Genomic DNA, 144,179 nt, shown 5'->3' with positions numbered 1-144,179 from the left:
GGAGATACTGGGGATAAAAGAAGGGGAAGCTACAAGTGAGAATGATAATAAACAGAAAATTGACAGCCCCAAACAGCGACCCCTGCCCTGCGGTGCCCTGTGCCATGGCACTGGTCGCACTACCCTAGTTACGGCCCTGGTGGCGGGTTGTGTCCGGGAATCTGGTATAACCAGGTTACAGAGTCACCAATTGGGCTGCTGCAGAGGGATCACAATATAATTTATCCATTACACTCTTTACAGTTTGTAAAATATTTGCCAGACGATAGTACAATGATACTCGTCCTGTCTGGTGTTTAAATAACTACATGGTAATCAAAGTAAACCGGCTTCAGCTGTCAACAATTCTTACAAATATGACAGTGGGTTACTAATAATAATAATAATAATAATTTTATTTATATAGCACTTTTCTCCTAAAGGACTCAAAGTGCTTTACATTTACAGTACAAAATACACAACAAGCTTAAACAAGGGACATTAGTGAAATTCTTGGGTGAATAGGTGAGTCTTGAGACTATTTTTGAAGGATTCTAGAGTGGAGGCCTCTCGCACTGTGCGGGGAAGTGAGTTCCACAAGGTTGGAGCCACAAAACTGAAAGCTCGACCGCCAGACGAATTCCGTGAAATTCTAGGTACTGTTAATAGTCCTTCATCAATGGATCGCAGTAATCTAGAGGGACGGTAAGGAATCAGATGGGCTACTAAGCCAGCAAAACATCCAGCTGGATGTTTGGTTTAAATTGTGGGGATCCCCTGCCTTCCTTACCTGCTGTGCTGATGCCAGAGCCATAGCAGTGCTATAATTTGTCCATTACCAATCTTTGATGAAGTCACATGGGGATAAAGAAACGAATGAGTATAGTACTATCATTTGGAGTTTTTGCTCCCTTGAACTGTCCCATTGAGCCCGCGCTCCTGGACTGAGGAGAGAGCACTCTGTAACTCAATACCACGAGTGGATACCATCTCCTGAATTCAGTATCTCCTTTTTACGTCGGGATCGGTATGATATACATGCATCCGGCGGTTCAAATCCCGACGCCGGAAGACCGGCACCAGTGGAGATCCCAACAGCAGCTAAGGTAAGTACTAACTAACCTAAACCCCCCCTAACCCTAACTCTCCCTTAGGGGTGCCTAACCCTAACCTCCCCCCTCAAGTGCCTAACCCTAACCCACCTCTAAGTGGCTAAACCTAACCCCCCCTTCCCCGCAGCCTAAACCTAAGTCTCCCTTAGGGGTGCCTAATCCTAACCTCCCCCCAAGTGCCTAACCCTAACTCCCTCTAAGTGCCTAAGCCTAACCCCCTCTTCTCTGCAGCCTAAACCTAAGTCTCCCGGGGGGTGCCTAACCCTAACCTCCCCCCGGGGGTGCCTATCCCTAACTCCCCCTTCCCTTGGCCTAACCCTCCCGGGGGAGTGCCTAACCCGTATCCCCCCGGGAGCCCCTAACCTAACCCTCCCACCACTCGGCTGTCAGCACCCAGTGCCCCTGCTTACCTTCGATCGGGATCTCGGGCGTCGGGCTCCCGCCATAGGTAAAATGAAAGGCGTCTGCCATTAGACCCTTGCCAGGATTAGACAGTCAGGATGCCGACGGTCGGCATTTAGACCGTTGGCATCCCGACTGCATACCGTTACAGCTGTGGCCAATCAATCGCCTAAAATACTTCCGTAAAGACCTGGTGCTATTATTACACCACCATTGGCACATATGGGATTAAGGGGCCCATTTATCACTGTATATTTGTGGCTTAATCCCCCAAAACACCCGTTTTCAGGGGTTAACCATAAATATTACGTTTCCACCAAATGTATGAAGGAGAGACCGCAGCAGGTACAGTATCTCCGATAACTGCTGTGATACCTCCATTTCCTCAGGCAGCCACATCCCCCATAGGCTTCTATGGGGAATGCGATGCTGCCAAATTTACCATCATCTGGAATGCGATGCATTCCGGATATTGGCTCCCACAGCTAGCCTATGGGCTACACATCGCATAATTAGCCAGAAAAGGGTTCCTCCAGAATCCTTCTCCTGCAATGGCAGCTACACATGTGCAGTCAGCAGGACAACGCATGTCCCACAGCACAGGCAGCACTCTGGGCACATCGAAAGGATGGGCTAAGATTGTTCTTTTGCACTATAAATAAATGGTGCAGCACTGCCTGTCATTTTAAACCACTGGTGACACATCGCTGTACCAGCGGCTCATTCAATACATCTTGGACTTAGATGTACAGAGATTGGAGAACCGAATATAAGGGGAATCCAGCTCTCTAGTTTCCCTATTGGGTCTCTAAACATTCAGATTACAGCCGCTATTGCTGGAGAAAACGGGAAGGAGCATTATTTATTCATTTGATGATTTATATAGACTTTGTTTAAGCAGCGCACAATTCAATAATCATTGATTATAACACTGTTCAATGCCGAGCTGCTATTTATTGAATTCAGTTTTAAATAAGCTTTTGCAAGTGTGCTGTGCATTTGTATGATAAACCTGTGTATGATTGTCCTATTCGGCAGTGTCTGAATACAGACAGCATATGATACATTGTTACATTTTCTGATTTAGGAAACTTTTGCAACAGTGTTGTCTATTTTATATATTGTTTGGTTATATTTGTATTAAATATATGGTTTTTTTTTTATCTGGAACCATCTGTATTTTTATTAGACTCTCAATCGCTGCCTTTTTTGTTTTATCTGCGGAGTCACCAATTGGGCTGCTGCAGAGGGACCATAGTAAATCATTTATCCATTACACTCTTTACAGTTTGTTTTACGTTATTACCAGAAGGTAGCACAATGATACTCGTCCTTTCTGATGTTTAAATAACTACAATGTAATCAAAGCAAACTAGCCTCAGCTGTGAACAATTCTTACAAATATGACGGTGGGTTACTAAGCCAACGCAACATCCAGATGGGTGGTTGGTTTAAATAGTGGGGATTCTCTGCCTTCCTTACCTGCAGTGAGGATGCCAAACCCATAGCAGGGCTATAATCTGCCCATTACCAGCCCTACCACTGAACATTTGATGTCATGACTTCACATCGAGAGTGCCAGGCCACCGGGAAAAGGAAGAAGAGAAAAATCCAGAATCTCAGGTCAGTCTCCGGGACCACGGGAAGAGTAGACAAGTATCCCGGAATCTGAGCATTGCTGGCCGCCACCACCCATTTCCTGATGGCTATTGACCATCCATGATTAACCATCGTTGGCAGATTTTGCCATTGATCAAATGGATCTCTGCCATCAATGACACATAGGCCCACAATGTTTTTTTTTTCTTTTTCCCTAGTATCAGAACACGGAGACTAGCTCCACCCCGATGTGACCTGCGAAGCCCCACCCCCACCTCTCATTAGCCTGCTGTCCATCCAGAGGAGGAATAACCATCAGTGGGGCAAAACCGTCTATATCATATCATCGAGGTTACCCACCAATGGTACACATTGATGATTTCATACCATCGAGGTAAACCACCAATGATATCATCGATGGTAACCATTGTTGGTTAACCCACCAATGGCCATCCCTAGAGGGTGGTCTAGATGGCTTGTTAATGCAATTAGCTGTGAATTATGTCATTTGTAGCCCCTCCTCCACTGTACAAGTCCAGGAATCACGGCTTTGTGCAGGGCCACGATTATGTGATTGTGGAACCATGCCCCCATGCACTGCTCACTTTGCCATATCACACACACCTGCACCTGCCACCTGACTGCCCCTCCTGAAATATTTAAGTGGCAGAATTTTGATCCCTAATATGATTCAGGTTACATTTGTAGCTTAGACATTTGTGGCTGTGTATTATGCTTTATATGCCTCACATTCAGTGCTGATGAGATAGTGTTATGTCGGAGCTGTTATCTGCAGGTTTATATAATCTGTACATCTGAGGCTTGTTCACTAATTGGCACAGTTGAACAATATACCATACACAAGAACATACAACAGGGCTCTATTGAATGTGTCTTTTTAAGTACTAATTATATAATCTTTTGCAAAAAGCTTGTATATGTGATTATTAGGTTACATCCGTGGTTATGTATGCTATCAGCAGTGTGAGTCATTGACTTTAGCACCTTTTTCTAGATTTGTTTTTCATCCTTATTAATCTTATGTCTGTTTGTGTGGAGCAGAATTTAGACTAAATATTCCACTGCGGCAAGTAATGATGAAAATGATGAAATATTATTTGTAAAATGCTGCGTAATAAGTTGGTGCTGTATAACGGATGATAATATTACATAATATTAAAGACTAAATATATTATTTATTTAAAATATTCCATTAGTGTTTGTGGAGCAGTGCCATACAGAGCAACGTCAGACCTGGGTGATGGGGGAGGCGTGGCCCAACCTTAGGACATGGCCACTCCCATCTGAGAAAAAAGAACACTGAAAACTACTGTGTGCGCCGCCGAGGAGAGGGGGCATTTTTCCCTCTGTACAGTTGGCCCAGGCCACTTAAGCCCAAAAAATTAGTACCTGCCCCCCATTGCACATGTACAAGCTGGCAAACCATCTCACACAGGAACATAGGAAATGGCTGGGAGATGCTGTATGTAATTTATGGACAGCACCTGATGAAATAAAAATAGATGTATTGGCAAATCCCTACATTTTAAATGTATATATTATATAAAGCCTAAACCAATGGTTCCCAAACTGTTCGCCATGGCACCCCATCTCAGCAGGCCTGGCCAAAACTTGCGATATACCGGAGCTCCCGTCGGTAGATCAGATCAACTTTCCTGCTGAAACTGGATTGCTGACCTCTGAAGCTATCAGTGGCTAAAGACGCCTCTGATCACTTCAGCGTTCCCAGTGATGCAGTGCACGGGGGCGCGGGTGACATCATGACGTCACCCGTGCACCCGCGGCCCTGCACAATGCATCACTAGGAACTTGTGAGGATCCTGCGCGCCTGCTGGATGCAGCTTGATCCAGTCAGCGCAGCGGCAGTGGGAGTGACAGCAGGAGGAGCGGTCCCCAGCGTGATCTTCAGTCAGGTAAGTTCTGCACAGGGGTGTGGGGGCTGCTAGTGGGGGCACTGCCTAAGAGGCACTACTACAAGAGGTACTGCATAATGGGTTCAACTACAGGGAGCATTGCATAATGAGCACAACTACAGGGGCATTGCATAATGGGCAGTACTACAGGGGCACTACATAAAGGGCAGTAGCACAGGGGACATTGCATTATCCTTTACATAAGGAGCACTACTACTGGGGGCATTAGATAAGAGGCACTACTACTGGGGGCATTGAATAAGGGGCACTACTACTGGGGGCATTGAATAACGGGCAGTACTACTGGGGGCATTGCATAAGGGGCAGTACTACAGGTAATTAATTTGGCTTAGGGGTGCCTTTAAAAAATGAAGGAGACCCTAAGGGTGCCTTGAACTGAAAATGTTTGGGAACCACTGGCCTAAACTAAAAAGATTATTTAAATAAAAAACAATAAACCAAGCATTTTATTCATTCCAATAGAGCCTTTTTTACTAACCATTTTGATGTACATTCCCCGATAGGTAAAAGTATAGACTAGTATTCACCAGTGATTATAATCGTGCAATAATCATTTAGCCAAACTACTTTAATATAGTATAGTGTATTCATTAATCAAGTTAAGTTGAGGTACCTGCTTCCAGCACTATAACTGATCATCCCACCATCGAAGAAGACAAACTCTGGACCCAAGTATGAAGTGTCCCCCATAGCCCTTAGACAGCATTTACATTGTTGAAAATTCTGTTTAATAAATGATGACAAGATAAAATATGTTATGAGTTATATCTCACATGAGATTAAAATTGCAAATTTTGGAACTTAATGACTGTTAATTATGTCCTGATATGTGAAATAGGGTATCTCTATATTGACAATGGGGTCACACCGCAGAAGCTTCCTCCCTAAAGTACCGGGGCCCAAACGTTGGTGGCCCTGATGTCAGAACACAGATTAAATGAAGGGCGTACTATCTTTTTCACATGACTGCAATATACTGTAGCTGTCATTTGCTCTACAGAATGCAATTTATCCTTAGATTCTACCAACAATTTTATTTTCCTCTCATATATTTGCTATTTCTGACTTTGTTAGCATTAAATTGCACAGGCCCAGCTATTTGATTTAGATGCACACAAATCCTTCAAGCAATTTTTGCAAACAGAGAAACAAATTTACAGACATGAAAAGTGCTAGATGTGTGAATTCTTTATATTCCTCTCTCCGTTTAGGAATTTAAATGGGGGTTTAACCAAACTGTACTACGCGGTCCTACATGTAAGACAGAACAATACAGTGGATTTTTTTTGTCTGCAGTCGAGGGCCAAATGTAATAGGGTGAGAGTTTAGAAAATGTGAAAATATCTCACACTTTTTAAACTCGGCCAATGTAATAGAGTCTGAGAACAAAGCAACAGAGTAAACTCACATGTTTTTCAGACTAAAAAAACTCACAATATAAACTCTCATCCAGATGTTTTCCCATTTTGAAGATAAAACTCAACCATTGTGAGCGATTACTGCTAAACTCTCACATTTTCTAATCTCTTTCTAAACTCTCACCCTATTACATATGGTCCCAAATATCTAAAAACTTCAAGGGCCAAATGTAATAGGGTGACAATTTTGAAAATTGAGTTTAGCAGTAAGCTCTCACATTGGTTGAGTTTTATCTTCAAAATGGGAAAACATCTAGATTTTAAATCGTGAGAATTTTTTTTAAGTTTGAAAAACATGCAAGTTTGCCCTGTTGCTTTGTTCTCGGACTCTATTACATTGGCCGAGTTTAAAAAGTGAGACAAAACTCTCACATTTTCTTAACTCTCACCCTATTACATTTGGCCCAATATGTTAAAGGGATATTAAACCAAAACATTTATTGCTTCCTAAGTGATTGCCATACTATACCAGCCTGCAAACAGGAATAAGACTCAGTGGGGTAGATGTATTATAGCGGCACTTAACATGCCACTATAACGCTTCCTGCTTCGCCTCATTACCGCAACGAAGCAGGAAGCACTACCAATGAGATGTATGAACATCTCATCGGCCAGAGAGGGGAAGCATTAACTCCCCCCTCCGGCGCTCCCCGCTAGAAACCGCAGCGCATCAGCCTAGTGCTGATGCGCTGTGTCTCAGTCCCGGCCGGCTCCACCGAGCATGAGCGGGATCTTGCAAGTATCGCGATATCACCATGTGCAGCCTGGAGCCGGCAGCCGCTGCAGCAGGGACAGCGCTGTCCCTGCTGCGGGGATAGGGCAATGCCAGGCTGTAGCTGTCTATAGCGACAACTACAGCAGGCCGAATGGTCAGGCGATCTGACCGTTCATACATGGCTTATCGGCGCTGCTATCTTTTAGATAGCAGTGCCGATAATGACAGGGGTGCATTATATATATATATATATATATATATATATATAAGCAGCGGGATGGCAGCACTCAATGCAAATAAATAGATTCTGCAGGCAGGTTGTTCACCAACGTTTCAATACATGTTGTTTTTTCGTCAGGGTGCAAGATATAACAGACATAAACTTGCCAGCTTAAATCCCCCTGTGGACTGTCCATGGCGCCGAGACGCTGGCGGGTCCCGTCAAGCTTGGTGATGTCATCAGTATCGCGGCATCACGGAGGTCAAACCACGTGATTTCCTCTACAAACAGTGAATGATCAAAGTCGTTGCTAGGATACATAGACATAAACAGGAAGCATAATCTAATCAAGAAGGGGACAGCATAAATAAATAAACGGGTGATCAAATAAATCCTGCACATGCAAAGAAAACAAATGCTGCACAGAAAAAGACCAACCCCAATACAGAATGTATGTGCCATCCTCACAATTAGACTAGCCTATATTAAATATGCTGGATGAAGGAACACACAATAAATTAAATATCAATACTGCATACATAATGCAGCAGTCGAACTACTAGCCAACAAGGAGCATATAATCGAAGCATAAACATAAAGAATAAAATATATTAAATTGAAATATATCAAAAACAAAAAAATAAATAAATAATGAAAATGAAAAAATTAAAAAATAAATCTTAATGACAAATGAGACCACGAAAAATATACCAAAAAACCATAATATTAATACCAAAAAAAGGAAAAACTAGAAAATTACTCATTCAAAGAAAACAAGATAAGCCCAAGTTCTCATTGAGGCCCCTTGGTGATAATATCCCCAGACGATGGATCCATCTGCTTTCAGCCTGTAGTAACAACACAGAGCGGTTACCGCCCTGTTTTGGTATAGGTATATGGTCAATGATACGGTATCTCAAAGTTGCCAGACTGTGCCCGGCTTCTACAAAATGTCTAGCAACAGGGTGTTCACTCCGTCCAGAAGTAAGGGCCAAACGGATGGTAGACCGATGTACGGCCATCCTCTCCTTGAAGGCGCGCTCTGTTTTTCCAATGTAATTGCGTCCACAAGGGCAGGTAATCAGGTAAATAACGAACTTGCTGTGACAAGATAACCTATGTCGTATAAGAAATTGGACTGCTGTTATATTATATTATTTAGTTTTTTTCTGGCTGCAATATGACATCAACCCCCATATTGGATAGCGGGGAGGGAACATCCAGTAGGATTGAACTTAATTATGCAGAGACTTTTAGTTATTCTGACACGGATGCGGAATCCATACTATTTAATGATAATTTAATCACCACCTCAGGCAATCCAGATAATGCTGATCTTTTTAGGGAATGGCTTAAGTTAAAACGAAATAGACTTCTATTTTCATGGTGTGACACTGTCTGACTATTTTAAAGAAAAAAGGATCTCACGAGGATTTAGGATAAAGAATGTGCCAACTATTGGGCGATTTAATATTCCATTCTGTAAGAAATGGGTGTCGATCCTCAATAAATGTTCACATGACTTGATGCTTTTGGTCATTGAGGAGGTAAAAAGGGAATTGACTATAATTAAGAACAAAATTTATACTTTTGAGACTATTAATAAACCTACTTTGGAAGCCGATTTATCCTCTAAATGGAGCGATAAACTTAATATGCAAATTGAGAAATCTCGTAAGGAGCTAATCGCTTCTAAAAAGAAAAAATTGGACACAGGCAATCATGACTATGAGTGTCATTTAGTTTATCCATGGCTGACAGGTACATCTCAATCTCATAGGGGAGATAGCAGACGCCCATTTCCCAGATTCAACAGAAGGAAATTTGAGACAGACGTCTCTGGCTCCTCCTCTGCTAGTGACCTAGAGCCTCGAGGTCATATCCCTTTAGGGGTTCGGACCCGAGCTCAGGGTATAGACGGAGGAGAAAATATACCCGATGAGGGGGCAAAAAGAAAAGGCAGAGGAAGCAGGAAGCCACCGCTACCCAAGCGGAAATAATTTTTAATATATCCAAGAGACAGTTATCACCCATAGAAACCCAGGTTTTCTCACGAGGTCTGAATTTTGTACCCCATGTGGGTTTTGATTCTTTTCAAAATAAAGTTGAGCAATATAAGATTAGCCGTTAGCTACGACTTAAGGAATATTTCAACTCCATGGATTACAGAAATGATAACCCAGATAGTATTGTTCCAACATGCATTAGGAAACGGTCCAGATTTGATCCTATATCTTCTAATTCATCAATCAAGACATTCATGAGGATGATTGACCACGATAGTCAAAAAACAGTTAAACAAAGAGCAAGTTTCAGTCCAACTTTTCTAGAACAGAGTGGCAGGCATTACGTAATTTAAGCGATGATACATCGATTACCATCAGACCGGCGGATAAGGGTGGTGCCATTGTTATCCTAGATACAACATACTATATTCAAGAGATCAATGGCCAATTAGTGAATCCACATGTCTATACAACATTGGACAGTGACCCTATAAGCTCATATAAACAAGAGCTTGATGCGGTCTTGGAAGAGGCCGTTAGAGCTGAATTTTTGTCTAAATCAATACAAGAAGCTATAATTATTGAGTTTTCTATTACTCCAGTTCTATATACTCTACCGAAACTTCATAAGGATAGGCACCACCCCCCAGGAAGACCGATTATCTCAGCGAGAGGTTCTCTGTATCAATCTGTTTCAAAATTTTTGGACTCTCTTCTACAACCATGTGTGCAAGCTAGTAGAAGTTACCTCAAGGATACAAGTAATCTTTTGCAAAAATTACAATCTATCACCTTACCATCTAAGTGTTTCCTTTGTACTATTGACATGAAAAGTCTATACACCTGCATCCCACATGAGGAAGGATTGAATGCGGTTCGTAAAATGATCACTGATAATCCAAAATTTTCAGGATGTGATTTGGAATTATTTTTGACAGTGCTAAAACTCACTTTAAAAAGAAACTATTTTATGTTCAATGACGCATTCTTCTTACAGGTCTCTGGCTGCGCCATGGGCTTTAACGTGGCGCCGTCGTTCGCTAATTGCTATATGGTGGAGATTGAGCAGACTTTATTTTATCAAAATGAACAAGTCATGGAGAACGTTATCTTCTACACAAGGTATATCAATGACCTCCTGTTATTGTGGAAGGGTGCTCAGGAAGATTTAATCCAACTATTAGAGACACATAATGCCTCTTGTTCACCAGTACAATTTAAATTTACCTACACTATCGATACACACTGTGTTAATTTTTTGGACGTTTCCATTTCTGTGAAAGATGGGCTTATTTCCATGGCAATCTATCACAAGAATACAGATCGGAACAACCTATTACTCGCTACAAGTCATCACCCAACTCCCCTTAAGCTTGCACTACCATATTCACAGATGCTGAGGGTGAGAAGGATTACAAGCGAAGACTCTGTTCTACATCATGAGCTATTAAATATGGTTGATAAGTTTGAAAATCGTGGTTATAACAGATCACAATTATTGTTTACAATGAATTGGGTAATCCAGATTCCAAGAGACGTGGCACTTTATGGATTCGGCAAAGGGAGAAATTCTGCGGACAAAAAATTTATTTGGGTGAATAAGTTTAATGAATATAGCCCTCTTATTAATAGCAAGTCAAAAAAATATTGGCCTATAATACAGTCTGATCCAGCATTTTCGAATTTGCAGGACTTTAAATTTATGACAGCTTATCAACGAGCGTAACATCAGAGACTATGTAGTCCATACTGATACATCTAGTGTCAACACAACCAATCAGGGAATTGCCAATTTTTTGAGTGGAAAGAAGCTTGGTTGTTTTAAGTGTATTAACTGCACCACTTGCAGATACATGGTTGCTGGGGATACGTTTTATCATCCTTACACTGGAAAGAAATTTCTTATACGACATAGGTTATCTTGTCACAGCAAGTTCGTGATTTACCTGATTAGCTGCCCTTGTGGACGCAATTACGTTGGAAAAACAGAGCGTGCCTTTAAGGAGAGGATGGCCGTACATCGGTCTACCATCCGTTTGGCCCTTACTTCTGGACGGAGTGAACACCCTGTTGCTAGACATTTTGTAGAAGCCGGGCACAGTCTGGCAACTTTGAGATACCGTATCATTGACCATATACCTATACCAAAACGGGGCAGTAACCGCTCTGTGTTGTTACTACAGGCTGAAAGCAGATGGATCCATCGTCTGGGGACATTATCACCAAGGGGCCTCAATGAGAACTTGGGCTTATCTTGTTTTCTTTGAATGAGTAATTTTCTAGTTTTTCCTTTTTTTGGTATTAATATTATGGTTTTTTGGTATATTTTTCGTCGTCTCATTTGTCATTGATTTATTTTTTTATTTTCATTATTTATATTTATTTTTTTGTTTTTGTTTTTGATATATTTCAATTTAATATATTTTATTCTTTATGTTTATACTTCGATTATATGCTCCTTGTTGGCTAGTAATTCGACTGCTGCATTATGTATGCAGTATTGATATTTCATTTTTTGTGTGTTCCTTCAGCCAGCATATTTAATATAGGCTAGTTTAATTGTGAGGATGGCACATACATTCTGTATTGGGGTTGGTCTTTTTCTGTGCAGCATTTGTTTTCTTTGCATGTGCAGGATTTATTTGATCACCCGTTTATTTATTTATGCTGTCCCCTTCTTGATTAGATTATGCTCCCTGTTTATGTCTATGTATCCTAGCAACGACTTTGATCCTTCACTGTTTGTAGAGGAAATCACGTGGTTTGACCTCCGTGACGCCGCGATACTGATGATGTCACCCCGCTTGACGGTACCCGCCAGGGTCTCGGCGCCATGGACAGTCCACAGGGGGATTTAAGCTGGTAAGTTTATGTCTGTTATATCTTGCACCCTGATGAAAATACAACATGTATTGAAACGTTGGTGAACAACCTGCCTGCAGAATCTATTTATTTGCATTGAGTGCCGCCATCCCGCTGCTTGTATGGTTTGCTGCCTGACGGTTGTCTGGCTGTAATGGTGGGCACCTGCGACTATCTGCCATTGTTGCTGTTTGTGAAGGAGCGCTGCCTGTGTCTGCTCTGTGTTTTATATATATATATATATATATATATATATACACTCCCTGAGGATGTTTGTGTCAAAATAAATGCTTTGGTTGACCCTGTACCTTCCTTTGGACACCCACATCCAGCTGAGTATGGTCTGCAGCGGGTTCCCCCTCTCCTTCTTCCAAAGGATCTGGGTGTTTCATTTGTTCATATGCAATTTAACTAGTTATGTTAGAGATGAGCGGTTTGGTTTTGCCTCGGATATTCCCGCCAAGTTTGGAACTCAGAATGAGGCAAATCGTCATCTTTCATGGACATCTCGGCACAGATGTCCGTGAAAGATGATGTTTTGCCTCGTTCTGAGATCCAAACTTGGCTGGAAGATCCAGACCACAACCGAACCGCTCATCTGTAATTTATATTGTACATGTTTTAAATCCTATTTTTCAAAATATGAAATATGCATAATATTGTCCATTAATAGCAGTTAGTGGTGTTGTGTTTACTATACTATGAGAGCCTTCCTTTCATGTTATTTAATGTTTGTATCCTAGATCCTCTACTGGCAAGAATCATACAGGAGGAGCTGCCTTTATCCAATTTCTCCCCAATTATTCACCATCTATGAATTTTATAATATTTTAGCACATTGAGGGTTTGTTGTGCTTGTGTCTATATATTTAGAGTAATTTGCCTATGCAACACTAAAAGGGACAGGTGAAGGTATTACCCATAGAACCAACCAGCTTGTAGCTATAAAATTATCTAGTACGTTCTATAAAATGGTAGCTAGAATTTGAATGGTCGCTATGGGTAGAAGGTTCGATTAATCTCCCACTAAGTTATTGAAGATGTAACCAATAGATCTGGAGTATAAAAAATAACATCTTATTTAACTGAAGACAGTTTTCTAAATTTAAATATGTAGTAATTTGATACAAACAAGTCACATCAGCAACTAAATTATGTTCTCTTAAGCTGCGTATCCACTTGACGACCGAGGAACGTTTGAACGATTACGACATCGTAATCGTTCAGTCATTCCTCATCCTGTAGGTGCCCACACTGAACGATATGTCGTTCAATGCACACACCCTCCCTCATCCCCGAACATGGGCAATCTGCCGTTATCAGCAGATTAACCGTCATGTTCAGGCGATGATTGATGTCGGAAACGACCAGCAGGATAGCTCATCGCTGGTTGTTTCTGACATTATACTGCCCGATTTATGCACAATTAAGGGGCAATTGAACTATAACGATGTTAACACTTTACACATTTCAGAATAAAAGTACTTTAACTGAGTGGCATTAATACCAAAAATACAGCAGAGAATATTTTTTAGAACTAAAACCAAATGGAAGGATAAATAATGAAAGCTTAGTAATACAGTATGTAAAGAAAAATGTCTGCGGAAATACATATTCTTCTATGTGCTGGAAGCAGTTCATCTCTTTTGACCTCCTAACACTTTCCTTTAATATAGAAATATGACTGTGTGACAATGAACTCTCCTTTGAAATATGATGATGTCCTTTTTCTATTATATCGCATTAAATAATTGTACTTCGGGTTAGGCAGCCCCGTGTGAACTGACTAATGGTGCAAAGTGTTATTTCCTTATTCCTGTCAGTTGCAGCTTTCTTTAAAAGTGTCACATTTGTATATTAATTTAGGTTAATTTTCATCTTTGAAGTGAACAGGACTATTGCTGTATCTGCTATTACCGACTGTTTGATGCCTGAAACGGGCACAGTGGCTGTGGCTGCAGACTGCTTTGAGGCAGGATCTAGTGCTGTGCCTGCTATTGCCAATAGTGGTATAGTCAGGGGGGGTGCAGGTGGAGTGACCGCTCCCTCTGCTGAAAATATGTAAATATAGCGCAAATAAAGTTATGTTTGTTCAACAGTTGTTGGAGCACCCCAGCCATCACCTGTCGCTGTGCTACTGCAGGAGCACGTCCCCCACATCCTAGCAGGAGGCAGAGGATGGCCTGTAATACCGAGGAGTGTCCCGAAAAGTGAGAAACTCCTCAGCAGTCTCTGCTGTGCTTCAGTTGAGTGAAACATCTTTGAGCACAGGACTGCCCTCATCTACATTGCAAAGCCACAGAGATAAAATGTTCATGGATAAAGGCCTGTTTTTTACAAACCAATCTGGCACTCCAGAGGGCACAGGAAAAAGTGAGGGGGGATGGGAAGTGTATAGCAGGGATGATGGTGCACCTAAATGGTTCAGGGAAGTTGTAGAGTGAATGTGAGGAGGAGAGAGCAGGGTTAGAACAGGAGGCAGGGATAGAGCTGATACAGGAAGGGAGATGCGTCAGGAATAAGGTGAAGAGGGAACAAATGAGGAGGAGGGGGCGGCAGAAAGAGAGAAAGAGGTATAAGGAGTGGGATAGAGAGATAGAGAAAGAAGTCATAGTAATGGGGGCAATTGTGACGAGTGTGCTACTACGTAGACTTCAGTCTTCCTGTCCTTCCGGGGAGGCTTCATGAACTATGCAAAGATGGCCGAAGAGCTTAACACTGAGCATGTGCAGGGGCCATCTTGTATGTACTGTGTAGAGTGACATGGTTGGAAACAGTGGTTTCCTACTTAGCGCCTATAGAGAAGCTAGTTATTACCTTCTATAAAGCTGTTCCAGCATCCTGCACCACTACTCGTTTGCAGCACACAGTCACTATCTGGTGAGCTGTATGGAACCCTGCTCCCCTCCATCACCAGTGTGCATGTAACAGTGAGTACAGCTGTACTTACTATACTTCAATAAAACAACAACACTGATTAAGTAACTGGGCTGTTCATACATAGTTTGAGTCACCTACTGGTGTGTGCCTACTTAACTCTGAAATATAAAACACCTGCACACACATCATTCCCAACAGCAATGAGTATAATGGAAGGGAGGGTCATGAGAGAAGGGGGCTACTGTGGAGTGGTGGTGGGACAGTAAGTACATTAGTGTATGATACACATTGCAGGTTGTCATAGGCAGTACTAGATATACATTAGTGTAGTATAATTATGCTGCAGGATAACAGTACAGGTTATTAGAGGTTATTAGAGACAGTACTTAGTTATTATATGACTGCTGGGAGGTTATCAGGCACTAGTTATTAGTTAGAATAGGGTGACCACATTAGTTTAGATGATGTCATGACAGTAGGCTATCAGGCAGCACTGGTATTCATACAATTTATGTGAACCTCATAAGCATAGGACTTAGGTCAGGCCATTATGTGTTCATACCTAGATTGCCCACACACTGCACACACTATATATAACAGAGATACCATCTTATTATATGTATTTCCATAGTAATTCTACTGATCCACCATGCTGCTGGGTCTTTCCACCTCCTGCAGTCCACTCCCTTTAGCTGACCCCTCCTCTCTCATCCTCTTCTAAGCTCTATTTTGACACCCTCTCTGGAAGCGAAGAGCTGAGGTGCTCCTGTGTCCTATCAAGCAGTTGTCCCTTACTGTCAGCGACCTCTTTGCACTCGCAGCTGCTACTCAGCTCCTCTTCGCACATTCTCACTAACTGGCTGCTCACAGTGTTGGTGGGCGCGCCGCATGGCACATTACAAGCAGAAAGCCAAGTTTGTGGTGCACCAGGAGGTAGAGCTGCATGGCCAGTCCTACGAGTATGCTATTGTATAGATGCAAGATTCTAATGGGTTATCTGGTGCACACATGTACCACACCATAGTTTTTCCTATGATTAATATCAGCTGTATTTAGTTTATACATGCCTACTCTCTTGGAACATCTGGGGGAATCACACATTTTTGGACTCCTGGAAAGATAGGCCACTCTTCCTAGTGAAATGAGCCGTGGAGGGCAATGATGTGATACTCACAGAATCGCCTCCTCTTGGCCACAACCTCTTTTCACGGTACTGCAGTTTGCAGCATTATGCCGTGAGGGAATAGGGCCTACTGACGAGAAGCATCTGGCTCTGCCCCCAAAGTTAGCAAGTAGGATTTAGTTGCAGCCAGCCCAGAATCTCCGGTGCTGGGCCCCCCGGCTCACCCTGCAGCCATGGTGGATATGTCATTGTATGTAAATAAAGAATATGGGAACTTTACAGTTCAGTAATTCATTATCTGGAGGAGTTGTTACAAAGGCTGGACCTTCATTGTCCAGACTATAATCTGAGTGAAGTTAAAGTGCTGGTTACTGGGAGTATTACAGTATGAGCTATCTCTACAAACTGAACTAAGTTGGAGATTGAAATGAATCTCAGGAAGGAACCTACTCATGCAATGCTGACTTTCTAGCTTCTCTGCTTGTCATTAGTGGTATTATCTATCTAGGTGTAGATATAAACTGGAAATTCATTGTGAATATTTTCCAAACACACTAACCGCTCCAAAACACAATTTATTTCTGTGCTTGTCATGAACACCATTAGCTATAGCTCTAGATATACAGATAGACATTGCAATCTTAAAAGGTGTATTTGTTATAGTGCACCGACTGGCACAAGACACTATTTTTTCCTATACTTGTCATTATAGCAATTACCTAATCAATTGTAGAGATATAACAGCAATTCATTGTGTATTTGGAAAATTATTTTGCATGTAGCATAAGCGAGCCATTGGCGTTTTGTGGATGTGTAGATGGAATTGTGGGCAATTCACTTGTGAACATGAACAGATATCCAGCAGATTTCAGGTGGCTCTTTTGTGCCAAAGATAGGGTTGGTGCACATTTGTGCTGAATATGACGATGGCTGCTCTTACAAGTGGATGTATAGGGGTGGAGACAGGTGGTATAAACTCTGGCCCCTCCCGTCAGTGATGTCACTTCCAGAGAGCTCTAGTATACTACACATCTACGGTCTCCAAACACCGTTATTTCCCATACACACTCATCACATACCAACAACATCACAACACTATCCACACACAAAAATGTATAACAGTATAGATGAAAGAAAAAAGCCAGGGATGCACAGGTCACACAAAAAGGAAGATACCACAAACAGTACAATAATAAAGATGAAAAGAAACAGGTAATGCTAAGCAAAGTCTGTATAATAAAGCAAGTGCTGATAAGCGAAACAGACAGATGAAGGAAGAGGAGGAAGGAGGAAAGTCAGGCAGCACTGGGGACAACATCTAGTAGACCATAAATCCATGTTAATTCTCTCTCTGCTCATTGACAAGCTAGCTGATATCACCTCTCAGCAGTGTCATTGGCTTCTCTCAATCTCTCTGCTGCAGCATTCTGGGTCCTCTCAGAACTCACAGTCTATCACTGACACAGCACTTGGGATAGCTTGGAACGCCTGCTGCTGGGTCACACTTGTCACTCTGCAGCTGCTAACTACCACTGGCCATGATATTTGTTGGCTAGCTTTGGGATAGATGGACTCTCATACTGAATGGAAAGCTAAGCCAGAAGCTAAGGGGTTATACTCAAAGGGGAGGTTGAAGTTACATCCTGAGATCTGAGGTTTTTCCTGGGGCATTTAAATGCTCTGATCCTGCCACCACAAACTGGCCAACCCTGAAGGTGGTTCTATTCATAAAACATTGGGTCTTATTGAATGATCAGGAATCTGGGCAGGTGCCTGACCGGTTCTGCTCATGTGCAGAATGGGTCTGCAATCCCACATGCAGACTGGCAGCAAACTGTCATTAATTGACAGTCTGCTGCCGTTTGTGGGCAGGGAGGGGTGGCAATGGCCTCCGTTTCCCGAAGCAGAGGTGTGTTGCCGCCATTGTGGGGGAGGGAAAAGAACAGGATCTCCGTCGCTTGACAGAGATTTTCTGGCCTCTTCCTCTCATGTGCGACGGCCAGCTTGCATGACCCCATGGATCACCTTAGCCAGCCGATTTTCGGCAGAGTATCCGATGCTGCATTGGACAACACAGCTTGAATAAGTAATGCAGCAAGAGGTGTGTTGCCTCCTGTGCATTACCATATCTGCAAGGATCGCAATTGCAAAGCTGCCTGCGTGCATACATCATATATCTATAGCCTGCGTGCATACATCATATATCTATAGCCTGCGTGCATACATCATCTATCTATAGCCTGCGTGCAGCTTTGCAATTGTGATCCTTGCTGAATCAGGCCCATTAATCACAGATATCTATCATCTGTCATTTTACCTACCCGGGAGCCCGACACCCGGCTTCCCGATCCAAGGCAAGCCGGGCACCGGACGCGGACAGCCGTGGGGGGATGGGTTAGGTTAGGGGTTCCCGGGGGGGACCTAGGGTTAGGCACCCCCCCGGAAGGGTTAGGTTTTGGCTAGGGGAAGGGGGGGGTTAGGGTTAGGCACCCCCCCGGGAGTCTTAGGTTTAGGGCGCGGGAATGAGGGGGTTATGTTTATGCTGCCGGCGGTGATTCATATCAATCCCTAGCAACTATGTCATATAAAACTAACTCCACAAACAAAAAACACTTTCCAAACAGTAATATCATCATCCTCGCTCCATAAACACTTTTTACTCCAGGTTTTGATTAGTCTACTTTAATAAATGCCCCAATGTATCTCCCATGTAATTTTTCTTAAAAACTATTACTGTACTACTGTTTATTGTTCCAGATTGGTACTGAAAGGGTCACTGATCTCCAACGAGCTGGACCTGCAATGTGGTACATCCCACCTCTCTTCGGGTCCTTAATGCGGTTGATTACCACGGTATGTACCTAGAAATGTGATGAAAATCGCAAAGGGCAGCTCTCCCGATAAGAGAAGACCTTTGTGATGCCCTAGCATAGAGGGACTCCCGGGTTTAACACCAGAAGCCCCTCTGGCATCCTTTTGTGCATGCACAGAAGGCTGCGGGGGGGATGGGAGGGATCCGATTAGATCCCTTTCAGGGGAGGCGACCCGAAAAGAAGCCCATAGGCTTCTATTGGGTAATGCAACCTGAAGATGCAAAGCATTCCGGTGCTTTGTACATATGGAAAATGCAGTAACAGCCGTGATAGAGATAAGGGAGCAAGGTGATCCCTGACGTATTGCTACTGCTGACTCTTGGTGTACGTAACATTAATTGATCAAAGAAGATGTGAGTTTCTTTCTTCCTGTATGCCCCAGGGCATCACACGAAAAATGGAAAAAGAGTGAAAAACGCTCACCCCAAATGTAATGTATGCCAATTACATTTGGGGTGAGCGTTTGGGCGCAGGGCCCCCGAGGCTGCTCTGGCTGGGCCTCCTGAGGGCATCACCGCTTAATACTCATAGTTACTTTTCACATCACCTTTTTATGTTTGTTTATTATTCATGTAATTTTTCACATATATTTTAACCCCTTAACACTTAGTAATTACTTGCACACTTCTATACTTTACACTGCATTGTCACTCTTTTTCCATTTTTCGTGTGATGCCCTGGGGGGGTCCTGGGCTGGACTTAATTTGGGGTGCTCTGCGCCCCGGACGTGAACCATTTAGTGTAGGGACTGCTAGTGACAGAGAAGCCTTGACGAGGCCTAGCAGCATCCCATGTATTTGCAAATGCATGCAACTAATATCTCTGAAATTCTATTACCATATAGTGTTCATATATTGTTGCTGGTATGGTTCAGTGTGCTGAGGAACAATAGGGGGTTAAACCCCCCTCTCTTTTCTACTTGGTATGACCCCTCCCTTTCATGCACCTGAAAAAGTACTACCAGATTGATTGAGCAGCTGCCATTTTTTTGTTTTTTTATTTTTTTGTGTTTTTTGTCTTGTTACATGTCAGACTTACTCAGAAGGTCAATGGGCACCAAAGATGCAGTGATATTTCCGATGTTTACATTATTGCACGCCATCGGACGGATATGAGAGGAAACCAGTGGGTGTCCCTATGCTCAGGTAAACTTCTGAGTCATTAACATATGTTTGCAATTTGTGGTGCAAGTGAAATTGCAAATAAAATTGCGTCTGGATCGGAATAGTGTATAGAGTGGACATGTGAGCTGTAGTACTGAACATACTGCTGGTAAGGGACTGATACTACCAGCATCAGAGTATGGGGGAGATGTACTAAGCTCTGGAAAGAGATATAATTAGAGAGTGATAAACTACCAACCAATCAGCTCCTAACTCATGTTACAGGCTGTGTTTGAAAAATTACAGTTAGGAGCTAAGGGCCTGATTCAGAGCCGAACGCTCTGACCAGAGCGCTCGCTCTGAATCAGGGCCCTCCTCCATGAAAATGGAGCGGCCTCCTGGCCGCTCGCATAGCTGTGGGTGACCACCCACAGCATATGCGAGCGTCCATGATGATGGTCGTGATGGTCTTGACCATCGCAACCATCGGGCTTGCGACGGAGACCCTGCGGTAGGGTCTCGCTGCCGCAAGCCCTGGAGTGATTTTGGCTCGATCAGAGCCAAAATCACTCCCACTGACATCACTAGTGATGTCAGTGGGGACGGCTTCAGACGGTAGGCGTTCCCATGGGAACGCCTCGTCTGGCAGGCACGCCCACCAAAGGGGGCGTGCTGTCAATCAACATTGACAGCACGCCCCCTTTGGTGCGAGACCCGGAGCGATGGAGAGCCCGTTGCTCGCCGGATCTCGCGCATGCGCGCGACGGAGTTCCCTCCGTTGTGCGCATGCGCAGTGGAGGAACATCGACCGGCTTGCGAGCGTCCTGCGCTCGCGAGCGGGTCTGAATGACCCCCTAAGTGGCTGGTAGTTTATCACTCTCCAATTTATCACTTTCCAGAGCTTAGTACATCTGCCCCTATGTCCTTTATACTGTATGTTTGGGAGCTGATATTATGGCTTGTTCATAATTCCAGCATTTTTATAATTTTTATCATAGCCTGAAAACTACACCCAGAAGGAGAGAAATCACTCTGCACATGCCCAGAAAGTGGGTGCACCAATATGCGCCTGATTATGCCACATATGCCTGCCTGTGACTAGAGAGGCAGGATGGGGAATGGGCATGTATATGCAGATCAAGTACAGTATGGGCAACTTTATGCAAATGCAGCTCATGCAGACTTGCAGTGTTGTGCACCTGTTAAGGCCCCCATACATCAGCAATCGATTGTGGCAATTCTGCAATTTGCAATCGATTGTGTATACAATTCTGCAATGTATGGGCTTCACAGATCGCATACTGCAACCAAAAAGTGATTGGAATTGTTAAATCAGATTGTCCAACATGTTGGATTTCACATGGATTGGGGCTGTAGATTGCTAGTGGAGATGATCAGCAGATTTGCAGAGCGTTACTAGTAAAATGATGGGCCTTTCAAGATTGTCAGATCTGTGTTTGCTGCAATCGATCTGCAAATCACTGAAAAAGATCTGTAGTGTATGGGTGCAGATTGCTAGACTGGGAAATCCGAAGATCAGGCGATAAATCTTCAATTTGTTCAGTTGTGATTTTCAGATTGCTGGTGTATGGGGGTCTTTAAGATTATTTCTCAAAATCCAGGCACATATGATACCGCACATGAAGTGTACAGCTCTACATATGTGCTGATTACAGAACTATACTAGCGGGCCCTGTTCTGTACACCACCACAGCCTATTGGCAGATATTACTAGTACAGCATATTACACTAAATCTACCCATAATATTACATAACATAGAAAAGTTATACTTTTTATTTATGTTACTCACTTATTATAGGATATAATTTAAATTAGTAATAATGATGCACATATAAAGAAAAACAGAATTCTCTGAGGATTATCCAGATAATTAAAATACATTGACGCAACATTCAGTTTTGTTTTTTATTATTTTGTAAGTCTTTGGCGCCCTCTACTGTTTTCTTTTCAACAAACCAATTTTTTTGTATTGTAGTTTATACATTTGTGATATTATTTGATCTCAACTAGTCCTTGAATCAATGCCCATAGTGTTAACACTAAACACTGCTTTTATAAAAATGTTTCATTTGTCTACTAAGTAACCAACATTGTATTTGTGAACATCTGTCTGTTATGTATAATTATCAGAATAATCATTGTCTTTAACTTATTTTGCTTTGATAGCAAAATAAGCATTATCTATAGGGTTTGGATACAGTAAAATAAATATCTGTAATAAGTCACCCTTTGTTTGAATCTTACATTATGCTAATTTACTCGCTTAAATATTAACTAGAAATAACCACACGGACACCTATATGGAATTAAAAGAGGACACAGCCGAAATTTATTGATAAAATTTGTAATTAGAAAGATGGTGGCAGTAAAAAAGCAGTGCTCCAAGGCCACAGCCCGGCAAATATATTTTACTAAATAAATAAGAGGCGGATCCCCGCCCGGCGCAAACTGGCCTGATGTAGAACCATTCTCCCTTAATTGGCATAGCCCTGACCCCTCCCTAAGATGATGGTCCGGTCCTCCCCCAAAGGGAATGATCAACTCGCCGCTATCAAAATGCTACCCAGGCACTCTTACGCTATAATAGGCCGCCCAGGAGCACTGCTTCCTGCCAAAAGCTCAGCTCAAAAACCCGAGCCCCGCCACCCATCAAGAAATAAATCGCACACTGAGGAAGACTAAAATGTTTACAATATAACATTGTAGACCTGCGCCCATGAGGTGTAACCCAACGGGCCTATAAAAAACTCTTCTCCTTGTAAGGCAAATCGAAGGTGCCAATACCACACCTCCATCCTTTAGTGACCGGACTAGACATTACCGCTAGCCTACCCTACTGCTGGCCATCTCTAGTTAGATTGTTTGCAGTTCCTTCTTAATAGCAAGTATAAGTGCAATGCAAACGCAAGTACCCTGATCATTGCCCCCAAACTGTACCACCAATCGGGGTCCCAAATCTGGCTTCCGTTGTCCATAACCTTTCAATGAAGGCCACCCTAGGGTATGCCCTTAAAACTAAACCACTAATTCTTATTAGTACCGAATAAATGCTGGGCCTGAAATGCTAAAGGATGCTTATTAGCCCAATAGCTACCTGAATGTTCCATGAACCACACCCGACAGTTAGCATTCCTATAAACCTGCAAAAGGGGTTAATCACGCCCGGACAGGCTAATACAATTTACAGAGAAACAGCCTAGCCAAGGGAAGGAAAACAATAGTTGGGTGACCCATCTGAAGGTGAAAAACAGCAAACCTCTTTGAGGATAAATCTGAAAAGCCCTTCAAACTCCATAGCGGCAGTAGGCATAAGGCCCCTGGGTTTCCCAACAAACTTACAAGAAGCGCTGCTAACTATGCAACTTATCGCTGCGCAACTATGATGACTATCATTGACCTAGTTGTTTTAAGGCGTCAAGGGAAGCACCTGCAGCTGCCATGCAGATTTCTGCCCCAATCCTGAAAAATGTGTGCCAAACTGATCTAGCGGTAATTCTAAAGCAACAAACAGTTGTGAAAAACCCTTGTGTAGTAAAACCTAGATATGTTGTCTGAGTGGCGTGGATGAGGCAGCATGCACTGCCTGGGGGCCGTAACCCATTAAACGTACAGCCAAGCCGACTAGGATTGGTGAAAGGGTGTGCTTGAGCTGGGATAGAGGTCCAATGCCCTTTAGCAAGCCGATCAGTTTATTAATCCATGAGTACGACACAATTATAGGAAACTAATTAATGAAAACTTCATTGTCAAACAACAACCCGTTGATGTCTAACACATCTTATTTGAGAACAACCCTCCAATTATAAAGATCCCTAAATAAGCTAACCACAATGCCAAATTAAAGAGTTGTGCCTCTTAATCAACCGATGCGATACCCAAACCTGTAACTATCAGCTCCTTTAAATTTGATAGCTCAATTGGTGTTTGCGAAATCACTTAGAATGGGGCTCTCCACTCCTGACCGATATAACAGGAAACTTTGTGAAAGAAGAAAAACGCTAGACCGAGCTGCCGACGTGGACGATCCGGAACGACTTTGCTCATGCCATTTACACTCTTCTAAAAGGTATGTATGGAATGGCGAACCTCCCCCTGCACTCGTAACCAAGAAAACTTTGCTAAGCATTACAAACCGTCCACTAAATCCTTAGGGTACGCAAAGCCAATGACACCAAAAACAAGTTACTTATATTCCGGCGTGACAGCCACCCGATATTAACAGGAGCAGGGTAAGCCGTGTATCTCAGCAAAAAAGGGGGAGGCCAGCCCCCAAAAAACAATCCATGGACAACGAGACAAGGACATCTGCTATCCCGTACTCTACTCCCGAAACGTGACGTGCCCTAACATCTATGCTCCTGTGCAAACACACAAAGAGGTGAAAGAACGCCAAAAATAAACGTAAAGCCGGAGGGGACACAGGACCTCATTCAGAGTCGGTCGTTGCGGCCGCACGGTCGTAAGGGAAAAGGGGCCGGATATGCAAATGATGCACTCGCAAGTTGCGTCCTTAAGATCGGATCGTTAGCTGGCCGACCAAGGGGAGGATGCGGCCGTAAGACAAAAAAATATGCCCCCTTCTCGTACGCATTTCACGTCATCTCCGGCCATATAAGGATTAATCAAGATCATCGGTAACCATCGGAACTGGTCGTAGAGCTTAAGGTTGACCATACCCCCTCTTAAGCACTACGATCAGGTCAGTGTACAAACCACCCATGTCACGTGTGCCATGACACTACTTTGTTAATTATGCACTCCCATAAAACGCTGTTCGCTGAATTAGGCACGCCTGCGTTCGGATCTCCACTCCTCCGTTTTCAAGCACCTTCCCCTGTTACCACCCACAAACGCCTCATTCTGTCACTCAAACTACCGACCTGGCTGTGTTCAAGGAGAGAGAAATTTCTGATCGTAGCAGCTAGTTTGCACACGCGCATTGCGAACTTTACGCATGCGCAGTTTAGCGAACATCGGTGGCGTGCGGCCGCAACGACCGTAAATATTGATAGCATGAACTACACCTAAAATATCTCTGCATAACAATCCTCCGGCTGCCGAATCTGGTAGCCCAGATTTTGGCTGCAACCATGATTGGAAAAAACTCCCAAAAAGAGCATACTGGCAGTTAGATCTTGCAGCATCCATGAATCTGGCCAAATTCTCGCGCACAGCCACCCTCCGATAACTCCCCTAAAACTACGGAACTAGACGCGTCCTTAAACCCTAGCAGGTAGCCAATTCTAACTCCGTTGAAATCCGGAAACCTTACCAAATCTTGAGACAAGCCAAACTGGTGAGATCCTGAATCCTGGCTATGAAGCGGTCCGAGCGACGACAATTTCCTGCCCGTGGGTACTACTCTACAATCAATTCACGGCCTATAAGCTATTGCAACTGCTTTAGTGACCATCCCCAATAATTCTCCAATTTCCTAACTTTAACCAAAGGCAATCGGTAAAGACCTAGCAAAGTGTCTATCTATCCCCATATAGGACAAACGTCTAACAGAGACCTCAGTTTTCGTCGCGAGAAACCGGTACGCCTAGCATCGATAAACGCCTGTAAAGAAAAAATAAATCCTTGCAAGCTAAAACCACCAATTGGCCCCACTACCAATAAAGCAACCAAAAAATCTGGGCCACCCCTCCCGTGACGTGTAAGTGCTTGCATGTACAATTGCAAAGGTGAGCTGCAACAGACGACAAAGGAAAAGTAAACAGAATAACCCGTTGGAAAGAGGTTTTTTACAGCATAAGTTCCAGCGAACACAAATTCCCTTACTCAGAAAAGATACAGAGTTAAAGCGGCATTAAACGAAAATGTATTCAATATCCACTTTAGCCAGGGGAGCTCGCTTGCCAAAACTTCACTCCCTCTCCAATACCTGCTCGTAGAATTGGTACAGCTCTCGGCAAACTGCCGAATCTAAGCGAGACGTTGACAGATCACCGCTCCGGGTAAGAAAATGCTGGATAAATCTAAACTTGCCCGTCACCCTCTTAGGTACAAACCCCAAAGGCGAGGTACAAAACCCCTTCCCAGGGAAAGACGAGAAAGCATCACACATGTGCCCTAATCTAAACTCCGCTTCCCATTTACGCCTAACGACTTCTGGGTGATTGCGTATGGACTGAAGGTTCCGTTTGGAATACGACGCCTATATTGTGTGTTAAGAGCAAACAAAACCCAAATGAAAAACCCTCTAACACTATGTAATACCCCTTCTCTGCTCGTTTCGATAACCCCTCGACCCGCTCCTGCACCGCCAATGCGATTATATTACTGGCCGATGGCCGTCCGTCACCTCACAGCATGCAGAATTCAATGCACCTACGCCCGATTCCCTGTTGCACTGTGCATTATTGAACTCATAGCCTTCACCGCGCCTGGCTCTTGAGGTACTCGTACAGGCTGGACAGTGTTGCCTCCAGGCTATCGCGGCACCCATAAGTATAACAGGACTGCTGAGTAAACTTCAACCAAAAAACTCCACGTCCTTGAATCACGAACTAAAACACTGCTTAACCTTCCTGCTTATTTCATGAAAAAACTGCATGTACTTCAGCACATCCAGGAATTCCCCAGTCAGGTTCTCCAGTAAAACTCACCGCAAATACAAACCAACCGATTAACCATATCAGGAATGAAATGACAGTAACCGACCCCAAAATGCCAATGAGGCCTTCGCCCGAAACAAACGCTGAGAGAACATATAAACTCCATCTAGATAGGACCTTGTTGGGATTCAAACCCAAGCCCTCAGTACTGAGGTAGGATTGCTAACCACTATGCCAATCATGCCTTTTAGCATCCGCTGTACTGGCAAACATGCCCACAAACTTGCCTTTCCTAAACCGCTCAGTGCTGGTTGCGCAAATACGTGGGACCCCTATTTCATTTGTCCCCCGTATTTTGGCAACCAGGGCTGGTTCTGACTAGCCCGGTGTTGCTTGTGCTTAAATACAGGGGACCCCTACGTTGTTTGTCCCCTGTATTTAAGCACAACCAGCATTGAGTCACTAAAGGACCGGGGGGGGGGGGGGGTCCATGCTGTTTTTTTCCTTTTATTTTTCCACAGAAATCATTTTGTTTTAACCACAGCAGCACAGATGGGTCTCACTGATCCCGTCCGTGCTTCTGTGTCATTGACACAGATGCATGTAAGCACGGATCTCCCTGGTACGTGCATGCATCTGTGTCATATCGCACTCGATCTAATGAATATGCAAATCATTAGATCGTGCATGATAGACTGGGTGAACATCGTGGAGCTTTTGTTGCACATCGTTCACTTCAGCTGCCGGAGAGAGTTCAAGAAAGATTGCATACGACATTGGATCGTTTGCAAATCGCACCGTGTATGGGCTCCTTTACACTTGTTATTTAGGGGTCTATGGCCCTGATTCAGAGCCGGATGCTCTGACAGAGGGCTCGCTCTGAATCAGGGCATTTTTTTTTTTTTAGAATGGCCTCCTGGTCGCTCGCATAGCTGTGGGTGACCACCCACAGCTATAGCGAGCGGCCATGATGATGGTCGCGATGGTCAAGACCATCGCGACCAACGGGCTTGCGACGAGACCCTTGTGGTAGGGTCTCGTGGCCGCAAGCCCCAGAGAGCTTTCGGCTCTAACAGAGACGGAAGCTCTCCACTGACATCACTTGTGATGTCAGTGGGGCCGTCCCCAAACGACAGGCGTTCTCATGGGAACGCCTCTGTTTGGGCAGCCACCTCCCCGGCCCGCCCACCAAAGGGGGCGAGCTGTCACTCAACATCGACAGCTCGCCCCCTTTGGTGCGAGACCCGGAGCGACGGAGTGCCCGTCATTATCCGGGTCTCGCGCATGCGCACGATGGAGCCGGCTCCGTCGTGCACATGCGCACTGGCCCACCATCGACCCGGTCGCGAGCGCACAGCACTTGCGGCCGGGTCTGAATCAGGCCCTATGTACTAAGCAGTGATAAGAGAAAGAGTGAAAAGTGATAAGTAAGTGATAAGGTGTCAGCCAGTCAGCTCCCAACTGTCATTTTTCAAACACAGCCTGTGAGATGGCAGTTGGGAGCTGATTGGCTGACACCTTATCACTTACTTATCACTTTTCACTCTGTCTCTTATCACTGCTTAGTACATAGACCCCTTAATGTATAGTACTGTTATGCACTGAAATTGTAGGGAATTTATAGGAAAGAGCTGGTAGTAGACTGCACCACACCATACTAAGCTGTTATTTTTTTTTTAGTTGTTTGTCCTAGGTTGAGAAAAGGTTAGGGCCTTGTGAGTGAAGATAGCCATCTAGTTTTAGTTTAGAGGGGTAGCACATTTTATTGGAATTCAATAGGAACCATGGCAACCCATAAACCGGGGTCTGCAAATAGCATTAATTCCTGATGCTTTTTAGAATCAACTTTATTGTTCAGGATATTGTAAGGTATCCAAGGTAATGTGTATAGTGTTAAAAGGCTTCATGACATGCAGGGCCATAACTAGCATGGTGCGACATGTGCCATGGCACAGGTCACCACTGGGCAGGGGGTGCTGTTTGGTCTTGTCAATTTTCCATTTATAGTCATTCTCACTTGTAGCTTCCTCTTTTTTTTATCCCCTGGATCTCCTCCCTGGCCGACTCCCCCTCCATCTGGCCACCTCCCCAAGTACATTTAGTCTCATCCTATTTTATTTAACACACACATTTAAAAAACTGTCATACCCGGGACTTCAACCTATCACTTCTGACATGGCAGTCAGACACCTTACACATGGTATCTATGTGTCCCCACAATGCCTCAAGTAAGACCTGAACACAGGCCCCGATTTCCACCCAGGTGTTACCAGCACACCTCGAGTAGAATACACAGATCAGCTAGCGGTGGTAGCACTGTGGTGTATAGTGTCACCGCCTTGTCTCTATGGTATAATCTCTCTTAGGAGACACTCAGGGCCACCTCCTTACTTTCGAGAGGAAATAGCACACATACGCAGCAGCACCTTGGATCGGAGGTCGAGCATGTCCAGAAGCACACCTCTGTTACAATGAGACAGAGCACTCTCGCCAACAAGGGATTCGGTATGAAATACCGCCGGCCGGTTCGATTCCCGGCAGCGCCTGGCCGACAAAAGCAGAGTTCCCGGCAGCGGAAGCCCAACAGCGCTGGAAATCCCGATCGTCGCTAAGGTAAGTATAAACTAACCTAACCTAACCCCCTAACCCTAACCCTCCTTAGGGGTACCTAACCCTAACCTCCTCCCCAAGTGCCTAACCCTAATCCCCCCTCTAAGTGCCTAACCCTAACCCCCCCTTCCCCACTGCCTAAACCTAAGTCCCCCGGGGGGGTGCCTAACCTTAACTCCCCCGCGGGGGTGGCTAACCCTAACCCTCCCTCCCCCTAGCCTAACCCTAATCCTCCCGGGGGGGTGCCTAACCCTAAGTCCCCCCCGGGTGCCCTAAACCTAACCCACCCTGTCTCCCGACGTCGGGGAAATGACAGGCGTCTAGACACCCTCGCCGGGATATGACAGTCGGGAAGCCGGCTGTCGGTATTAAGGCAGCCGGTTTCCCGATTGTATACCCCAACAAGGACTACCCAGGTAAACCACAGGAAAGATGGGCAAAAGCAGCAGCAGTAGGGAAAATACAGGAAGACTGAAACTCATGAGACCTACTGTAATTCTCTAGCAAGGAGTGGATGCCAGAGTGAGGATAATGTAGGCTAGGCCATTTGATTTGTGTGCGGTCACCTGACCACTAGTGCAAACTCCGGAAAGAGCTACATGTCCTCCTCTATACAAGAAAATGATATGTAAGTCGACCACAGAAGTATACTACAGCAAGTGGAGCCCTGGCAGGAAAGCACTGAATGACACTGATGACCCCAGTAAGAACAAGCCAAACTTTGGTGGCGTATGATAGAGAGTAGTAAGAGAAGTAGTATATGTTGTAAGCAGACACTTTGGATCGAGTATGCATCAAGTCTCTAAAATGTTTGATTCACCCAATAAATTTGATAGAGCATCCACCTTCAGATTCATGTTACTGGGTCTAAAGGTGATGCACAGGTCAAAGCAAGAAAAAAAGAGACACTTCATGGAGGCTTATTCAATGAACCATCTGTAGGGGAAAAAAATGATCATTGTACACCTTCACCAAAGTCAAGAGCAAGCATCATAGCGAGGAGATCTTTATCACTAAAAGTATCATTCCTCTAGGCCAGCAGAAACGTTAAATAAAAGAAACTACACAGATGCAGGATAGCTCCAACCACAATGGACTTCTAGGATCATAGACTGCATGGTGCCAGATTAAGTACATGGGCAGTGGAAAAAGCACATTTCAAAGCAAGGAAGGCTTCAGAGGCATCTGATGACCTTGGTTTCAGGTTAGGTTTTTTCCTAGTGAGAGCAGTGATTGCTGCTACCATGGTGCTATCCATACAGGGGTGTGCCGTGCTGTCCATACAGCGGTTTGCTGTCCATCCAGGGATGTGCTATCCATCTAGGGGTGTGCTGTGCTCTCCATCCAGGGGTTTGCTGTCCATCCAGGGGTGTGCTGTGCTGTCCATCCAGGAGTGTGCCTTGCTGTTCATCCAGGGGTGTGCCTTGCTGTCCATCCAGGGGTGTGCTGTCCATCCAGTGTGCTGTCCATCCAGCGGTGTGCTTTCCATCCAGGGGTGTGCTGTGCTATCCATCCAGAGGTGTGCTGTCCATCCAGGGGTGTGCTGTCCATCCAGTGTGCTGTCCATCCAGGGGTGTGCCTTGCTGTCCATTCAGGGGCTGTGCTGTCTATCCAGGGGCTGTAAAAAAAAGTGAAGAAAAGTAAAAAAAAAAAAAAATAATAAGTTAAAAACTAAAAGTAGGATTTTTTTGTGGTGCACCCCAGTGTATCCATATAAGCACTGTGACACTGCGGCATACCCCCCCAGTGTATCCATATAATTAGTGAAGCTGCAGAACGTACCTCAGTGTAATCATATAAGCACTGTGACGCTGGAGGCCATACCCCAGTGTACCCATATAAGCACTGTGATGCTGCAGATCATACCCCAGTGTATCCATATCAGGCTTGCCTACCCTCCCGATTTGGTTGGGAGCCTCCCGAATATCGGGTGCCGCTCCCGACCCCCCGGAAAGGTAGGCAAGCCTCCCGGCTGCTGCCTGACCCCCACATTACTTACAGAAACCCCCGCAGTGGAGGGGGCCAGTGACACAATTTGCGCTGAATCGCGTCATCGTGGCCCCGCCCCCTGCTTTACAATGCCAATATTCCCCAATGCCGCATCATAACCCCTCCACGCCCCCCACTGTGCTCAGATATTCTGCTCCCTCCCGGAAGGCAAGTATGATCCATATAAGCACTGTGTCGCTGCAGGCCGTAATCCAGTGTATCCATCCATATAAGTACTGTGACGCTGCAGGCCGTACCCCAGTGTATCTATATAAGCACTGTGACGGTGCAGACTGTACCCCAGTGTGTATCCCTAACACACAAGTACTGTGACGCTGCAGGCCGTACCCCAGTGTATCCATACAAGTACTGTGATGTGCAGGCAGTACCCCAGTATGTATCCCTAACACACAAGTAGGGTGACGCTGCAGGCCGTACCCCAGTGTATACACACAAGTACAGTGACGCTGCAGGCCGTACCCCAGTGTATACATACAAGTACTGTGACGCTGCAGGCCGTACCCCAGTGTATCCATATAAGTACTGTGAAGCTGCAGGCCGTACCCCAGTGTATCCATACAAGTACTGTGATGTGCAGGCAGTACCCCAGTATGTATCCCTAACACAAAAGTATAGTGACGCTGCAGGCCATACCCCAGTGTATACATATAAGTACTGTGCACTGGGGCATTGCTGACTGACTTTTTGCATCAACAACAAATAATTTTAAAGTTTATTAAACTGTCTGCCACTGCAGACCCACTATTGTTTCCTAGATGAGCCGCAGAAATCTTCCACATGCGGTTGATGAATCCCAAAACTGTCCAGAAATTGTTATGGCCACAGACAGCATCTCCTGCATGCCTCTTTCAGTTTAAAAAAAAATAAAAAATCTGAGCTTCCGGCTCCGCCCACTATGCAGTGAGCTGTGTGTGGCTAGGACTCCACTCCAGACCCGGTGAATTACATACCACAGGGCTGTTTGACAGCCTCCAATCTGTCCCCTGAAGCTTCCTCAGACACTCAAGACCCCGCTTACCTGTATGGAAAAGTATTTCCCCTCCTTAATGCCGGGGAAATCACAGTGGAACCGCGCTGACTGCCGCCCCTCCGAATCCAAGATGTCGGCCGCAACTCCGCAGCAGGGAGAATCGATCCTATTTCTACACAGCAGGCTACTCAGACATCCTCAGAGCCTGCTACAGGTACCGCTGATTCTTTCATAACTTATGGGGAGGTGATCCAAGCAGTTAAAGAAGCTATGGGACCTATGCTTTAGGAACAGGCAGATCTATTTCAGCAGACAATGTTTGCCTTAAAGGGCCAGATGCAGCAGATCTCTCAAAGAGTCTCTGAAACTGAAAATGTGTCTGGATCTAATTTTCACGAACTTAACACTTTGAAAGCTGAATTTATTACATTACATAGATCTCACCAGCAACTACTTTCTAAAGTCAACGACCTTGAGAACAGGTCACGTCGGAACAATTTAAGAGTCGTAGGTCTCCCGGAGACCATTAAAGGGACAGACCTTGTTAAATTTTTATCTAAACAACTCCCGGCACTTTTAAATGTTGCTGAGAACTGTCAGAATATTATTGTGGAGAGAGCGCATCGTTTGGGCCCGCAAAGAAACACTCCTGACAAGCGACCTCGAGTTATCATATTCCGATGCCTGAATTATGTCCATAAAGATATTATATGGTCAGCATCCCGCAAATGTCGTAACCTTACATGGGAAGTTCACCGCCTATTTATATTCCAAGACTTTTCTACAGAAGTCACCAAGGCTAGGAAGGAATTTTCTCCTATCTGCCAAAATTTAATCCAACATGGTCGTCGCTTTGCTTTATTATTCCCCGCACGTCTGAGATTATACGACGGCGACACATATAAAGATTTCACCACCGCAGCAGATGCTGAAGCCTATGCTCAGGAGTTATTTGAATCCGAAAAAGACTCTGCACTGTCTTCTCCTACTTCACCCACGAGGGTCTGAGCATAATGTGTTCTACTGACATTGCTGTTTAATTCGTTCATACCCTGTGTCATGAACGACACAGGGTATGAACGAATTAAACAGCAATGTCAGCAATGACAATGAATAACACATTCAGTTATAATACACGTTGTTCTACAAAAGTGAAAATATTCTTTGCTGAAGGATATATTACTATTGTTGTGCTGGGTCTGGTTAGGAGTTTACTGGCCAGGATTCTTTATTATTGGCACCTATCCACCTCCGCCAACCGGAAGTCTCAATTTTGATAACGAAACAGCCTGTTTGTAATTACAAGTATTCATCAGCGCCTTTTACAATGGCTGTGTTACTATTGCCCCATTGTATGTCTTTTCCCTATTGTGTCCACTCCCCCTCCCCCTGTCCATGCATGTATTTCTTTTTCTCTTCACCATGTCCTTATGATAGGTTTGATATTTTGGCTCATTGGAATTATAGCACATATCCTCTTAGCATCGTCTTAAATTAACGTTATGTCACAAATAAGATTTGGCACTTGGAATGTGGGAGGATTCCACTCCCCAATTAAGCGTAAAAAAATTCTAATATATTTAAATAAATTACATCTAGATTTGGTGTGTTTACAAGAGACGCATCTAATTGCGACGGAGGTTGCTAAACTTAATATGATGGGTTGGAGAGTATTGGCGTCATCCCCATACAACTCCAAATCTAGAGGTGTGGTGGTGATGGCCAGACATGATCTACCTGTTTCAATCCTTGGGACTGAGGGCCTGATTCAGAGCTGAACGCTCTGACCAGAGAGCTCGCTCTGAATCAGGGCCCTCCTACCTTTTTTTGGAGCGTCCTCATGGAGGCTCGCATAGCTGTGGGTTACCACCCACAGCTATAGCGAGCGTCCATGATGATGGTCGCGATGGTCTTCACCATCGCGACCATGGTGCTTGCGACGGAGACCCTGTGGTAGGGTCTCGCTGCCGCAAGCCCTGGAGTAATTTTGGCTCTATCAGAGCCAAAATCACTCCAACTGACATCACTAGTGATGTCAGTGGAGTCGGCTTGAGACGGTAGGCGTTCCCATGGGAACGCCTCCGTCTGGCAGGCACGCCCCCGGCACACCCACCAAAGGGGACGTGCTGTCAATCAACGTCGACAGCACGCCCCCTTTGGTGCGAGACCCGGAGCGATGGTGAGCCCGTCGCTCGCCGGGTCTCGCGCATGCGCATGACAGAGCTCCCTCCGTCGTGTGCATGCGCAGTGGGGAACATCAACCCGCTAGCGAGCGTCCTGCCGCTCGCGAGCGGGTCTGAATGACCCCCTGAGACAAATCCTGAGGTCGATATGCCATCCTGGAAACTTCCATTTATGATGTACCTTATGTGATTTGTACTATTTATGCACCTAACCGGTATGACAAGAGATTTTTACGATCTGTTCTCTCAAAACTATACCCTATATGTAATGAGAACGTAATTTTATGTGGAGATTTTAATTTAATAGTTTCAAAGGAGATGGATTGTCAACACCCATCCCGTCGATCTGCACACATGCCCAGATATGGTATACCGTATGTCATGCAACAACTAAAGCTCATTGATGTTTGGAGAGCCAAGCATCCCACTGAAAAAGATTACTCCTGCTTGTCGGCTGCCCATGGCTCATTATCCCGGCTGGACTATATTTTGATGTCCGACTCCATATTTTTGAAATCACTTGATAGTTGTATCAAACTAATAAGTCTCTCAGATCACGCGTTGGTCTGGGTTGATTTTGCAGTCAATGTAGATAAAGGCCCATTTCGCCAATTGCGCTTTCCGTCCAGCCTAATGTCCTCACTGAAATTTCGTAAAAAATTGAGGACCTCATTCAGAGTCGGTCGTTGCGGCCGCACGGTCGTAAGGGAAAAGGGGCCGGATATGCAAATGATGCACTCGCAAGTTGCGTCCTTAAGATCGGATCGTTAGCTGGCCGACCAAGGGGAGGATGCGGCCGTAAGACAAAAAATATGCCCCCTTCTCGTACGCATTACACGTCATCTCCGGGCATATAAGGATTAATCGAGAACCATCGGAACTGGTCGTAGAGCTTAAGGTTGACCATACCCTCTCTTAAGCTCTACGATCAAATCAGTGTAAAAACCTCCCATGTCACATGTGCTATGACACTACTTTGTTAATTATGCACTCCCATAAAACACCATTTGCATAGTCAGGCACGCCTGCATTCGGATCTCCACTCCCCCGTTCACAAGCACCTTCCCCTGTTACCACCCACAAACGCCTCATCCTGTCACTCAAACTAACGACCTGGCCAAGTTGAAGGAGAGAGATATTTCCGATCGTAACAGCTAGTGTGCGCACCTGCATTGCGAATTTTACGCATGCGCAGTTTAGCGAACATCGGTGGCGTACGACCGTGCGGCCGCAACGACCGACTCTGAATGAGGTCCTGAGTCCTCGTGGCAAAACTACAAGCAGGATAATCAATCATATGAGCAAGAAGACCCTCTGTTGTTCTGGCAGACCTCAAAGGCAGTACTCAGAGGGGAATTAATTTCATATGTCAGTTATAATAGAAAAAGATTTTTGAAAACTTTTAAATCTGCACAACAAGCACTTACAGAATCCTTTTTCGAGATTTAAAACTTGTCCTACTCCCGCACATAAACAATTGTACTTGGGCTGTAAAACCCATTTTGACGCTATCCTAACTGACATGGGAGATCGGCACACATTCCAAAGAGGGTTTCAATTTTACAAGCACGGCAATAGGATCGGACGGACGCCTCTTATCCAATCTTTTAAAGGGCCCACGACCGTCCACTCTGGTTAAAAGACTCCGCACATCCACCGGCTCTTACACTTCCTCTAGCAAACAAATAGTCAAAGAATTTTGTTGTTTTTATACCAAATTATATGCTGCGTCCCCCCCTGACGAATCAAACAGAGATTTGTTCTGGTCTACTATTACCCCTCCTCAATTGCCTTCCGACTTGGCTGCTTCCTTAACCGCCCCGATCTCTGCATCAGAGGTACAAAAAATTATACAAGGTATGAGTTCGGGTAAAGCCCCTGGCTCTGACGGCCTTACCTGGGAATTTTATAAATTTCTCTCCCCCAAAATTATAGATATATTAACGTCTGTATATAATCACATTTTAACTACTAAGACCTTACCATCTTACTTCAACTCAGCAATCCTAAAAGTCCTACCCAAATCAGGCAAAGACCTGGAATGCTCTGGCTCATATAGGCCTATTTCTCTTCTTAATAATGACTACAAAATATTATTAAAAATATTGGCAGAGCGAATGAAAGTAGTACTTCCCAGACTGGTTCATGAAGATCAGACTGGGTTTATATATGGGGGCGTCACTCGACTACCAATATACGTAGAGTACTGGCAGCGTCCAATTGGGTACAGTCATTAAGAACCAGGGATTTACATACTATTTTATCGTTTGATGCCGAAAAGGCCTTCGACCTGGTATCTTAGGACCATTTATTTTTCACACTCCATAAATTTGGATTCCAGTCAGATTTTGTCATGCTTCTTACCTCACTATATACTCACTCATCCTCACAAATTGTCTGTAATGGCTATGCCTCAGATCCCTTCCCTATATACAAGGATACCAGACAGGGCTGCCCCCTGTCACCACTCCTGTTTGCACTCGCTTTGGAGCCACTTGCTATGGCGCTCCGCGCCTCCACGGTGTTTTGGGGAATCCGGGTTGGAGCAGTTGAACTAAAGGTAGCATTATTTGCTGATGATATGCTTTTATTTATGTCCGACCCGGCTTCCTCGATGCCGGAGGTGATGCGCCTCATAGATTTATTTGGATCTTTTGCGGGTTACAGGGTGAATGTAGCCAAGTCGGAATACTTACCACTTTCTGGTGCACCAGAGGACTTTCACTCAATCCCCATATTTTCACATTTTCGTTTAGCACACCCTACCTTGAAATATCTGGGGATACATATTCCTTTTGATCCTGGGAAACTATACTCAGTGAATTACACCCCATTACTCCGATCAATATCAAAATGACTAACAGATTGGTTATCCTTACCTTTGTCCTTACTGGCTCGCATTGCCATCTTGAAGAGTGTTATATTCCCCAAAATTTCATACCCTATGCAGATGTTGCCGATCTCCCTCACCAAAACAGATCTATATGCACTCCAAAAAATGTTCACTACATTTATTTGGAACCGCAGAAAATCAAGGATTACCTTGGCTAGACTTAATTTGCCCCGGAAAGAGGGGGGATTGGGTGTACCTGATCTAAAGATTTTTTCTTCAGTTGCCTTCAGCTATATTTCAGATTGGTTACTGAATCTTTCTGTTTATACTTCCCTGGATGTGGAGAAAGAGTTATTTAAACCATACTCCCTGAGTGCTCTTCTCCACACCCCCAGAAAATCAATTCCCCAACAAATTATAGCAAGCCCCTTGTTTAATAGCACCTATCTAGCCTGGATAGTGATTAACTGCAGGCTGAAAAGGGATTGGCATTTCACTCCGTTTATCTCTATCTGTGGTAATCCACTATTTCCCCCTGCTATGACCAATAGGGGTTTTACAGAATGGAAGAGGAAGGGGATTCTACTAATCAATGATGTATTCGACCCGGGGGGCAACATACTACCATTTATCAATATCAGAAATACCTTTAACGTCTCGAACAACTGTTTCTATATGTATCTCCAATTGCGACACTATATTTCTGGTCTACCTAAAGCCTCTTTAACTCCAGATGGATCTGACCCACTAGTTTCACTCTTGTCTCTAATAAAATCCCGTATCTACTATTAACTGACATGCTGAATAAGACTGATTCCCACCATGCCTGGAACTCTTTATATAGTAGTTGGACCAGGGATATTCCATCTTTTCCGGAACCTAACAGCTTTCTCTTACATTTTGACTCTACAATGAAGCACTTGCGCACGGCAATGCTTCAAGAAGTACATTATAAAGTACTGAATAGAGCATATATCTCACAACATCAGAGGAAATATATGGTACCTAACGATCGATGTCTTAAATGTCATCATGAATCAGCCTCCTTTTATCACAATTTCTGGGAGTGTAGGAAGATTCGCCGATTTTGGGACAAAACAATTGTGTTTATTAATAATATTTTTTCCTTACAATTACGACCAGACCCTTCAGCGGTCTTATGTCTTATTTACACCAATTGGGAACTGGGCCCATATAAATGATCCATTATTCCTTTACTCTCTATTATTCTAACTACGGCCAAAAAAGTTATTTTAAAACAATGGACCAGTAAGACCCCACCCTTTATTTCTGAGGTACAACATTTACTACTTAAAAATTTATATTTTGATAGGAGGGCTTCATTTCCGGATGTCGAGAAGGGAGTAGTGCAATTTTACAGGAGATGGGGTCCTTACATTGATTATTTGCAACCACAGACCCAAACCCAAATACTACAGGTGTTTGAAAACACAAACTGTTATTTGCTGAGACAGCTGATTTAAATATAGAGGGTATGATTGTATTATATTTCACTATAAGTTAATAATATATATACTATTATTGTATTTGTGACGATATGCGGATATGACTGACAGAAACAGAAAAATAGGAGCCTGATTATATACAGATGGAGAAATCGTGAGGTTCGAAATACAACTTCTTTTTGAGAATCTTCCCTATGTCCCTCCCACCCTATCGTGTTTCCCCACATGTATGTTTGTCTTGTGTACCCCCCCCCCTTTTTATGAATAATTGTACTTATTGAATTGGTGTACAAAAGAGAAATGATGGAAATGTTTGTTAGTCTGTTTTAATCCATGTAGACAACGATTTCTTTTTTTTGTTGTTGTTTTCTAAAGCTGCACGAATGGGGAAAAATCGGAGCAAGCCTCTGAGTACAGATATTCATATTTTCTCAAACTAGTATTAAAACCCCAATGTGTATCATCACTACAGATATTGTTACTGCTGTATACTGTAGTGAGTTAGTTGTTCAACTATATATATTTTATATTCTGGTTATAATTTCCATCTATGTCAAATTGTTACCATAATATCTATTTGTATTTAACACAAAGCATCTAATTCTTTTGTATGTAACTATTATAAAGTCTCAATAAAAAGATTTAACAAAAAAAAAAAATTTCTGAACCACCAAGTTGATTGGGTGGGTAGATTTTCAAATTTACCCAGTTTTTTTAATTGCCCCCCCCCCTCCATTCCAAACAGTTGCCGAGGTGAATAGGCTGGTATAAATAACTGTTCAGCTCAAAAAGCCTGCCTCCTTTGTATGTAGGTGACTCTAAGCGGAATAACTGGATAATGTAGATGGTGGATGTCATGCGATAAATCAGAAATATGAGCAGCAGCACAGAGCATCTTCCTGCCAGGATGTGTGCAATAAAGTGCAAATACGTTTAATACAAAAATTATTTGTGTATTGGTCACATACATACATATTTACATGGTACATACCGGGCGTAAAGCAGGCTGAGGCACTCCACCTGTTGTTAACAACCACCAGCAGGCCTGGTAAACAGCACGGATGCTGGGAGTTGTAGTTCACCCAAAGAGCTACAGGCTGCTTTCCTCTGATGTAACAGCAAGTCTTGGTCCCATTAGCCCCAACAATCTCCATTTGCACAGAGTAAATGTCTGTTTACAGTGTGTACTATTTAGCACCTCCACAAGCAAGGCCACCACATTTCTATTGGATGTATAAAAAATATAGAGTATATGGGCTGAATGAATATTCAATAAGGATATGGCACTAAATAGCTGCCTCACTGTGTGTTAGCGACAGGTGCTCTGCAGATGTCACTCAGTTGATCAGGTTTTAGGTGGTTGGTTCACATAGGATTGGACACAAGTGGGCTACAGTGAGCATGCTCCCATATATTCCCCAAGCATCTCTGTGTGATGGTGCAATCACTGCATAATATCTTCTGACAAACTCTCCACGCTCAAAGAGCGATCCATCTCCAAATCGAAGATGTCTTTCAGGAACTGAAGAACTTGATCTTACATTGATCCTCCCTTATTAATTTTCTTCAAAATCAACAAGCTAAAATAAATGAATAAACTAATCAATCCTTCCTTCCTTTCCCTGTCTTCAACTACTCCATAAACATACTCCATCTCCCTCGGGCCTCTGATCTAGTTCTTGATTAATGAAAACATTATTAGTTTCTCTATGGGGTCATATAGCGTATTATACTGCCATACTATCTGCCACTGCAGTGCCACTCTGTTTCCTAGATGTACCATGTTAGAAGCTGAACTGCCACATGTTTGTGACACCCACTGCTGTCGCTTAGCTTAGTTAGCCAACTAGCTCAGTGTAACCTTTTGGCCTAAACTGGATGATATCAATATTGTGAGCTGTGAGGTGGTCAAAACTGACTGGAAATAAATGTTATTGAAGTTAATAATACTGTAGTAACAAAAACAGGCCCAAATTATATGATTTCAGCTGTTTTTATGATTTAAAAAAAAAATTACAGATCCAAAACCAACACACAGAAGGGCAGTTTTGCAAAACCAAATCCAGATCCTAAACACGAAGGAGATACATATCCAAAACCAGCAAAAATGGCCCAGCACACATCTCTAATTTTTCTTTGTTCTAAAACTTGTGTTTGTTCAGGCAGTGTACTGTGTTAAAAAATAACGTTCATTAGGTGCCGTCCCACCGTTAATATCAGCGCTGACAGTATCAGTGTGAAGTTGTAATTCATTTAAAAAAGAAAGCCTTTTCTTGTTATAAAATTTGGGTGTGTTCAGGGCCAGGCAGTGGCTCTGTGTTAAAAAGTAACGTTCAGTAGGTGCCGTGTCACCGATAATATCAGCGCTGGAAGTCGTAGTGTGAAGATGTAATTTGTTAAAAAAAAAAAAACTTTCGCCCAGTGTTTAATTAGAATGTTAGATTGCAATTGTCTGTTTTAGCAGCCACATTTATATCTATTCCACAGAGCTGTTATGTACTGAAGAGCAATTCACACAGAGTTTAACCTGCATTCCTTAATCTGGGGAAATATCCCCAGATTAAGGGGGACATATGCTTGCTGTAGCTGCACCAGACTCGGCTGCCCAGTTGAAATACTATTATGGAAAAATGTAATATCTATACAGTGCGCTAACCAGCAGCCTCACTCTCCACAGAATCACTGGAAACCCACCTAGTTCCCAATAAAAATACAATCGGAACAAAGAAGAATAAAAAAATAAGGGGAAAATAGATATATAAATGCCTAATGACTTGTCACAAACATATATTGTACAGTTCAATAGAGTCACAGTATACTCAATCATCATAAGGTCCCAATAGACTCAATAATTTTATAGTTCCAATAGGCAAAAACGACTTCCTCTCTCTTGCAATCTTCCATGAATACCGTCTCCCAGGGTCATGAAACACAAAAACAGAGACCAAAGGAACACTGATAGTGTAGTATGTCTTGGACTAATATTACACTCCTTCAGAAAAAGGTGCATAGAGTCCCCTTGAGAACCACAGGAAAGGAGCGAAACCCAACAAAAAATCAGGATGGTGGTGTACATGTAAAGATTTCTTTCTCAGATCCCTTCTAATTTCCCACATATAGTCGTGCATATACCAGATAGGCAGTAAATGGTAAACGTACCCCACTTACAATGAACAATCTTTGTATATTGTAACCATTGGGTTAAATAATTAATTTCTACATAGGCATATAAGATGTAACATACAACCTGTGCTAGGTCCCATTGAGGTTTGAAGAAATACATTGTATTCATGTAGTTCTAGTCTATGCATAGACTGGTCAAATCACCTTTTAGTGTCAGACAAGACATAAATTGAGGGGCCTGTCATTAGTAGATGTATAATGAGCCATTCATACCTTATGTGGTATTATCAGCAGACAGTAAGCCACATTCCATTGGAAGCTGGGTAGAGATGCTAAGCTTTATGGGTTACTGATAGTGATGTCCAGATTCTGTACAAAGGGGCTTTGAAACAGAGTTTAATTCCAGACATTTTAGGATACGTCATAACTGTATTTCTTTGTCTGAGTATATGTTAGTGCTTACAGAGCATGTGCAAGAGATAAGAATGGTCCATGCTATGCTGTACCAATCAGTGATTGATACCCAGTTTGTAACTAATATGGGCTTAATATACGGAAAGTCAACACCCATACTATGGTATATAAATCGAGAGCTAGGCAAAGGCTCTTCGGCTCATGCATGGACTTGACAATGCAGTAGAGTACCTGCAATGTAATTTGAAAGACCTGGACATTATTGAAACGAGGGCTCCCCAGAGAAGATGAGGATGAACTACATCTTATGTTGAACATGATGAACTGTCATCTGAATATATAGACAAAAGTTGAATATACTGTATACTTTGTATGTTAACTGTTTGTTTGTTGTTACTTGTAAATAAAGTGTGTTAATTTGTACACACTGAAATGGTCACATGTGTAACTATTCATTTCGATCAGAACGAAACCCAAGGTTATGCTGTAAATACATATAATGGTTTCTATTGGGGCTTCTACTCAATCTCGTCAGGTGTTTTCTTCCTCCAAAGTCACAGGGGGAACATTGGTCATGTGAAAAGTAAAGAAATTATCTTCCTCAGTTTAAAATATTTATTACATCCAAAAATACACACTATAAAAACAAAGCAGCATAGGTTCCAATTGCATAGATGGAAAATAAGGTGATATGCCCTGTATGTAGTTGAAAAAGTCAGGATCCCAGGTCAGCTACTGCCTCAAAAACAAGTGCTGGTCTTTACATCCACAAAAAGTTCTCCCTCTACCAATGTGTTTTGATACACAGGTATCTTTATGTGTAGGGAGGACAACCTGAACAGGATAATTATACCCCACTCCATATGATATGGGGTATAACCTAACACTAGACATGGAGTATCTATCCTAACCCATCCCCACCAACATGTATATAAATAAGGCAGACCAAAAAATCCCTTCCTGGTGTTCCATACTTCCCATCTAAAGCCAGAACACCCACCTTATAATCTACAATCCAGTGTCGCTTCCATGTCCAGATCACTTCTGGTTCCGGCCACACGACCGGAAGTGACATTCCGTTGTTAATCCCCAGGCGATTCACGATCGAAGGAGCACCAACCTTCCTGTCCTCCAGGCTGGTAACTCGATAACCATCCTATGTAGGTTTATTTACTAGAGTTAGTCCGGTGGCCATATTTAGAAGGACGAACTCCATTATACACCTAGCAGCAGCAATCTTGTTGGAGGCTTCATACAGGGAAAAGTTCAAATCTACTTTCGCTGCCATTTTCTATGGGTCTCTATCCACATTCTGTCATGGACTGAGGAACTTGGAGTTGTGTACCCAAACTGGGGTGTTGGACAGAGACAACTGGATCAGTAGATGGTTTGAAACTGGACGGTTTAATACAATTTCTGCTCATACAGTTGAAATAAAAGAAGATTGTAATATAAGGTGAAATACTAGAGTCCTCTGGGCAGAGATAATGTAACTATAAGATGGTGAATAATACTGAAGTGGAAAGTCTCTAATTAGTCATGGAACTTGGAAAAGGAACTGTGGACTTGGAACTTGAATTAACTTGAACTTGATCTCCGGACTGGAGTATCGTGGACTGAACTGAAGAACTTGAGATTTGATTCCGGACTGGAGTACTGTGGGTTGAACTGAAGAACTTGGATTTGACTCCGGACTGGAGTACTGTGGATTGAACTGAAGAACTTGGAATTGACTCCAGACTGAGTATGGAGGATTGAACTAAAGAATTTGGATTTGACTCCAGATTGGAGTACTGTGGATTGAACTGAAGAACTTGGAATTGACTGCGGACTGGAGTACTGTGGATTGAACTGAAGAACTTGGAATTGACTCCGGACTGGAGTATGGTGGATTAAAAACTTGGATAAACTTTGTTGTGCTGGGAAGCATAGGTTTCACACCGGGAGCTCAGGAACAAAGGTTATGCTGCAGGAATGGACATTGTTGCACTGGCAACTAGTATGTGTTACAGGAAGGTCTTTTATAGCATCAGACTGAAGCGGATTGGCTGAAGAAACTTGAGACTGCTGCTGACTGGATACATGAGTATCACCTGACCTGGCCCAAGATGGCTGCGCCCATGTTCCGGACAGCTTGTGTACTGGCGTGTCGTGCGCTCATGGATCTGCGGCAGAGGGACACAGGCAACAGCGTGGATGCTGCAGATGATCCTCAAGCGGAGGCCCCACATCGGAAATCACTCGAACAGCAGGCTGACGGCTCAGCGGGCATTGATGGCACAGATGCATGGGAAGATGCAGGGGTCAGGGACAGAGGTCTCCAGCACAGTTTGTGACACATTCCCTACATATGTCGATAATCACTCTTTGATCGACAAGGTTCTGAGTGTAAGTTTCCTTGAAGATACATTTACATTCTCTTGTTGATTATAACCATTCTTTTGAGAACATGGAACCGGCCCCTTTCCTAAAGGTCCCTTAACTGACCATAATCAGATCTATAACTCAAAATCATACATTTTTATCATATGCATATGAAAAGTATATAAACATACATCCTATATAAGTATAATGCATCATATTCCATCACAATAATAAATAATCAATAAAATCACTATGATAATAAAAAATTAAAAATCACAACACCAGGATGCATAAATATAACCTGGAAAAAAAAGTCATAATTTATAAAAACAACACTTCAGCTCAAAATCAAGTTTAATACCTGAGGGTACCAGAGTGTTGAATGTAAAAGTATATTACATTTCTTCTTTTGCCAATCTACCTTGTACATCCTTACATCTCACGGAATCCCCACTCCTCCTAATTCCATAAAAAAATGTATTATCACGTATCGAACAATTGTGTGTCTTTTTATAATGGGCTGATAAAGAGTGGGTTTCCAACCCTTTTCTTATATTATTAAGATGTTCCCCTATACATATTTTTAAACATCTTGTTGTGCGTCCAATATAAAAATTTCGGCACCCACATTCTACCGCATACATCATGTTTTTAGAATAGCACATGATAAAATCCATGATTTTATGTGTTCCTCCACTGATTACCACTGAATTGATTTTCTTCTCATTAGTACTCTTTAAAATATTCCTGCAGCCCAAGCACATACCACAACGGTGAAAACCAGTGGATTTAATATGTCACTCGTTTCCACCAGCTGAAGAGTGCAAACGTTTCACCAACTACACTTTCAAATTTTCAGCTTTCTTATAAATGTTTTGGTTTCGATGGTAGTACCCCCCTAACACAGGATCCTTGCCCATTGAAATTGATCCTGGATAAGTAGCTCATTCCTATCTACTTCACTAGCTTTCTTTAACCCTTCCTTAACTTTAGATTCTTTATATCCAAAGGCTAAGAAGGAACTCTCCATTATTGTAGTTTGTTTCTCAAATACCTTCAAATCCATGCAGTATCTTTGTAACCTCATAAACTGCCCCGCGGGTATTTTGTTAAGCCAGCTCATATGGTGGCAGACATCTGCACAGATATACGTCATGGAATCCGTGGGTTTCTGATAGGATCTAGTTTGCACTTTTCCATCCTTAACATAGTTATATCCAAAATTCATAACTTCATAATCAATATTAAAAGTTATCATCAGTATTTAAAAAACTGCTGAAGTCCTCTAAAATCATTCTATCCCCTTCCCAAATAAAAATATGTCATCAATATAAGGCGACCAGAACACAGGGTTTGCCCTAAATGGATTGTTATGCCACACTACTTCCTCTTCCCAGAAGCCCATAAAAATATTGGCATAACTCAGGGAAAACCTGGTGCCCATCATAGTCCTGACTTGTTGGAAATAAAATTCTTCCTTAAAAAGGAAGTAATTATGACTTAAAATAAAATGAATTCCCTTAATTGAAAAATCCTGTAGTTGATGATTCAGATCCGACCTCTTGAGGTAATTCAATACACCTTCTATCCTGTATATGTTTAATTATTGTATACAAGGAACTAACCAAAATATAATAATTTTCCCATTCAATCAATGATATTTAATTTAAAATATCCTTCATATCCTTCAGATATTAAAAAGTACCAGGAATGGTAGGTAAAAATCCATGAATTCCGGCATATTGGTTGTAATTGACTTAACCCCTGATGCTATCGGCCTCCCGGGGGTTTTAACAGGGCCCTTATGGACCTTGGGAAGTATATAGAGGACTGGTACCATAGTTTTATTGTTTAGAAGGAACCGTGATTCTGGTGTAGTTAAGGTCCCATTATTGCTATATACATCAATAAGTATCATTCTGAAAACTCCCAGTGGGATCCTTCCTAGGTTTCCTGTAAGTAACTCTATCATTAAGTTGCCTAAGAGCCTCATTCTCATATATAGATGCATCCATGAGGACCAAACCACCCACCTTATCTGCAGGTTTTATAATTAGACCCTTTTTTCTCTAAGATTCTTTAGGGCAAGTCTCTTCTTATAGATTAGGTTGGATTTAATTCTCTTATCTTTTAATTCCTTTACATCCTCCAAAACCTGAGCTGTTAAGGTCTCTATGAAGCATCTTTTCAGATATGATGGAAAGAAGGTTGATTTGGGTCTAAATGTGTACGATGACCTGTCCTCCACAAGACCAAAATCCTCCTCACCATTTTTAGTAATGAAGAACTTCTTCACCGTCAACTTTCGCACATATTTCTGAAGAGACACATAATGTGTGAAGTGCATATAAATGGCATGTCTGATGGGTATATAAAAGGCATATGGAGAGGCCTGAGGGCATGTGATGGTCATATAGATATAGTCTGAAGAACTGGTTGAGACATAAGTGAGATAAGAAACATGTAAAACAGAACTCTGAAAGCCTGCATTATTATACAACAATAATCTAAGGAGACATAAAATCCTATCCATATTTATGCCATATATGCAGGGCCATATTATACACTAGGAAGCTTAAGCAGCCACTAGGGTCAGTGGGTCCTTGGAGCATGTAGATGGAATTGCAGTTTCCTCCAGGTTGTGTTGTGCTTATGCAGAGGTCCACCTAACTTCATAGGATCTCATGTACCAGCCCTAAGGCCTGATTCAGATTTTGGAATACAGTAAGCGTTAAATCCCCTTTACACCAAAATCCGGGAAATGTATTAGATGTTTATTTGATATCCTATTTATTGATATCTTGTTGACTATTACACCAGCGTCCTGTCACAGCACAGTTATTTTAAAGTGGTTCAGTTGTTACAGTTATTAAGTTGAATTAAAACATTATTTCGTTCAAACAAGAGGCACATGGAGGGCGTACCAACGCATGTTTCGCTGTTAGCTTTATCAAGGCCTTGTTGATTCCTAAATAAGGTGGAATATAAAATGCTCTTATTTCTCCTAAATACACATAATAATCAGGATATCCCGGTTGAAGAATTGTATAATAGACTCTCCTTAATTGCGCAATATTCATTCAGAGCATATATTCTTACACCAATAATGGGAATAATATACAACCGGTACCCTTTCTGATGAATCCTGTCATCGAGGTTTATAGGTGTATACTGCTAAACAACATACATACTCCTGACTGTGTGATAAAGTACTTGGGATATATGCCATAATAATCAACAAGATATCAATAAATAGGATATCAAATGAACATCTAATAAATTTCTAATAAGATGTTCAATAAACATATATACCCCATTTAGTAAAATAGGTGACTATGCACTAACTGAATGGTGATGAAGAAGAACCTCCTTGGATTAACTATATAAAGAACTCTAAATAAATAAAAGGGTGAATTAGGGCCATATATCGCATGAGATATTTTCTCTCAAATCTTTGAGAATAATTACAGAATAGAAATAACAGATACATATGTGACGTTATTAGATAGGTGGGTGCCCCCTTCATCTGGGTGAACATCACAACAGTACTATTTACCAGAACTGTAGCTAGACTTTTTGGTGCCCTGTGCCAGAAAGAGCATTGGCGCCCCCCTCATTTTTCAAAGGGTCATAATGCACCCAAAAAAGGGGAATGGCCTCATGGGGAAGGGCCAGGGAAGAGATAGGGGAGGCCAGGAGAAGCTGGGGATGAAATAAGAGGAAGTTACAAGTGAGAATGATAATAAACAGAAATTTTATGGGCCCAAACAGCGCCCCCTGACCTGTGGTGCCCTGTGCGATGGCACTGGCCGCACTACCCTATCTACAGCCCTGCTATTTACTAATAACTAATGGTATATATGAATCGGAGGCAAACCCCTCTGTAATCCCTTTTTTTCCCCTTCACGATCTTGTTTCAAGTTATTAAATCTAGAGCTCTGAAAAATAATAAAGTGGTCTCATTATTATATGACTAGATTTTTTCTTATAATATAGGATAAAACAAACAAAGAAGACACAAGGCGAGGATTTAATTTGTTTTTGTTACACTTTTCTAGAGTAATTTGATACACAATCACTCTTTATTCTATCTTTTAAACTATATTTAGCTGATTACTGTTCCACAGGAACATATTTTACCGTATATCCAATAAAGATTTGTTTAATTTATAACAGTGTTTAGTGTGCCATCAAAAAGACAAACCTTTTCTCTTTCCTTTTGTGTAATTTGGCAATCGTTACTATTGTCAATTAGCAGCACCCCCAAACCTAATATAATTTTGCACAATGATTTTGGGGTTTCTCTATTTTATATGATGTGTGCAGATGTACCTATCCTTTTGTTCTTTCTCTTCACACAATCGCAAGTGAATTAATTATCTCCACCTGTGGATATTTCAAAATGTGTCAGTGAGTAATGACTACACCTGTGCACCTGCTGGGTGACCTGGAAAACGTGACCTGTGTGGGGTCCTGAGGACCGAGTATGAGAACCACTGTAATATACATTTTATACACATTCTCAGAATGTTGTATATTTTACTAGTTAAATTGACATAACAATTGCCTAATATCACGTAGAGTTCACTGTGGGTGCAGGTTGTTGTTTGTGAGGAAGACATATTCTAATTTATAAACACCAAACATCACATATTAGCTATGGTAGCTGTAGCAATACATACCATCTACAATTAGGCCTTACACTATTAAAATATGTCCTCCTCACTTAGCACCCTGCAACTAAAGTGAACACTATAATGTAGGTGGGATGCGTTCGGCATCCCGGTGGTCGGGATGCCAATGCATACATTACCGGCGCCAGAATACAGACGCAGGTCAGAATCCTAGTGACTGCATCCCGACCAACAGGATGCCGAAGGTAAGTGGTGAGGTTGGGGGGAGAGTAAGGGTTAGGTTTAGCGGTTAGGCACTAGGTGGAGGGTTAGGGTTAGGCACTAAGGGGGGAGGGTTAGGTTTAGGGTGCGGGGAGGGGGAGGTTAGGTTCAGACACTAGAGGGGGAGGGTTAGGGTTAGGCACAAAAGAGGGAGGGTTAGGGTAGGGAGAGGGGGAGGGTTAGCATACCGACCAACAAGTGTTGGAATGTTAACCCTGTCAGCATCCCAACTGTTGGTATTTCATACCGATCCCATGTAGGCAGATACAAACGGCAGATCCCTGCACACAATATTATAATCTAGTAAGAAAACAAGTGCCAAGTATCAACATTATTGGGCCAGTCAAGGAGGAGATATCAGGCCACAATATAAAGTGGTGTTTTGTAACACACTGTTTATATACAATAGAAAAGTGCCTTCACACAATAATAAATTACAAAAGTGCGTAGTATGAACATATTATTTGGAGCATCCCTTGTGGCATAGCTGCAGGAAAACATTTCAAATATAAACACACATAAAAAAGACATAGAAGTAGGCAAATATCAAGGGTTACCCAAACTGGGCCCACAAGGCAGCCTAACAGACCAGGTTTTAAAGATATTTATGCGGGTTACATTCACCTTCCAACCTAGTTTTTAAGATGCCTTGAGGACACAGTTTGGGAACCAGTGGCAAAAATCCTAATGTAACAGTAATTCCAAAATTTTAAAAGTGTTACAATATATAAAAACATTATTAAAACAGTAAAGGTACCGGATGGCACACTAACGGTATTTTTAATAACAAATAGGTATGCTTAAGGCAATTGCCTATACACAGTATATTCCTGTGATTGTGGGTTTGTTGTTGTGGTAGTAGTAGTGCTAGGATTGTAATTATTGGGCCCTTTATACTGGCCATATGCGAGTTCCGGGTAGGCTGGGGCCTGTTGTACTTGATGTGTGGGGTTCCCTAAACCAGGAGCAAACATGTGCTTGAAGAAGAACATTTGTCTCTCCTGAATAGTCATTTGTCTTTCGGACTCTAGAAATCTCTCCATACGAGCATCCTCCTGGGCCTGCATGTCAGAGTGCAATTTACGGAGATGCTCGACAATTACAGGCGTCATGGCTCTAGCCGCTTGTTCTGACTTATTCTGACTTGTTTGTGGCCTTCTCCCACCTGCACACTAGCGACACTCTGCAACAGATACTGTTTGGATTTTAATGAATATATGGTGTGTGTAATGTGTGTGTTTTTTAAATGTATTTTATACTTCCGTTAGAACGGAGCGCTGGGCTCTGTTTGGGGTGCGCTTCGACTACCTTGTCTCTATAGTGGCACTAATGCTGTTGTCATTCATGGACAAATACATTCCACTACTTTCTGCGGGGTCATCTGACAATAGGAGCGGTGATGATGGGTTGCATTGGGAGGATGGCAGAGTAGCTTGTGTACTGGCCTGGTGTCTCTTGACTGTTCTCCATCTGTCCTCCTCAAGTGCACTTGAGGAGGACAGTGCTACCAGGTTTGTCAGTGCAGTGTTTCCAAATACGCTGTAGCAAACATCATTATATACCCATCCCTGGCGTGCAGCACCACTTTATTACGATTTTGATCATGCACTTTAGTAAAGTACTTGCGCAAGGCCTTTAATTTATTTACAACTTGTTGCTGTGACCGGTGTATTCCTCTCTGATCTGCCTCTGTCCAGGTGGAGTCAGATATGCTACTGTGGGTCAAGCCGAGGGTCAGGCTGTGGTTTAGCCTGTTGGTAAGCTTGTGTTTCAGGCTGCGTCTCAGGATGCAAGCTGCAGATCAGGCTGCATTTCTAGCTGCAGATCAGGATGCAGGTCAGGCTGAGTGTCAGGCTGTGGATCAGGATGCAGGTCAGGCTGAGGGTCAGGCTGTGGATCAGGATGCAGGTCAGGCTGTGGATCAGGATGCAGGTCAGGCTGTGGATCAGGATGCAGGTCAGGCTGTGGATCAGGATGCAGGTCAGGCTGTGGATCAGGATACTGGTCAGGTTGTGGATCAGGATGCAGATCAGGATGCAGGTCAGGCTGTGGATCAGGATGCAGGTCAGGCTGTGGATCAGGATGCAGATCAGGCTGTGGATCAGGATGCTGGTCAGGTTGTGGATCAGGATGCAGGTCAGGCTGTGGATCAGGATGCAGGTCAGGCTGTGGATCAGGATGCAGGTCAGGCTGTGGATCAGGATGCAGGTCAGGCTGAGGGTCAGGCTGTGGATCAGGATGCAGGTCAGGCTGTGGATCAGGATGCAGGTCAGGCTGAGGGTCAGGCTGTGGATCAGGATGCAGGTCAGGCTGTGGATCAGGATGCAGGTCAGGCTGTGGATCAGGATGCAGGTCAGGCTGTGGATCAGGATGCAGGTCAGGCTGTGGATCAGGATGCAGGTCAGGCTGAGGGTCAGGCTGAAGGTGGTTCAGCTTGCTTGTGCTGTGCATTAACATTACCACCAGCTGCTGCGATGGCTGCATGTGCTGTCTCTGCGGGGCTCTAACAGATTACACCATCTATCAGTGCCCCAGAAGCTCCAATCAGTGTTCCTCGGCATTATCCAGGTCAAAAACCCGGGTCGCATCCGTTTCCTACCTGTGTACAATCCTGCTTGCTTCCTGTGTTGGATTGCCAGGTAAATGGATCCGGGATATTTTTTTTGGGAGCCATTTCCACTGAGGCCCGACCCGGGTTGACTCGGCAATAATCTGGGGTTTTCACTCAGTGGAAAAGGGGTATAACTGTGGCATCTTGGTATAACCATATTGCATTGCAGGTGCAGAGAAATTTAGATTTGGGAGGGGTGTGCCCAAACTGAAATCTAAGGAGCATATCCAATTGGGCGTGAGGTTTAGCAAGGTAAAATAACCTCCCGCCCAATTTTGGATTACCGCTGGTATGAGCACTCCCGATACCCGCTGTGTCCTATTAAAATAAGTGGTTGCAGAGTTTTCAGCTCTGAAAACCCCACGCCGCATAATTAAAAAAAATTACACTTACATACCTGGGGGTCTGCGGTGGTCTCCGCAGCTCCTGGTGGCCTCCCCTCCAACTTGTCACTGTGGAGGGGCTGCTGGGGGTCCCGGGGGCTGCTGGGGGGCTCCAGGGGCTGGTGGGAGGAGCAAGGGCTGCTGGGAGATGTAGTTCTCCCTGCACCCATTACAGGGAGGGGACACACACACCGTGAGTCACTCATGCACACACACACTCACTTGTACACACTCACAAACACTGACATACTCACCGCTGCTGCAGGAGATTGGGTCTCGACGCTTGAGGAAGAAGACAGTGTTGCAGAAGGTAATTAATTAAGGACTAATTAAGCTAATTGGAAACTGCCAACTGCTTAATTAGTCCTCAAGGGGGGTGTTGCCAGGGTTCCAGAGCAAGTCCCGCTGAGTTTTCCTAAAATTAATAATTTTAGGAAAAATCAGACTTGCTCTGGAGATGTGAGGAATCTAGAAAAATACACACCTGATTGAATAGCAAAAATCCTGCACCTGCAGGAAAAACCTCGCAGGTGCGTGATTTTTGCTATTCTCGCACCCAATTGAATATGCCCAGTGTAAAAATAAAGCTATCCTGCATTTGTGGGCCACAAGCAGAAGCAGCCAGTATCTACCCTGCATGCCAAAAAATTTGTAAGTATTTGCACCACTACATTGCAACATGGTTTGTCTATGTACACTGGGCCTGATTCAGTGCCAGCATCGCAGCCGCTGGGATACTGACTGTGGACCTCATTCAGAGGTGCTCGCAAAAAGCGAGCGCTCGCTCTGAATCAGGGCGGCCATTTTTTTTTTTTTACCTGGCCTCCTGGCCGCTCGCTAGGCTGTGGGTGACCACCCACAGCTTTTGCGAGCGGTTAGGTGATGGTCGCGACCATCGGGCTTGCGACGAGACCCTTGTGGTAGGGTCTCGTCCACCGCAAGCCCCAGTGAGTTTCCTGCTCTAATAGAGCAGGAATCTCACTACTGACATCACGAGTGATATCAGTAGGGCCACCCACACACGGCAGTCGTTCCTTCAGTTTGGTCAGCCACTCCCCCTCCCCGCCTACAAAACCGCCCCGTTTTGTTGCGAGCCCCGGAGCGAGTGATTTCTCGCTCGCTATGGGGCTCGCGCACGCAGCGTGCGTGCACTGCCTGGCCATCGACCCGCTTGCAAGCGTATAGCGCTTGCGAGCGGGTCTGAATCAGGCCCACAGTTAAGGCTCATACACAGGGCCGGATTAACAATGGGGTGGGTGGAGCTACAGCTCCATGCCTCCCATTGGAAATAGGCCCATAAGATACACAGACTGCAGTGCAGACAGGAAAAAAATGTTTTTTTTTCCTGTCACCACCAACAGTCCATCTCACTGCCCAGCTCACTCACCTCCCAGCCGCCCGAAGTTTAGCCTATTCTAACCCCCACTTCCCCCCCTCGGTTGGTCTACTCACTGGCAGTCCAAAAGCCCCGCCCACCGCTGGTCGCCGAAGCTCCGCCCATGAGTCGTCTGAAGCTCCGCCTCCTGTGCTGTCCTACTCGTAAGCTGTGTCCTAGCTCATGAAGGAAAGCAGCCCAGGTCCCAGCATGCTCAGAATCTTTCAACAGGTCAGTGTAATCATAATATCTGTCCCCTGTGTATGTATGTATGTGTATATTGATAGATATATCTATATAGATATGCATATAGGTGTTAAATTAGGTGGGTACACAGGTACATATATGTATGTATATACAGTGTATATATAATATATATATATATGTATATGTGTGTTTGTATGTATATATATATATATACTGTATGTGTGTGTGTATATATAAATATGTGTGTGTGTATCTATATATATACACACACACACACATATGTATAAACAATGTCCGTGTGGTCCAGCTCTCCTGTAGAAAAAATGCTTAGCTGGGTGTCTGCAAAAAGTCAGTGGGGGGTGCAGCTCTCTATGCTCTTAAAAACAACACAGCTTCGGCATTATATTTGCATTCATACAACACACACACACACACACGCATTTGCATATATACAGCACACACACACGTATTATATTTGCATACACACAGGACACACACATTATATTTGCATACATACAGCACACACGTATTATATTTGCATACATACAGGACACACACACGCATTATATTTGCATACATACAGCACACACACATTATATTTGCATACATACAGCAGACACACTTATATTTGCATACATACAGCACACACACACGCATTATATTTGCATACATACAGCACACACACACACACATTCTATTTGCATACATACAGCACACACACACGCAAATTATATTTGCATACATACAGGACACACACATTATATTTGCATACATACAGCACACACACGCATTATATTTGCATACATACAGCACACACGCGTGCATTATATTTGCATACATACAGCACACACACACACATTATATTTGCATACATACAGCACACACACACATTATATTTGCATACCTACAGCACACACACGCACATTATATTTGCATACATACAGCACACACACATTATATTTGCATACATACAGCACACACACGCATTGTATTTGCATACATACAGCACACACACATTATATTTGCATACATACAGCACATACACACACACATTATATTTGCATACATACAGCACACACGCATTATATTTGCATACATACAGCACACACACGCATTATATTTGCATACATACAGCAGACACACACACATTATATTTGCATACATACAGCACACACACACACACATTATATTTGCATACATACAGCACAAACACACACATTCTATTTGCATACATACAGCACACACACACGCAAATTATATTTGCATACATACAGGACACACACACATTATATTTGCATACATACAGCACACACACGCATTATATTTGCATACATACAGCACACACGCGTGCATTATATTTGCATACATACAGCGCACACACACACATTATATTTGCATACCTACAGCACACACACGCACATTATATTTGCATACATACAGCACACACACATTATATTTGCATACATACAGCACACACACGCATTATATTTGCATACATACAGCACACACACGCATTATATTTGCATACATACAGCACATACACACACACATTATATTTGCATACATACAGCACACACGCATTATATTTGCATACATACAGCACACACACGCATTATATTTGCATACATACAGCAGACACACACACATTATATTTGCATACATACAGCACACACACACATTATATTTGCATACATACAACACACACACACACACACATTATATTTGCATACATACAGCACACACACACGCATTATATTTGCATACATACAGCACACACGCATTATATTTGCATACATACAGCACACATGCATTATATTTGAATACATACAGCACACACACACAAGCATTATATTTGCATACATACAGCACACACACACACATTATATTTGCATACATACAGCACACACACGCATGATATTTGCATACATACAGCACACACGCATTATATTTGAATACATACAGCACACACACACGCATTATATTTGCATACATACAGCACACACACGCATTATATTTGCATACATACAGCACACACGCATTATATTTGAATACATACAGCACACACACACACACATTATATTTGCATACATACAGCACACACACACACGCATTATATTTGCATACATACAGCACACACACACACACATTATATTTGCATACATACAGCACACACACACACACATTATATTTGCATACATACAGCACACACACACACACACATTATATTTGCATACATACAGCACACACACGCATGATATTTGCATACATACAGCACACACACACACACATTATATTTGCATACATACAGCACACACACACACACATTATATTTGCATACATACAGCACACACACACACACATTATATTTGCATACATACAGCACACACACGCATGATATTTGCATACATACAGCACACACGCATTATATTTGAATACATACAGCACACACACACACGCATTATATTTGCATACATACAGCACACACACACACAAAAATTATATTTGCATACATACAGCACACACACACACACTTTCCCTAACCCAGGGGCGTATTAAGAGTTGAAGGGGCGACAGGCCCCCTCCTCTCTCCCCAGCAGCTGGCAGCGCACTGAGCGCAGCAGTAGACTCTGGGCACTAGTCTGTACCCAGAGTCTACTGTGCATGTGCATGTCACTGGGGAAATGGCACAGTTGCCATTTTCCTGGAGATTTCACTCCGCATACGCAAAACTCCGGGAAAATGGCTGGTGGCTATTTTCTAGGTGATTTAAGCAGCTCTGCTGCAGCAGACGCGGGACTCTGGAGAGGTGCACCCCTGCCTAACCTTCCCTGTACTGCCTAACCTCCTCCCCCCCTCAGTCTAACTGTAACCTCTCCCTAGCTCCTAACCCTCCCTACAGCATACTTGCCTACCCTCCCGATTAGGTCGGGAGCCTCCCGAAAATCGGGTGCCGCTCCCGACCTCCCGGGAAGGCTGGCAAGTCTCCCGGTAAGCTGCCGACCCCTCCTGCCCCCCACCGCAATGACAGGGAAATCCTCGGCAGCGGGGGGGCCTGTGACGCGATTCACGTCGAATCGCGTCATTTTGGCCCCGCCCCCTGCTTCACGCTGCCTGTAATATCGGCAGCGTGTAACAGGGGCGGGGCCAAAATGACGCTATTGCGTGGCTCCGCCCCCGCTCCACCCACAAACTTTTGTAGTCTGGCCCGTTTGCTGGCCACGCCCCCCCCCCCAGTCAAGCCGATCTGGCTGCTCCCTCCCGGAAGGGGCAGCCAGATAGTCGGCAAGCATGCCCTACAGTGCCTAACTCTATCCTCCCCCCACAGCCTATCCCTAACCTTCCCTAGTGCCCAACCCTATCCTCCTCCCATCACAGCCTAACCCTAACCTTCCCTTCAACATACCACACTACACCCGCTTAGGTTCCCTTAAGTGTGTGCCCTACCAATTTACTGTCTGTCTGTCTGTCTATCTGTCTATATAATGACATGTTTATAACACTTATAGAAAAAATATGCCAATAATTTTGGATTTCTTTTTTTGTTTTATAAATCTACACTATCCTAGCACACAAGGAAAGGCAGACCATACAGCCTACATCCTTTCACAAGGCTGAAGGTAGACGTCAGCTATGCCCTCCATGGAACTAAACACACCCACAGCACAGGCCACACCCCTATGTAAACCACACCTACACCGCACTGGTCACGACCCCACATCACCAGTCACACTACTGCGGCACTTGTCACACCCCCTGCAGCGGCATACAATAGACCCTTCATGAATTTCAGCTCCAGGCCCATGTGGACATTAATCTGGCACTGCTCATACACACTAGATGATGTTCTGAAAAATATTGGTGAAAGATATTTGGTGTACACACTGGGCCTGATTCAGCGTGCACTGCTCAGCGCAGATTCCCGATGTTTTGCAATCTGCGCAGGCACCAGACCCAGAACGGGTCTGTAAGTCCGCTTGCAAACTGGCAGCAGACTGGCACTGATTGACAGTCTGCTGCCATTTGGGGACGGGGAGGGGGCGGTGACAGCCTCCGTTACCCGAAATGGAGGCCTGTCGCCGCTGTTGGGGGGGGGGGGGGAGAGACCAGGATCTCCATCGGCTGATGGAGATTTCCTGGACTCTTCCTCTAAACTGCTGCCCATGGGTCACCGCAGCCGGCTGATGTTACGCAGATTATCCGATGCTGCGTTGGACAACGCAGATCAGATAAATAATGCACAGGAGGAGTGAGGCCTCCTGTGCATAACCATATCTGCAAGTATCACAATTGCAAACATCATATATCTATAGCCTGCATGCAGCTTTGCAATTATGATCCTTACAGAATCAGACCCACTGTACGATATCATCCTGCCACATTCCTGAACAGGCACTTTCTGATGATATCGTCAGATTGGCCTGTATGTATGCACGACAGCAAACATCGTTAATGACCCGCGGAAGCACGCATCATTGGTCGTTTGGTGCATACACACTGGACGATATGTACAATATATCATTGAACGATATCGTTATCGTTCATATGGTTCATTTTTATTGTCTAGCGTGTATGCCCCATTGCTTGCGCTATCTTACTCTATTCCCAAATCTGAATCAGGCCCCTAATCTATTCTATCACTGCAATCTCCTGCACGAGTGCAATTTTGTACCACCATGCATTTTTTTATGCCAGATTTAGGGGGGTATTCTTGGTTTAGTAAGAGGATGTAGAACATTTTTCCACCACAATATGACCTGAGGGCCTGATTCAGAGCTGGACGCTATTTGCGCTCGCTCGTTCAGAAAAAGGGTCCGGCTATTCAAATTAACCGTTCGCTCTTTGCGGTCTGTTCACGCCTCTAGGTCTGAACGAGCGAACCAAACATGCGGTCGTTTTTTGGAAAACTACACCCCCTGGCCGCTCGCATCCTACGACATGTCCGCTATTTATTAGATTAATCGAGTACATCGACCAGCGTATGAACTGCTCGCTATTCTTGTGGTTGGTTTTTCCTACCGCAATCTTGCGAGCAGTTCTGACTATAAAATAACCCAGTGACTTGGTCAATGACGCTGCTGTATTAATTATGCACACACATAAAACGCCCGTTTTGACATTTAAGCACGCCTGCGTTCTGATTTCCACTCCCCGTTTTCAAGCACCTTCCCCTGTTACCACCCACATACGCCTCCTCCTGTCACTCAAAATAGCAGGCATTCGCTATTTAGCGAACAAACGATTTTCGGCCGCACTGACTATTTCGCGCATGCGTATTACAATCCGTACGCATGCGCAGTTGTGCAAACATCGCTCGGAACGAACGAGCGGCCGCTTACGAGCGGCTCTGAATCAGGCCCTGAGTTTTGCATGTGGCAGAAACTGTGCCTGAGGGTTTTATTGGAACACCTACTGCACCAAGACGCACTTTATATAGGGAATTGCATTATTATGTGCATAAATATTGTACCAACAAACATTAACATGCACTAATGTGATCTACTGCATGAAGTTCCAACTAAAATACTAGCTGTATTTTATGGAAGAAAATCTCAATACATAAATGTTGAACTTAATCATCAGTATGGCCACTAGTTATTATGCAGGATCACAGATTTTTAGATTTCCCGATATTGGCTTTGTCATCAATGCCCACAATTCAATAAAAAAAACAGACAGATCATCTGAATCTGGGCACTTCCCAGCGCAAACTTTGCTGATGCCCAAATACGTTTTCTAAACCCACATTTTTGCAGATTCATTTTATCTATTTAGTGTTATGACTATGAGGATTTTGGCTACAACCACTAGATGTCAGTGATGCAATGGAAATTAAAGGAATAGATATTTTTGGCACTGAAACTAAAGTGATAGATCATGGTGAATCAGAGGATAGAGCTTATGTAACTGGCATTAAAAGGTTGCAAATTGTATCTGGACAAATCATGTTCAAACGGAAATATTCTTTGCATGCAGGAAAAATATAGACTGCTTTTGTATGTAGCGCACAATTAATGATCACCTCTATGTTTAACCTAAAAGTCTGCTCATTTTAAATGCCGCCTACCCCTGCCCTCTTTTTAATAAACAGATGTGGATCCGAGTAGGTAGCCTACTCTCCCTAGTTTCCCAGAAGGACTCCCCAAAATAAGGCAGGTATATTCCAACAGCTCATGTTTTCAGGATTTCTGTCTTTAAAAAGAGGACAATTACTGAACCAGCCAAGTTGATTAAGACACCTGTGCATGATTAAAGTAATCCTGCAAACATGAGCAGTTTGGGGGGGGGGGCAGGGTTGCCTAGACTTCTGGCAGGCTAGTGTGCTGGGGTGGTGAGGCCACGGAGGTTTTATGCCTCCCCTTCAATCCTGGGCCCCTACAGAGTCCAGGGCCTGGGTAATCTGTAACACCTCCACTCCTTTCTCCGCACCCTCATGTGGGGGAGGGAAAGGGGGAGAGAACTGGAGTTATTAAAATAGTCTTCTAGTTAAATTTATTCATAACTCTGAATGAGGCTCATGCAGGGTCGGACTGGCCCACAGGTGTAAAAGGAAAATCCACAGTTGGCCCCACTGCCTGAGGGCCCCACCCCCTCCTCTAGGGGTCAGTAACTTGGTGGAGCAGGATCATGGATGAACTTGGATGCTTGCTTTGTTTCTATGGAAACTAAACCAAGATTAGCCCTCCTGCCCCCATCTTTATAAAGGGCCCCTACTCTTTGCATGTACTCTATAATGGTTGGCCAAGTCCCTCTGTGGTGGCTGGCCAAGCTGAGAAGATCAGTCCGGGGCTACTGTATGTTTTGTTCCACCTATTTATTAGTGACAACACCTGTGGTCTAGCAGGGCCATTATGACTTTCTGCAATTGATACAGAGTTTTAACACGATACAAATGTAGTGATTTAAAAAAAGAATAAAAGAATGAACTACAGGATGGCATCTTATATGTAATGCATCAATATGTAAAATGATGCATGTGTTACTCGAAGATTCAAAAACAGAATAAAAAATAAATCTTGCTGTGACACCAATAACAGAAGAAGGGGAACTTGGAGTCATAGTTATCAAAAGGCCCCTTTACTCCGGTAATAAGGCTGATTTCTCATCACCATTTATCGCTGCAACAAGAAATGCCACTTTGTAAGTACGGGGCCCCTTCTTGAAGAAGCTACATGGCAGTGCGAGCCAGGGGGGGTGTCCATGCCATCTTGGGAACCCGGCTAATGGAGGGAGGTTATATTGTCACTATAGTAAGACCTCACCTCAAGTGTTGTGCACAGTTCTGGAGGCCCTAAAATACTTGAATAAACACAAAATCACTGTAAGACTTCTTAAATGGCAGGGGTGAAGATCCCGAAAGCTAAAAAGGTAATTAAAACTAACCTATTCTACACCCCTAACCCTAACCTCCCCCCTAGTGCCTAACCCTAACCCCCCTGAAGAGCCTAAACCTAACCCCCCTTCCCTGCAGCCTAAACCTAAGTCTCCCGTGGGGGGTGCCTAACCCTAACCTCCCCCGGGGGTACCTAAGCCTAACCCCCTCTTCCCCTAGCACCCCATAACCCTCTCGGGGGGGGGTGCCTAACCCTAAGTCCCCCCCGGGAGCCCCTAACCTAACCCTCCCTCCCTACGGCTCTCCGTGCCCGGCGTCCGGCTTACCTTTGATCGGTATGCTCCCAGCGTAGGTCTAACGACAGCCGTCGGGATTTCGACGCCTGTCATTTGTACCTTGCCGGGATTTGACAGTCAGGAAGGTGGCGGTCGGCATTGCGACCGTCGGCTTCCTGCCTGCATCCCCTGAGAATATTCACCTTTGTTTTCAAAGTGATAAGGAACACATTTGTGATGTTTTTTTTTGAGCATGTAAACCAGCTTTGTTTATGCAAAAAATTGACTATAAGTCTTTAACAACCTAAAATATAGAGCAAATCTGTTTTTGTTTGCCATTACAGAATGATTTGAACTTGCTATATTGCATGACTATTTTGTTACCTCCTGGGTAATCTGATTAATGATCAATTGGAGTTTTGTCCTGGTCAGCCTGAGGGCACCAGCAGGAGTTTGTTTTTATCTTACTAGTGGAATGTTTATATTCCCTAAGATCCATTTTATGCTGTTTTGACTGGCAGAATCTTGTCTATAGGAACAAATTAACCTTTCTAGTAGGCAAGATAATCAATGCTTTGTACATGGGGAGTGATCTGGAAAAACAAACTGTCCTTATTTTTGCCCCATGCAGACCCCGCATTCAGTAGCACAGTGATCAGTCAGTAGCACAGTGATCAGTTACAGTAGCACAGTGATCAGTCAGTAGCACAGTGATGAGTTACAGTAGCACAGTGATCAGTCAGTAGCACAGTGATCAGTTACAGTAGCACAGTGATCAGTCAGTAGCACAGTGATCAGTCAGTAGCACAGTGATGAGTTACAGTAGCACAGTGATCAGTCAGTAGCACAGTGATCAGTTACAGTAGCACAGTGATCAGTCAGTAGCACAGTGATCAGTAACAGTAGCACAGTGATCAGTCAGTAGCACAGTGATCAGTAACAGTAGCACAGTGATGAGTTACAGTAGCACAGTGATCAGTCAGTAGCACAGTGATGAGTTACAGTAGCACAGTGATCAGTTACAGTAGCACAGTGATCAGTCAGTAGCACAGTAATCAGTTACAGTAGCACAGTGATCAGTCAGTAGCACAGTGATCAGTCAGTAGCACAGTGATGAGTTACAGTAGCACAGTGATCAGTTACAGTAGCACAGTGATCAGTTACAGTAGCACAGTGATCAGTCAGTAGCACAGTGATGAGTTACAGTAGCACAGTGATCAGTTACAGTAGCACAGTGATCAGTCAGTAGCACAGTGATGAGTTACAGTAGCACAGTGATCAGTCAGTAGCACAGTGATGAGTTAAAGTAGCACAGTGATCAGTTACAGTAGCACAGTGATCAGTCAGTAGCACAGTGATCAGTTACAGCAGCACAGTGATCAGTCAGTAGCACAGTGATCAGTTACAGTAGCACAGTGATCAGTTACAGTAGCACAGTGATCAGTCAGTAGCACAGTGATCAGTAACAGTAGCACAGTGATCAGTAACAGTAGCACAGTGATCAGTAACAGTAGCACAGTGATCAGTTACAGTAGCACAGTGATCAGTCAGTAGCACAGTGATGAGTTACAGTAGCACAGTGATCAGTCAGTAGCACAGTGATCAGTTACAGTAGCACAGTGATCAGTTACAGTAGCACAGTGATCAGTCAGTAGCACAGTGATCAGTCAGTAGCACAGTGATCAGTAACAGTAGCACAGTGATCAGTCAGTAGCACAGTGATCAGTAACAGTAGCACAGTGATCAGTTACAGTAGCACAGTGATCAGTCAGTAGCACAGTGATGAGTTACAGTAGCACAGTGATCAGTCAGTAGCACAGTGATCAGTCAGTAGCACAGTGATGAGTTACAGTAGCACAGTGATGAGTTACAGTAGCACAGTGATCAGTCAGTAGCACAGTGATCAGTCAGTAGCACAGTGATCAGTTACAGTAGCACAGTGATCAGTCAGTAGCACAGTGATCAGTCAGTAGCACAGTGATCAGTTACAGTAGCACAGTGATCAGTCAGTAGCACAGTGATCAGTCAGTAGCACAGTGATCAGTCAGTAGCACAGTGATCAGTTACAGTAGCACAGTGATCAGTCAGTAGCACAGTGATCAGTTACAGTAGCACAGTGATCAGTCAGTAGAACAGTGATCAGTCAGTAGAACAGTGATCAGTTACAGTAGCACAGTGATCAGTCAGTAGCACAGTGATCAGTAACAGTAGCACAGTGATCAGTCAGTAGCACAGTGATCAGTAACAGTAGCACAGTGATCAGTTACAGTAGCACAGTGATCAGTCAGTAGCACAGTGATGAGTTACAGTAGCACAGTGATCAGTCAGTAGCACAGTGATGAGTTACAGTAGCACAGTGATCAGTTACAGTAGCACAGTGATCAGTCAGTAGCACAGTGATCAGTTACAGTAGCACAGTGATCAGTCAGTAGCACAGTGATCAGTCAGTAGCACAGTGATCAGTTACAGTAGGACAGTGATCAGTCAGTAGCACAGTGATCAGTCAGTAGCACAGTGATCAGTTACAGTAGCACAGTGATCAGTCAGTAGCACAGTGATCAGTTACAGTAGCACAGTGATCAGTCAGTAGCACAGTGATCAGTCAGTAGCACAGTGATCAGTCAGTAGCACAGTGATCAGTTACAGTAGCACAGTGATCAGTCAGTAGCACAGTGATCAGTTACAGTAGCACAGTGATCAGTCAGTAGCACAGTGATGAGTTACAGTAGCACAGTGATCAGTTACAGTAGCACAGTGATCAGTCAGTAGCACAGTGATGAGTTACAGTAGCACAGTGATCAGTTACAGTAGCACAGTGATCAGTAGCACAGTGATGAGTTACAGTAGCACAGTGATGAGTTACAGTAGCACAGTAATCAGTTACAGTAGCACAGTGATCAGTCAGTAGCACAGTGATCAGTCAGTAGCACTGTGATCAGTTACAGTAGCACAGTGATCAGTTACAGTAGCACAGTGATCAGTCAGTAGCACAGTGATCAGTAACAGTAGCACAGTGATCAGTCAGTAGCACAGTGATCAGTTACAGTAGCACAGTGATCAGTCAGTAGCACAGTGATCAGTTACAGTAGCACAGTGATCAGTCAGTAGCACAGTGATCAGTTACAGTAGCACAGTGATCAGTTACAGTAGCACAGTGATCAGTCAGTAGCACAGTGATCAGTTACAGTAGCACAGTGATCAGTCAGTAGCACAGTGATCAGTTACAGTAGCACAGTGATCAGTCAGTAGCACAGTGATCAGTTACAGTAGCACAGTGATCAGTTACAGTAGCACATTTATCAGTTACAGTAGCACAGTGATCAGTCAGTAGCACAGTGATCAGTCAGTAGCACTGTGATCAGTTACAGTAGCACAGTGATCAGTCAGTAGCACAGTGATCAGTTACAGTAGCACAGTGATCAGTCAGTAGCACAGTGATCAGTCAGTAGCACAGTGATCAGTTACAGTAGCACAGTGATCAGTTACAGTAGCACAGTGATCAGTTACAGTAGCACAGTGATCAGTTACAGTAGCACAGTGATCAGTCAGTAGCACAGTGATCAGTTACAGTAGCACAGTGATCAGTTACAGTAGCACAGTGATCAGTCAGTAGCACAGTGATCAGTAACAGTAGCACAGTGATCAGTCAGTAGCACAGTGATCAGTAACAGTAGCACAGTGATCAGTTACAGTAGCACAGTGATCAGTCAGTAGCACAGTGATGAGTTACAGTAGCACAGTGATCAGTTACAGTAGCACAGTGATCAGTCAGTAGCACAGTGATCAGTTACAGTAGCACAGTGATCAGTCAGTAGCACAGTGATCAGTCAGTAGCACAGTGATCAGTAACAGTAGCACAGTGATCAGTCAGTAGCACAGTGATCAGTAACAGTAGCACAGTGATCAGTAACAGTAGCACAGTGATCAGTCAGTAGCACAGTGATGAGTTACAGTAGCACAGTGATCAGTCAGTAGCACAGTGATCAGTCAGTAGCACAGTGATGAGTTACAGTAGCACAGTGATCAGTTACAGTAGCACAGTGATCAGTCAGTAGCACAGTGATCAGTTACAGTAGCACAGTGATCAGTCAGTAGCACAGTGATCAGTCAGTAGCACAGTGATCAGTTACAGTAGCACAGTGATCAGTCAGTAGCACAGTGATCAGTCAGTAGCACAGTGATCAGTTACAGTAGCACAGTGATCAGTCAGTAGCACAGTGATCAGTTACAGTAGCACAGTGATCAGTCAGTAGAACAGTGATCAGTTACAGTAGCACAGTGATCAGTCAGTAGCACAGTGATCAGTAACAGTAGCACAGTGATCAGTCAGTAGCACAGTGATCAGTAACAGTAGCACAGTGATCAGTCAGTAGCACAGTGATGAGTTACAGTAGCACAGTGATCAGTCAGTAGCACAGTGATGAGTTACAGTAGCACAGTGATGAGTTACAGTAGCACAGTGATCAGTCAGTAGCACAGTGATCAGTTACAGTAGCACAGTGATCAGTCAGTAGCACAGTGATCAGTTACAGTAGGACAGTGATCAGTCAGTAGCACAGTGATCAGTTACAGTAGCACAGTGATCAGTCAGTAGCACAGTGATCAGTTACAGTAGCACAGTGATCAGTCAGTAGCACAGTGATCAGTTACAGTAGCACAGTGATCAGTCAGTAGCACAGTGATCAGTTACAGTAGCACAGTGATCAGTCAGTAGCACAGTGATGAGTTACAGTAGCACAGTGATCAGTTACAGTAGCACAGTGATCAGTTACAGTAGCACAGTGATCAGTCAGTAGCACAGTGATGAGTTACAGTAGCACAGTGATCAGTTACAGTAGCACAGTGATCAGTAGCACAGTGATGAGTTACAGTAGCACAGTGATCAGTTACAGTAGCACAGTGATCAGTCAGTAGCACAGTAATCAGTTACAGTAGCACAGTGATCAGTCAGTAGCACAGTGATCAGTCAGTAGCACAGTGATCAGTCAGTAGCACTGTGATCAGTTACAGTAGCACAGTGATCAGTTACAGTAGCACAGTGATCAGTCAGTAGCACAGTAATCAGTAACAGTAGCACAGTGATCAGTCATTAGCACAGTGATCAGTTACAGTAGCACAGTGATCAGTCAGTAGCACAGTGATCAGTTACAGTAGCACAGTGATCAGTCAGTAGCACAGTGATCAGTTACAGTAGCACAGTGATCAGTTACAGTAGCACAGTGATCAGTCAGTAGCACAGTGATCAGTTACAGTAGCACAGTGATCAGTCAGTAGCACAGTGATCAGTTACAGTAGCACAGTGATCAGTCAGTAGCACAGTGATCAGTTACAGTAGCACAGTGATCAGTTACAGTAGCACATTTATCAGTTACAGTAGCACAGTGATCAGTCAGTAGCACTGTGATCAGTTACAGTAGCACAGTGATCAGTCAGTAGCACAGTGATCAGTTACAGTAGCACAGTGATCAGTCAGTAGCACAGTGATCAGTTACAGTAGCACAGTGATCAGTTACAGTAGCACAGTGATCAGTTACAGTAGCACAGTGATCAGTTACAGTAGCACAGTGATCAGTCAGTAGCACAGTGATCAGTTACAGTAGCACAGTGATCAGTCAGTAGCACAGTGATCAGTTACAGTAGCACAGTCATCAGTCAGTAGCACAGTGATCAGTTAGTAGCACAGTGATCAGTTACAGTAGCACAGTGATCAGTTACAGTAGCACAGTGATCAGTTACAGTAGCACAGTGATCAGTCAGTAGCATAGTGATCCAGTCAGTAGCACAGTGATCAGTCAGTAGCACAGTGATCAGTTACAGTAGCACAGTGATCAGTTACAGTAGCACAGTGATCAGTCAGTAGCACAGTGATCAGTTACAGTAGCACAGTGATCAGTCAGTAGCACAGTGATCAGTTACAGTAGCACAGTCATCAGTCAGTAGCACAGTGATCAGTTAGTAGCACAGTGATCAGTTACAGTAGCACAGTGATCAGTTAGTAGCACAGTGATCAGTTACAGTAGCACAGTGATCAGTCAGTAGCACAGTGATCAGTTACAGTAGCACAGTGATCAGTCAGTAGCACAGTGATCAGTTACAGTAGCACAGTGATCAGTCAGTAGCACAGTGATCAGTCAGTAGCACAGTGATCAGTTACAGTAGCACAGTGATCAGTTACAGTAGCACAGTGATCAGTCAGTAGCATAGTGATCCAGTCAGTAGCACAGTCATCAGTCAGTAGCACAGTGATCAGTCAGTAGCACAGTGATGAGTTACAGTAGCACAGTGATCAGTTAGTAGCACAGTGATCAGTTACAGTAGCACAGTGATCAGTCAGTAGCACAGTGATCAGTTACAGTAGCACAGTGATCAGTCAGTAGCACAGTGATCAGTTACAGTAGCACAGTCATCAGTCAGTAGCACAGTGATCAGTCAGTAGCACAGTGATCAGTTACAGTAGCACAGTGATCAGTTACAGTAGCACAGTGATCAGTCAGTAGCATAGTGATCCAGTCAGTAGCACAGTGATCAGTCAGTAGCACAGTGATCAGTTACAGTAGCAGCAGAAAACAAGAATTACCATTTAGCTGATTGCTCCCCTGTGACACAAGTGTGACACTGAAGGATGAAATAAGTTGACAAAACAATTGTTGCATTAACTTAGAAATGAGTTTAAGCGGAACTGGATTCCCTAAAAATGAAAATATTTATTTTAAAACTCCATATATCCTGCATGTGAAAGTGATAAATGTGCAGTGTATACTGACATTATTATTATTATCTTTTATTTATATGGCGCCACAAGGGTTCCGCAGCGCCTTACAAAGAACATAAACAAAGTACAGAAACATTTGAACAAAACAAGAGAACAGTGACATACAGTACAAGACATTGCAGGACAAGTACATGGTATATAAACATTTGGAGTATAGAGTAGATGACAATATAAGTAAGGGAAGGAAAAACACATGAGGGAAGAGGGCCCTGCTCGTGAGAGCTTACATTCTAAAGACATAAATTATATGTTCTACTTTGTCAGCTACAGTTGTATTAGGAGCAGCCATGATAAACCTTTCAAAGTGAGTGTAGCAAAAATGAGCCGAATTAGGCCGAATTCTCCCAGCGGAGGAAACAAAATTCTATATTTACATTTCTCTACAAAATATTAAAACATTTTTGATAGTTTTTACTTAAGCAAAAGTCAAATTATATGTTTGTTTGTTTTTTAAATTACAGGCTGCCCCCAACCAAAGCAAAAAAATATATATTTTGGCTGGAATTGTAAAACCTAAAATAAAATGCTTTTACTTATCCAAGTTGTTCCAGCAATTCTACAGATCCACCCAATGAGTGTATGGGGAAAATTTACTAAAGACTGATTTTAATCATTACATCAATTTAAATCGTTCAACATTGATGTTGTATTTCAGGGGCAAAATCGCACATTTACTAACACCTAAAAATTGATATTAAAAAATTGTCTGTTAGTAACTGTGTGATTTGGCCCCTGAAACACACTGTTGATGTTGATTGATTTTAACTGATTAAAATCCATTAAAATCAACCTTTACTAAATTTCCCCCTAACAGTCTAACAGCCGAAGCAGATATATTTATATTTTGGAATTTACAAGCAATTGCTTATTTTATCCAGTTTTAAATACTATCAAAAACATGATACATTCTAAATAACCCCCAACACATACACACAGAGATGCACACACAAAAGCACAGAATAGAAAATCACTAGTGGATGCCAGCCAGGGCCAATAACTAGCTACAGGCGACCAGTGCCGCCGCACATAGCGCAGTGCTTTGTGGACAGAACCGCCAACCATCCACGGTCCCTGTATCTGGCTAGCAGGGTGGCCGGAATGGGCAGACTGCAGCCATAACAGCACCCCAGATGCTCGGGGGAAGCGCTGTTGTTCCAGTCGCTTGTGGCCCCACCCCCATGTCATGCGCTGAGTCGGCATAGTCGCCACCGGGCGCTGTAACTCAAAGTTAAGGAGCTTATGCCAGCAATATTTACCATTGTTTGGATTATCACTGCCATTAAATATTAAAAAAGTGTCCCTTGTTTAACCATCCTAAGCCCGTATTCAATTGCCAGCAAAAAGCCGTTCTCGGTGAAAAGTTCTCGACGATGACGTAATTTCATCTGTCGGAAACTTTCCACCCAATTCAATTGCAATGACTTTTCTCCTAAGCGGAAAGTCAATGCATTCAGATAGGCGGAAAAGATTTGCCACTGAATGGAGATGGAAAAAAGTGCAGTTTGGGGGTGCAAAGTAGCAGGAACCCCCGTGCAGTGTTAGGACAGTCCCCCAAAGGTAAACTGCGTCAAAAACAGTTTTAAAAAACCATTAGAACACCCCAAAAAAGTTATTTCGTTTTGGGGGCAAAAAAGTGAAATATTGGGTGACAAATATAAAAACTAGCAAAATAGACTCCAAGGGGGGTCCCCAAGTATGCCCCAGGTGTTTTTTTCTTTGCAGATGTTTGCAGCAGGTGGATTTTCCAAGATTTATAAAACTTCACTTTAGAAACTTTTAAATATGCTAGCCCCGACTTTCATGTACCCCAAATTTGCTGGGATAAGGGACGAGAACGATACTTAGCAATGACGGCGGAAAGTCCGGCAGGCGAAAAGTCCGGCACTTTTTGCCAGCAATTGAATACTGGCTCTAGACAAAAACTGTAATTGTTGTTTTCAATAGCAGAACAAGTATTTAATATGTGTTCATACGAATCCTATAAGAGGACATATGTACAATTCGGATTATGACAATTTCCATGGAAATTGGGTGCCACAGAAAAAGTTAAAGGACTCAATTATGCCATAGGCCACCTGCTAGATAGCCCTGCATTTAAGAGTGATGTAACACACTAATAATAGATGCAACAATGGCCGTGTGAGTAACCTTTTTTCTAATCTGTATTTCCTGGAGACTTGGAGTTCAACTTGTATAACTATTCCTGTTTCTATAGCAATACTATTTTCAGTGTGGACTTCTACTGGACATTACTCACTAACAGTAATCTGGTTTTCACAGCAAAACTTTCCTGTTTTTCTGCTGATAAATATCTAGGCCAGTGGTTCCCAAACTTTTTTGAATCATGGCGACCTAGAGCATCGGCATTGTTTTCACGGCACCCCTAAGCCAAAAGTTTGTTATTGAGAAACTCCGAAAAATTGCAGCAAAGTAGTAAAGTGATGTAAATTGTGCTCACCCGTCATCCTTAGGCTCAGTTATGTGTTAGTGGACAGGTTGGTGCTTCTGTTTGTCCACTTATTTACATTACATTGACCATAAATAATTTGATTTGGTGCTTGGCCACCAAGCTGAGGCATCCCTGCAAGTGTCCCGAGGCACCCCAGGGTGCCACGGCGCACAGTTTGGGAACCACTCATCTAGTCTATTTTTAGTTTTCTTATTCATTGCTCGGATTCTCAGTCACACACTTGGGGCCTGATTCTACAAGGATCGCTGATGAGACTGCGTACACAGATGGCCGTTTGTTGCGTACTGCGCATGTGAATGCATTGCAGTGTGCGAATGCCTCACTGCTATCCAGACTGAGCAGACCCATCGCAGAGTGATGGACAGGAAGTACCATTTGGGGGTGGTGACAGAGGGATGGTCGGTTAAACGCAGGCGTGCCAGTGCATTTGAACGCCGTTACAAGGGCATGCATAAATTAGCCACTACGACGGCATATGCAACTTCAGTGCTCACTGCGTACAGGAAGTTAGCAATTTATAACAGGTCTGACCTGCTGCCAATGTGCGAGTGGCTCCGATGTACTTTGATGTTACCAATGTTTTGGCTGGATTGCAAGGTAATACGGATATGCAAGATGGGAAGTGGGCGTCTGCATGTTGTCCATGTGAGTGCTTTGCGATTGCACATATTATCATACTTTCACAGCAGATCTGTGAACGATCCTTGCTGAATCAGGCCCTTGATTCTCTCTTGTTTTGAGATGTCTTTAGTAGCCTAAGCTCCAGACTAAAGCAATTATTGTGCTGATATGGCAATAATTGGGTGATTGCGTGTTACATGTAACATTGTATAGTGTGTGGGCTTGAGAGTTTCGGCGTTTCAGTGATAAACATCGATAGAGAAACATTGACAAAAGCTCCCCTTCGATTATCGAAACGGCCAGACTTGCCAGAAGATATCAGCCAAAAGGTCCTGATATGGTGTAGTGTGTGGGCATTCACAATACTCAGACCATGTTTTCTACGAATTTTCCTGATTACCTCATTCTCTCAGTATCGATCCATGAGCCTGAAAATCTGCAGCGTTTTCATTTAGTGTGTACCGCAGATATCGGGGCCTTCTACTTGCAGGAAAATCATGCTGAATGTCAAGTCAATCAAATGCATGAAATCGCATAGAATGTAGCTACCTTATATACTAGGCAGAGAAAGGGATGACTTATAAAAGTGATGCTTAATATCAGTTTGGCTTTTCATTTGCTGAAGCTTTAAAAGAATCCTTCTACAACTCCTGCTGGATTGGATGGGTGGTGGTAGTGACAGTGCCCTTATAGCAATCTTGGGTCAGCCAACAAGGTGTAGCTCAATCTACTCCATCATCACGCAATCCTTAGGTTAGAGCCAGCACACCGATGTGCCTGCACATGCAGATTTGATAACAGGAGGAAAGATGTCATGCAGATGCAGCAGGTGAAATGAGGCACAGTTAACCCCAATAAAAAGGACTGATGCCAAGGTATCTTACTTGAATAAATCGCAATAATTTATTTTATGTACCATCTCTAATTTACATTTTCTACCCTCTCACTTTATGAACACTTTGTATTGTTGCCTAATTTTATTTTGCAGTACAACTCACCTCATCACAATTACTTGGTTAAACATCACTGGTGTTAGGAGCTGACATTCATTCTGTGTGGGTCTTTTACTATCTCTTTCTCAGTCTATTTCCTGTCTGTTATACTACAAGATTAGAGTAAAGAATCAGAGTTTCCTGCTCTTCAAGGCTCGGTGAATCTCCTTCTCTACTGACACAATCTTCTCACTGATGAAATCCCTCAGATTCCAATACTCCCTTAAATTGATTTTAGCTGTTGTGGGTACAAGTAATTACTGTCTCTTGGGTATCTCTCAAAAAAGGGAGATGTATTAAACCTTGGAGAGAGAAAAAGTGGAGAAGTTGCCCATAGCAACCAACCAGCTTATGCCCCATTAAAGATACACAATTGATGTAGCTGATATATGTGAAAGGACACATTATTTACCATTCATAGCTATTTATGGGACACACATGCCTACTCTCCTGGAATGGCGGAGAAGCTCCCGAAAATGGGGTGGCTTCCAGACCCATCCTCCTCCATCGAGCCCCGCCTCCTGCCACCTCCTTTCGCTCTCCTCCCCCCCCCCCCTCCCACAGTGCCGACCCGGTGGAGGCAGCCAAAAGGTCTGCAAGTATGGTTATGGGTCCAAGAAATAAAAATCTGTTGCCTTTGGTAGTCTACATTGCTGTCATACCGTATATTAATTTGAGTTGTGGGTGAGGTCATTGTAAACTCTGCACCACAATATCTGATTTATTATCATAGTTTCAAGATTGAATCAACCTAAATTTAAGGTTTGGAGCCTGTATTTTGCTTATGTACTTTAAAAAAGAAAAAAAAATCTCTAAAACGTTTGACCGGGACAACACCTGTATGATGTCCAGTGGATGTCACCACCTTTGGCGTATTTTGTATTGTTAAGAATCAGACATTTCTACATAATGTCTCCATAACCAGAAGGGAGGAATTTCCTCTACTCTTCCTGACATTGTGGACTAATCTGGTTCCATGTGATTGCTGTACCTCTGATCTCATGTTGCCTCAATATCCCTCTCATAGGCTGGCACCACGACCAATTCAATAGGATAAGTCCATTCCATATCCTTTTCCAGCCTGACTAAAGTGTTTTGCTGCATTTTTGTTTCCAGCCTGCTAAGACGACAGCTGGATGTACAGTGACTAGTGAATGTCTGGCAGTTTCTTTTCTGGAGGGCAAATGATTTGTACTGGCCCAGATATAACACCATCTGTAGCCCACACACTATGAACAGACATGGACGCCCAGCGGAAAAACGAAGGTGACATATGAAATATCCCAGCTGTCGCTGAGCCTGCTGCTCAGGCTCTACGTATAGATTTCCCGGAAAGTTCTGGAAGACTAGCAGTGGTGCCAGTCTCATTTCCGTCACAGACTAAAAATCATTAACAAGTGTATAAATTTAACATTTCCCACGAATGTGAACCTATTAGTAACCTAATCTTTCATTGCATAATTGATCTCCAAAGAGATGTGGAAGGAACTGTGAATACTATACATGTCCCAAAATAATGATTACAAAACAGCAATTATTTTAATTATAACCCTCTACACTTAGAGTCTGCAGTAATGCCTACTCAACTCAGACACCTATCATTAAGTCCAGCGATGACCTTGAACAGTTGGTAATTAGTGCTGAGGATGTTGAATATCTGGTTTGTCCTGTTTTGTTACATCACTTCATTTCACTGTTTATTATTTGACTATTTAAGGATGAAAAGCACAAATGTCACATCAATCATTATGATAAATATATACCTGTTAAATAGCTCCAGGTAATAACAAGGATTGCAGCATTCCTTGTTTTGTCAGTTATCTGTAACTGAAAGTTATTCCTCTAACATTGTTATTAATTATTATTAATAAAAGTTCCTATCTTACCTGCTTTCGTTTTTACTTGTTGACACCCACTAATATCCCAGACAGTCTGTTACTCACCAGCCCTGACCAGCAATGCTAACTAAATGGATGCTACTATATGTACTACTAGTTGCATAATCGTTTGTGTGTCTTTTGCAGCAAGTTTACTATTAAAGCTTTGTGTAAACATCCACAAATCTCATTTATAATAACATTTAATAGCCCTGGGATTTGTTATTTTGTACATCATTGCTTAGTTGTTGCATTGCCTTAGTGAAATCGTAGTACATAATACATTGTGACAGTGAACCTTGTCATGGTTCTCTTGGGAGTCACCTTTCTAATGAGGCATGCAATTGACTTATCCAACTGCTGATCAATTATTTGAATAGTTTGTCTATATTAGCTAAATCCAGGCAGAGTTTCAGAGATGTTTTTATTAGGTTTATACAGAACTGCTGTAGCTGAATGAGTAAATAATGAGGGGATCCCATGCGCTGTACAGTTAGAGCTCAAACCATTGGCAACGATACATAACCCCTTTAGCACTCGCCCAAAGGGGTTATGTCATCCTTTCAGTATTCAACAAACAGCGGTAACCTAAGATTACTGCTGTCTGTTACTGCATCTAAAGATGTTGAGAGCAATGAGGTCCCCATTGCAAGCAATGAGGAGCCGGCAGAAGCCTTCCATGCACTGCTGGGTCCCCGCCAGGTTAAACAGTCATGCACATGCGGAAACTAACCGTCGTGGTGCATGCACATGACAGTAACCTGTTGCTGGCAGCGATAGGCAGTGAAGCAGAGGACCCCACCAACGAGGGGGACGTCGCTGGACCTCACCAGAGAGGTATGTAATGATGAATACCAGTGGCGTATTCATTTGTATCACTTAGATACTAAACTAAATATGGAGCTGGTATTTAGATTTGTTGTTAATTGGGGTCCCTGAGAGCCCTAAAGGGGTTTCACTGAGAGTTCTTAGTTGAGCAGAGCAGTGGTTCTCCTGAGCGGATTGCCAGTCCCTGCAACAAAATAAAAAATTGCAATGGGACTGGGTCACTTGGTCCTACGGTAGGAGCAAATGACCCAGTCCCTCCTACGTCCCTGGCCCTGACACTGAAGGTGAGCCTTCATGATAAAATGGAAGAAGGAAGAACACAGTGTAATGAATAGTCTACAGTATCTCAGGGCTTTCCCCATAGCAGTGTACAGTACTGTATACTGTATGTATTGGGATGTAGTTAGGATACCGACGGGCGCTATCCCGACAGCCACATCCCGACATCGGACTAAAGATAGGCGTCAAAATCCCAACGCCTATGATTAGCCCCACTACTAAATGCCGACACCCGGCTTACCAAGCAAAGGTAAGCCACGTGTTTTAGCGTGTAGCTACAGGGGGGGGGATTAGGGTTAGCATTAGGGACCCCAGGGAGGACTTAGGGTTAGGCACCCCCCCCCCGGGATGGTTAGGGTAGGGAAATGGGGGTTCAGGGTTAGGCACCACTAGGAGTGTTAGGGTTAGGCACCCCCCCGGGAGTGTTAGGTTTGGGGTGCGGGTAGGGGGGTTAGGTTTAGGCACTAACGGGAGAGATTAGGGTTAGGCACTAAGGGGGGAGGTTAGGGTTAGGTACCACTAAGGGAGGGTAGGGGGGGAGAGGGGAGGGTTAGACTACTTACCTGATGCTGTCGAGATTCCGACCCGTCGGGCTGCCGCTGTTGGTATTTGATCCGGTGGCTAAACAGCCGCCTGCATTACATACAGATTCCTATGTATCTTTGTACAGTATAAATGATAAACAATTCAGTGCAATTATTTACAAACATATTAGAATAATAATAACATTGGATGGGAATGTTCTGCAAATGTTAACAATCATACAATCAATGCAACTGCACAAGGCTATCTACGGCTAGCTACATCCATACCAACCTCTCAGAATCTTCTAATGCAGGATTTCCCAAACTCAGAGCCTGATTCAGACCTGGTCGCTATGCTGCGCTCTCTCGCAGCAAAAAAGAGGCCGGGTATGCAAATATGCGATTGTACTGTCTGGCTGAAGGACGCCCTCTGTTTTACAGTGCGACGGCAGAGCGAACGCACGCTGTAGTATAAAGCCGCCCACCTCTCACTCTTAGCACATGTCATCTCCAGGAAGTGAGTGATTAATCGAGTACAACGAATAGCTTTATTGCTGCACGCAGCTCTTGTGGTAGACCTTACCCCACCGCAACAGTGCGATCAGTTCAGCCTGAAATACACCCAAGTCACGTATACAATGACGCTACTTTGCTAATTATGCACTCCCATTAAACTCAGTCTTGACACTCAGGTACACCTGTGTTCGCACCTCCACTCCCCCGTTTTTACTGGACTGCCTCTGTTATCCCCCACAAACGGCCTCTCCTGTCACTCACTCTGCTGGGCTGTCTTTGCCGGGCGAGCGAGTGCTTCCCGATCGCTATGAGTAGTTTGCGCACGCGCACTGCGATGCATACGCATGCGCAGATTAGAAAACATCGGCAGCAGCGAGTGGACGGCTGATAGCCACCGGGTCTGAATCAGGCCCTCAGTCTTCAAGGCACCTTTACAGTCCAGACTTTAAGGAAATCCATGCTTAAGCACAGATCATTAGATCAAACTGATTGAGGTACTAATTAAGTCACCTGTTCTTAAGTAGGTTATCCTTAAAACCTGTACTGTTAGGGAGCCTTGAGGACTAACATTGGGAAACTTTGCTTTAACGTTCTACATGGAATGTACAGAGAGTAGGGGACACGGGAGAGCAGGGGAGGACCGCCGAACCTCGAGTCCCGGGCCCGGAGGGAGAATGAGTGAGGGGGGCCCGGGTAGCAGCGCCGCTGCAACAGCAGCAAATGATGCAGGCAGGAAGATAGAAGCAGGGCAGCCGCAAGCCAGCCTGAGGTCGCGGAACGGAAGCCAATCAGGAGCGGCCCTAGCAGCCGCTCCTGATTGGCTGCCGGTCCGCGAGCTGTGATTGGCTCGCGGCCCGGCGCAATAAGCGGCAATGTTTGAAATGCCAAGAGGCTCTGCAAATGTCAGCATCATACTCTTATCACTTCTCTCCCTGCCATCCTGTCTGCCGCTGCAGCACCGCTGTCATCCGGGGCCCCATCTCTCTCCATACTTCAAAAGCAGCCAGCGTGGATTCTTCCTGACTGGCTGCACCAGCACAGCCAGCTGAACACACCACTAAGGAGGTATTCCCTGACCTTGACATGCCACCCTCCCTAGTTCAGCCAGCCTTTCCCTGCCCCATGTCTTACACTTCTACACTTACCCTTCCTTCTAGTTGTATGTGGATCCGACTCAGTGTATTTTTATGTGGGTCTGATGTGTGTGTGTGTATATATATATATATATATATATATATATATAAACATATATAGAGAGAGAGAGAGTTTGGTTTTATGTGTGTATGAATTTTACAGCATTTTTTACACTGGTTTACGCATCAATTGATGACCCCCACCTCTGCTCCATCCATCCCGGGGGGAAGGGGGGCCCTGCCTATTTTGCCAGTACCGGGCCCCACAATTTCTGATGGCGGCTCTGGGGGAGAGGCAGGGCTGGCTCAGCAGTACCCATATGCCCCGATGGTCACAGCTTAATAAGGCATTGGTTACAGATATTGACAAGCGCTGATACATTTAAATATATTCCTGTATGTAGCAAAATGTCCATGTAAGTTTTTGTCTCCCATCAAATCCTGCTTTTACTCCTTCTTGGATGGGATTTTGAAATGTAATGTACACAGCTGATCACCAATATGTCAGCCCAGCTAAAAGTCAGAAGTATATTTTAACGTTATTGACTTTTAATATGTTATGTTTATGCAAGGTGTTCTACATGTAAATATCACTGAAGGGAAATTATTCCACTGGAATAGGTCAACATTGAACTTGTATTCAAATTTCCATACCTGCAAACAATCCTGATTTATTCAGGACAGCCCCAACTCTGGAGTACCAACCCTACAGACAATGTTAGGAGGGGGATGTAGTAGAAGGTCGACAATGTCAACATTTATCAGGCAACATGTCGACATTCTGAGAATGTTGACAGGTGAAATGCTGACATTGTCAAAATGTTAACATTAGGATCAGGCTGCGGGTGGGAGGGTTAGGGTTAGGCACTACGAGGAGGTTAGGGTAAGCTGCGGGGGGGTTAGACACTAGGGGGAAGTTAGGGTTAGGCACTAGGGGGAGGTTAGGAATAGGCACTAGGGGGAGGTTAAGGTTAGCCTTTGGGTGGAGGGTTAGGCTACTGGTGTGAGAGTTAGGGTTAGGCCACCAGAGGGTGTGTGTCTGGGAGCTACTGAGGTGTTAGGCTGCGGGTGGGAAGGTTAAGGTTAGGCTGCTGGGGAGGAGGTTAGGGGTAGGCTGTGGGTGGGAGGGTTAAGGTTAGGCTGCTAGGGAGCAGGTTAGGGTTAGGCTGCCGGTGGGAAGGTTAAGGTTAGGCTGCTGGGGAGCAGGTTAGGGTTAGGCTGCTGTTAAGGTTAGGCTGCTGGGTAGGAGGTTAGGGTTAGGCTGTCGGTGGGAGGGTTAAGGTTAGGCTGCTGGGGAGCAGGTTAGGGTTAGGCTGCGCTTAAGGTTAGGCTGCTTGGGAGAAGGTTAGGGTTAGGCTGCCGGTGGGAGGGTTAAGGTTAGGCTGCTGGGGAGGAGGTTAGGGTTAGGCCGCGGGTGGGATGGTTAAGGTTAGGCTGCTGGGGAGCAGGTTAGGGATAGGCTGCAGGTTTTAAGGTTAGGCTAAAAGTACTCCTATCCCTGAACGGGAAATGTCTTCTAACGTATCCACAATGTCCAAATAAACTCTCGTGGGACTTGAAATAAAAGTGTCTTAAGAAAAATGTCTTATGCAAATCTGTGGGATGGATGTTCTTTATATGATGCTTTCCTTAATTCTGTAGGATGGGTGTTCGGTATTGCACGTAACCTCTTCTATCTCCTCTCCACCTCAAAATGTAATGCATATGCACAGTATCAGGAACAGGGTATACGCGATCATGCAGGTAGGTAAGTGATGGATGTACTTACCAAGCGTGACTGTAGTGCACACTCCAGTGCCCACAATCCAGCCACCGGAACCAACGAAGACGCGATCCCAAACCCGGAAGTGCGGTGGGCGCGAACAGCGGCAGCAAGCACAGACGATCCACAAAACCTTAGCCTATTCCAATGAAGCCTGCAGGACCCGGGGACTGTGTGTCTGAGCGGTCACATGTTGCGATGCCACCTTATGACGTCAGAGAAGACAAAAGCCCACCGCACTTCCGGGTTTGGGATCGCGTCGTCGATGGTTCCGGTGGCTGGAATGTGGGCACTGGAGTGTGCACTACAGTCACGCTTGGTAAGTACATCCATCACTTACCTACCTGCATGATCGCGTATACCCTGTTCCTGATACTGTGCATATGCATTACATTTTGAGGTGGAGAGGAGATAGAAGAGGTTACGTGCAATACCGAACACCCATCCTACAGAATTAAGGAAAGCATCATATAAAGAACATCCATCCCACAGATTTGCATAAGACATTTTTCTTAAGACACTTTTATTTCAAGTCCCACGAGAGTTTATTTGGACATTGTGGATACGTTAGAAGACATTTCCCGTTCAGGGATAGGAGTACTTTTAGAGACATTGCAATCAATTATAGAGTGCACTATTTAGAGATGATCACCACAAATTAGTTGCATTTAGAAACCCAGAGCGCACCACTAATATAATTATTAACTGTGCTTGTGTAGAGGTGGGATACCTCTTTTTAGTGGAGCTGCTAGGGTCTTTACAAACGAGAGATCGAGAGCGCTGTTAATCCCCCTTTTTTTTAAGGTTAGGCTGCTGGTGGGAGGGTTAAGGTTAGGCTGCTGGAGAAGAAGCAGCCGTCAGGAACAGATAAATCATTGCTGGGCCACCAGGGCTGATATGTCAACACTCTAACATGTCAACAATTCATCACTGTCTATATAATGATTGCTGATATGGTCAATGTTGACATTATCAACATGCTGATATTCTCATGCAGACATGATGAATGTAGACATTATGACCGTCGACACATTGTGCCCAACTTGTTAGGATGTATTTAATGCTCAAAGAGATGAGAGGGTTCGTGCCCTGGAGGGGGGGAGCTAGAGGTGGCTAAGCTCTGCAGAAGCACTGGGCATGTCACAGTGTAATGCGCCCATTTCCCCACTGTGACGCGACAAACGTGAGTTGGGTACATCTTCTCACATTGGATGACATGGATCAAACCTTCTAAAGAGGACAAGTGGAGAAGTTGCCCATAGCAACCAAATAGCTTCTAGCTATCATTCATCAAGTGCATTCTATAAAATGATAGGTACAGGCTGATTGGTTGCTTTGGGCAACACATCTACTTGTCCTCTTTAGAAGGTTTGATACATTTCCCCCCAGTGTCCCAATTCCAAAACTTGAACTGCTGGGAGGTATGATCTTGTGACCTGACAATGATCGACCAGTCCTACAAAAAGTTCTCACCAGAAATGATTCATCTGAAGATAAAATGTTGACAACTACTAATTGTAAGAGTCCCTTTCCCTGCCCTATTTTACAGTTACTCATGTGGCCTCAGGCTGAGCTGCAAAACAGGTCAGTTACCTCTCAGAAACCTAAAGGACAGGTTCCATAATAAGCGGTTAGCTGTAGCAAGGCGTGGGAAGATGTCATGTAAACCGAATCTGTCATTAAGATTATCCTATTGTCATCTGCACACATTGGGGTAAAATTACTAAAATGGGAGTTCTATTTAAGAAGTGATGTTGCCCATAGCAACCAATCAGATTCTACTCCTCATTTATCTAGCACCTTCTAGAGGATAATACCTAGAATCTGATTGGTTGCTATGGGCAACATCACTTCTTAATAGAACTCCCATCTTAGTAAATTTACCCCATTGTGTGATACAGGATTGTCTTCCATTTCTAGCCCCGCAATTAATTAGTCTCTGAAAACTTAATTCTTGTTGCCAACCATGATTCCAGTATTAGAAGACAGATTGGAACAGCGTTGTAGATGATGCTCAATCAGCAAGACATGAAAGGATGCGGAACTGAGCAAAATGACTGTGCTAAGACTAACATCGGACTGACATTGCAAATGGCCGCCGGGTAACTTCCAGGGCGAAGGGCAGGGGCCACAAAGGAATATCAATATGCCAGCCACATAACATAACTAATATCTACAAGAGTAACTACATTTTATTTGGGGAAATGTGGTTACACGTTTACCTCTAGTGTCTCTGCTATACGGTATTATGGTCAGATACAGGAAACATACAAATATGTAATAATAAGTTAATATGGCAGTATAAATAATTCAGTATATCTCTAAATAAAGGTTTGGAAGCCTTCCTAGATATACAGAGCAGGTAGCTAGACAGAAATAAAGTCTTATACTGTAGTAGCAGATGGTCTAATATAAGCCGAGCAGGGATGGAAATACAGGAGACAATGGACGGTTGTTGCCTCCAGGCACCAGCTCTGAAGGGCGCTGGCGCACACTGACCTCCTCTATTGCTGCAGGTTCTGCTTTATGCACCCCAGAGCAGAATTAAGCAAGGGCCAAGGGGGCATGCACCGCGGCCCTCCCACTCCCAGGGCTCTCACCCTGGGGTCCGATCTCTGGGGAGAGACACATCTCCACATCAATGTACATGAAGGGGCAAGACATAGGCTGGAGTGCATGGCCCCTCCCTCCTTTGTTGATCCTTCCCTCTTACACACGTGGGACCTCTTACCTTTGCTGTTGCAGTGAAAGAGCAGAAAAAAGCAAGAATGGAAGACCTTGATCAGCAACAGGTAGTGTTTGTATGCTGGGGTGTTGGTAATTAATTTGGGGAAGAGTGTTTGTCTGGGTGCTGCTTCTCGGTGTAGTGAATGCAGGGGGAGAGAGAGTATGTGCTTGGGTGCTGTTAAGGTGTTAGTAATGAATGCAGGGGGTTGGGAGAGTGTGTGTCTGGGTGCTTCTACAGTGTTAAAAGTGAATGCATGAGGGTAGGGTGTGTGTCTGGAAACTGCTGAGGTGTTAGCAGTGAATGCAGGGGGAGGAGTGAGTGGGTTCTGCTGGGGTATTGACATTGAATGCAGGGAGAGAGCATGTGTCTGATTCCTGCTAGAGTGTTAGTAGTGAATGCAGGGGGGAGGGTGTGTGGGTACTGCTGGGTTTTTGGCAGTGAATGCAGGGGGGAGTCTGTGTGTCTGGGTGATGCTAAGGTGTTCGTAGTGAATGCAGGTTGTGGGAAGAGTGTGCCTGGGTGCTGCTGTAGTGTTGGCAGTGAATGCAGGGGAGAGACTGTGGTCTTGGTGCTGTTGGGGTGTTGGCAGTAAATGCATGTGGTAGGGTGTGTTTGGGAGCTGCTGGGGTGTTGGTAGTAATGTAGGGGGGACTGAGTGGGTTCTGCTGGGGTGTTGGCAGTGAATGCTGTGGAGAGAGTGTGTGTCTGGGTCCTGCTAGTGTGTTAGTGAATGCAGGGGGTGTTTGGGTGCTGTTGGGGTGTTGGCAGTGAATGCAGGGGGAGAGTGTGTCTCGGTGTGTTTCTAAAGTGTTAGTAGTGAGTGTGGGTGGTGAGGAGAATGTGTCTGTGTGCTGCTGTAGTGTTGGTAGTGCAGGGGAGGAGAGTGAGTGCTTCTACATTGTTAGTAGTGGTTATAGGGGAAGGTGATGGGTGTGTATCTGGGTGCAGCTGGGGTATTGGCAGTGAATGCAATGGGAAGAGTGCAAGAGATGCGATGTAAATTGCAGGGATCTCTGCATACACACAATTCTGAATGGCCCGCCATTCCAACTACATGCCCCTAACATATCCACAGCAGACTTATCCTATTGGCGAACGCCAATTTGTAGCATATTTACTGCTCAGCCGAAAGTGAACATGCGACTGAGATCCATACGACCAAATTTTCATCTGAATGCAGTGTTAGTGAATGAGCCCCACTGAATATTATATTGTGGTTTTGCCACTAAAGCGCAATCTATTTCCAAAATTCCAAGACAGCCATCGTTTCTTTTACAACGCAGATGAGTTCTTAGACATTTTGAGTCAGCTATGTTCAAGATACAAAAAGTTAATCTACCCAATTTTGCTTTTCAAAAAGTACACAAGACGGTTTATTTTCACCAGTCACCTTTTTCTAATCTTTATAATTATTTTTGTCACAGCCATTTTTTTTTCAAAGATGCAGACATGTTTTGTAAAAAGGTAGTGGAACAAGGATGGTTCAGGGTTAAGATAAGGGGCATTATCCCCTATATACTGTCTGTGGACGTGGCTGTTTAGCCTGCAGAGTGTAATCAGGGCTGACTTCATAAGTGCAAGTTATAGAAGAGCTTTATTTATATATCCTGACTGTACCACATTTTTATGCTCTACAATAACAAAGGCAATTTAATCACCTCCATCCTTGCAATTTATGTGATATCTGCTTGTTACATGTCATTGGGTGACCTACTTTCTACAACACTGGACCTGTGGGAACAGTATTGCTTTGATGACGTGAGAATGTGCTGCAAGCACTTAATGTGCAGTTTGATTGTGGATATAACAGACTGGGTTAATCTGATGCATGCACCATTTACAATATTAAGGGGCCTATTTATTAAATAATATCTGTGGGATATCCCCCGAAAACACTTGTTTTCTGGGGGTACTCGCAAATACGAAGTGTTACCCAAATGAACCTACTGGCAGGGCTGGACTGGCCCTCTGGCACTCCTGGCAAATGCCAAAAGGGCCGATGGCTGGGAAACTGAAAAATGAGGGCATGCTGTGAGGCCAGGCCCCTGTGAGACGTAACCACGCCCCTTTTGTGGCGAGGCTATGCTCCTTTTGCAAGTGCAGGGGGACTGCCAGGGCTGATCTGGAACCCCAGTCCCTCCTGCCTACGGGGTATCTGCTGCAATCCCTCATATTAGTGCTGGGTCACGCTGCAGGATACTAGTATGCCTTTGTGGACAGCTGGGAGCAGCACCCTATATTCGTGAGCCTCCTGGCCATTTCTGGAGCCATTAGGAGGAGAGCGTTCCAGGAGGGTAGGCAAGTATGGTGTAGAGGTGTCTTAGCAATCTTTCATTTCTTATTGCCACGATAAGCGCCAATAACAAATTATAATTATCGGGTCTAGAATCTGATAATTAATAAATGTGCACTTAAGTGTTATTGTTTCACAGTGTTTGTCGATGTGAATAGTTATCTCATTTGAATCTAAGACTACACAGGAGGGAGGAAAAAAACCTACCTGAAGTAGCCCCTTTTGGAGAGATGTACTATTAAACCTTTGATAGAGATAAAGTTAATTTGTCCATAGCAACCAATCAGCTTCTAACTGTCAATTTATAAACTGTGCTACATAAATGACAACTTCTCCACTTTATCCCTCTCGAAGGTTTGATACATGTCTCTCTTTGACCATTGAAAGTGTGGGAAGGCATGAAACGGTGCTGTCTTGTGGCTAAAGTATTAGAAAAAAATACTTGTGTGGCTTTACCAAGATATTACTTTTGAACAAGGTACCACTCAGACATAGGGGTTCTCTTGTTTAACTCAGACTGAAATTCCATGTAAATCATATATTGGTTCCAAACTAAAGCTGGTTTCACTCTTTCTGTTTAAAATCCCCATGTGTTTGTGGAGCCAGAATAACCAGCAAATCAGCCCCAAATCTGGCTGTGAACGAATAGCTGGTGAACCTCCCCAAAAAATTACTGTGTGCCTTATCTGCCAACTGCATGAGCTGAGACAGGAACGGCCTAGGGGGTAAATTTAACAAGTGTTGGTTTTTCAGGGATTTCGAAACCCCAGCACATCACCGGGAAATTGAAGCACCAAACCACTGTATTTAATATTCATCAGTTTTGATGGGGTTTCTAAACCACTATTGATGTGCATCAGTTTTATGATAGATTTTTGGGGGGCTTTATAATGGGATTTAGACCAAACCGACATAAAGCCACCATAAAAGCATTGTAAAACCAACATATCTGGCCAATCAGAAGGAAAGGAATAGAATAGAACAGTACATCAGTTTAACGTTAATATTTTTTACAGTACACATATAGAAACCCCGTATCTACTAAGTGTCGGCTTTAGAAACCCGCCCAAATAAATGAAGCTGTTGTGACAGGTGAGATAGCTTTAAGAACATGCTGTTTGTGCTATCTAGTCATTCAGAAGGAGAATCACCAAAACCTTATAATGAAAGCAATTATTATATCAGTGAGCACAAACAGTATTAGTCTATTAAAAGGTCATATGGTTCCATGATAACCAGTTGCACTCAGAGTGAGCGTCATGTACATAATTGTATGTGACATGGCAATTTAGAAACCTTTGTATATACAAGCACTTTGCTAATCATCTACTTTTCATTTTATATTAGCTAATTGTTTTGCCGCCCTTTGCTAATGAGGAAAGAAGGGTGATGTGTACATTGCCTGTACGGGAGAAACACAGAGATTGCATGGGATAAACCTAGAGATAACCCAGGTTCTCTTTAATATGTCCTCTATCTTATAATTCTATTAGATTTATTTAATGTTATGATGCATTTAACATGGTCACTAAATTGAAAATACAAGTTGATACAATATGAAACGGCATCTACAGCATACTGTACCTCCCAACAGTCCCTATTTTTGTAGGACACTACTGTAAGCAAAATTAACATTTACTACTAGATTTAAGAGTCATGGCAATGAGGAATTTGGGGTGATTCTGGTATATCAGACCATAGCCTATTTTATAACAGTTTTTAGATGTCATTCACTACAGTGAGAGCATGTCTTATATTTTTAATCACTAACCTTTAGGCAATAAGCTTATTGAAATATTGAAAGCTTCTTGCTGAAGGCAGTGACCTGTCCACTCTTGTCACTGCATAACTTAGGGATGGCCATCGACAAGGGCCAGCAACAGAAATCTGGGGACACGTTACACTAATGTCTCTGACCCGACCCCCCCATAACCATCATGTCTGTGTATGGTATGGACAGGACTTGATTTAATAAGTTGATGATGGTGGCTAGTAATGGAAATTAAATACACTAAACATACACTCACCTCACACTGTCACTAATGATGCAGATACTGCTGCGCTTCTTCTATCTGGACTGTCACACGTCTGTGAGAGTCCAGTGTTTACTTCCACCTCCTCCTGCTCCTCATTGGTGGGAACCAGGGAGACAGAGACAGAGACAGAGAATCGCTGGCACCACAGGTAGTTGTTGGAAATGTGTGTGTACAGGTGTGGTATCTATACACCAGCGGATGCCTTATCACTAGAGGCAGTCCAGTCGCTTAAACAGTGGGATTGTTTATTTGAAGATATATGATGTACAGCCATACTCACTGTGATACATACTGGATGTAGATGGTGTGGAGCTTGAGCGTAGTGGAGTGAGATACAGCTCACTAGAGTGTATATTACAAGTGGATAGCGGTGCAAGGTGCTGGAACAGTGGTAATAGCAGATATAACACCGGGTCTAAGTGGGAGACGTCAGTCTCCCGCTGTTACACTTTTACACAGTGACAAGATGGCACTGCTTATGCACAGTACTAACCTCAGCAGCCATCTTGAAACAAGGAATGAAGCCTCCCTGGAGGTAAAAAATGGAGTTTGCACAGTAGCTCACTCCACTATCAACAGTTATGACACTGCCATGTCATTAATTATTTAGAGGCATGCGAAGAGCACTGGATGACATTTCCACACTTGGTATGGCAGGGGTTACCCTGGGGCGGTTGTTACTTTTGAGTTTATGTTTTTACTTATCATTGCGCTGCTAGCCGCCACAGTTCCTAATTTTAATTACCTTCTAACTATCAGTGCTTGATGACCCCTAAATGTTTTGGGCCCATCCATGACTTGGGGCTCCTCAGGAACCTCGGGCCCGAGACAGGTGTGCCCTTTGTACCCCCCCTGTCACCAGGCCTGCCATCGACCATCGATGGCCTGATGGTAATGGCAATTAGTTGTGCTATTGATTTAATTTGATAACCAATGATAGTGTACATCAGTGTCGAAGTACTGTTGGCTAATGGCAGCCAAGGCCTGTTTATGTGCCCTGTTGAATCATTAATGGCTCAACCATTGATGGTTTCTCACTGATGGTTTGAAACCATAGACCATCGGTGGGAGATACTAGGGTTATTGAACAACCCTAGAATAAAGGCAGAGGTGCACATGACATGATCAGTGACATGGGGGTAGAGTTACTAAGCCTTGGAGAGAGATAATGTACCAACCAATCAGCTCCTGTCATTTTTCAAGCACAGGGGCAGATGTACTAAGTTCTTAAAAGTGATAAATTGGAGCATGATAAACGACCAGCCACTCAGCTCCTAGCTGTCATGTTACTGGCTGTGTTTGAAAAATGACTGTTAGGAGCTGATTGGTTTGTCATTTATCACTCTCCAATTTATCGCCTTCTAGAGCTTAATACATCTGCCTGACAGACTGTAAAATGACAGTTAGGAGCTGATTGGTTAGTCGTTTATCACTCTCCAATTTATCGCCTTCTAGAGCTTAATACATCTGCCCAACAGACTGTAAAATGACAGTTAGGAGCGAATTGGTTGGTACTTTATCTCTCTCCAATTTATCTCTCTCCAAGGCTTAGCACATTTCCCCCATGGTGTTTGCGGAGAATGGAGCAAATGTAAATCCACGGACTGATGAGCGAATATTGCAAGCACAAAATGTGCACTGGGTTGGGGTCTTCAGAACCTCCTTAGAAAAGAAAGACTTTTACTCCCCAACTCCCAGAGCACCAAGTTCACTTAGGTGGAAAGTGTATCCACAAATTCCCTTGGCTACAAGGGTGTCATCAGAGGGCAAGGTCAAGCCCACCTTCGCCACAAATCCATGCAGTCCCTTCTCCAGGAGGCCAGCCTAGGGACAAAATATTTTATTCCTCTCCAAAAGAGAGAGCCTCAGAAAAGTTCAGAGACGTGGGAGCCAAAAACCACCACAACCTAAACAAAGCCAAAGAAGAAAGACTGGTAAAATGTGTTATGGGCTATGAGGAATGAAATAAGAAACTTAGGAGGCCAAAGGCAGAGAATTGTGTCTGCAAGCTTTACTGTTTTTATTTGAAGGAGCAGAACATCAATGGTGGACATCTATAGGAACATTATACTTAATCACAACTGCAATGCACACACATCAGCATGATCTCTCTTATATGACTATTCTCCCTCTATCAGGTTGTCTATCAGTTTAAGCATCTCCATTATCAGGTTTCTTGTCACCCACACACTTATCACTGAAAAAACTATTAGATTGAATACATAGATTGTGAGGTCTCTCTCTGGTTTAAGGAAGTGGATTGCCCTCTAACAGCAGACTAGTAATGTGAGGCTCCTGTCAAACTGATAGTAGTGTCAAACACACCTTTATAAGAAAATTAACTTCAAACATTCAAATAGTTTATTTTGGGGAGTAGAATTTGTACAGGCCATTAATATGCAAATAATGCAAATATTTCTATAACCGTAATTATATGCTGTCTTGCAATCAAAGACGAGAAGGTATTTTCAGCACAGAAATGCTCTAGATGCACCAGGCATAACGCTTGTATTTTGCATCTGTGCATTTATATGTCCTGTAACCATCAAGGTATACAGCCAGTGGTTTATCTATAATGGGTGCAGGATGGGGGGTGCACATGGGCCCCTGGGTCCAGGGAGGCCCATACCGCACACCCATTTAGTATACACACCTCTCCATAGTCCCACATCGGCATTGCACAAATCACTGGAGAAATGGCGTGACCACCATAATCAGTGAGATTTGCACATTTACAGTACAGAAATCACCGGGAACATGGCACAATTCTAGAGTAAATTGCAACTGTAATGCATCATGAAAGTGGCCGTTAGGGGTTGATGTATCAAGCAGTGAAAAAAGTGAATAAGTGAACCAGTGGAGAAGTTGCCCATAGCAACCAATCAGCAATGAGGTAACATTAATCAAATACATTCTATAAAATAATAGGTAGAAGCTGATTAGTTGCTATGAGTAATATCTCCACTGGTCCACTTCTCCACACTTTTCACTGCATGACACATCAACCCCTCCCAATCTCCTGTACATGTTACTTATATAGTTATGAGTATAGTATAGCAGCAGGAAGCAGTTTGCTAACAACTCTATTTACAGGAAATCAAAATTCATGGGGAGTAAATGCTGATGGTTGAAAATGTCTTCTTAAGTGTTATCTATCTTTGTTCACAGTAATGTGATAATAACAAGTATGTTTGTGTCTCTGATTCTCAGTTTTTCCCTGTTTACATCATTATTCTGACAGCGATAGGTGCTTCAAGCCCATGATTCACTATTGGAATTGGTGCTTAGCAAAAAATGATTAGCGTATTTTACATCAACAGGTGACCAGCAGCAGGTCCAATAATGGGGTGGTTAGGGTTGCTGGATTAGACTTCATAGAAAACGTTGGGCGAGGTGGGAGAGGAGACACCACAGCATGCCAGGCTTCGGGGTGGCACTAAAGGTACATCCTGTAATAACTTTATTTAGTTTTCAATGAATCAAATAAAGCTTATTTTAGCCAATTCATGGTCAATATTTTGATGCTGTATCAAAGTTATGCCTGACCAAATATAGGTGAGTTAACTTCCTTTTAAACATAACAATACTCATTCATGCCAGTTAGATAACACAAACAGGTTTATTGTATGTAGGACAGGTGTACAGGCAGTTTGCAAGCACAGCACTGACAATAGTAACTCGCAGTGTGCTCCACCCTGACTAGACTGGAACATGGTATTGATTTAAGAAACCTGCTTATATTATTTACTATGCTGTCTCAGTATTACATAAAGTCATAAAGGATGGTCCCTAAGTGGATTCTTGTTTCCTCATACAGTAATCTAGGCTGAATTAAACAGTATTTCCACCAAATTGACATTTTTACCACATTACTGTATAGCCCATCCCCAAAGTTGAAGTATCTGGGGTCCAACATTAATAAGGTCCAAAGAGCAGCTACAGCTCTCATGCACAACACCTGTCAGGATCTGAACAAAGTCCAGGTCAGCAAGGAGAGATCAGCCACACTCTTCTTGCCTTAGTTCTGCCAATCTGGTCTCTCTTTCGGCCAGATAGTGTGTCAAGTGCTGACCGCTCCCTACCTGTGAGAGTGTACAGGAGCTAGGAGAGCAGTGATGGGCACATTGGGGGACCTGCTGAGCCTCATGAACTCTGGACCTAGTTTAATAAACATGGATGACCTTGTGATAATGTTTTGTTTGTTTTGTTACCTACAAGACAGGAGTTAAAACAAAGATGAAGATTTGGCCATGCTAAAACTGTTGCAAGGCATGCTGGAATATGTACTTCAACACCAGCTGGAGAGCCCCTTATTGCCCATCCCTGTTCTAGTGTGTACACAGTTTAAGACATTGTCAGTCTTTGTAAAGGTCTATTTCGCAGTCCAACAAACCACAGGACCATAAGTGTTGTTTTTTCAGTAATTTTTTTGTTTTCATTTAATTTCGGAAATGCCTTCAAATAATTGTATATCTCTGTATGTAGTATTAGCTTTTTTTGTTTAACAGAAAGCATTGTGACTCTTTTTGCTATATTAAATTCTTATTAATAACATTATATCTTTGTGTACTTAACAAATGTGCATGCTAGTAAAGTTTTGTTATTATAGATGTTATATAACTGAAATTGAGGGGTTTGTTTAGTTACAAAAAAGTCTTGTTCATTTTAGTTGTGATTGCAGTGAGAAATAAGTCTGTGAGGATGGAAGAACTTCTGTAAAGTGTTATGGTGCCCACACACATAACGATCTGCCCACGATCAGCTGATGTGTACGATTTGTGTACGATTTCCCTTGAAACTCTCCCTGGCAGCTCAGCACACGATCTCCACACGATCTGCACACGATTTGGTTTCCAATCTTCAAACGATCTCTCCTGCAGTCAGACTTTTTACAGTGCATCGCGTCCTAGATTGTCAGATCTGCCCTACTGCACGGCAGATCTGAAGATGCGATATGCGACCAGCGGGGACGCGCATCACATCGTGATCGTGAGTGGGGACTCACGATTTCCTCACGATTTGGCCATATTTTACATGATCTGTTGTTCCAATGTGTCGGAATCGACCAGATCGTGTAAAACATCGCTATGTGTGTGGGCACCTTTAATGTTTAAAACAAATTTTGATGGTGTCAGTGGATAAAAGTTAACATGAGGTGGAATAATGTTGCTTTTTTTTTTTGTAAATAGACCAGATTGTTGTGGCACACGTCTTGCAGGCTCAGGTGAGTGCAGTATGTGACAGCATTTTCTTTAATTGATCTGTTCAGTCTTTACAGTGTTGAACTTACCTCTTCATGTAAGTGTTGCACCACCACACTAGGGGCCGAATTAAATTCAGTGCGATGTTGAATAACCACGGGAGTTATTCAATACAAGGCGCTGTTTGCCTTTTCGGGAATTGGTTAAGTCTGAGAATGCCGGTTCTCACGACTTAACCTGGGTGTTAAGGCGCGTTAATTGGCTTTCTCTGACTAAAGTGCCGGGCACGAGGCTGTTAGCACCACGTTAAGCCAGCAAACAGCTGCGTGCCCGGCACTTTTGTCGGATTTCTCCTCGTATCTCCAGGGGGGCGCGAGAAGAAATCCTTTAGCCGCCGAAACAGCGCGGTGTATTGAATAGCTTCGGGAGCTCCCTCCCGTGGCTATTCATCATCGCACTTAATTGAATTCGGCCAGTGTGGCATCTATGGCTGTTAGATACTGGATACAATTTAATGATGACTTCAAATTTGGAATGCTGATGAAAAATATCAGAAATGCACAATATTTTCTTTGTCTCTCTACAATAACACACATAAAATAGAGATGACCAACCAACCAAAGGCTTTCCAGCTGTTATGGAACTAAAGGTTCCAGCATGACATGCAGCTTAAATATGTAGTTCTACAGAATGCACAAACCTGGCCTAGAAAATAATTCAATTTAATGAACCTAATACGTTAATAATGCTGTCACTTTTAATGATCATATATTCAGCCTTCAGATTTTTAACAGCAAGGTGGCTGTACCAAGGCATGAGATAGTTTCCGGCAGGGAATGGGTGAAGGTGTTGGAATGTATGAAGAGGCAGGATAGAATTCCAGGAGTCCAGGTCTCATTGTATTGCATGCTTGTGATCAGTTTGGTCTTGTCCATAAACTATGCATGAAAACTTAATCCTACCTGGATTACACATAAAGCTCACACAAGTAAGCATGACGAAGCTTGCAAATAACCACTTATACACAGAACGTTGTTTGCATCTCCGAAAACACTGCTAAATATACTATTGGGAAGTGTATAGGTGTTTTTTGTACAATACTGTAACCATTTTCAGAGTGAGAAAAACACAATAAGAAATACTCTATAGGACAGGATGGAGGACATACAAATAGCAAAATTGGGATAAATTGAGTAACAATGTATACAAAGATGCTTTGGGTTGTGTGACAGGGACAGACTGCTTTCACATGAGGTGAATGTGGAGCAGCAGGTTTGTGCAGAAATGGAGCAATAAGACAACATTATAACAAGCTCCAGTCCAGGTTTTCCTGGACTCTGTTGTAAACCACAAGCAAAGCTAATTAGCAGCACCTGTTATCTCTCTTTAAAGCTGTGTCAGTGTAGGTCCACAGTGATCCTGACGGTGAATTAGTCACCCAGGTTATAGGCGTGGGGGTGACTAGTGTTAGGGATCCTGGACCTGTGAGTCCACTAAACAACTGTATTGCTGTTTGGAAAGTTTTGTGTATCAGCCTGTAACATCTTGCCTATGAACACTGTCTTGTATACCTGCCTGTGGTGAGGAAATAAACGTCTGTTGGATTTTACCCGGTCTATGTGATTATTGTTACAGTTGCTATCTGCAGTTGTTCCTGATCTAACTCCATTGTCTGGTCAGAGGGCATGTTATGGGAGTGTCGCAGGTAAAGCAATGCCAACAGATGCATTCACAGACACACAGCCGCAGGCATAGGAGGCCATGGTCAGATGGAGAAACTACTCCTGTCATAGGATGCACCAATCGCTATTACAGCGTGCAAGGACGCTAAAAGTGGGTGTCTCAGTCCTTGCACGTTCGGCCGAATAGATGTACTCAAGGGAAGGAGTTTGTAGCGGCATTTTCATAAAGTCGCAGATGGATGCCAGCCAACAGACGCTGCAGCGTGCGCTTTTGCGTGCAACTCAGGATCAGCCCCTAAGCATCATAGGGGTTTATGTATAAAGCAGCGAAAAGCGAGGGTAAGTGGACCAGTGGAGAAGTTGCCCATAGCAGCCAATCAGATTTGAAGTAACATTTATGAAGTACAGTCTATAAAATAATAGGTAGGAGTTGCTATGTGCAACTTCTCCACACTTTTCACTGCTTGATACACTCCATAGTCAGTTACAAGTCCTATTGTGCTGTAGAGGCCGCATACACACGTCTGTGGTGAGCTGTAGTCAGATGCCCGAGGAGTCTGTTCTTGTGGTCATTATCACTCTGTTAAGGTTGAAAAAAGAGAAAAGTTCATGTTCAACCTATTACATGGACCATCCAGTGTGGATTCAGAGAAAAATAAATATAAACTCCCCTCCTTTCTATGGCCTTAATGGCACATGAGCTCAATTGCTGACCAAGTCACTATCTGTGTGCAGTTTGTATGTTCTCCACATGCTTGCATGGGCTTTCTCTGCGTGCTTCAGTTTCTTCCCTCACTCCAAAAACATACTGGCAGGTTAATTGGCTTCAGACAAAAAAATGAATCCCTTTGTGTACGTGTGACCATGTTGTAGAGAATATAGATTGTAAGCTCCATTGGGGCAGGGACTGATGTGAATGACTGAAAAGTGCTGCGTAATATGTGTACACTATATATATAATTTTCAATAATAAGGGGGCTGATTCAGAGATTTAATTTGGATCGATGTTCACGCAAATCTCAGATTATTTTAAACATGCGCAGGAGCCACACCGCACATGTGAAGATCTAGTCCTGCGACATCGGTCACAGTGCCCCGAAAGCCGCAGCATGATTGACATGCTGCTGACATTTGGGGGTGGTGACCGGGAGTATTCCAGAAAATGGGGGGTGTGTGCTGGCCCCATTTTCTGGGCGTGCCGGAGCCAGTTCCTGTGTCCTCGGACTCAGGGCCTGATTCAGAGCCGCTCGTAAGCGGCCGCTCGTTCGCTCCGAGCGATGTTCGCACATCTGCGCATGTGTATGGGTCATAATGCGCATGTGCCAACCAGTCAGTGCGATCGGAAATCGAGCGCTCACCAAATAGCGAGTGCCTGCTAATTTGAGTGACAGGATGAGGCGTTTGTGGGTGGTAACAGGGGAAGGTGCTTGAAAACGAGGAGTGGAGATCCGAACGCAGGTGTGCCAAACGGTCAAAACGGGTGTTTTAAGGGTGTGCATAATTAACAAAGCAGCGTCATCGACCACGTCACTTGGTTGTTTCTTAGCCTGAACTGTTTGCATGATTGCGGTAGGAAAATCCTACCACAAGCACTGCGAGCAGTTCAGACGCCTTTCGATGTACTCGATTAATCTAATAAATAGCGGAGATGACGTAGGATGCGAGCGGCCAGGGGGCGTCTTTACAAAATAGCGAGCGCATGTTTCGTTCGCTCGCTCAGACATAGAGGCGTCAACAGACCGCAAAGTGCGAGCGCTCAATTTAAATAGCCGCCCCTTTTTCTGAACGAGCAAGCGCAAATAGCGTCCAGCTCTGAATCAGGTCCTCAGTTTCACTAGCATACTGTCCACCACTGAATCAGCCCCTAAGTGCGCAATATAATCTCGCCATCTTCTCTGATCTCTAAATTGAAGGTCAATTTTGCCTTTAGGTGGCAGTCAGCATCATTAGAGAATTGAGGGTTTAATACCCACCACATATAGGGTTAATTACCCCAAAGTTGATCCCTTTGGAGGAATTGAATACATGAACTATCTTGTGGGTAAGTAGTTTTTTTTTTTTTTATTTGATAAAGATGACCTGGCTTCTGAAGGCACTTTATTAGATCACATGTCTACCAGTTCAAGCGTCCTAGAAGGCCCTCAAGGTCCTTCAGTGAAAGGTTTCACAATTTGTGTGGCAGAGAGACGCTCTGCAGATCGCCAGATCATTTGTGCTCCACAGGTGAGGCTGCTTGGAGCTTCCAAATCTACCTACTATTACCATGCCACCTTTTTAACTCAACAACAGAATTTTGTAGTTTAAAGTCTTCAACAACTATAACCACTTTGCCAGGGCTAACTTTACTTCTCATCTACTGGTTCTGAGGTAGACTGGAAATGTATTGGTATTTCCGAAATTAGTAAAAAGAGCTATAATCTTTATTTACCTTCTTGCTATAGCCCTAAAGCCTTGCTGATAGGTTTTAACAGTTCAGTATTTTTCAACAAGAAATATTTCTTTAGCCAGACAGTGCGAACATGACTACACCAAATGGTTTTGGTGGTGGTATATATTTATTTTTAGTTTCCCTTTTGTTTCTCTGGACTTTCTCTATCTTTCCATTAGATTTACTTTAGCGGGATGCACTCTGTGTTCAGTACAGCTCTGTCCAATCGTCCTTGTCACTCTGTCTATTCTCCTAATACTGCAGACTGTTACTTCACGTTATCACTCACTGTAACTCTCTCTTTTTTATTTAAGTCTCTCTTTCCTTCTCATTTACTTCAGACTCTTGTTTCCCTATTCTAACACTGCAACTCTGTTTATACCTGTGCATTATTCTCAATGCACAACACATTTGATCTTAAAAGGCTTAGGGGTCCATTTATTAATGATCGCACTTTGCAATGCGATCAGGGCATGCAGTACCGCCCCTGATCGCATTGCAAAATGCAATCCTATCTGCCGGATGTACTATCCGGGACATGCAGGGAGATGGGCGATGTCTCCGGAGGGAAGTCGGGGCTGCTGCGCTTGCGCAGTCCGGCGGCCTGCACATGAGCGGCTGTCATTGCCGGTGGAGGGTTCCGTGAGATCCCTCCGCTAGCTAAATATGCGGCAAGTTGCCCTAGACTACAGCGGCTAACACTATCTTCAGATGGCATTGGCTGCTGGTTCCAAGATATTGATACATTTGGCAGCATCGCATCCCCCATAGAAACCTATGGGGGAGGCGGCTGCCAGCGGCAATGGAGGGATCACAGCAGGTATCGGAGATACCTGCTCCGGTCCCTCCTTCATACATCCGAGGGATACTTAGTATTTGAGGTAAACCCCCGAAAACAGGTGTTACCTCAAATTCACTTTGATAAATGGGCCCCTAGTCCTTTGTCCTGTCCTCTCCTGAACTCTGGACCTGAATCAGAGCCGCTCGCAAAGAGCGAGCGCTCGCTCTGAATCAGGGCGGCCGCTTTTTTTAAAAGTCCGGCCTCCTGGACGCTCACTAAGCTGTGGGTGGCAACCCACAGCTTTTGCGATCGGCCAGGTGATGGTCGCAACCATCGGGCTTGCGACGAGACCCTTGTGATAGAGCTGCCCTCAAACGGCAGGCGTTTCTTCGGGAACGCCTCCGTTTGGCCAGCCACCCCCCCTCCCCGCCTACAAAACGGGGCGAGCTGTCAATCAACATCAACAGCCGCCCCATTTGTAGCGAGCTCCGCACGCAGCGTGTGCACACTACTTGGCCATCGACCTGCTTGCGAGCGCATAGCACTTGCGAGTGAGTCTGAATCAGGCCCCCTGTCCTTCTCTCCTTTCATGTCTTCACTTTACCTACAACTTCCTCCTGTCTGGCCTCCCTCTCAATTATCTCTCCCTCCTTCAATCCATCCTTAATGCTACGGGTGTGACCAGTTTTCCTCTTCTGCCTCCTCGCTCTGCTAGTCTTTTTATTGGCCCATTATCCTGGCAGAGTCCAATTATCCTAGCCTTATCTCACTCCCCCCAATCCTCTCCTCCCTACCAACGTCTAGTACCTCAACTTCCCATTGATTATTATAACCCACTCCCTCCAGCAAGACTTCTTCTGTGTCACTCTTAGTCTATGGAATACATTCCCATGACCAATCAGTCTTCAAACACTTCTTAATAGCAAACCTTTTAACTAAAGGTTACCAGCCTCCCACCTTACTCCACTGTTGATGGTCAAGTCTGCTTCTGCGGCATTCTTACTCCGTGTTGCCCCCAATCTTATCTCCACCTAGCCCTTGTCCATCAGATTGTTAAGATCTGAAAACAAGGGACATCTCATCTAATTTCTTGTGTTCTCCAACCTCAGCTACCGCGTCCTTATACCATGTCTCTCGCATGTTCTATTTACACTTGTCTGCTATGTACCTTACATATTATGGGGCTGATACAGAGTTGCACGTAAATCCATTTTGATGACAGATCTTGCAAGCTAGTACAGTTAATTCAGAGTTGTATGCATTTCAGTTGCATTTGAATTGGCGTAACTGGGTGGCAATGGTGCCTTTACACGTAGTCTAAGGGGTAAATTTACTAAGATTCGAGTTTGGTCGAGATTGCAATCTCGGGTGAGTTTAGGTATGTTTTTCATCTCGCAAATTTACTAAAGGCAAACTTGAATGAGTTTGGGAGAGTGTTCTCTCTTCTCACTCGTAAAACTGTGGTGAGATCGCAAACTCAAATCAACTCACCATCGGGCAAGCTCGGAAATACTTTTCATGAAAAAGATGCAGCTTGCAAATTTACTAAATTTCGAAATTACTATGTCGGGTGAGATTAGAGCAAACTCGCAGAGAAATTTAAGTTTCAAACACTCAACCTCCTGAGCTGCAAATTTGCCAGAAACATACACAGATCAGTGTGATTTGTGTATGTTTCTGCATGTGTACTTAATGTAAGGTGTTTATATAAAAAAAAATAATTACGTAGTGTCCCCCCCCCAAAAGACATAACCAGCCCCTGACTGGTCAGACAGTCCTGGTTCCAAAAATTATGGGGAACAAAATGAGTAGGGTTCCTCCGTAATTTAGGAACCAGCACCTGGCTGCAAGGCCAGTGCTGGTTTTAAGTATAGGGGGAAAAAAATTGAGTAGTGTTCCCCCTATATTTAAAACCAGCACCGGACCCAAACCGACCGGGGTGTAATGCCACAGCCAGGAGACCCTATTACCAGGTCTCCATGGCCAAAGCATTCGTACCCCAAGCCAGTCAGGCCAAGCCGAGGATCTCAAGGGAGATGGGGACCCCCCAAAAAATGGGTCACCCTCTCCCAAAACCCCAGGCTTAGTCTGAAGCCTGGGGCTCTTCCCCGCACCCCTGGGCCGTGGGTACGGGGGTAGTAATGTGTAAAATAGTTGAAAACTATTGTATTTTACAGTGGAACTACAGGTGCCAGCATGCCTGACCTTTGGCAGTTGTGAAACTACAAGTGCCAACAAGCAGCCGGCACCCGTAACCCCACTGTAAAATAAATCGTTAAAAAAACACAGTACACACACACCGTATACAGTAAAACTTTATTACATACAACTATGTCACTCACACATACTTACCTGTGCCAGCTTGTCTGTCCCCCTTGTCCCATGTAGATTTCACGTATGTACCTGGAAAAAAGATCTCCATCCTGGCACCGCTCTCCGCAGCATCCATGTTCTTGGCAAAATAAGAAAACGAGTTACACAATCCATGCGAACAGGTGCAAGTATATGTTGTGACATAATACTTGCACCTCTCGAAATGACAGATGTCATCTGTTATTTCCCACGAGCCGCTAGCAGGTCAGCGGCCGCTTTACATGTAGCGGCCGCTCATTGGCTGGCTAGCGGCCCATGGGAACTAACAGATGATCACAGTCATCTGTCATTTCGTGAGGTGCAAGTATTATGTCACAACATATACTTGCACCTGTCCGCATGGATCGCGTAATTCATTTTCTTATTTTGTCAAGTACTGGGATGCTACGGAGAGCGGCGCCAGGATGGAGGTAATATTGGGATTAAGGTACATCCATGTAATCTACATGGGACAAGGGGACAGATGAAGCGGGCACAGGTAAGTACAGTCAGGTGCATAAATATTGGGACATTGACAGAATTTTCATATTTTGGCCTCTATTCACCGTTCACCTGATTTGGATGTAATTACCCTCAAATTTAATCTGAAAGTCTGCAGTTAAAGCACATCTTGTTTGTTTCATTTCAAAGCCATTGTGGTGGTGAATAGAGGCCAAAATATGAAAATTCTGTCAATGTCCCACTATTTATGCACCTGACTGTATGTGAGAGTGGGTTAGGTGTATGTAATAAAGTTTTACTGTATACGGTGTGTGTGTACTGTGGCTTGTTAACTATTTGTTTTACAGTGGGGGTACGGGTGCCGGCTGCCTGCTGGCACTTGTAGTTCCACAAGTGCCAAAGGGCAGGCATGCTGGCACCTGTAGTTCCACTGTAAAATACAATAGTTTTCTACTATTTTACACATTATTACCCCCATACCCGTAGTCTAGGGGTGCAGGGAAGAGCCTTGGGCTTCAGACCAAGCCTGGGGTTTTGGGAGAGGGGGGACTCCTTCTTTGGGGGGTCCCCACCTCCCTTGAGATCCCTCGCTTGGCCTGTCCGGCTTGGGGTGCGAATGCTTTGCCCATGGAGACCCGGGAATAGCATCTCCTGGCTGTGGAATTACACCCCGGTCGTTTTGGGTCCGGTGCTGGTTTTAAATGTAGGGGGGAACCCTACGCAATGTTTTCCCCTATATTTAAAACCAGCACTGGCCCTGCAGCCAGGTGCTGGTTCCTAAATTACGGGGTAACCATACTCATTTTGTTCCCTGTAATTTTAGGAACCAGGACTGGCTAACCAGTCCAGGGCTGGTTATGTTTTTGGGGGGGACCCTACATAATTTTTTAAAAACATTTAACCCTTCTTTAACAGGTTGACCACACAAGCAGCCTTCATACATGTCACTGATATGTGCAGGCTGCTTGCTTGGGAGAGTTTTGCATAGAGAAGACACTGCAATCTCGGGTGAGTAATAAACACCTAAACTTGCTACTCAGGGGAGAAATCTTGATATGCTTCACCAACTCACTTTCAGCTAAACTAACTTCTTAGTAAATTTGCGAGTTGAAAAACGGGAAAATCACCCGAGTTTCTGCGATGCTAATCGAGTTTAAAAAAAACAAACTCGATTAGACTCGAATCTTAGTAAATTTACCCCTAAGTGTTCTGAGGGCATGTAGATACAACTGTGTGCTATGCTGAGCATGTGCAGAGATATCTGTGATTTCAGATGGATCTCTTGCATCTAGTGATGAAGCCAACTTCCACTACCAGGATTTGTGGCTGCATAGATGCATGCAAAGTTGCATCTATTTCTTTGTAGTTAGTGCGGATACAATTGTGTCTTACTCACATACAAGTCTAAATTGACCTCTATGTGGTATGTATACTAATACACTTAGAGCTTGCACCGAGCATCTTTTCCGCCCGAAAATGTGTCTTAGGCACAAAGACTGCATTGATTAATTTGTTATACAACACTTTATATCTGTAGCCACAAATACACCAATCAAGTTTAGAACCTGAATTCCCAGAAATCACAAGAGCAAAGAAGTGACTGATTGGAGAAAGCCTGGGGCGGAAACATGCAAATGAGCTTGTGTCTTTCTTCCGTCTCTTCCCACTTAGCCCAGATTCCCTAAGGTACAAATTTGCTTTTCTAAACCTAGCCTTTAATGCTGTAATTAATCAATGAAGGCTTACAGGTACATACAACAGAATTCTTTGGTTATATGAATGCTAATTTCATTCTGAAACTGATAGGTCTGGCCCAGTCCACACAGTCCTAATAAGCATTTCTGCTTTCCAATATTTATAGATAACTTTATTTAAAGCCAAATTAAATATTATTTGGAAATAAAATGATGAAAAATGTAAATACTTTTGGTAACAATGTAAGATCAGCCTGCACAGTGTGTTATTGATCAGGTGTATAGAATGTAGCACCACCACGAGAATATGAATGTTGTACTTGCTAATTCATTGTGCTGTCCTTATCATCAAAGAATGTATAGTAATTCTCTATCTTGTATATTGTTATATTTTTAGATGTTTACCATTCGTCAATTATATTATGTGTATACAGAGCCGGCCCTAGGCATAGGCATTATAAAGCAAATGCCTAGGGGCGACTCAGTATGCTAGGGGCATTCCAGCCTGAGCTCTGCCTGGCTGTCCTCAGTCCCGCCGCCTCTAGCTGTTGCCCGCAGCCCGCTGCTCCCAGTCCCAGCTACCCCAGAGCCGGCGTCGCAGCTACCCACTCTCTCCCCCATAAGACTCCCCGAGTCCCCGCCTACCCGCCCACCGGCGGCCCAAGTACCGGAGCTGGGCAGTGCAGTGGGAGGCTTCACAAACTTCTTAAGCCCTCCCTGCGCTGCAAAGATATTATTTTGGCTCCTCCTCTTCCTCCGCGCCATGTGACATGTGCAGGCCGGGTGATGGTGACTGAGGCTGCCAAGACTCTGCTGCTGATCAGGGAAGGGCTGCTGCTGCGGAGCTTCATCAGGAATATGTAACCTGTAGCTTAAGCCTCAGTCCAGTGCCTCTGAAAAAGGCATACTCCGCTCCCTATGAGTGCACTGCTGCTCGAGATGAGTGATATATATTGTGATATAGGTATAGAGTATAGATATGTATGTATATTTTGATATATATATATATATATGAGTATATACTGTGTATATAAATATATATATATATTATATATATAATATATACATATATATATATATATATATATATATATATATATATATATGTATGCCGGGGTACCTAATTCTCTGTACTGCCTTCCACTCCCTCTCTGCTGTTCTGACCCTCCTTTGCTCCATTCTGACCCCCCCTCTCATTGCTCTGTCCCACCCCCCTCCCGCTTTGCTCAGTCCTGCCTTTCTCCTCCCAACTCCACCCTGCCCCCCCCCCCCAGCTCTCATAGTATACTTGTTCCCAATGGGGTGCGAGTCCAGGCCTCCACTATGCCCGCACTGGGCAGACCGTACACAATTATTGTGTGTATGAAGATATATATATATATAATATGCAATGTCCAGGACCGGCACTCCTCAATTCCGTTTAATTATGCCACTGTGCCCTCCACATCAAACGACTGTATAATGTACACATCATCAGGCGGCACTCGTTGGTCTTTTTATCTTGATACAAAAAGGCACGGACACCTTAAGCCTTAGATTTTATTATTAAGGTGTCCGTGCCTTTTTGTATCAAGATAAAAGACCAACGAGTGCCGCCTGGTGATGTGTACATTATATGTACTGCATATATATATATATATATATATATATATATATATATATATAGATACATATATGTAATTATGTATGTGTTTATATATACACACACACACAAATACTGTGTGTATATATATATAGATATATATAATGTGTGTGTGTGTATATACATTCCCCCACACACACTAGCCACACCCACACTGTGCTGGTCACAACCCTGTGGCGGCACACAATAGGCCTTTTTTCAATTTCAGCTCCAGGCCCATGTGGACCTTAATCTGGCACTGCCAATAACGCTGCCGCGATCGGAGCTCTCCGATCGGGCAGCGCAGCGAATGGCCAGGCCGGTCACATTCTGCATCCGCCCGGCCCTTAGTCAGAATGAGCTGCATAGAAGCTCATTCTGACCGTCTACAGGAGGAGCCAAGATGGCCTGCGCATGCCCTGCCGCTGCCACACCTCCCATGGGCCTTTGCCCTCCGCCTTCATCTTAAGTCCCACTCCCAGCCAGGGCCAGCCATTATGAATAACGCAGGCTGCTGCCCAGCCCCCGCAGGTAAGAGTTTCAAATAACTAATAACAATAGAGCACAGCCAGCCACTAGCCACAGCACCATTAAATTTAGCTGAGGGAAAGATATACAGTATATATGGATATATATATGTTTATGTATAATATGTATGTATATATAATTATATATATATATATATGTGTGTGTGTGTGTGTGTGATTGATATATATATATATATATATATATTTATATTTATATTGCTCCAGATACTTTCAATAACACACTCCGCTATACCATGGCTAATGACAATTTTTCAGAGCCGACGCAATATGTCTGTGAACATATCACTGATACACAGTGGCCGACGACCACCCGATATATTGGTCGATCAATTGATGTGTTATTTTTGGTGTCCACGTATAAACAATAAGATTGGTGGTGGGATTATATGCTAGGGGCACCAGTCAAAATTTTGCCTAGGGCACCAAATTGGCTAGGGCCGGCTCTGTGTGTATATTATGTTTCTTTTATTTGATATAGTTGTAAAAACTTTTGTCGTGTATTAGAGATTTATGTGATGTGTGATGGGGGAAGTTGTTGATGAAAGATACACTATATGGGCAAAAATATTAGTTAATTATAGAATTGAGGTGTTTCTATCAGACCCGTTGCCACAGGTGTATAAAATCAAGCACCTAGCCATGCAATCTCCCTTTGCAAACATTTGTGATACAATATGGCTCTTTCTGAAGAGCTCAGTGACTTCACGCGTGGTACTGTGATAGGATGCCACTTTTGCAATTAGATGGTTTGTGAACTTTGATCCCTGCTGGATATTCCACAGTCAACTGTAAGTGATATTATTAGAAAGTGGAAGCGTTTAGGAACAACAGCAACTCAGCCACGAATCGGAAGACCACGTAAAATCACAGAGCGGAATCAATGACTGCTAAGGCGCATGGTGCGTAAAAGTCGCCAACACTCAATAGCTGAAGAGTTCCAAACTTCCACTGGTATTAATGTAAGCACAAAAACTGTGCGGCGGGAGCTTAATGGAATTGGTTTTCATGGCCGAGCAGCTGCATGCAAGCCTCACATCACCAAGTCCAATGCCAAGAGTTGGATGGAGTGGTGTAGAGCACACCGACACTGGACTGTGGAGCAGTGGAAATGTGTTCTGTGGAGTGATGAAACACGCTTCTCTGTTTGGCAGTCAGATGGGCGAGTCTGGGTTTGGTGAATGCAGGGAGGACGTTACCTGCCTGACTGCATTGTGCCAACAGGGAAGTGTGATGGAGGAGGGATAATGGTATGGGGCTGTTCTTCGGGTTTGAGCTAATCTTAATGCTACAGCATACCAACACATTTTGGACAATACTATGCTTCCAATTTTGTGGCAAAACTTTTCTATTCTATTCCAACATTACTGTGCCCTAGTGCACAAAGCAAGGACTATAAAGACATGTTTTGATGAGGTCTATGTGGAAGAACTTGACTGGCCCGCACAGCACCCTGACCTCAATCCCAACAAGCAATTTGGGATAAACTGGAACTGAGATGCGAGCTAGGCCTTCTCGTCCAACATCAGTGCCTGGCCTTATAAATGCTCTACAGAACGAATGGGAACAAATTCCCACAGAAACACTCCAAAATCTTGTGGAAAGCCTCCCAAGAAGAGTGGAAGCTGTTATAGCTGCAAAAGGGGGACCAACTCCATTTTAAAGTATATGTATTTGAATACAATGTCATTACAGTCCTTGTAATGATCAGGCGTCCGAATACTTTTGTCCATATAGTGTACTGTATATATGCACCAATTTACTAACTTCTGTCTGCTAGACACTTAGCTAGTTAGCAACCTTGATTGCCAGACCACCTGTGAGAGGCTGATAAAAAGGTGTGTCAGTTTCTCTGGTCAGTCTCTCACTGCCTGCTGAACCACTGTAACTGTTTGACGTAAGTGCTGTGCTAAATTGCTGTTTTGTTCGATGGACACAAGATCTGTTTAGTTAAACAGGCTAGAATTTATATTTATGATTTAGTTTAATTTGCTCCACAAAGAAAACTAGCTGTGGTTACTTGTACCAAGGTCCTGGACTGGTGTAATATTGATTGAGATACTGCATGCAGAGTGCAGCCATTTACCCCAAGGAAACTGTAGTTCTTAATCTAATCTTGCGACATATGAGTATTTTTTCAGATTACATGTCATATTCTGAGCAGAATACAAACACAAACAATTGCTGAACATTGCAGTATTAGGGATCATTGATTTCTTAATCATGTAAGCTGTTCACTTCACACCGATTCTTGATAAGATCAGTACTTTAGTGACTCCAGATATTAGTTTTTTAGTGTGTTTCAGTGATTCTAATGTGGTATTTGCTGTTTAGGTCATTGCCCTGCTGGATATAAATCTTCTCCCTTGTCCGAGGTTGCTTGCAGACTGCAGCAGGTTTTCTAACAAGCTGTGCTGACATCTTGCTCCATCCATTTTGCTTTGCATTCTATATTCTAGCCCCTGAAAGATGCACTCTCATACATTGGGCTCTATTTATTAACATTATTTTTACTAAAATAAAGTGAAAAAGGGTGTTTTCACACCCTTTTCACATTATTTTAGTATCACCTAAAGTTACTAAAGGGCAATTGGAGTAAAATTCGTAAAATTCTACTCCAAGCCCTAATTATCACTTATTTTTAGTAAGCAGATCGCATTTCCCATAATTGTAATGGGAAATGTGATCTGGCCAAAGTTACAAAAAATAAATTGTGAAAAAATACCGGGGAAAGCCCTGTGATAATAACGTCACCTGGAGGTGGCGTTATCCAGGGTCTTCCCTGGTTACCGGACTCCTGCTCTGCTCTAACGGACAGAGCAGAACCTGGAGCCGGCGCCAGTGATCAGCTGTGTGGTCTAAACAGACCACATGCTGATTCACTGTAAAAAAAAGAAAAAAACATTAGTAAAAAAAAAAACTTACCTGAGTCCAGGGACCAGTGATCGGAGCTCCGGTAATGTCCTCCCTCCGGTCAGCTGGTCTCCCATCCTGCACTGGGGCCCGGTCGTCACCTGACCGGGCCCCAGTGCAGGATGGGATGTCAGCTAACCGGAGCCATGGAGGAGCACTGATCACTGCAGGTAAGTGTAATTAAGGCAGGGCGGATCGCGGGAGGGAGGGGGGGTCGGGGGGGTTGAGGGGGTCCGCGATTGCGGGGGGCGGTGCATAGCAGCGGAGGGGGGCTTAGCGACGTTATCGTTCATTATCTTCCAGAAAATCTGACCGTGTGTACCCTCCATAAGACTGCAGTACACATAACACCTAGCATTGGTGACAAATAGTTATTCTTGGTCTCCATTTAATCTACTTCCACCTAATATGGAGGTAAAATTTGAAGTTTTAAAAGTCACTATTACTGTGCGCTAGTGTTTTGTTATGTTTATTGTGTGTTTGTTTTCTGCTGTGTAATACAGCAAAGTGCTCTGTACTGTGTTATAATTCATGTTTTACTATGAAAGAGACACAAATCACCATGCATAATAGGACTAGACAGGTTTGCTCAAAGAAGCCCAAAATAACATTTCATTTAATTTTACAGATGTAACTAAATCGTACACATTGGGGTAAATTTACCAAAGTGAAAGTTTTAGAAGAGGAGATGTTGCCCATAGCAACCAATCAGATTCTAGCTATTATCTTCTAGAAGGTGCTAGTTAAATGTTAAGTAGAATCTTCTAAACACTCTCACTTTAGTAAATTTACCCCAATGTGTTGATGTTTTACATGATGCAAGCAAACTTTTTTAAGGAATTGTCAACATTCGGACAACTCCTCCTCGATAAAGCGTCCCATCTCATTAGCAAATAGGGAGTCCAGCTTAGGAGATTCCATATTACCTGATGGTAGGTGCTGGATTACCCTACAACCTGGTTCTGTTTTCTGCAGCGATATAACAGGGTAAATGTACAATCTGTCCATAGCTTCTAAATAGAGGTGTATTGGAGTGCAGCGGAGTACTGCAAAGCCGTCAACTCATTACATTTACATTCCTACAATGATATCCACATGCAGCCATTGTAACAATTAAATATGTATTTATTTTAATTAACAGGGTATTATAAATAACAGATTGTGAAAAGTATATATTCTTCATCACCTACCTGTGGAGTACAGGCTTATTGTGATTCAGGGCCCTAATACCTGATATCCGACTAATGCACCAATGCATTCTCTAAGCAGTATTCTAATCTTCAGTGCCTTGCTCGTCTCTGTGGTTTGTGCACCTGGGAAGAGAGGATTGTCTGATAGACATAACTGTCTGTCTCTAAGATGACAGCGGCTTAGTGACAGATTAATGCAAGAAGCAGCCAGCACCGCAAGGCACACAGCCAAGAGTCAGAGGTTGCTGGAAAGCATTGCACGCCCCTAAGGATATCTGGCAGAGTGTGGCAGCAAGAGGAAGGATGATATCGGGATGGGAAGGGAAGGGAAGAGGGAGAGGAACTGGTAGACATGAAAAACACTATACATGGAAATAAGGATGCAGACCGGCCTAAACTAGACATGGATGTGAACCTGCAATGTTTGGAGAGGGTGACATCATGAGATGATATTTGATCTAAGTTTTATATTCAGTCTTTCTCCAAAATGTCTGATTGATTAGATTTCAGTGCAAAAAAAGCAAATAAGAACGTTCAGTCACATATATCACCCTTTATTAGTGTTTTAAACCACAAATTTCTTGCAGTGTCAAATTTACACATAAAAAAACAAATCAGTCTAAAGCTTATTCATACTTAATCAGAAATAAAAACAATATACTATTCTGTAATTGGATTGCAAAAGTTTTCATACCCTAAAATACACCTAACATATCTCTGGAGCAATTAGCTGTTCTCAGAAGTCACATAATTATACTCCAGTATAGGCTTATTGCATGCCCACAGTGTCATCTCACCTTCGAATAGATAATGATCAAATTCTGCACATATGCAAATACAAAACAGATATGGGAGGAGCTACAGAAAGTGGTACCTCGGCAATAAATTGTATTTAATCCAAAACGGTGATCAAACTAAGATGATTAGGGACGGTGGATGCAGAACTACATAAGAAGAAGTAAGAGACTTTCATATAGCAGCATTACTCAATCAGACGTCAATTCATGTTAGAACATGTCAAACATAAGCTTGTGGATGAATCAAAATGGAAAACAGAGTGCAAGCGATGACAATGATCTCATAACAGAGTAACCATTAAAGACACAAGACGCAGGTAATGACTACAGGGCCTGATTCAGAGAAGTACGCTAAATATGCAAAATTATGCAAATGTCGCAGACACTGGAAATGTATTGAGACGCCTGCCTGCAGCTTTGTAAATCCAAGCATCTGCAAAAAAAAGTCTAAGCATCGGACGCAGATCATTCCATTGTCGCAGTCCTGAGTAAGTCTATGGTCCCGCAGAATGGTCATGGGAAGCGAAACACTTGGAGCCATGTTTCCTGCATACGGGATAGCAGATACAGACAGCAAAACACCCCATGGGAAGTGGTGACAAAAACGTGACATGTCTGCATTTTTGCTGCCACTCCCCGTCACATTCCCAAAATGCTGTTGGCCTGTCAATCATACCGTGAATAAAAGGTTGCAGTGTGCAACTACGGTAAAATATTTTGACGCATGCGCTGTTTACTGATAATCGTTAAACTGCGGAAACATCGGCATAACATATTTCCCAGAATCAGGTCCATAGTCAACCAGGCTGCATTACTAGCAAAGGGATATTTGCAAAAAATATGTAATGATTCTACTTTTGCTTCAGCTACTGAAAAAGTACATTCATGACATTGATGTCCGTCTCAGCTATAAAGAAGATATAACAATATCAATACTGTTCCCCAGTAGTGTTAGTGAAGAGATGTACATGTCACAACCTGAAGGAAAGGTCGGAAAAAGAGAAGATCATCTTCTCGGCAATTTACAGGGATCATCCAGCCAGAGCATGGAACTCTAAGATGGACAAGGTTCTGTTATAGGAAGAGTGCCCACAAAATGAAGATGATCCAAGTGTAAAGCTTTAAAGGGAGTTGTATCAATAAAGTGAATAGAGATAATGTGGAGACAGATAAAGTACCAACCAATCAGCTTGTAACTTAAAGGCCGTACATACTAGACAATTTTTATGACCAATAATGATATCGTTGAACGATATATTGTTCATATCGTTCAGTGTGTATGAACTAAATGACCGACGATGCACGCTCCTGCGGGTCGTTAACGATGTCTGCTGTCCAGGGCCGGCTCCAGGGGTAGCCGCACCCTGTGCAGGCTCGGTGTAAAGCGCCTCTAGTCGCGCGCGACCGAAAATGAGGGTGTGGCCTAAATACCATAGGCCATGCCTGGCATGCCTCCCGTGTAACGTCAGGCTGGGGGAGAGCCCAGCACTCCGTCACTAGCTGGGCTTCCCCCAGCCCTTTCCCGGCACTGAATGGATGCCGAGCGCATGCGCGCAGCATCCATTCAGCTACTCCGGGGTCTGGCACCACCGCAGAGCTGCGGCAGTGGGGGTCCCAACGCCCCGATTATACCACCCGAAGGACACTTCGGCCCACGGGTGGAACAGCGGGACAGTGCTGTACCACTGAAATCGGGATCTTTCCGATGGGGTGCACCCTCTATGGGGTGGCACCCCTGTTCGACCGCACTGGTCGAACACCCCAAGAGCTGGCCCTGCTTCTGTAGTCCAAACATGCAGGTCAATCTGACGATATCGTCAGGAACTGCTTGTTTGGAGATGTGGCAGGATGATGTCACTGAACGATATTGTTAGGGATATCATTTAGTGTGTATTCTCTATGTTGTTTGCCTGGGAGTTCAAGGGCAAACACTCGCTTATGGAGCTATCGTCTAGTGTGTATGAGCCTTTAGAAACGGGTTGAGTATGGGATTCCGACAGTCAGGATGCCAATGGTCAGAATACAGACAGCGGCATCCCAACAGATTTAGGTAAGTGCTCCAACTCTTACCCTAACCTCCTCCTAACCCACCCCTCCCGCAGCCTAACCCTAGCCCACCCCTCTTGCAGCCAGTGGCGTAACTTCATCCCAGGTGCCCGGAGGCAAGATAAATGTTGGTGCCTCCCCCAAATTAAAATATACCAGCACCTATGCCAGCCCCAGCTGCCGGTCCCTTATGCAGTTCCCCCAGTAGTGGTCCCCCTGTGCGGTGCCCTCTGTAGAGGTCCCCCTATGCAGTGCCGCCTATGTAGTACCCCCCAGTAATGGTCCCCCTATGCAGTACCTCCATTAGTGGTCCCCCTTTGCAGTGCCCCAGTAGTAAGGGCCTCTGTAGTGCCCCCAGTAGTAAGCCCCCTGTAGTGCTCCCAGTAGTAAGCCCCCAGTAGTAAACTCCCTGTAGTGCCCCCAGTAGTAAGCCCCCAGTAATGCCCCCTGTAGTAAACCAACATACTGCCCCCTGTAGTAAGCCCCCAGTAATACCCCCTGTAGTAAGCCCCCAGTAATGCCCCCTGTAGTGAGCCCCCAGTAATGCCCCCTGTAGTAAGACCCTTGTAATGCCCCCTGCAGAAATACCCCAGTAATGCTCCCTGTAGTAAGCCCCCGTAATGTCCCCTGTAGTAAGCCCCTGTAATAAGCTCCCATAATGCCCCCTGTAGTGCTCCCAGTAATGCCCCCTGTAGTGAGCCCCCCCGCCAGCGCGCACACATACAAAAAAAACAACAATACTTACCTGAAACCCCGCTCCAGTGCTGCTGCCTACCGTCCCCCAGTGCACTCCTCTGAACTATGGGAGTGACGTCACTCCCATAGTGCATTGCGGGACCCGGAAGCGGAGCTCAGGAGTGAGCTCCGTTTCTCTGGCTACCGCCGGGGGGAAAGAAGGAGCCGGACGCCCGCTGGTAACACACTCAGGCAAATAGGGGGTGCCCGTATTGACGCCGCTGGAGGTGGAGCTCCAATCAGCAGCACTCCATTCCCATAGCACTGCCTGGAATGGCCCGAGGGACAATGGAGCCAGGTGCCCCCTTAAGGGATGTAGCCCGGCGCCAAATGACTCCATTGTCTCCGGGAGTTCCTGCCACTGCTCGCAGCCTAACCCTCCCGCAGCCTAACACTAACCTTTCCCCTAACCTAACCCTACGCCTTTCCCTAACTGTAATATTTACCGCTGGAATGTGTCAGGATTCTAACTGATGGGATGCCACTGTCGGTTTTGTGACCATCAGCATCCTGGTCGTCAGGATCCTGACTACATCCCTTAGACACTGATTTGTTGGTACTTTATATTTCTCCACTTTATCTCTCTCCAAGGGCGGGATGTACTAAAAGGAAACAGTCATTTTTAGAATTTGGCCACATTTTCCATATATACCAAGCTCCAAATGCGATACATTCCAGAGCTTCGACCAGGTGGAAAAATGCCATCTTGAGATGGCATTGTCTAATAGAAGTCTATGGGCTTCTTATCTCAATTTGATCCCTCCCAGTGTCCTCTGCAGCGCGCGTCACTCTGCGCATGCACAGAAGGATGCAAGAGTGACTTTAGAGTCATAAACCCTGAAGTCCCTTTATCACAAAGGACAGCTCTAATCGCATTTGAAGGTACATACTGGCGTTGATAATGACGGTATGTACCCGATAAGTGGTGGGATGTACCGCATCCATGATGCAATATTTACTACATCCCGGCCACCCTAGGGGGTAAATTTACTAAGATGGGAGTTCCAGGGCCGTAACTAGGGTGGTGCAACCAGTGCCATGGCACAGGGCACCGCAGGGCAGGTGGCACTGTTTTGGTCTGTAAACTTTCCTGATAATTATTATTCTCACTTGTAGCTTCCTCTTCTTTTATCCCCAGCATCTCCTGGCCTCCCCTATCTCTTCCCTGGCCCTTCCCCATGAAGCCATGGCCCTTTTTCAGGTGCACTATCTTATGTCCCTATTTAAAAAATGTGGGGGGGTGCCAATGCTCTTTCTGGCACAGGGCACCAAAAAAATCTAGTTGCTCTGGGGAGTTCTATTAAGAAGTTATGTTGCCCATATCAACCAATCAGATTCTACTTCTCATTTATCTAGCACCTTCTAGGAGATAATACCTTGAATCTGATTGGTTGCTGTGGGCAACATCACTTCTTAATAGAACTCCCATCTTAGTAAATTTACCCCTAAGTCTTGATACATCTCCCTTAGAAATGAAAATGATGTGATCATAGTTCACAAGACAGACAAACAATTTACAAAGTTAAGTAATTTTCTCAAATGTTTGGGATATGTAATATTCTACTTTGGAAGCCAGATTGATAAAGAGGAAGATGGAAGTTTCTACTCAACCATAGTGCTAAAGTCTAGGAACTCTTATGGGCTTGAAGAAACACTGCGTTGGAGAGACAGAAGGAGTCACCAGTGAAGGGCACTGTGGTCATATTGGAGGGGGACAAGGTAAGAGCCCAATTTATTGGAGGGGGGCCCCCACAACTTTGTTGCCCCAGGGCCCCCACTAGCCTTAATCCGGCCCTGTGATACATATTTGTTTTGTTAAGATGGTAATAAAGGGCCCCATTTGACAATAAATCTCAATGCTAACAACATACTTTGTTTAGTATCACAGTGATACTAACAAATATACCACTTGTTTTCAACATTACTTACCCCTGCCCACGGCGCCAATCCTCTGCTATGTTGCTGTCAGTAGATGGCTGCCAGTGACAAGCTGCAGTGTCATGCACATTTGCGATGGTCAGTCTGCACATACTGTATGCATGATACTTTCACCCGGCAGGGGCACAGCAAAACCTGAAAGGCTTCGCTGAAGCTGGAAAGGCTGTTGCTGGGTCCTCATTGCCGGCAATGGGGACCGTATTGCTCTCGCCATCACGTAAGAGATAGTGACAAACAGCGGTAATCTTAGTTTAAAGCTATTTGTTAAATATTAAAAGGAGGCCATAACCCCTTTAGCGAGTGCTAAACGGGTTATGCCTCGTTGTTAAATGGGACCCATAGTTTGTAAAAAAAAATTGAAGAAAGGGACCAGATACTGAAAGTTGGCTGCAATGTCTTCTGCTGCAGTGTAAGATATCCTTATGTATCTGGTACTAACAGATTACTATTGCATTTTTGAGACACATCCAGCCTGGCATTGTGATAAATGTGTTCTGACACACTGATTGGGAACTACAACTGCTTTCTGTATTTAAACTGAAGATGGAACCTCTGCAGCCTCAAATAATTATACAAGCCGCCTTCGCCAGTCAATGGTATCACCACTGAAGAAACACGTCACAAGCATACACACATATATGTTTACGACAATTGTCTAATTTCAGCCCACTCTTCCTGCTCTGTCTCCGATCACAAAGATAAGAGGGAAAACCACAGCTGCAACTATGGAGGATGAGGCAAGCCGCAGTTGTAAATGGAAATCAACACTTAGCAAGAAGCGACAGACCTCCCTCATTAGATAAAAGTGGATGTGTGGACAGTCTGATTTTATTCATATCTCAGAGCTGAAAACCCCGCGACCACTTTTTTTTTATTGGATACCGCAGGTATCGGGAGCGCGTATAATGCTAATTTTTTACATTACATATACCAACATCCACCGTCCAGGTGTGCTAAGTTTAGACCTAGTGCCATGAGTGCTGGAGGGGGTATTTAAAATGCAGGTCATCATAAACTTGATGATGACTGGAGTCACATGAAGATATATTTAAAGCCTTTCTTGCTGCAGCCTATTTTAACAATTTTGAGTTTAATGTATCTGGAAAACCAGGCAGTATTTTCCCTGCATGCAGAAATTAAATTGCACCCATTAGCTGGTTTTCTCCTAACTGTAAATAAGGCCCAATGTATACAGTGCCATATGTATACAGTGCCATATGTATACAGTGCCATATGTATACAGTGCCTTACTGTGTATACAATGAATACCTGCGGTTGGACTGCCGTAGTCATCTTTGGTTACTGCGAGTGGAAGATCTTTGTACTTTTCGTCATGGCGGATGACAAAGACTTGTCTGTGAGATTACGTCAGAGATGTGTGATTGAATTTTGTGTTAAACTTGGAAAAAGCGGAAATGAAACACATGAACTGTTACAGCAAGCATACGTTTGAGAAACAATTAGCCGTGCTGAAGTATTTTGGTGGTGAAAGCACTTCTGACTGACGAAGCACGTTTTTGAGAGAGCACCCACCGCAGTTACAGATGTCAACTTTGCCAAAACTGCAGAGATGTTGCAAAATAACAGAAGGTTAACTTTACACGAACTATCGGCTTCACTTGGCATCTCATTCCAATGGGTTCAGCCTATTGTGACAAAGGAACTGAAAATGCATTGCGTGTGCGCCAGGTGGGTACCCAGAAATCTCACAGAAGAGCAGATGTGACAATTAATTGAATCGTGCAAGAACACCATTTGAATGTCGGAGAGGATACCCAATTTCCTGATATCGATTGTGATGTGTGACGAATAGTGGATTTCACATTATGATCTGGAATCCAAACAACAGTCCAGTGTATGGAAACATGCACATTCACCTCCGTCCAAAAAATTCTGTGTGATTCCTTTGGCGTGTAAAGTCATGCTTCTGCTGTTCTTTGATGCGCACGGTATGACCCTACAGCACTGGGTCCCTCGTGGGCAAACAATTAATGGTGACTACTATGCAAACATCCCGAAAACTAGAGATGTGCAGACTCAGATTAGTTCAGATTTTACCGCCAAATTTAGATTTTTTTTTCCCGCCAAATTCAGATTTTTTTTTTCGGCCAAAAATCGGGTCTCAGAAAGAGGCAAAACGTCATCTTTCATGGACAAACATCATAATTCCTGGACAAAGGTCCATGAAAGATGATGTTTGTCCATGGAAGATTACGTTTTGCCTCTTTCTGAGACCCATTTGTGTGGAACCATGAGGAAGAAAAGATCACATTTGCTGAAGAAACAATATTTTTTGCTCCAAGACAGTGCCCGACCACATGTTGTTGCTATTGCATTGGCAGCACTGACTGAAATTAGTGGGACAGCACTGGAACACCCTCCATATAGCCCGGACTTAGCGCCCTGTGATTTCTGGGCATTCCCAACCCTGAAAATACAACTGCACGGAAAGAAGTTTTCAACAGATGATGAAGTGAAAAAAGCCACAGCTGCAACACTAACAATGATGTCACAAAACAGTCTGCTGCACGTCTGCGATTCGTTGTTGAAACGCTGAAAAAAATGTATTAAATGTGAAGGACGCTAATTTGAAAAATAAAAATGTTCAGATCCTGTGGAGTCATCTGATTCTGTATAAAAAAATCAGTCTCATTACTTCTCATTCAGCCCTCGTATTAATAACACACAGAGCTTTTAGGTATATAGCTCATTGAGTTCTAGTCCTTCATTCAGGGCCTGATTCACAGCTAATGCCAGCACAGCTGTGAATTTGTACGCAGTGGCTGTGTAAAAGCATGCAAATGTGGCAGCCGACCGGATTTGTAGTGACACCCACCGGCGTCTTTGCACATCCAAGCGACTGCGCACAAAGATGCAGTATCGGTGGCGGATCAGTCAATAATCAGTTTTCTGAGTAACCCTATGGTCATGCAGAATGGCCTCATCATGAGCAACGGTGATGAAACTTGACGCATGCGCAGTGCGACTCAGATCCATGCGCAGTTTACACAAAGTGGCGGAGAGGAGACGTGAGGGGGGGAGCGTGTGCACTTAGAAGGAAGTCTCTTCCCATAGGTGCCAGCTCCTGTGGATGGGGCTAAGTGAACTGCAGGAGGCTTCCTGCAGATCACACAGCCCTGTCCACAGCAGCCAGCACCTATGGGGAGAGACTTCCTTTTGTGTACACCCCCGTCCTCACATCCCCTCCTCCTTGCTGCTGTACAGGGTGCACCAGCGGGCAAACAGAGGGACAATGTCCCCCTTAGCAGCTGACCCAAGCCCCTCCAAAAAGCCCAGGTAATTGATACTTGCTCCCCACCACCACACACACTTTAGGTTACAGAAAATAAATTTATATTCACTCCTCTTTCTTTACTCCTGCAAATTGCTTATTCATATGTGCCCTTATTAAAGGGCACATATGAATGTTAAACATCACCTTTTTACTCCACTAGCTCATTCACTCGCTCAACTGCCTCAGAAGTGGCTGCTCTTCACGGTCCGCTGGGGCTATTGTACATGGGGACCATGCCACTCTTCAGTAGTCTCTGGTATGTAGGCTCTCCCCCTCCTTAGTAGTCTCTGGTATGTGGGGACTCTCCCCCTCTTTAGTAGTCTCTGGTATGTGGGCTCTCCCCCTATTCAGTAGTCTCTGGTAGGGGGGCTCTCCCCCTCTTCAGTAGTCTCTGGTATGTGGGCTCTCCCCCTCTTCAGTAGTCTCTGGTATCTGGGCTCTCCCCCTCTTCAGTAGTCTCTGGTATGTGGGCTCTCCCCCTCTTCAGTAGTCTCTGGTATGTGGGCTCTCCCCCTCTTCAGTAGTCTCTGGTATGTGGGCTCTCCCCCTCTTCAGTAGTCTCTGGTATGTGGGCTCTCCCCCTCTTCAGTAGTCTCTGGTATGTGAGCTCTCCCCCTCTTCAGTAGTCTCTGGTATGTGGGCTCTCCCCCTCTTCAGTAGTCTCTGGTATGTGGGCTCTCCCCCTCTGTAGTAGTTTCTGGTATGTGAGTTCTCCCCCTCTTCAGTAATCTCTGGTATGTGGGCTCTCCTCTTCTTTAGTAGTCTCTGGTATATGGGGACTATCACCCTCTATAGTAGTCTGGTATGTGTGGACTTTCCCCTCTTTCAGTAACATCAGGCTATCTAATGTAGGGACTCTCCTCCTTTTGAATGGCACTTTTATAGTGAGCAAATCCAGGGCTTCACAGGTTTGACTTTCCCTCTTTCCACAATCTGTAATTGTACCTACGCCATGGCAGGGGTTTATACCTTGCCTATTAGTGTAATGAATCATGACTTTAGGGCCCCTCGTGGAAACCATTAAGGCCAAATCTGAGAAGCCAACGAAGTCCTCTCCTCCTGGCTCACCAGTTCTGATGACACTAATCTCTCTCTACAACTGTCAACTATTGGCCCTGTCACTGCATGTCCAAGATTCCTGGTGATTTTTATCTGCCTGTGTCAATAGGGGGCTTGGTATCATGCTCCGAAGTTACAGAAAGAATACAAAAAAGGCAGGAAACAAGAAGAATGTGACTTTTAACTAACTGAAGAGTGGACCTTGATGAGTGCCCTGAATGAGCCATATGGCGCGTGTATGTGTATTAATGATTTTTCAACATGCGAGCTGGTCTTCAGTTTTTAGATGTCATCTTTATTAGACCTAAGGAGTTTAAGTACTTCAGTGGTTAACCACAAAATCTCTCACTCTCAAAATCATCGCATAAGGGAAAAAAAGCCAAATGTTCTAATGTGACAAATCCCCTACTATAATATGTCTGCCTGGCGGGAGACGGGAATAAATGACCCCCTTCTTTACAGGAAATAAAACTCTACAAGCAGTGTTGCCGCAGATTAGTAGGTGATCAGGGAGAGATGGTGGGTGTTACGTTACCATGGAAATGTTAACTTCAGCCTAGAAGAAGGTGAGATAGTGGTGCTTGCTGAAATAGTGCCCGAGGTATAGAAATGCCTCTTGGATTCTTTCCAGTTTAAATCCCCAAACACCGAACTGAACCACTTGCAGGGAGCATCAACCTTACAGTCGGCTGAATATCCCACACTTTCATAGTGGAGGGGGGGGAGAAATGAGGGGAGCTCCCCTGACATGCCTTACTGCACAGGAAGAAGTGACATCAGAGACATTTAAATGATTTAAAAAAAACAAAAAAAAAACACAGTAGCCGTCGATAATACTGTAAAAATAATACATTTTAAAAGTTCTGTATATTGAATAAGAAACTATTGCTATTGTCTGCTGTAATCATATTGCGACATGATCACTTTTTTTATTTTTAACAAACCAGAGAGGATTTAAAAGGGACAAAAGAAGAGGATACCAATCAAGTCTTCAGAAAAATATAATAATATTGGCCCTGATTCAGACCCACTCGCAAGCGGCTGTCCGCTCGCAAGTGGGTCGATGGTCTGCACTGAGCATGCGCACGACGGAGGGAGCTCCGTCGTGCGCATGCGCCAGACGCGACGAGCGAAGGAAAGTCCTTCGCTCGTTGTGTCTGATCAAAGGGGGCGTGCTGTCGATGTTGATTGACAGCACGCCCCCTAAGGTGGGCGTGCCGGGGGCGTGCCTCCCTGACGGGGGCGTTCCCAAGGGAACGCCTACCGTCAGAAGCCGGCCCACTGACATCACTAGTGATGTCAGTGCGAGTGATTTTGGCTCTGATAGAGCCAAAATCACTCCGGGCCTTGCGGTTGAAAACCTCAACCGCATGGTCCGGCTCGCAGTTTCGATGGTCGCGATGGTCACGACCATCGCGGCCATCAAACTGCACGCTCGTATAGGCTGTGGGTGGTGACCCACAGCTGTACGAGCGTCCAGGAGGACGCTCCAGAATTATGGAGGGCGGCCCTCATTCAGAGCGTGCGCTCTGCTCAGAGCGTACGGCTCTGAATGAGGGCCATTGTTTTTAGTGTAACCCCTTTATGGATATGCTGTAGTGACGTACAGTAACTCCCCCTGCCCAGCCGAATGTAGCTCAGTATTTCTCATCCTAGGGGTTAAGGGGTTAAGGTTGGCACAGATGCAGGTGTGATATAGATGAGATAGTTAGGGCCCAGACACAACTGATGAAAACAGTTGGCGCCAATTAATTTTCTGATTGTAAATAAATAGCATTATTTATCTTTAAATTACCATGTAACTTTATACGGTCTCTTAATAAACACAATGGGCCTGATTACAATGAATCTCAACACATTGTTCACTTTTAATGTACAGTACACAAAGATACTATTCCAAAAAAAGCACACTTTCATATGTATCTCAAAATTAGGGGTGTGCACCGGCCACTTTTCTTGTTTTGGTTTTGGATCTGAATCTTTCTTCGTGTTTTGGATCTGGATTGGTTTTGCCAAAACCACCCTTTCGTGTTTTGGGTTCTGGGTTTTGTGTTTTGGATCTGTATTTTTTTTTAAAAAAGCATAAAAACAGCTAAAATCACAGAATTTGTTGGATTTTTCTGCTCCTATGCTATTATTAACCTCAATAACCTTAATTTCCACTCATTTCCAGTCTATTCTGAACATCTCACACCTCACAATAGTGTTTTTATGTCCAAAAGGTTGCACCGAGGTAGCTGGATGACTATGCTAAGCGACACGAGTGGGCGGCACAAACACGTGACCCATCTAGGCATGATACTGCAGTGGCAGACAGGATGGCAGTTTGAAAAACTAGGCCCCAAACAGTACATAATGCAAAGAAAAAAAAGAGGTGTAAGATGGAACTGTCCTTGGGCCCTCCCACCCACCCTTATGTTGTATAAACAGGACATGCACACTTTAACAAACCAATCATTTCAGCGCCAGGGTCTGCCACACGACTGTGGCTGAAATGATTGGTTCGTTTGGGCCCCCACAAAACAAGCTGGCAATTAATCTGTCCCTGCACAAACTGGCTCTACGGAGGCAAGATGTCATCCTCATCCTCCTCATCCACCGATTCCTCACCCTCTTCAGTGTTGTGTACATCCTCATCCTCACAAAGTATTAACTCGTCCCCACTTGAATCCACCACCACAGGTCCCTCTGTACGTTCTGGAGGCTGGTCTCCCTGGAAGAGCTGATTATTCATTTTGATGAACACCATCTTCTCCACATTCTGTGGAAGCAACCTCCTACGCCTTTCGCTGACAAGGTTCCCGGCTGCACTAAACACTCTTTCGGAGTACACACTGGAGGGGGGGCAACTCAGGTAAAATAGAGCCAGTTTGTACAGGGGCCTCCAAATTGCCTCTTTTTCCTGCCAGTACAGGTATGGACTGTCTGACATGCCTACTTGGATGCTGTCACCGATGTAATCCTCCACCCTTCTGTCAATGGTGACAGTATCATATGCAGTGACAGTAGACATGTCAGAAATTGTTGCCAGGTCCTTCAGTCCGGACCAGATGTCCAAACTTGGTCCTGCCTGCCCTGCATCACCGCCAGCGGGTTGCTTAGGATATCTAAGTTTTTTCCTGGCAGCCCCAGTTGCGGGAGAAAATGAAGAAGGAGCTGTTGACGTGTCATGTTCCACTTCAGCTGACAGTGTGTTCACCAGCAGGTCTTTGCACCTCTGCAGGCTTGTGTCGGCCGGAAAGAGAGACACCACATAGGCTTTAAACCTAGGATCGAGCACGGTGACCAAAATGTAGTGGTCTGATTTCAACAGATTGACCACCCTGGAATCCTGGCAAAGCGAATGAAGGGCTTAATCCACAAGTCCCACATGCCGAGCGGAATCGCTCCGTCTAAGCTCCTCCTTCACTTTCTCCAGCTGCTTCTGCAAAAGCCTGATGAGGGGAATGACCTGACTCAAGCTGGCAGTGTCTGAACTGACTTCACGTGTGGTAAGTTCGAAGGGCTGGAGAACCTTGCACAACACGGAAATCATTCTCCACTGCGCTTGAGTCAGGTGCATACCCCCTCCTTTGCCTATGTCATAGGTGGATGTATAGGCTTGAATGGCCTTTTGCTGCTCCTCCATCCTCTGAAGCATATAGAGGGTTGAGTTCCACCGCGTCACAACCTCTTGCTTCAGGTGATGGCGGGACAGGTTCAAGAGTGTTTGCTGGCGCTCCAGTCTTCGGCACGCAGTCGCTGAATGGCGAAAGTGGCCAGAAATTTTTCGGGCCACCCAAAGCGTCTCCTGCACGCCCCTGTCGCTTTTCAGAAAATTCTGCACCACCAAGTTTATTGTGTGAGCAAAACATGGGACGTGCTGGAATTTGCCCAGATGTAATGCCCGCACAATATTGGTGGCGTTGTCAGATATCACAAATCCCCAGGAGAGTCTAAGTGGGGTAAGCCACTGGGCGATGATTTCCCTCAGTTTCTCTAAGAGGTTGTCGGCGGTGTGCCTCTTACTGAAACTGGTGATACACAGCGTAGCCTGCCTTGGAACGAGCTGGCGTTTCTGAGATGCTGCGACTGGTAACGCTGTTGCTGTTGCTGCGTAAGGTGATACATCTACCCAGTGGGCTGTCACAGTCATATAGTCCTTAGTCTGCCCTGTTCCACTTGTCCACATGTCCGTGGTTAAGTGGACATTGTGTACAACGGCATTTTTCAGGACACTGAGGACACTTTTTCTGACGTTTCTGTACAGTCTCGGTATCGCCTGCCTAGTGAAGTGGAATCTAGACGGGATTTGGAACCGGGGACACACTACCTCCATCAATTGTCTAAATCCCACTGCACTAATGGCGGATACCGGACGCACGTCTAACACCAACATAGCAGTCAAGGCCTCAGTTATACGTTTTGCTTCAGGATGACTGCTGTCGTACTTCATCCTCCTCGCTAAGGACTGTTGGAGGGTCAATTGTTTAGTAAAAGTAGTGGTGTTCCTACTTCCTCTCTGGGATGATGAACGACTCCCAGCAGCAGCAACAGCAGCAGCGGCAGCAGTAGGTGTAGCAACGCAGGACCCTCCAGAGGAATCCCGGATAGGAGAGTCAGTCATGCCAGTGACATGGCCTGCAGGACTACTTCCGATCCTGACTAAGGAGGAAATTGACGAGGAGGGAGTTGACGGTGTGGTTTGCAGGCGCTTGGATACAACAGGACAACGGGATTTAGGTGTCCCTGGACTGCTTACGGTCTTAGCCAAAGTTTCTGAACTTGACAGTAACTTTTTATGAACGCGCTGCAGGTGCCGTATAAGGGAGGATGTTCCTAGGTGGTTGACGTCCCTACCCCTACTTATTTCACCTTTACATATGGTACATATGGCAAGACAGTTGTTGTCCGGATTTGGATAGAAATATTGCCAGACCAAAGAGGTGGAATGTTTGGTCTTCTGCCCAGGCATGACCGTGATAGGCTTTTTCATCCCACGGACAACAACTGTCTCCCCCGGAGCCTGATTTAAACAAACCACATCACCATCAGAATCCTCTTCGCCAACTTCCTCCTCAGCGCCAGCTACACCAGTATCCTCATCCTGTTGTACTTCAACAGTGACATCTTCAATTTGCATATCAGCAAGTGGACTGTGGGTGCTCCTTTCAGCACTTGCAGGGGGCGTGCAAATGGTGGAAAGAGCCACCTCTTCCCGTCCAGTGCTGGGAAGGTCAGGCATCGCAACCACCACCACACTTGGACTCTCCTTGGGGATTTGTGATATCTTCTTAGAAAGCACAGTTCTTCGCTGTGCTTTTGCCAGCTTAACTCTTTTGATTTTTTTAGTGGGAGGAGGGCTTCCATCGTCATGTGAAGCTGAACCACTAGTCATGAACATACTAGGGATCGACCTTAGCCGTTCCTTGCCACTCCATGTCGTAAATGGCATATTGGCAAGTTTACGTTTCTCTTCAGCTGATTTAAATGTCTTTTTCAAGGTCATTTTCCTGAAGTTTGCCATTTGGGATTGTATGTGCCCTCTACTATGACATTGGGCATCGGCCTTGGCAGACGACGTTGATGGCATGTTATCGTCTATGTCATGACTAGTGGCAGCAGCTTCAGCACTAGGAGGAAGTGGTTCTTGATCTTTCTCTATTTTATTTTTATCGGAGAAAGTTTGGTCCTCCATTTATGTTATATCGATTTGATATATACGTGCGGCTAAACACAGAAAATAATTTTTTTTTTTGTTTGGACTGGAGTGTACTTTCGGGGGTTACAGCACCCTTTAACGGTCAAGCCAGCCGGCCCTTTACTTATGACACAGGCGCGCGCTTGGCACTACTTTGTTGATGCACGTGCGGCTACTGCGCACACTATTCACAAACACAGAAAATAATTTTTTTTTTGGTTTGGACTGGAGTGTACTTTGGGGGTTACAGCACCCTTTAACGGTCAAGCCAGCCGGCCCTTTACTTATGACACAGGCGCACGCTTGGCACTACTTTGTTGATGCACGTGCGGCTACTGCGCACACAATTCACAAACACAGAAAATAATTTTTTTTTGGTTTGGACTGGAGTGTACTTTGGGGGTTACAGCACCCTTTAACGGTCAAGCCAGCCGGCCCTTTACTTATGACACAGGCGCACGCTTGGCACTACTTTGTTGATGCACGTGCGGCTACTGCGCACACAATTCACAAACACAGAAAATAATTTTTTTTTGGTTTGGACTGGAGTGTACTTTCGGGGGTTACAGCACCCTTTAACGGTCAAGCCAGCCGGCCCTTTACTTATGACACAGGCGCACGCTTGGCACTACTTTGTTGATGTACGTGCGGCTACTGCGCACACAATTCACAAACACAGAAAATAATTTTTTTTTTGCTTTGGACTGGAGTGTACTTTCGGGGGTTACAGCACCCTTAACGGTCAAGCCAGCCGGCCCTTTACTTATGACACAGGCGCACGCTTGGCACTACTTTGTTGATGCACGTGCGGCTACTGCGCACACAATTCACAAACACAGAAAATAAATTTTTTTTTGGTTTGGACTGGAGTGTACTTTCGGGGGTTACAGCACCCTTAACGGTCAAGCCAGCCGGCCCTTTACTTATGACACAGGCGCACGCTTGGCACTACTTTGTTGATGCACGTGCGGCTACTGCGCACACAATTCACAAACACAGAAAATAATTTTTTTTTTGGTTTGGACTGGAGTGTACTTTCGGGGGTTACAGCACCCTTAACGGTCAAGCCAGCCGGCCCTTTACTTATGACACAGGCGCACGCTTGGCACTACTTTGTTGATGCACGTGCGGCTACTGCGCACACAATTCACAAACACAGAAAATAATTTTTTTTTTGGTTTGGACTGGAGTGTACTTTCGGGGGTTACAGCACCCTTAACGGTCAAGCCAGCCGGCCCTTTACTTATGACACAGGCGCACGCTTGGCACTACTTTGTTGATGCACGTGCGGCTACTGCGCACACAATTCACAAACACAGAAAATATATTATTTTTTTAGCACTTGGGGGGAGCACCCCTGATGAACAGAGCACCCCCTGGACAACACTACAGCACCCCTTTAGGACTGGGACACTGCACAGGACTTTGGAGTGGACACAGCCCCTATGGAGAACTGACTGCACAACACAGTCCAGCCAGCCCCTATGGACTTTGAAGTAGTGGACACAGCCCCTATTAACAACAGCAGCACAGCACAACACAGCCAGCCCCTATGGACTTTGAAGTAGTGGACAACAGCAGCACTACACTACACTACACTATACTACACAGCCCTAACTCCCACCCTCCCTCTTCACTGTCCACAGCCGAGTGAGAAAATGGCGCCGACGCGGGTACCTTATATAGGATCCAAAACCCGCGAGACTCGGAAGGCGGGATGATGACGTTTTGCCTCGATTTCAGATCCGAGTCAGGCGGGAAAAGTCGAGCCTGACTCGGATCGGTGGGGCTCGGGGGGGTTCGGATTTCAGAAATCCGAACCCTCTCACCCCTACTCAAAATACGTCTAACTCAAAAGCAGTAGTTATTCTACATCAAATATACATCAGGTGCATGAGAGCATGTGCTTTTGGGTTGGGTACGGGATGCCGACGCTCAGGATCCAGGAGGTCAGAATCCCGACAGGGTTAGGTTACCGATACCTGCAGGTAAGTATTCTAACCCACTAAACCTAACCTTCCCTCCCAGCAGCCTAAACCAAACCCTTCCCCCCCCACAGCCTAACCCTCCCCCTAGTGCCTAACCCTAACCCCTATCCCTAACCCTCGCCCTAACCCCAATACTTACCGTCAGGATTTTGGCGCTAGCATTCTAAGCACTGGCATCCCGACAGCGGAGATATGAACTACATCCCGTGCTTATGCATCACTAAAGGGTTGAGATGTATACAGTGTGTTAGTATAGTAGTAAATGTAAACATTACCCTATTCGTACACAATATAATGTGATAAAAGGTGTTATGACAGTGTTATTAATAAAATGTCAATGTATTTGCCACATAATAAATGAAAGAGCATTTTCTATATAAAATGTAAGGAAATACAACAATACCAAAGTCAGTAGCAATCTTCTGTCCTACAGCAATCTAAATGGAACTGACAAATAAGTAATCAGAATAGATGGCCGCAGCTATTTATTATCAGCTGGGGGGTTAATATGCAAGCAGCCAATTATAAGTGGCTAGACAGTGATGCAGGTATCATCATCATTATAGGGCCTGAGGGGCCTATTCATCAACACTAAAATAATGTTTTTAAGGACATTTTCCTTAAATAACGTTATTTTGGTATTCATGAACAGACTAAGGGGCCTTAGTCTGTAGGCAGTGCTGCGCATGCGCTGGTTTTACAGATGTAACAGCGCATGCGCAGCACTGTTTCCAGATGCGATAAGGTAGTCAAGGCAAAAATGACAGCTTTTCGGAATAGATACTTATGGAGAGGTGGAATGATGAATTCCACCTATAATTAGCTAGAACTCCATGAGAGTTCTAAAGCTAATTATCTCCATTGAATTTTTACGTTTAATGAATAGGCCCTTGAGTCAGAGGTGTTTCAATTCTGCACTGCGTATGCGTCCAGATGGTTACCACCGGGGCAGTAGACGAATTAGTGAGTGGTGGGTCCAGGTGCAATAATATACTTTGCCAACCCCCTTCCCTTCCCTGAAAAGTAGGGACTTGTTGTCTATGCCTAGAAAAGGAGTGTGGCCTTGTGGGTAGGGGGCATGGCTTCACAGCACCCAGGGTATCAGTATTATTCATGTTCAATCAGTGGCGGATCCAGGGGGGGGGCGATCAGGGCGATCGGTCCCCATGACACACAGCCACTGTACACAGTACTGGCAGCTTGAGTGATCTGCTTAAGTTACCACTATGCACGATGCTTGGAGCCCGTGGAATCGGGGACATGCCATCCGCACCATGCTGCAAAAATGTGGGGGGGTTTTCCTAAGGGAGCATGGCCACACCTCCCGTGATTAGGACATGCCCCCTTCCCATCAGCTCATGCCGATCTCCAAGGATCTGGTTACAGGGACAAGTAGGTAGCTGGGGGGGTATGTGTATGGGAGGAGGGCTGAGATAGATGACTATGAGTATGGGAGCATGCTGTCATCATGAATATTATATACACACACACCGCCCCCCCTAAAGCAAGAGTCTAGATCCGCCCCTGTGTTCAATGATGCAGCACTCAGTGTATAAGTACTGGCTGCCTGTGTCATTGCTCCAGTCACAGGATCACATACTGGATGCATCGCAGTTCCCGCCATATAATGCAGAGAGCATTGCAGTTTCTGTCAGATAGCGGAAAGAGCACCGCAGCGACTGCCAAATAATGCAGAAAGCATCTCAGTGAGCTCCATATAATGCAGAGAGCATGGCAGTGGAAATCATATAATGCAGAACATTGCAGTGACCACCATATAATACAGAGTGTCACATAGACCACCATATAATACAGAAACCATCAGTGCCCACCATAGAGTGCAGACAGCATTGCAGTGACTGCCATATAATGCAGTGTCGCAGTGTCCGCTATATAATATATATGTTTTGATACCATATAATGCAGAGAGCAATGCAGTGACCATGTTTGCATAGTCATATAATGCAGAGACCATCAGTGACCCACATATAACACAAATTATATGAATACACCCCTCACATACGCATATTAATACACCACAAATAGTATTAAAACACATGCACCACCATCCCAACAGAAAAAACAAATACACATCCCTCATTGCAAAAATCTACCAACCCCCTAGATAACATTATAACATTTTCACACCTCCACTGGCACTTATTTATCAAGAAATATGATCTGTGAGGTCCCTGTGGAGCTCCAGGGCACAGGAAAGGAGAGACACATGGTTAAACTAGAGAGAAAGAGGTGGGGACATAGGGTTAGGGTGTGGGGCCTCAGGCAGTGATATGAGGTTGACTGTAGAAGAATAGACATAGGAAAAGAGGGGGCGGGGACTTGGGTGAAGTGGTGTGGTCTCAGGCAGGTATAGGAGGAAGTGGGGTATTATATAAAGAGCTTATTGTATTTTATATAAGATATAGTTGGGAGCAGAGTCACTCTAGTCTAGAATAACAGGTAGAGGATATGAAAGAGAGGGGACCTCCTTCTCTTCTTCTTCCTTAAGGCGCACGGCAGACCATGGTGTAATGTAATGAGTTGTTGCTACTCGTCAACAACCTCATGCACATTTGCACCAGAGTAAATTTGGAGCAAGTCATATACTTGGAATCAGGTTTATTAGCGTTGATGTCCAACTCTGCACTATCATTGTACTTTGCCTGTGTGAAAACAGTTACACCTCTTGAATAGTAAGCTTAGATACTTGGGTACTGGCTTTGGAACACGTACAGTGCAAAAAACATGCAAGATATATTCCACAAAAAGGTGTGCATTCAACACTACTTGACCACTTGTCAGTTGCACCCTCCACGGGGGAGCAGCTAAATTAGCCACCTGGGAACCTTCTTGTCCACTTTTCTGGGCATCTCGGGGAGCCAGACTGGGATTCAAGAGCTTCCTGGATTTTCTGGAAGTGTAGGCAGGTATGTGTTCAACTCAGCATTAAGCTGATTGTCTCCCCACAGTAATGTCTCTCACTGTAGATCACATGGAATTTAAGTCTCCCACCATAATATATCTCTCACTCAAATTGGCTGCTCAGTTTTACTAGGATGCCTGATTTCTTTCTCTCTTTCTGAATCTCACACCCAGATCTCTCGCTCCCTCAGCTGCAAATTCACATGTAGGTTTAGTTCAGCTACATCTATTCTTTTGTAGTCCACATATGCTCCACACCATGGGACTCAACGTTCTTCTTACGTTCCATCTGCAGAGCTCCTATCTCATTCCTCCCTGACTTGATTCCACTAACTCTCTTTCACCTGGAACCACTCTGTCCAACACAACTCTTTTGGACTCTTTACAACTCTCGACACCTGCCACCCTGTGCATCGAAGTGGTGTTGGCTTGAAGGAACAATGGCCTTAAGCACTGTATAAGTGAGATAGTGATTACAACATCACTTCTGCTGAAATTTCAGATTTACCACAGCACAAGCCAGAATATTGCCATTAATAATATTGGTAATGGGCAGATTCTAAAAAGAAATATCACGCTAATGAGTGGTAGGCTCCTGTCTTGGCTAGCTAATGGCTAATCTGACCCTGGTAAAACACAGGTTGGGTCTTGGTGTGACCATTTTTACCTATACCTACGTGAATGCTACAAGCTGGAACAACTGTCATCTTTGATTTAATAATGAATAGCGAACAGTAGTAAAATAATTTAACACAAGAGTGATGGAGCAAAGTAAGCAATAAAAAGATGGTCTGCCTCACATACTGTATGTCCCACCAGCCAATGTCAGAATCCTTGTCGTAAACGCCATGCTCCCCATTGTATTGTACATTTGCCCAGTACATTCTGAGCACATTACAACTAACTGGCAGTAGGTATTGCTGCATTACAACACTCCTTCTGCCAGCCGTGTGTGTCAGCATATGGTTAGTAGTAATGCATGGAGAATGTTCCCATTTGACCATTTAAACACATTATAAAGGAAGGAAGATCCTCCCTACAAACAGATGGGTTCTTACATCTAGATAAGCGGAATCGGTATGGGATACCAGCAGTCGGGACTTGTTTGGTATGCTAACCTCCCACTCTCCCTACCCTAACCCTCCCTCTTTGCTGCCTAACCCTAACCTCCCCCTTAGTCCGTAACCATAACACTCCCCCCCATCTCGTTACATACCTTCGGTATCCTGGCGGTCAGGATGTCAACGCCGGGATTGTGATAGGTGTCGGGATTCCGGTGCCGGTAATATCAGGGCCAGCATCGCGGCCGCTGGGATACTGACTGTATCCCAGATAAGCATAAGTGTGTGTGGCTGTGTGGCGTTGATGATCTGGTAAGGAAGTGGGTGGGCCGGGGGGCATTCAGGTGAACTTACGTATAATTTTGGGTCACTATTAAATAATGACATACAAGCGTCATGTTCGATTTAGAAAGAACTTTGGTGCATCATATGTGCACTTTAACAGATTAGTGGTGGGCTACTTCTGGAGATATAGAATCTATTTATGTAATTTACCAATAAAAGTTTGCCATGGCAACTTAGCTATTCCCCATTCACATTCACAGTTTGATTGGCATGGTACTGGTTTTATCCCTATGTCTTACTGCCTTCTCAGGGCACCATTTAAAAACTAAACATAACACCTTTAGCGCTTGCTAAAGGATTTATGTAATCTATTCTGTATTCAACAAACAGCAGTATTCTAAAATTACCGCTGTTTGTCACTGCATCGCTCTCGCCCAATGGGGACCCAACGCTGCCTCTCCGGCGTCAGCAAAGCCTTCCAGGGCCGCTGCCGAGTTACAGTACCATGCACATGCACAGAAGGAACGTTGTGCATGCACAGTACACAGGAGCCCGTCGCTGGCAGTGTTAGGCCAAGCAGAGGACCTCGCCAGAGGGGTAAGTATTGATTAATACCACTGGCATTTTCGTTTGTATAACTGTGATACATTCGTTCAAAAATAGGACCCTCAGTCAGCAGATCTAGGGCCCCATTTATAAATGAATGTAAATCCTAGCTGCATTTTTCGTTTAGTATCACAGTGATACAAATACATACCCCTCCGGCAAGGTCCAGCGAAGCCCTCCTCGTCTGCGTGATACTCTGCTCGGCTGCTGGCAGCCTAACGCTGCCAGCGATGGGCTCCTGTGTAATGTGCATGTGCAACATTCCGTCTGGGCATGTGCATGGCACTGTAACCCGACGGGGACCCAGCAGTGCCTGGAAGTCTTCGCTGAAGCTGGAGAGGACCACATCACTCTCGACATCTAAAGATGCAGTGACAAACAGCAGTAATCTTAGTTTACCGCTATTTGTTGAATACAGAATAGATGACATAACCCCTTTAGCGAGTTCTAAAGGGGTTATGCTTCGTTGTTACATGGGGTCCCTAATCACAATTGAGCATTCATGGAGTACTTTGAAATAATGTTTGAGACACCATATGATTTCACACTAACCAAAACCAGGCAGTAGACTCAACATAATGATGCCTACAGTCAAATTCCATTTAAATGACATTCTATCATTTCTTTTACCTGTACAGATACGAAAGACACTCTCTGGGGCCTCAGAGATGCCCTTTCTCAGAGATGCCCTTTCTCAATGTGACCATCCACATTTACACCCACCCCTGTAAATGTGCCCTCCTTACCCCTTTATCTCATTAAAATAATCCCATGTTACGTATTTGAATACAATTTTCCACTTCGGTGTAAATGTAGCGAGCCAGCTCCATGCTTCTTCCTGGAAAACTGTGTATATTTGCACAAAAGTATGGATGTATTCTTACATATGAGCATTTGCACTGCTGTTTTTTCAACTTTGAGGCTTTGGTATTATTGAGGGTAATTTAAAATGACCAATCTGTAGTTAGCTTTTAGACCACACCATACTTTTAGGCCATAGAACATTGGGAGACTCCCGAATCTTGGATGGCTCTTTCGGATATCCAGAAGAATAGTCAAGTCCCAGGAGGCTGCCACGGCCCATTTCCTGAGTGAAGGAGGCAGTTCGGGTGGCACTGTATAGTAGAGGACGGGGCCATGATGACTCAGTCTCGGCGCCATGCCCCAGACTGCAAGCCCCACACAACGCTCACCTGCCAAGTATGTTTTAGGCTAATAATAGTTTAATATACAGTGATCAAAAAAAGCAAGTGTTATGGATGGCTGCTATGGTTCTAATGCAGCTTTGCACCTTTCAGCAATTGTATTACATAACCATTAACATCCTGCAAATTAAATTTCCCCTAAAGCGTCTTTGCATAAATACAGTATATAGCTGCACATATACCTGCCATCTTTTCTGGGAAGACCTAGGTGTTTGTTTTATGCCCTCAGAACAAAAATGCAATTTGCCAACAACACATTATCTTCACCAACATGGATTATAATGATGAAACCTGCAAGAAAGAAAGGTAAAAATCAGGGAATATACAAAATGTATCAATCTAAACTTGATATAAACTCATGTATAAAAAAGTTTAAACTCCAGTATGAATGGCATATACGTCCTTTCCTTACATAAGTTTATGTTTAATCATTTCAACAGCAGCCGCCTTTCCTCCTTCGCCCCCCAACCCTTGTAGCCTGAGAAGCAGCTGAGCACAATCAGACCTCTGTTACACACATTCACAGCCGGATCCTTTGTGTCTGACTTCTGGCTGCAATTTATTTGGTTTCAATTTTAACCCCGCAGAAAAAAAAATGCCAGAGCTCCTCCTTTATTGGCTGAGCACTCCCTTCCTTCCTTCATTACCTGTTTCCTGTTTGTTCTGGCTGCCCATGTGTGTGTGTCTCTCTGCTACAGCCCACTCCTCCCTTACAGCCCACTCCTCCCTGGAAGGTTTTCTGGGGTCATGTGTTCCCACCCTGTTTTCTGGACAAATGGAATGCAGGCAGGAGCTCAAGCAGACATGTATATCACCCATTCATTGCCAGACAGCGCTGTCTGGAACAATCTATATGTGGATATCGTGCATGACAAATATCTAACTTGACATACCTGGCGCACATAATGATAATATAATTATATTTAATACATTTAAACTTATAAATGATAAGGAAAGCTAAAGAACTGTGGGCATGATTCACTACTGATCGCTACTGCGATTACGCACACAATGGGCCGATTATTGCGTTCTGCTCATTCATTGCAGTGTGCGTGCGTGAAGACTGCGATCGCAGTGACTACGCAGACCCATCGCAGAGTGATTGACAAGAAGTACCGTTTGGGGGGTGGTCGGCAAAACGCAGGCCTGCCAGTGCATTTGAATGCTGTTACAGGGGCGTGCATAAATTAGCCACTGCTATGCCATGCCAATTTACAATAAAATATTTATTAAATACTGCAATGAGTCAGTAAAAAAGGTGCATGAACATCACACGGATACAAATTATTACATATTTTGACCAGAGGATTTCAGGGAGTGGACTTATAGTAGAGCCCGATATTGTGGACACACTTTAGGAGAGGGACGTTATTAGCAGTTCCGTATTTCATCTCATTGTGGCCTTATGTGCTCCTTTAGCCACATATCCCCAATACATTGTACTCGTGTTATGTAATAATTTGTACCTGTGTGATGTTCATGCACTTTTTTACTGACTCTTTGCAGTTTTTAATAAAAATTGTATTGTAAATTGTGGTTACCTGATTAAGCTAGCGCTCCATACACTTTTTTTTTCATTTTTTTCTTATTGTTATAGCAGGTGCAGAAACTGCTGTAGGAGCAGCCTGTTTAACAGGATATATTATCTGGCTGATCAACGCACATACAGTATTTCGGTTCACTGCGATGCCATAGGCAACTTGGCCTTTCTCTGCGTGCACTGAGGTTAGCAATTTCTGAGTAAGGTCAGACCTTGTGCAAGTGTGCATGAGGCTCCGATGTTACTCGATGGACTGATGGTTTTGCAGACTTGCTAAGTATTACGGATGTGTATTTAGAAAGGTTTTGAGGAAATCCTGCACAGATTATATTAGAATTTGAATTTTGACATCTCCTTTCTCCCATAAAATTTCAAACAGTGCTATATTTAAGGTCTGGTATGCGTTTTTATTATATATTTATGACCACTATGAAGGGGAGTGGTGCTACCTTGCTCACTAGATACAACTTAAGTTACAAAGAGAAAAACAGTGTGAGGCTTAAAAGGTGCACTCCAGGGCTCTCTTATGGGTCAATTTCTAACAGTATATTGATTAAAAAACATAACCTTGTCAATGTAACCTCATCGGGTCAGTCCCTAACACTATGGGGGTTTATGTCTGGGGCGTTGGGCAAGATGAGGTTACCTCGACGATGGTGGGTAAGCTCATAACTTTGGCCAAATTTATGCCAAAAACCTTGCATATTATGCATAATTATTAATGGTAAAATGGTGCATCTGGTTTCTCTTTTTTTCTATGTTGTAATATTAAGTCTCAGCTAGGTAGCACATCCCATTAGAAAGAGCTAGGGTGTGCAGTCCAGGCCCCCTTTCCCACAATATTTAATATATTATGTGTATATATATATATATATATATATGTGTATATATATATATATATATATATACATACATGAAGGCCAACACTCCTTCAATCTTCAATTTCATTTACTGACTGCACAGTCTTTATGACAAAGCCACAGGTAAGACCTACATGTATTTAGTACTAAGTATGGGGTGAATTTTGGGGCGTGGGGCCCCTTGAACTACTCTGGCTGGGGCATCACCACTTGGGGCATCAAATCTTCCTTTAATGCATTCTGGTTCCTAAGACCATTAGAAGTGATTTTTTCCTGTATCAACTCAGGAGGTATCCCTTAGGTAGATAAACTAGAGTGTCCTGGAATTAGACCCTCTCACTAAAAATCACCCATAACATGGCCAAGTGGCTCCTTGTTAGTAAAGCAGTAGACTGTTTATTCTTTATAAAAAAAAATTCAAATTAATAAAATTTACTTACATCAAATAAAATGGTGACAGATATATTCTCCCTGTGTTTGCGTGGGTTTCCTCCGGGTTCTCCGGTTCCTCCCACACTCCAAAAAATATACTGATAGGTTAATTGGCTCCCCACAAAATTGACCCTAGTGTGTATGTGTGTGATCACGTGGTAGGGAATATAGATTGTAAGCTCCACTGGGGCAGGGACTGATGTGAATGGTAAGATATTCTCTGTAAAGCGCTGCGGAATATGTGTGCGCTATATAAATAACTGGTAATAATAATAATAACCAACGCCTTGCGGGGTAGATATAACTTCACATCAACACCCTGTGTATATCCTTAGGTGAATCCTTCCAGAAGTGGCATCTGGCTCCAGTGCCCCAGTTGCACTGCCTGTCACCAAGCTCGGATTGTTGAAAATCAGGGACTTTGCCTATCTGAGGAAATATATAACATTACTTTGAAAGATGGTACCTTGTAGTATGAAAATAATTATTTGTAAATATATATGAAAAATATAATTTCTGTTTACATTTTGACTATTATTGAATGTGAACAAAACCATATATTTGTTTTGAAGAAAGTCAAATAAGTTAATTATTTGTAGAATTTAACTATTCAATCAACTATTAATCAGACTAAAAAGTATTTAACTAGTGCAGACCAGTTTGGTGCATTGTCTGCAAATCAGGAGAGTTATATTTTTAAATATGGTTAAAGATCTGTAAATACATAACACTGATATCTAACAGATGGGTAAGTTTAGGGACTTAGGCCCTCATTCAGAGCCGCTCGTTAGCGGCGGTAGGCTCGTTCCGAGCGATGTTTGCACATCTGCGCATGCGTACGGTTTTTAGTACGCATGCGCGAACCAGTCAGTGCGGCCGAAAATCGTTTGTACGCTATATTGCGAGTGCCTGCTATTTTGAGTGACAGAATGAGGCGTATGTGGGTGGTAACGGGAAGGTGCTTGAAAACGGGGAGTGGAGATCCGAACGCAGGCGTGCTTAAAGGTCAAAACGGGCGTTTTATGGGTGTGTATATTTAAAACAGCAGCGTCATTGTCCACGTCACTGGGTTATTTTATAGCCAGAACTGCTCGCAAATTTGTGGTAGCAAACACCTACCACAAGAATAGCGAGCAGTTCATACGCTGGTCGATGTACTCGATTAATCTAATAAATAGCGGACATGACGTATGGTGCGAGCGGCCAGGGGGCGTTTTTAACAAATAAACGAGCGTATGTTTTGCTCGTTCGTTCAGACTTAGAGGTGTGAACAGACTGCAATGTGCGTACGGATCATTTGAATAGCCACCCCTTGTTTTTAAACGAACGACCGCAAATAGCGAACGGCTCTGAATGAGGGCCTTAGGGCCTGATTCAGAGGGGCTTGCTATTTGCGAACGCACGCTCTGAATCAGGCCATTTTTTTTTTTAAAGTTTCGGCCTCCAGGCCGCTAGCAAAGCTGTGGGTGACCAACCACAGCTAGTGCAAGTGGCCTGGCTATGGTCACGATTATCGCGACCATTGGGCTTGCGTCAAGACCCTGCGGGAAGGTCTCAGCTCCCACAAGCCCGAGTGGACTTGCTGCTCTAATAGAGTGATGTCAGTAGGGCCGCCCACAAACAGCAGGCGTTCCTAAGGGAACACCTGCGTTTGTGCAGCCATCCCCCCTCTCCGCCTACAAAACGGGGCGAGCTGTCAATCAACATCGACAGCCGCCCCGTCTTGAAGTGAGCCCCGAAGCGACGGAGCTGTCGTCGCTCGCTGGGGCTCGCGCATGTGTACGCCGGAGGCGGCGTATGCACAGGGGCCAAAAATCGACCCGCTTGCGAGCGCTGTGCGCTCACAAGCGGGTCTGAATCAGGCCCTTAACTCACTGCTGTCACACTGCTGACCCTTAAAACCACCTTCTTACCTCTCCGGTGTCTGTCCAGGCTAGCGCTGAGGTGCGCTCATGCTGTACATCACTCCCAGTGGCGGATCCAGTTAACACTCGGCCACGGTGTTCACAGTAATGGCAGTCTCCTTCAGCTATGGATTCAATGATCTGTTCAGGACAGGTTACCTTACCTAATGCAGTGCACACAGATCGGAGGAGCCCGGGGACATGCTGCACCATGTAGCAAAGTTTTTAAGGGGGCGTGGTTACAAATCCCTCAATTAGGCCACACCCCCTTCTTCTTGACTCGAGCCTGCTTTCCACAGCCCTGCTATCAGGAACAAGTACAGTAAGAAGCTGGGGCATGTGTGGGATGAGGCGCTGAGATAGATAGCACAAGTAAGCGAGCCTCCCAGTGACTGGTGGAGTACGGGGTACTGTCATTATGGATAGATATATATATATTTATGTGTGCATATATATATATACATGTATGCATACATGTGTGCATAATATATATATATATATATATATATATATATATATATGTATATCACACCGCCCCCCCTAAACCAAAAGGCCAGATCCACCCCTGAGGCCCCGCAACAGCCATTTTCCAGGCGTTTTTACAGCACTGACACAGGCGCCAACGTGGGACTCCGGAGAGGTAAGTATAATATGGGTCCAAGGTGTACGGTGTGGGCCCCCCTGGACCCAGGGGCCCGTGTGAACCACACACCCTGCACCCATTATAAATATGCCCCTGGCATATGGGGTATTTCTGTGGTGGCATGTGGAATACTTTTGTTTGGGCATATGGAGTATTTCTGTGGTAGCATGTGGGATATTTTTGTGGGGGGCATGTGGGGTTTGTTTGTGGGGGCAAATACCAACTTAGATTTTTTTGTAACAAAAATCATTCTAAATTTTGTCTGTTGATCCCAATTATATAATAATAGGTGGCATTATAATATGGCGATTATATTCTTGAGTCTTTTGTATATTTTTGTTTCTTTTTTAAAGAATAATTATTTTCTTAAAATTAAGGAAATATTTCTTTCTGGTAAGAATAGTATTAATTAGAAAGTTAGATAGACAGAGCAGTGGCGCATGCTAGTGGGGTTTCTCAGTACCCATAAACCCCTCCTGATACACAGATTTAGAGCCCATATGCGGGACCAATAATATGCAATTCTATGAGAGGGGGCAGGGACTAAGGGGTCCATGTACTAAGCATTGGAGAGAGATAAAGTAGATGGAGATAAAGTACCAACCAATCAGCTCCTAACTGTCACTTTACAGAGGTTGTTTGAAAAATGACAGTTAGAAGCTGACTGGTTGGTACTTTTTAGTCATCCACTTTATCTCTCTCCATAGCTTAGTACATAGGGGTCTATGTGCTGACCCCTATCAGTTACAATAAATGGTATGGTGCATACAGACTATATTGCTTCCTTAACGTTTTATATATGTGTGAGATAGCAGGGGAAAAGGGGAGGTGAAAGAAAGGAAAGGGATGGATGGTGGGGGCAAGCAGGCTCGGACTGGACACCCGAGGATTTGGTGAAATCCCTGTTGGGCTCCGGTGATTTGTAGCCATGCCCTCTATCACGGGAGGGCATGGCCTATGGCACCATTCATTTCTTACAGGCTGCAGTGCAGATGCTGGCCGGGCAGCCATCAAGGCTGTGACTAACCCGGCCAGCAGCTACACGCAGGGGACTGGAGCACAGTGCACTGACAGTCAGACTCAGCACTGCATTGCACTACTGGGCAATAAATCCCAGTAGTCTCTGCAGAGGGGTCAGAGGAGCATGTGCTGAGCTCTGATTGGATGAGCTCACCAAATGCTCCCCTGACCCATGAAGATCAGCAGCAGCCTCATAGGAGTGACTCATTGTGAGGCTGTGACTGCTGCTCTGCTGGCTGCCTGGGGCTGCTGTTGTTTCTGGTGAGTACACTGTGTGGGCACTACAGTGTGGCATAATGTGTGGGGGCACTACATTGCGGCATAATGTGTGGGCATTACAGTGTAGCAGAATGCGTGGGTGTTATATGTGACATAATGTGTAGGGGTTACAGGTGGCATAATGTGTGGGTACTAAGTGTGGTATAATGTGGGGGCACTACAGTGTGGCATAATGTGGGCACTACAGTGTTGCAGAATTTGTGTCTGCTACAGGTGGCATAATGTGTGGGTGTTACAGGTAGCATAATGTATGGCAACTACAGGTGGCATAATGTGGTATAATGTGGGCATTACAGTGTAGCAAAATTTGTGGACGCTACAGGTGGCATAATGTGTGGGCATTACCGGTAGCATAATGTGTGGGCACTACTGGTGGCATAATGTGTGGGCACACAGGTAGCATAATGTGTGAGCACTACAGTTGCATAAGGTGGGGGGGGGCTCAGTAGAGTGGGATAATGTAGAGGCACTACAGTGTGACATAATATGGGGGGGTACTACAGTGTGGCATAATGTTAATACATGTCTCATTTACCCACAACTGACCAGCATTGCAAGGGGTACTGGGTGGCTCACCATTACCTCTCTGACCCCTCTATACTCACCACTACCTATCTGCACTACCCCCTGACCTCTCCTTACCAAACACTATCTCTCTGCACTACTTCCATGACCCTTGCATACTCACCACTACCTGTCTGCACAACACCCTTACCCCTTCTTATCAAACACTATTTATCTGCACTACCTCACTAACCCCTCCATACTCACCACTACCTGTCTGTACTGTTCCCTTGACCCCTCCTTACCAAACACTGTCTCTCTGCTGTTTGTATTATCCAACTGGCCCCTCCATACCGAATACTGCACTGTCTACATGACCCCCCCATGCCCACCACAACTGACCTGTGCCCACATAACATACTGCCATGCACAGGAGTAGATTACTGAACTCTTCTACGAGAGAGAGAGAGAGAGAGTTTTATAATATTCTATTTATTCAAGTATTTTTCCACATTATAGTTGGCACACCCCTTTCAGTAACTAGCCACACCCCTTTGTAGGCCTCTATTATTGCGTTCCCCTATGGGCCTTTCATGCTGCAATCCACCACTGGGTCTTTCTGTGCTCAGGGGCGTAACTAGGTACTTGAGGCAGGCCCCATAGCAAAAGTTTGTAAGAGCCCCTATGTATCACCCAGTGGTGGAAAATGTATATTACACATGTAACTTTGACAAGGAAGATGGGCCTCATAGCAGCTGCACCCCTTGCACCTAATGGTAGTTACGCCCATGTCTGTGCTGCTCCTGCCCAGTCTACTCAATGTCCTGTCACTGAGCTTGGAGATGGCTCTCTGCAGTTCCCTGCTCACAGCGTGTCTCCCCAGCATGATGGCACATAAGCTGCAAGCCAGAGTTCCCTCCTAAGTATGGGTGCAGCCATGTTGGACTCTGTCACCTGACGCTCTTCCTCCACTCAGAGTGTTGCTCCCAGACTAGCTGATTGCAGCATCCAATCTCTGGGGATCTTCCCCTATAAATTCCATTTCCTGACTGGCTTCTGTTGTCAGTACAATGTCGCTTCTGCTGAAGTTACAGCTCTGTGCTGAGCTCACAGGTACTTAGGGGGTCATTCAGTCCCGGTCGTTAGCGCCGATGCGCTCGGAACGGGTCGATGGCCCCCCACAGAGCATGCACACGACGGCGCCGGCGCCGTCGTGCGCATGCGGAGACCCGCTACGACCGACAGCGCCGGTCGTAGCGGGTCTCGATCCAAAGGGTGCGAACTGTCGATGTTGATTGACAGCTCGCCCCGTTTGGAAGGCGGGCCGGGGGGGTGGCAGCCCAAACGGGGGCGTTCCCATGTGAACGCCTACCGTTTGGGGGCGGCCACACTGACATCACTAGTGATGTCAGTGGAGAGCTTCCAGCTCTGACAGAGCCAGAAGCTCTCCGGGGCTTACGACAAGGGAGACCCTACCCTAGGGTCTCGTCGTAAGCCCCGATGGTTGCGATGGTCTCTGACCATCGCGACCATCACCGGAGCGGTCGTTAGAGCTGTGGGTGTTAACCCACAGCCTAACGACCGCAACAGAGGCGGGCGGTCAGGATGCAAGTGGCCGCCCAGTTTCTGAGCGACCGCTTGCATCCTCCGACCGCCTCTGAATGAGGCCCTTAGTATCTGTAGGGTCCCAGTCCGTTACATTTCAGTTCCAAGGGGTCCATTTACTAAGCTGTGTTAGGAGCTAAAGTGAACCGAGATAAGGTACCAGACAATCAGCTCCTAACTGCCATTTTTCAAACACAGCTTGTGACATGGCAGTTAGGAGCTGATTGGCTGGTACCTTATCACCGTTCACTTTATCTCCTAACACAGCTTATATAGACCCCCAAGTCTGTTAATCAAGTCTCCTATTCTGTCTTACACTCCAGTCTGGTTTTCCCTACCATAGGGACTTGTTAAAATCTGGCTCCAGGCGATACTTCCAATCATCGGTCCTATATAATATCTCCAATCATCTGTCCCATCCGATATTTCTAAAACATCGGTCCCATTCGATATCTCTGAAACATTGGTCTCAAACTGATCCAGTTCTTCAATTCAACAACATCGGTCTCAAACCAATGCAGTTCTTCAATTCATCAACATCGGTCTCAAACCAATCCAGTTCTTCAATTCAACAACATCGGTCTCAAACCGACCCAGTTCTTCAATTCAACAACATCGATCTCAAAACGATCCAGTTCTTCAATTCATCAATATCAATCAAACTGACCCTACTCTGCAATTCAGCATCACCGGTCTCAAACCGGCACTACTCATCAATTCAGCATCATTTGTCCCACTCTGATTCTGCTCATCTATCCAGTATCATCAACTCCAGTTATATTCTCTTCTGCTCATCATCAATTCCACATCATCGGTCCCAGTCCGATATCAGAATCTCCAGTTCTCATTCCAACATGCTGTTTAATAAAGACATTACATTCCTGTCCTTGCCTTCGGGCCCATCATCCTCTACAGTCCCTTACCTCCTCACATTAATACATGAGGAAATCCTGGCTCTAGCCACCCAGCTTCATCCACACCTCCCAAGTCTCCTCTTCAGCCTCCCACTCTTGTTCCAACCAAGGGTGTAGTAGGTATCAAATCCCGACAGCGGCAGCCCGGCAAGGGCAAAAATCCTGATCATCAAAAGGTAAGTATGTTCTAACCTAATTCTACCCCCTAACCCTAACCCTCCCTTAGGGGTGCCTAACCCTAACCTCCCCCCCAAGTGCCTAACCCCAATCCGCCCTCTCTGAGTGCCTAAACCTAACCCCCCCTCCCCCACCGCCTAAACCTAAGTCCCCCGAGGGGGTGCCTAACCCTATCCTCCCCCCGGAGGTGCCTAACCCTAACCCCTCCTTCCTCTAGCCTAACCCTCCCAGGGAGGTGCCTAACCCTAAGTCCCCCCGAGAGCCCTAAACCTAACCCTCCCCCCCCCCACGGCTGCCCCCATCACTTCGATCGGGATGCCGGGCGTCGGTCTTCCGGCGTCTGGTTAATGACATTAGTACCATGCCGGGATTTGAACGTCTGGAAGCCGGCGGTCGGTATTTAGACCGTCGGCTTCCAAAAAACATCCTCTGACCAAAACCAACCCTCAGGCGTGACAACTGCATGGCAGGGCAGAGCTTTTACTCTCCATAATAAACCTGGAGCTTTCAACAACAGCACCAGTCCTGTAGTAGACTATAAGTATAGCTAAGCATGATGAATGATGTAGGTCAACAAGGGCTTGAGTAAGGAACATGCCAATACCAAGACTGTAATCATTTATATTTGGGGCCATAACTACCGGTTAGCCAGAATGATACTGGCCTAGGGTGCTGGTCAAAGGAAAGGGGGAGGGGCTGGGGTGGCACCACCCATCTCTGTCATCCACAAATTTGAACCCCTGGTCGGCCTGAGGCCACTTGATGCCAAAGATGGCTCCCCACAAATTACTAGGGATGGTCATGAGATGGTTCACCGTCAATAGTGTCATCAGTACATCGATGGCAGGAAACAATTGACAGAAAACCATCAAAGGATTGACCATCGATGGGCATCACTACTGTGAGTCACAAGAATGTGGCTGGCCACTCAAGGAAGGAAGGCGATACACAATGGAAGCGGAGCTAAGCACCGTGCAAAGAAAAAAATCATTGCCACGCACCACCCTATTTTTTCCATCAATGGCGGAGATACATAAGAGCTCCAACATCAACGGCAAAACCATAAACCATCAGTGGCAAACTACAAATTACACTAGCCTTGTCTTCCATTACAGAGCCTCCATGATGTTGTGGCCTGGAAGTACAGCACATGCAATGTCATGACGTTTCTAGGCAACTGAGAAGTTTAAGTTAGTCAAGTCCTTTTACATTGCTAGGGGCACCCAGGTCCCTAGATACGGTACTGTTTCTATAATTTGGAAGTATAGGATTCTCCTTAATTCTTTGGTGGAACGGGACTTATAGGTCTTCCCTCCCCTGGACATTGGTGCCAAAATTCAGATCCAAAGTTTTATATTGTCTTTCTGAAGTAGTTGAAATTCTTCTAATGTAATGAACTATCCTGAACATTTCAACTGGAAGCTATGGGTGATGTCACCCATCCATAGGGCCATAATTATGGCTCGGGCAGCCCTAGGCCTATGCAGCCTTGTAAGTAAAATGGGCATATATTACTCTAACAAAACATGCTCTGGAAAATAGTGTGTTTCCCTACAGGTACAGAGCTGTGTTTTACTAAATCATCAATTACAGTCACATCACTGACAATACTGTATGGTGGACGTCACAGCTCTACAATCTCCATCACATCATGTTTTCTGCATTTGATTGTTTCCTATGTCCAATACTCCATCCTCTTTAATAAAAATGATAAAGCCCATAAAATAAGAATAAATGACAAAAAAAGAGGCAGACAAAGAGGAATTGTATTGCACATTTGGTTACTATTGTAAACTAGGAACATTTTCAAGGATGAGTATCTGGAATCTAAGACTATGTGCCTGAAAATCAGGAACAATTGTGAACTGTGTAAATATCAATGGAGGCCAGTTGCTTATGTCACTAGCATTACATTTTAGTAACTTTGATGAGTTTATTAAAGGACTTCTTAAGATGGCTCCCATTATATACCATAGGCCAAAACATACTGGATTCAGTCACCATGTCGAGATAATGTCAACACCATAATGTTGACATTGGTGAAATGTCAACATGGAACATGTCAACATCTGCATAATGTCGACATGTTCACAATGCCGACATTAGGGTTAGAGTTGGGATGCGGGATTAGGCCGGCAGGGGGGATGTTAGGCTGAGGAGGAAGGGAGGTTAGGCTGCAGGGTTAGGAATAGGGGCTAGGGTACGTAACCGCTGCTTCAGATGACTCCACCAGAAACTCACCATCAGCAGGCACCGCTGAAACACAGGTAAAACGGCGCAGCACCAATGGGACCCACTTTTTGTTGACATTTAATCTTGTGGAGATGACATCCATGTCGACATAATGAATGTTGGACGTGCTAAACATGTCCACATGTCGACATTAAAGCCATGTTGAGATTCTCATGAATACATGATGAATGTCAACAAAACATACCGAACCCACAGTCACGGAATTAGACACATACATATTCTCCAATATAACATGGTACCTGTGAGTGTTCCTTTGTCAGATATGGCAATGCCATAAATACTTACGACTTTTCTGGTAGGCCCCATCCAGATATAAAGTTATAAACTCCATTATGTTTTACCTTCCCTGCAGCTCTAACACAGTACTGTAGCTAATGTATCCAGAAACCCTGGTGTTGATGTGATTTTAATAACCTTGCGTCATAAAATGAAATCTCATATTTGCACTGCTTCAAATAAAAACCCACACAGACACAAATTCCATGTTCACCAGTGCCAATCAGGGTGTGTGACTTCACCCAAGAGCTTTTGGCACTGCCACTCAAACACTTTGTGAATGAGGCCAAATGATGTCGCTGCAGACTGTTACTCTCTCAGCACTTTTACATTTCAGAAGGATACAAAGAGCCAGAAAACTGCAACTGGTATAGTCGCCAACCGGATATGATGAGCTTAGGTTCATCAGTCTCAGCAGTGCCCAAATTACCTTACAGGTCTATCTATAGTATACTTGCTAACATTTTAGAACAAGCCCATTGCCCTTCCCCATGGATGGACCTAGGTACATTACATTATATATATGACATACTGATTTTGGTTTTAATGTAATGTGTTTTTTTGCTTTTTAGATACA

The 144,179-nt window shown here is 44.3% G+C and overlaps 1 pseudogene; it reads right to left on the bottom strand.

Moving 5' to 3' along the window:
- Positions 1 to 46,855: 46,855 nt before the first annotated feature.
- Positions 46,856 to 99,250, bottom strand: LOC148506197 (uncharacterized; annotated as a pseudogene).
- Positions 99,251 to 144,179: the final 44,929 nt, after the last annotated feature.

Source organism: Taudactylus pleione, unplaced genomic scaffold (assembly GCF_031769625.1).
Source record: "Taudactylus pleione unplaced genomic scaffold, aTauple2 ptg000421l, whole genome shotgun sequence".
Lineage (NCBI taxonomy): Eukaryota > Metazoa > Chordata > Amphibia > Anura > Myobatrachidae > Taudactylus > Taudactylus pleione.
This window is presented reverse-complemented; position numbering and strand designations above follow the sequence as displayed.